We start from the raw sequence: 121,896 nt of genomic DNA on the forward strand, positions 1-121,896 counted from the left end.
ATGGAAAGGAGGTAATCAGAAGGAGAATTCGAAGGAATGTTTCTGATAATAGCTCACTTTTTTCTAGCACTTTTAGGTTTGTAAAGTGCTTTCCTCATAGCCAAGCTCCTCGAGGGCAGGAATTTTTGAACTTTATAGAAGATAGATTATGATTCCCATTTTACTGTAGAGCAACTGAGGTACAGACAAGTTAAGTGATTCCTCCATGGTCACAGAGATAGGATCTGCCAGAACCAAGTCTCAAACTCAAGCCTCATGCCCTCAAACCCAGTGCTGTCTCTGCGGCTATTCCCTACCTTCTAAAAGAAATAAAGTTTTGTGGAGTTTGTTCACTCAGAAAAAAAAATAGGCCTTATTAAGATAAATGTATCATAGTATCCTGGAAGTGGCTGAAACTGAGAGATGGATTAGCCAGGACTTAGTGAAAGAGACATAAAAAACCATCCCAGTCACTGGAGTCTGAATCTGTCTTATGTTTATGGATGAATGGATTACTTGACTACAGGTAGTCTGTCCCTACAAAGGCAATATCTAAAGCACAACACTGTTTCCTCCAGAAGATTGGCTGGGGAAGGGGGTCCGGAACCCCTTTGGCAGTATGGAAAAGCCCATGAAGCCTTTCTCAGTGGAATGTTTGTAAAGGCATAAAATAAAATTGACAGGATTACAAAAGAAACTAATCATATTGAAATTAAAATGTCATTTTTTTTCATCCAAGTTAATAGAATCTGTCCATGAATCAAATTAGGAACCCATAGGTTAGAGTGATGAGCTGGCTGGAGATAACCAGGTTAGGAGGAGTTCGCAGAAAGCCCCCTAGTACAGCCCTAGGGAATGACAGCGGAGGCAGCATATGCAGGTGAGAGAGAACTGGCCTGTGAGGAAGAAGACCAAAGTTTTAAGTCTGACTTCTGTCATGGACTAGTCGTATGACCTCAGGCCAAGCTTTGAACTTCCTTCATCCTCAGTTTCCTCATCTGTAAGATGGAAACGACAGCATTTGCCTTGACCTCCTTCACAGGATTGTCATCAGGACCAATTCAACTCAATAAACATCTATAAAGCACCTAGTAAATGAAAACCACTATATTAGGTTCTGGGTCTACAAAGATAAAAACAAAATGATCCCTGCCCTCAGGGAGCTTGCGTTCTACTGGTAAGATGTAGTATGTAAACGGATAAATCATTATAAAGTACATATAAAGTTTTTTAAGTATTTTTAATTTTTTCAATTAAGAAACTTTCCATTTAAGTTTTTTAAGTATTTTCAAGAGAGAACAATAGGTAGGAATCAGGAATGGCCTAGTTTCAGTGGTAGCATCTGAGTCATACTTCAAAGGCACCTAAGGATTCAAACTGGTAAAGTGAGAAAAGAGAGCTCCAGATGTGGGAGAACAGCTGTGCAAAGAGACGGATCCTCATAGGTAAGAGAATGGGAGACAGTGTGTGAGAGGAGATTGAAGGGTCGTTAAAGCTTGAGGGAGGAATGATTGTTGGATCCTCCCCAACTCAACAAGTTTTGAATGTTATTAAATGTCTTCTGTGAGCAAAGGTACTGAGCTAGAGGTACAAACACACAAGTATATACGTGACAATTGGAGGAGGAGGAGGCAGAGGGAAGAGGGAGACAGAGAAAGGAGGGAGAGGACAATAGTAGGGCAGGGGAGGAGAGAGAAAAAGAGGGAAGAGGAAAGAAGACAAGAGAGAGGAGACAAGAGAAAAGAGAGGAGATAAGGGAGAAGAGAAAGAGAAAAGAGAGAGGAGAGACAGAAGAGAAAGAAAAGAGAGAGAGAGGAAAGAGAAGATAGAAAAGGGGAAAGAGAGAGAGAGAAAGAGAATGATTGAGCCCTAATGATAGGAACCTGGAAAGGGCTTCCCAAAAAGAAATGGCACATGATCTGAACCTTAAAAGAAGCTAGGGGACTCCAAGAGACAAAAGTGGGAAGGGAAGGCAGCCCAGGCATGGAAGATGGTCTGTGTAGAGATAAAGAAGCAGTAGACAGAATAAGTACATGAGGCTATAACATAAAGTGCATGAAGGGGAGTCATGTGCAATAAGCCTAGAAAAGCAGTTGGGAGCCAAATCAGGAAGGACTTTCAATGTGTAGCTCAAGAGTTTACATTTTGCTCATGAGACAAGGGGCACTGCAATTTCTTGGACAGGGGAGGGACATGGTGAAACTTCTGCTTTAGTAAAATTATTCTGGCAACTGAATGAAGGATTGGTTGAAGAGAGCAGATCCTGGAACCTGGGAGTCCAGGCAAGAGGTGTTGAGGGTCTGAACTAAGGTGGTGATGGTGGAGCAAGGAAAGGAGGACTGAGATGAAAGATTTGTTGTAGAGGTATAATTGACAAGACTTGGCAAGTGATTGGGTATAGGATGTGAGAAGAAAGAGTTGTTTCAAAAAGTCTGGAAGCAACATGACTAGAAGGACTTGAGTTATATCTCTTGCACATACATACATACATATATATGTATATATGCATACATACATGTATGTGTATTCTTGTTGTTCAGTCGTTTGATTGTATCCAACTCTTCATGACCCTGTTTGGAGTTTTCTTGGCAAAGATATGGGAGTGCTTTGCCATTTCCTTCTCCAGCTCATTTTACAGATAAGGAAACTGAGGCAAACAGTACTAAGTGGCTTCCCTAGAGTCACACAGTTAGTACGTGTCTGGGGTCAGATTTGAACTCAAGGGGTATAAATCTTCCTGACTTCAGGCCCTGCACTCTATCCACTACGTCACCCACCTACTCTTCGCGTGTATGTATATGTGTGTATATATATATATATATATATATATATATATGTATATATATATACACATATATATTACTTAAAAACTTTCTACTGACCTACTTGTCCACATGTCAGAACTGGATAGGACCTTAGGATATAGAATGTTAAAGCTGAAAGGGACCTTAGTACACAGAATGTCAGAACTGCAAAGGACCTTAGAACATGGAATGGCAGAGATGGAAGGAACTTTAGAACATAGAAGGTCAGACCTGGAAGAGATCCTATTACATGAAGTAACAGAGCTGGAAGGGTCCACAGAGATGATCTAGTCCAATTCCCTCATTTTTACAGAATGTATTAGCAGCAGAACTCAGGTCCCTGACTCCCAGGCTCTTCCCCCCACACCTAATCATCTACCATGACAAGAAAGCAGTGACTTTAGGCAGCCCAGGCTTTAGAAATGCTGGAAACACACACACATATACAGAGGTTCCTCCCCATGTTGCTTCTTCAAGGACAAGCCTGTCCTTTTCCTCTGAGAGATGGACCTGAGATGGTGTGACTGAGAAGATGGAGCAGCAAACATCCCAGAGGGACTCTGCCCAGTTGAAGCTCTGAGACTCAACCTTTTCCAGTCCAAACCCAGTTTGTCTATCCCCAGCCCTGGATCTCTGACGCCAGTCAGCAAGAGATAGAATCATTGGCTTATCCGCCTGACTTCTCTGCCTTGCCATGGTTTACTACTAAACCTCAAAAGCCTCAGAAGTCCTCAAAACCACAACCTGCCAGGAGGCAGCTTCCTAAGTCCCAGACACCCTGAGCCAGCTCAACACAGGCAGACCTATACCTTCCCTTTTAGCATCTGCTATGGGAGAAGGACAACACATGGAACCTGGAGACCTGGATTCTAGTCTGAACTTTGATACTGATCATCTGTGTGACCTCAAGCAAATTACCTCCCCCACTCAGCTGAAATTTTCCCATTTATAAAACAAAGGACATTGCATTGCCTGAAAGTCCTTTCCAGACTTGAAACTGTTTTCCATCTGTAACACTGATTTTTGGTGCTCTGTATGTACACACTGCTTCCCCTGTTGGAATGTAAGGGCAGGAAATGTTTTGCTTTTGTGTTTGAATCTCAGCACCTAAAACACTACCAGACACATAATAGACTCTTTTTTCGGTTAATTAATTTATTTTAGTTTATGACATTCGGTTCCACAAGCTTTTGATGTCCCCCTTCCCCCGAAGACAGCATGCAATCCAATATAGGTTCTACATATACCTTCGCATTAAACATATTTTCACATTAGTCATGTTGTAAAGAAGAACTATAACCAATGGAATAAGCCATGAGAAAGAAGAAACAAAACAAAAAAAGAGATAGATTCTTAGTAAGAGCTTGATGGATTGGTTGAAAATCCTTCCAAGCTCTGATATTCAATGAGTCTTTCCACATTTAAAAAATAGTCTGGCATTTATTCAGTGCTTGCTATGTGCCAGGCACTGTGCCAAGTGCTGGGGATATAAAGAAAGGCCAAAAGAAGGATCCCTGATCTCAAGGAGCTCACATCCTAATGAGGGGAATGAAATGCAAAGTGTTGTAGTTATAAGATGCATGCAGTATATGTGGAAAGTAATCTCAGAGGGAAACGACTAGCAGAGGAAGGCAGGAGGGTTGAGGAAAAGAAACAGGAAAGGTCTCTGCAGAAGGTGAGATTTGAAAGAAGCCAGCAGTAAGAAATGAGGAGGGAGAGCATTCCAGACAAGGAGGACAGCCAGTAAAAAGGATGGAGTTGGGGAAAACATCATGAAGCAACATATTCAAGGAAGAGTAAGGAGGCCTGTGTCACTTCATTCTACAGAATATGGAGGAAAGTAAAGCATAAGAAGATTAGGAAGGTAGAAAGGGCTCAAATTGTAAAGGGCTTTAGAAGCCAAACAAAGGATTTTATATATTTGTTCTTGGAGTTAATAGGGAGCCACTGGAGTTTATTGACTAGGAGAGTAACATGATCACTTTAGGAAAATTCATTCTGGCAGCTGAGTGGAGGATGCATTAGAGTGGGGAGAGACTCAAAGGAGGGAGACTAACCAAAAGGCTACTGCAATAATCCAGAAAAGAGATGATGAGAGCCTATACCATAGTAGTGGCCGTGTGAATGGAGAGAAGGGAATGTATGTGAAGATGGTGTCAAGGTGAAACAAGACTTGGCCACGGACTGGGTACGTAGAATGAGCATGAAAGAATAGTAGAGGGTAACAGTGAGGTTAATGAGCCTTAGAATAGTGATGTCCTTAACAGTATTGAGAAGAGGGAGTTTGGGTTGGGGTGGGGAAGATAATGAATGCTGTTTTAGATGTGTTGAGTTTGAGGTGTCCAAAAGGCAGTTGGTGATGCAAGACGGGTAGTCTAGGAAAGAGACCAAGGCTACATAGATCTGGGAATTATCTGTGTAGAGATAATTGGACCCAAGGGAGCCAATGAGCTTGTCAACCACAGCTCCTATTTGGAGGCAACACCTTCAAGCAGTGAGGTGTATACTAAAGAAACCAGTTTTGATTTTATAGGAAAGTGTCCAAAAAGCATTTCATAAGGGCATATATGGCATACCCCTGCCCCTTGGTATACTTCTAAGATACTAGAGAGTCCAAGGAAGGACATCAGGCCATTTCAAATGGGTTTCAGAACACAACTTACCAATGAGGGAATTTAATTCCTTATTCATGCACTCAGCTTGACCAGAATTCTGGGGATAATACAGAGTATGGAATTTGAAGGAGATTTTAAAGTTAGAATACACTTGGGAAAAGTCAGAATCAATAAAGTGAGATCCTCTATCGGAGTTGATGAGGAAGGTGGACCACATCTGAGCACAATTTCTCTAATTGTCATCTTAGCTACAAAGGCAGCAGTGGTTTTTGAAGTAGGGAAGGCTTCAACCCAGCAGGTCAATTGATCCAACTACAACCAGACGATATTTAAGAAGTCCTGCCTTGGGCATATTTATAAAATCTATCTGCAAGTGTACAAAAGGAGTGAAAGTAAGGGAGCAGCCACCAAAAGTTGCAGCCTTAAAGGCATGTTGATTAAGGGCTAAACAGGTGTGACAATTTGAAGTTACATGGGTAGCAATCAGAGTGCTACCAGGAACAACCCACTCATTTCTAATTGAATTATTCTCTGTGTGCTATAATGACTACCAAAATGAATTGAAAGACATGCCTGATGATAAAAACTCAGGGGGAGGAGAAGATACCTTCAGGAGTGACCCAGACCTCAGAGATCTGCTTTGCATTGTACTACTGCTTCCATTTTTCAACCTCAACATCATTGTAGTGAAGAGGATGCCAGTGAGAATCATCAGGGTTATCAGAAAGCTTGTCTAAAGATAACAAAGAACACAAAGGTGAACAAGGTCCTTCCAAAGCTGCAGACTTGGCAGATCATCGATGTGGGCATTTCCTAGGGAAACAGGATCACTCCCATTAGTATGAGCCAAGCAATGCTCAATAACCAATGCCCTGGGCAATTTTATGGCAGAAAGATCTTTAATTAAGTCAGAATTGGCAATAACTTTACCAGAGGAGATCAAGGATCCTTGCTGTAACTACAACATCCCGATTGCGTGGCATGCTCCGAAAGCAGAACAAGAGTCAGTATATCTGGTGACATCTTTACCAATGGCAAGGTAACTAGACCTGAGCAAGAGCAATCAGGTCAGCAGCATGGTTACTGAGGTAAGAAGGGAGTAAGCCTGTCCAAACTACACTGTAATCAAACTTAAGAGGCTTCTGTAAAACGTTCTCCATCCCTCATAAAACAGGAGCCATCAGTATAGAAGATTAAATCTGGCTTGTCTAGAGGGACATCAATAAGGTCATTACAAGGCTTCTCAGCTAGGTCAATAACAGAGGCACAGTCTTGTCAAGGCTCAGCTGAGATAGATAATGGAGCAGTGTTGCAGGATTAAGGACAGAGCACCTCCTAATGGTGACGCTTTCCTTTCTAAGTAAGGTCACTTCATATCCAGCAAGCCTTTGATCAGAAAAGGCTTGAGCCCAGTGACATAACAGTAAAGCCTCAACTTTGTGAAGGCATTGAATGGTTAATGGATTTCCCAGTACCAGGTCATAAGGCTTTTCCACTAAGAGAGCAGTGGCTGCAATAATCCACAGTAAGGATGGTGCACCAGCAGTGATATTACCCATTTGAGCTGAATAATAAGCTATGGGGTGCATTGTGGGTGCCAGTGGTTGTGTGAGGACACCTGAAGCCACCCTGCTTTGTTCATGCACAAAAGAGTAAAGAGCTTACTGTAGTCTTGGAGCCCTAGAGGCAGAGCAGACATCAGTGCTTTCTTGAGAAATGAGAACAGCAAGATACTCAGGTCCAAGATGTAGAAATTCAGGAACTTGTTCTTTAGTCAAAGCAATTAGTAATTTCACCAAATGATAGAATCCACTGATAGCAATATCCTGCACCCCTAAAATGGCATGTGCCTGCTTCTTAGACTTAGGAACTGACAGGTGTTGAATTGCCTGTATGCATTTCTGAGAAATAGAAAACATTCCAGCAGTTAGTACAAAGCCAACATACTCTACCTGAGGATTGCACTGCTGTACCTTTGATCTGGAGACCTTGTGTCCACAGTGGTAGAGCTGGCGGATAAGATGATGACTATCCTTCTAGCAGATGTCAGAAGTAGGTGAGGCTAGGAGAAGATCATCAATATACTGGACTAAAACTGAGTCTATAGAGACAACAGAGGCCAAATCTTGCTGTAAAGTTTGAGAGAACAGAGTAGGAGACTCAACAAAGCCTTGAGGCAAATGAGTCCATGTCCACTGCTGATTATTCCAATAGGTATTTGAATCCAGGACTTATAGTAATATTAAAAATGTAGCACACAGATCTATACCTGTAAAATAGGTGGCACCATGAGGAACAGAAGAAATAACTGTGGCAGGGTTGGGTACCGTAAGATGCCTTGGTATAAGATATGCATTAATAGCACATAAATCTTGAACAAACCAGTAGACAGGTTTATTATCAGGGCCTGTTGAGAGGTTTCTTAACAGGTAGTACAGGAGTATTGCAGGGAGACCTGCACAGAACCATAATCCCTTGCTTTATTGAAGAATCAATGATGAGTGTAATTCCTTCAATGGCTTCCCTAGTCAGGGGATACTGAGGCACTGATGGTGGTGGTCCCCCTTTCATAGTGACTGGGACTGCTGACTTTAAAAGACCTGCATCAGTGGAAGAAGTGGCCCATGAAGAACTTGGGATATCATAGGGAATACTAGGGCCATTGTTATAATCATCTTAAGTTGGTGCCACAGGAAAGAGTGAAAGAAGCTCATCATTAGAAAAATCATTGAAAAAAAATCAGTCAATAATAGAAATAAGGAGGTCAGATTGTCTGGCAACTGTAGGGTTAAAGTATTATCAGGAAGACATAAAATAGTGGTTTTACACAGGAGATCTCTTCCCAATAAATTAGTAGGTGCATTAGGTACCCATAAGAAGGAGTGTTCCCTCCCATGGGGTTCCCTCTATTCCCAATATTTTTATATATTGAATAATTGTACAATCAGAGCCTGATTTTTTAATTAAAACTGAATGAGTAGCTCCAGTATCAATAAGGCAAACATATGAGACACCTGCAGTTTTTTAGAGCAATGCTCTAATCTCCAGTGAGGGGAGAGGCAGAGGCAGAGCTAACATGGACAAGAATATTGAGAATGGCATTGCATAGATATTAATTGCTTTTAACATGTTCTTCCCATTCAACTTTGATTTCAGGATGCCAATAAGTCACTTAACATATTCAGCCACAGATTTCTCCTTGATAGTTTTTTGCTCAATCAGTCTTTTCTGAAAGAAATCAAGATATTTATAAGTATTGCCTTCATCCATGTATTGTATATGTCCTCCAGATTTAAGGTCAAAACCTTTTGTCTCTTTCTTGCCTTTGTGCACAACAAGAATTTTACATGTATTGAGTCCAAACACTTTATTACTGTTACCATAATAATTTTTATTATTAATGAATAGATTAATGAGTTTTTTAATGCATGAATAAGTGACATCAAATAAAATAAATTCAACAGCCCATATCCTGGTATCCAGGGAGCTTCCCTTGCTTACTGCTACCCCTCCCTCTATCAATCTTCACCCATAATATCACAAAATCTCAGAGATGGAAGGAACCCCAGAGATTAACCTATATTTGAGCAGAAATCTCCTCTTTAACTTCCTTGGTGAGCAGTCATCCGACCTCTACTTGAAGATTTCCCAAGGCTGCCCATCCAAAAGGATAGACCTAATCATGAGGAAGTTTCTCTTTACATTGAGTCAAAAATCTCCCTTTCTGCCAGTTCTATCCATTGCTCCTAGGTCTGCCTCCTGGGGACAAGCAGAACAAGACTTTCATATGACAGCTCTTCAAATCCTTGACAAATCTTATAAACCCCCTGAACCTTCCCTTTTACAGGCTAAATGATCCCAGTTCCTTCAACTTGTCATTCAAGGTCATTTCTCACCCTGGATACCCTCCTCTGGAAGCTCTCTAGTTTATCAATGTCCTTCCTAAAATGTGGCATCCAGAATGGATCCTAAGACTTGAGGTCACACCTTGTCTGACCAGTACAGAAGGCAGCCAAATTCACACCTCTGGCATTGTAGACATTCTCAATGCAGCCCCTCAGAGAGCATTAGCTTTTTTGACTTCCATCTCTCACTGTTGAGAGCCCTTCTAGCACCTGAAGACATTAATTATGCCCCTCACTCTTCCCTTGGACTCCCCCCTTCTCCAGATTAAGTTTTTTTTGTTTAAGTCCTTAACACAATTTCCTCCCAGACAGAAGAATCTTGATGACAATGATCACCTATTTCCTCATTTTTGCCAGAGGGCTAGCCCTGCTGGACAGCTCTTAAGGAATGGGCCTTTGGTTTTCTATTTCTTTCATATTATCGATGTGTCTAGGATGATTCTGCATATACCAAGTTTGCTTAAAAGACATTGTTTTTACTTTATGATTCAATCAAAGATGCATTGGGCAGTGTGATCCAAGAAAGAGAAATGTCCACAGCAATTGACCCCAAGACATAAAGACCTCAGCAGACCTAGCCTGCAAATTGGTACACTAGAGGAATTATTTAATATGGGATGGGGAAGAAATAGGAGTATCTTTACAATCCATCTAGCTGTAGGTTCCTCCCCCAGAGGAGATCAGAAAAAAAAAGAGGGAAGGAAGGAAAAATTCCAGGCAGGTACAGCAGTATTAACCCTACAATCACATAGTCAACAGAAATAGTATTCAGAACATTAAAGAAAATTTGGGTTTGATATTCATCCAAAGTATAGAATGACCAAACAAGAGAGGTCCAGTTAAGCACAGTTGCCCAGCCCAGCAGCCTCTCATAGCTCCATGTTCTCCTTGCTCAGTTCTGGATATGAAGTCCACAGGACACCACAATAGAACCCTGGCAGGCAGAGAAAACAAGTTTACATTATGGGAAACCAGGTGAAAGTTTGGGGTTACCGCAGAAGTGTGCTCTAAAGGCTCACAGAAATAAACTTAACATCTAGTTCTAGACCTCCCATTAACTTTCTACATGAACTTAGACAAATCTCTTTACTTCTCTGGGCCTAGAACAATAGAACCACAGATTAGGGGATGAACATAGCCTTAAGAGTTCGTCTCATACAACCCCCTCATTCTTCAGAGAAAAAGTTTTTGGGTTTATTTTGAGACTGGGTCTCCCTATCTCAACCCATCCTTCTAGTAACCAACACAGAAGTTTTGGCCTGCTCTGTTTCCAACACAGGCTTGATTAGCCCTCATTAGGCAGCCTAATGGCCCTCCTACTTCTCAACCCTGCAGGCTCATCATATTGGTTCCATATATAGTGTGGACACCTGATTGCCTTTAGCCCTGCTGCAGTTCAGAACTCCCAAATTTAAGAGATTAACCAGCCTCAATTTCCCTAAGAGCAGAGACTACAGGTATGCACTGCCCTGCCATGCCCCACCCAAAGGGGAATGGTTTTTGCCCCAAAACACTAAATTATAATGTGGGAAACAGGACTGGATTTGGCATCAGAAGACCTTGAATGAAATCTCAACTCTATTATTTATTACCTGGGTGACCTAGGGCAAGTCAGCTAACTCCTCCTGGCCTCTGTTTTGTCAACTGAAAAATGAGGGAGGGGAGGATTCTAGGAAGATAGCATAGTAGGTCAGAAAATTCCAAGTTCTCAAGACTTTCCCCCACAGAAGAGAGAAAATAGCACCTCAGGGCAAGCAAAGTGTGGGTAAAAATAAATAAGAATAGGGGCACAACAAGGGTCTCCCTCAGATAAAAATAATCTGAGAAGATCTGAAAAAAATCTCAGGACAATGTTTGGTCCCTGTGAAGAATAAACACCTTCAGGTAAGGCTCTGTTTAAACAACAAGCAACAAGCCCTGGGGTTAGCTGGATTGGGATGCTGCCTCAGCCCCACAGAAACTTTTACCCCTGGAACAGTGAGGGGAGTTGGGTGTCTGAACTGGGGAAGATCTAGGGAAACTCTGCTGACAAGGAATGCCAGATCCAACTGTGCTGCGGACAAGTGGCTTGGGGGCAAGAATGAACCAGCAAGTGCCCGGCGAGTGCAGAAGCAGTGGGCCTAGAGGCAGGGGGATGCCCCGTCTGTGGGCACTGACAGAAAACTAGGGGTTTGGCTTTGGTTCCAGGCTAGAGGGGAGAACTGAAGAGCTGAGGCCAGAGGCACCATCCCCCATACCCTAGGACTAGAGATGATTACAAAAATTAAGCTATTACTGCCAAAAAATACACAGGCAAAGGAGAAAGAATCCAACCGTAGAAAGTGATCATGGGAATAGAGAAGACCAGGGTTCATCTTCAGAGAAGGATATTGAGGCAAAGAGACTCTCTTCTACCCCAATAATGTCAAGTGGTCACCTGTCCGAAAAGAATTTATGGAAAAACTTTAAAAAGACTTTTAAAATCAAATGAGAGAAATTGAGGAAAAACTTTTAAAAAATCCAAGAGAAACAAGAAGATTATAAAATAAAGTCAACCAATTAGAAAAGGAGATCCAGAATCTTAAGGAAGAAAATGACACCTTGAAAATTAGAATTGGGCAAGGGGAAGCCAGAGAAGTTATAAGAGATCAAGAAATAATAAAAACAAAATATAAAGAAAAAAAGAATAGAAAAGAAAGTGAAACATCTTATGAGAAAAACAACTGATCTGATGAACAGATCAAGAATAGAAAACATAAGAATAATCAGACTATCTGAAAGCTATAAACAAAAAAAATCTTGATACAATAATACGAGAAATAATTTTTTTAAAATTGTCCTGAAGCATTAGAGCAAGGGGGGAAAGTAGGAATAGAAAAAATCCATCAATCACCACTTGAAAGAGATCCTATAAGGAAAAATCATAGGAATTTTATAGTCAAATTCCAAAACCCCCAGCTCAAGAATAAAATATCAAGAGCAACAAGAAAAAAAAACAATTTAAATATGATGGTGAGACAATTAGGATCACACAAGACCTAGCAACAAAGACACTAAAGGACCACAGGTCTTAGAACACTATATATATTGAAGAACAAAAGAACTGGGGTTCTGGATGAAAATATCATTCCCAGGAAAGTTAAACATAATCCTGAATGGGAGAAAAATGGACATTTGATCAACTGTCAGACTTTCAGGACTTTGTTTTAAAAATAAAAACCTGAATTTAATAGAAGATTTGACATTTTAAGAGCCAAGAGAAACATAAGGTACATCCCAAAGACTGATTACAAGGGGGGATTCAATATGGACAGACCATGTACTTTTTATATGTTATATATATATATATGTGTGTGTGTGTGTGTGTGTGTGTGTGTGTGTGTGTGTCTAAGATTGTCATTAGTAATTGAGTAGTTCGTAAGAAAGCTTGGGGTAGACCTGAGTATGATATGACTTTAAAAAGTAAAACTGTTTAGAAACATCTAAAAAGAGTAATTGTTTTATACAAATGAGGTGCAAAAGGAAGAATTGACACAGAGGAATTAGATGGGGGAGGAGGGTTTGTAGTTCTGGTAACCTATTTTCATCAAGAATGTGTTTAAGAGGGAACAATACACATATATCTAGGAGAACATAAAAGTCTTCTAAATTCAGAAGAAATAAAATAATAAGGGGATAGAGAGCGGGGAGAGGATTAGGGAGGAATCTCTAGAGGGGAGAATAAGAGAACAGGTTAAAGTGAGGGCATAGGCATATGGCATAAATACCCTTGTATTTAGACCAATGGGAGTGGGAGGATAAGGGAGGGATCTCTAGAGGGGAGGGGGAGGGAGTAGGTTATAGGAGGCTATAGAAAGGTGTTTAGATACATGGGAATGGGAGTTTGGGGAGGGATCCTGCAAGGGGGTGGGGAGTGGGTAGGCTAAGTAACAGTCAGGCAAGGTAGCAGGTGGAAGTAAAGTAGAGGAGTCAGGAGGGATAGGAAGTAAGAGATATGCACAAATATAAAAACAAAGATCAGGAGTAGAATTTATTAGGGAAAGTATATATCTATATATGTACATATGTATGTATGTGTGTATGTATCTGTATATATGTGTATGTGTGTATGTATATATATATATATATACACATATACATATGCACTTAATTGTAGCCTTCTGGGGAAGAAGGGGGGAAAAGAATAAAGTAAAAAGGAGAACAAAAGAAAACCTACAAGGAAGCAAAGAAAAGATGGACAGCTCTCAACACAATGTGTAGTATTTGTCATACAGGCTTTCTTGAAATGAAAATTTATTGAGATATATACATATATATATATATTGAATCCTCTCTTATGTTCTGCCATGCACATGATATGCTTTTTTTTCTTTTCTTACTTTGTATTTAAGTTTCAATATATGTTCCTTTTTCTTTCCGCTATTCTGTATTTGAGTTCTGGTGTTTGAGTCTAAAATAAAAAAATGAGGGGATTGGACCAGAAAATCTCCAAGGCCCCACTCAGGATAAATCCTATGTCCCTAGTCAAAGACAGGAGAAGGACTGTAACTCAGGTCTTCTGATTCCAAATCCAGTGCTTATTGTACATCAACATGTGGCCTCAATTTTTAAATCTGTCACACGGACATAACTGTTTTTCCTACCTCACAGAAGTAATGGATACATGAAAGTCTTGAAAAGCTCTATACATAACCTGGCATGTTACACATAGAACAAAAGGTCACATGATATCATGGAAAGAGCACAGAACCGGGGTCGAGAGATAAGCTTGAGTTCAAGCTCTGGCCTTTACAAGCCGTCACTTCCCCTCTCTGGTTTTCAGTCCCTCCCACCCCCCACCTTTAAAATGAGGAAATCGGTATAGGAGAAGCCATTCTCAAGCTTTACCCTCTTAAAAATTATGGAAGACCCTCTCAAAGAGCTTTTGTTTATGTAGATTTTAGCCACTGATACTTACCATACTGGAAATTAAATGTCATAGTATTATTATGAAAATAGTTTTGACCTTTCTGACCCTCAAAAAGGGTCTCAGGGACCCCCACTCTGATCCCCACCTCACCTTGAAAATTGCTCCACTGGATGATCTCAAAGGTCCCTTCTAGACCTGAATCCTACGTTAAATCCTACGTTAAATATATAAAAACTTATATTACCTCCACTTATCAGGTAAGAAAACACAGCTAATTGGTAGTATAGCAAGGACTAAATTTCACATATCCTAACTTCAATCCCATGTCTTCTCCTAGTAAGCCAGGCTAGAATTGTTTTTTTGTTTTGTTTGTTTGTTTTTTGGAGGGGGGAAGGCAGGGCAATTGGGGTTAAGTGACTTGCCCAAGGTCGCACAGCTAGTAAGTGTGTCAAGTGTGTGCGGCTGGATTTGAACTCAGGTCCTCCTGACTCCAGGGCCGGTGCTCTACTCACTGTGCCTCCTAGCTGCCCCTAGAATTGTTTTTAATCTCAAGGGGGAAGAGCATTGGCTATAGAGTTGGAGTACTTTGATTTAAATCTCAGCTCAGTTGACTTCTTACCTGGACAAGTCATTCATCAGCCTCAGTTTCCTCATCTGTAAAGTGTGGGAATAGGTCCGGATGACCATCTTCCAAGATCTAATCTATGGTTCTGTGAACCTCTGGACCTACTCATGTTTCCCTGGTCATTAATTTACTACCTTTCTCCCCAGACTCTGGGTCTGCGTTTCCTATTCAGCCTGGCTCCCCTAAGCCGGGACCACTCTTCCCAAGCTGTCTGCACAGGTAAGCAGCAGAGACTGGACTCTATAGGCGTCAATGTGGCAAGACAGAAAGAGCTCTAAATCTGGGTTCGACTCTAACACTCAGCTGTGTAACCTCTTCATTTTCTCCAGCCCTAGCTTCCTCACCTGCACAATGAAAGGGCTGGGCTAGATGAGCTCTGGTTCTTTCTAGTTCTAAATTTTGTCATCCCATGATATTTCCTGTCTCTTTGTGTCTCCATCCTACCCATGCCACCCCAACCCCCCAGCCCCCAACCAAGAGTCATGAGGACACAGAAGATGCCAAAACCCGATTTAGTTGTTCTTACCTCATACATAAAGACCTCAGGGGCGATGTAGCTCACTGTAGTAATGGTAGGAAGAGTGGCTCCCAAGCCAAAGAGTGCTATGAAAGGGGGGGGAACCACAATCAGTTGTGTCCCTCCTCTGTCCTCTCAAACAAAATGACCTCCTCCCGCACCAAAAACAATCATTTGAATCTCCTTATGCAATGCATGGACCCCATATGCTGCTCCAAGCATGGCCATTTCCTTCCTTCCCAAAATTGAAATTCAAATATCACCAGACAAGGAGCTAAGATTCCAGGAGTCATCCTATAATTTCCATTTTAATTCAGAGTCCAACATTGCCAACTCAGCAACAGAGTCCGATGGAGAGAGGCTAGGGCCTATTTCATATGCTGGCCCTGGTACTAGTCACCTGAGTGACCTTAGGCAAGTCACATATGCTCCCTCTGTCTGCACCTCAGTTTCATTATCTGCCATATAAGAGGACTGAACTGGTAGGCTTCTAAGGTCCCTTTGTAGCTCTACATCTATCATCCACAAATGTAGAAACTGGAACACGTCTAGAGGAGAGCAACTAGAGAGGGGACTTGAAATTCTGCCACAAAAGGATTAGTTGCATGAACTGGGGGTATTTCCTCTGGAAGAAGAAAATACTTCAATTGGGAATGTGACCCTCAAACACCTGAAAAGGTGTCACAGAGAAAAGGAACCAGACTTGTTTTGCTTTTCCCTCAAGAGGAAGAACTAGAACCAGTAGGGAAGGTTACAGGGAGACAGAATTTAGCCCCATATAAGGAAGAACTTAACACATTTACTGTCCATCTGGAAGAATCAGTGGATAGGGTACTCTTGAATCGGAAAGACCTGAGTTCATAATCCAGCCTCAGACACCTATGATCTGTGGGACTCTGTGCAACTCACAATCTCTAGACTGCCTCAGTTTCTTCAACTGTAAAATGGAGATAATAGCACCTATCTCATAGGGTTGTTGTGAGGATCAAGTGAGATATTTGTAAAGTACTTGGCATGGTACCCAGCACATAGTGGGTGTTTAATAAATGTTTGTTCCTTTCCCCTTCGCAGAACAGAATGAGCTTCCTTCAGAGGTAGCAAGTTCCCCATCATTGTAGATACACAAACATGAACTTGGTAACTTTTGAAGGATCATAGATTTACCCCACCTCCAGTCAGAGACCATAAAGGGGTTCCCTGAATAGACTTAGATAATCTCTAAAATTGCCAACTTTGAGATTCTGGAATTTGGGTGGAGAGAGGAGGAATAAACCCATGGTTACCCTAATCACATACATTGTGATTTTAAAGCTGTCAGTCACCTCCCCTTCAGTCTCCGTATATGGAATAAGTAAGTGAAATCCTTTTAGTCCACCCCCAGCCAAACCTATATATAGGATCAGAAGGTAATAGACTTTACAGCTAGAAGAACTCTTAGTTGGGCATCTGGTCCAGCCCCCTCACTTTACAGATGCAGAAACTGAGGCTCAGAGGTTAAGTTGGCAGAGCCTAGATTTTGGGGTACTCTGACCCCAAATCCAGTCTCTTTTCTCTATGCCACATTTCTCTCTATGGTGTTTTGCAAGCACCTCCATTTTGCTTCCTAAACTAACAGAGATGTGCTCTGAGATGTGCCACCCAAAAGCACCTTGTCTCCCAGAGCTACACATGCTTTTTTCCACGGCTGAGGTCCTTACCATTCAGGTGATCATTCAGGGGCTTCCTCACCACGGATATTATTAAATCCTTCACCTTCGACAACTGACACCAGATACCAGAAAGGTGTGTTTCCGGCGTCAAACAAATCAGGGTGCCACGAACCGATGCCAGGGAGATGAGGGCGGGCAAAGGAGAGAAACAAAGGGACAGAGTGAGAAGACTCTGCTCCTGAAACAAAGCCAAGGATGTCTCTCCCCTCCTCATATACTTTCCGTGGCTCTCCTTGACCCATACGATGCAGCCTAACCTCGCTAGCCTGACATCCAAGGTCCACATCCTGACTCCACCATTTGTTTACTATCTATGTGACCTTGCGTAAGTCCCTTTGCCTTTCTGGGAGGTCACCTTCTTCATCTATCCCCTCCTAGAATCATAGATTTGGAGCTGGGAGAGCCCTCAGGGGTAGTCTAATACAGCCTTCTCATTTTACAGGTGGAGAAACTGAGGCTCAACAAGATTAAATGACTTGCCCAAGGTCACATGGGTCATAAATGGCCAAGCCAAGATCCCAACCAAAGTTCTTTAACTATAGAGCCTATGGATTAAACTGTGTCATTTCTAAGTCCTATGATTCTGTGATCCACGTTCAGACCTCCCATTGACCTCTCCAACCTCATCTCCCTCTAATCCAAAATAAAGCTGGGTGGTGCAGTGGTTAGAGCACTGGCCTTGGATTCAGGAAGACCTGAGTTCAAATTCAGTCTCAGACACTTACTAGATGTGTGACCCTGAGCAAGTCACTTAACCTCTGCCTGCCTCAGTTTCCACAACTATAAAATGGGGATAATAACAATGCCTACCTCCCAGGGTTGTTGTGATGATAAAATGAGTTGTTGTAAAGAGTTCTTCAAACCTTGAAGTGCTATATTAGTGCTAGTTATCATACACGTAGCAGCAACACTGGATAGCAATAATTAGCATTTATGTAGTGCTTTATAAAGCTGTTTACAAATATTATCTCATTTTGTCCTTTCAATAGCCCTAGGAAGTAGCCTGTATTATTAGTTTCATTTAAGAGATGGGGAAACTGAGGCAGATGATATGTGACTTGCCCAGAGTCTCACAGCTAGTAGGTGTCTGAGGCTGAATTTGAACTCAGGTCTTCCTGACTCCAGGCCTGATGCTCTATCGACCCCATTGCCTAGGTGCCGTTCTTTGAGTTTGTCGTTTCTCTTTCCTTCATGCCTTTGCTTACTCTGTTCTTTATTTTCTGCATGAAATCAACTTCTGTTAAAATTCTGTCCTTCAGATTTCAGCACACCTTTACAGCAATGCTGAAGTATTGGGGTTTTTTAAGACTTACATCAAAAGGACCCACGTTGGAGGAAGTCACTTCAAGCTCGATGTCCCTAGAAAACAATCACACACGAAAAAGATGAGACAGGTAGCCCTCCTTATTAAGTCAACATCAGTCATTCAACAAGCTTGTATTAACCACCCACTGTATGCCAAACACCATTCTAAACACTGGTGTTAGCATCAGAGCTTCATTCCTTTCTTTATACTCTTCCCCCACTTCACTCTCCACAGGCATAACTCCTTCCAGTCCACAGATGACCTGATTTGGTAAAGAAGCTTTCAAAATAAAAAAAAAAAACAGCCGTGCTATGAGGGAAAGTACTCCTGGTCCAGGAATCTGGAGACCTCGATTCTGGTCCTAACTTTGCCACTAAATCCCTGCGTGACCTTTAGCAAACCTCTTCTCCTGGTCGGGCCTGAGTTTCCCCCTTTGGAAAATGAGGAAGTTGAACTAGATCTCTAAGGTCCTAAGTTGAGAGATTCCTAAATAGAGACTCGAAATGTGTTTGTCTTCCCTCTGAAGGCTCACTAAGAGCTGTGGAATGTGTTCGAGCAGGGATTCTTGACTTGAGGTCCACATGCCTTTTTAAAAAAAAATTGTGTAACTGAATTTCAATATAATTGTTTTCCTTTGTAGTCCTATTATTTTAGGAATTTTAAAGCATCATTCTGATAGGGGCTCCCATAAGCTTCACCAGGCTGCAAAAGGTGTCCATCACACACACACACACACACACACACACACACACACGCAAGAACCTCTGACTTAATTAAATTAAAGCAAATGGAAGACTTGGCCACTGTTTACCCATTTGGCTCTTCCTAAGCCTTTAGAAGTTCTATATTCCCAAATCTTCTGCTTTGGGGGAAGGTGGACAGAGCTAAAAGTATGGCTTACCTGTCAGTACCATCTGATTCCTTTTTACCCACTGTTAGCAATAAAATCACTGGGAAAAAGGAGGGTAGACATATAGATAGAGATCCAGATAGCATTTGTATTGGAAATAAACCAAGAAGACACCTCTACCTCTTTCTTTCGATTTCTATTAAATTGTCTTCTCTAATAATGATGATACTCGCTCACATTCCCTATGGTGCTTTCACAGGTTACAAAAGGCTTTCACTCTCTTGTGTTCATTCAGTCCTCACTATAGCCTCGGAGGGGAGCAGGGCAGAAATCATCAAGACTATTTTATAGATGGAGAAGTGAAGTTCATAGGAGCATAAGAAAATAGGGCTAAGAAAACATTCATCTAAGAGGCAGTCAAAAAGGTGTGAATAGTACCTAACTCTTCTACTTGCTTTGAGCCAACACAATATCATCAAATATGGACCACATCTTTTGACTGTTCATTATACTATATTCTATAATTTCAGAGCTGGGAGGAACCTTGAAGATGATATAATGTAACCCTCTCATTTTGCAAACAAAGAAAATGAAACCCAAAATTTGACTTTCCCAAGAATACACAAGCCAACATATGACTGAAATTCGAACCCAGAACTCTGGATTCCTAGTCTAGTGCTCCTTTCAATGATATTGATCATGAAATTTAGAATTGGAGAGAACTTCATAGATCATAGAATCCAGTCCCCCTCTTTTTTACAAGTGAGGAAACTGAGGGCCCAAGTGTTTAAATGATTTGCCCAGTTACCCAGGTAGTGGGTAGAGGAGGCAAGATTTGAAGCCAACTTCTTTTATTCCAAATCCTGTGTTCTTTCTATGAACACATTAGACTTGCGAAATCTTGGATACCCTTTGCCTTCCACCCATCAGGCTATAGGAGCTGTTCCTTACTTCAGGAATAATACATTAGCCTTCAGCTTCTCTCCAGAAATACTAATGTTAAGCTTCAGTTCCACAACCTGTAATGAAAAGGGAAAGGAGAGTCAAGGAAGGAGGAATAACTTACTCTAGACTACATAAGCATATTAGTCTTCAAAGACATATTCTGAGTATTGTGAGTGGCAGGATGAGGATGTGGGGAAAGTGATGGGAGAAAAGAGAAAAAACCATAATTAGCCATCATCTCTGTACATATAGCTCTGGATTGATTGGACTTTGTACACTCATTCAACCAATCAACAAATATTTATTAAGTGGTTACTGTGTGCCAGGATCTCTGCTAGACACTATGAACACAAAGAAAAAATTGAAATAGTTTTTGCCCTCAAGAAGCTTGCATTCCATCAGAGTATAATGGCAACCACACTGGCACTCTCAGGATGGCTGCTAACACAGATTCTTAGATCTGCTTTACTAGGAGAGATAGCTGTTTCAGGGGTCAACAATCTTCTTTAATTACATAAAATGCAAACAGAGAAAATATAGAGAAGAGAAATAAAGACCAACAGACAGGGCTGAATCAAAACAATACTGCTGTATATATTCACCACTGGATCGAGAGAGCCTTTACCTCTGAGCAGTTGGGGTGCTCTAAATATACGGCTACTCAGAATCTTGACCAGGGAATCACAAGATCCTTCCTGTAAGCGAACCCCCCAAGGCAAAAGCTCACCTCTCAGAATATAACTCTTTCAGCTAATAGGCTCAACAGCCAGAAGGCATCCCAACCCTCCTGACTCAGTGCCTAATTAACAAAAGGTGTGGAAGCCTTCCTACAAGCAGGCAAGCTTCCCTTAATGGGCTCCACATGAGGCCTGTTGATGAAAGGAGATCTTATTCCCCATTGACCTTATACAGGGGTACAACATCTTTACATATAAGTATATTTAAAGCACTTGCCCTTTCTCTGACATGAGCCACTAGATGAAAGCAATGTGTTTGGGGGATCACAAGCAATGCATTGTGGGGAATGATTAAGTATTTTAAGGAGAAAACAAAGATGAAAAGGAATATGATGAGGTAGAGGGGAATCTTAACCATTGTCATAAAGTTGGAGGTAGAAGAATGTGATATAAAAAAGGAAGAAAATATGTAAGTATAAGTATATTAAGTATATATAAGTATATTAAGTACAGTTTACTCATCTTCAAATGAGGGAATTGGACTCACTGGTCTCTAAAGTCCTTAGGGGAGACAGCATGGTACAGTGGAAATATAATTGGTCTTGAATTCAATCCTGCCTCTGCTATTTACTCTCTGTGTGACCTCCAACACATCACTTCACCTTCCTGTCACTCAGTTTACTCATCTATAAAATGGGGAGGGAGGTGGACTAGATGTTCTCCCAACTTAGATCTCTGATCCTATAATTGTTCAAAGGATGATAAATTATCAGAGCTGGAGGGCACCTTAGACATCATCTAGTTCTATGTGTGAGGGATTATCACATTTTACCAAAGAGGAAACTGAGGTCCAGAGAGGATAATGATATGCCTGGGATCCCCAACTGGTACCTTGACCCCAACACAGTGATGTTATTTTGGTCCTCTTCAAGCACAAGGGACAACAACCAACCAAGATAGTAGCAACCAAAGCATTGAAAAATTTCTTGCAGAAGAAAAAAAATGCTTAAAAGGAAATTGAAATTTACAAACACTAACTGCTCTCAATGAGCTCTAGTCAATATATATGAAAAGCCTCTATCCCAATGTACTGAAGCAACCCAGGAATATGATTGCTATGCTACCATCAGTGATTTTTGAAAGATAATGGACAGCAGGAGAGCTACTGAAGAACTGGAGATGAATCAATGTTAGACTCAGAGGAGAACTAGGAGTAGAAGTTGCAAGGGAACAAGTTTGGGTTTGATGCTGGGGAAAACTAGAAAAATAATAACGAAATTCATCTGGGAGAACAAAAGGTCCATAATATCAAGGGAATTAATAAAAAGAAATGCTAGGGAAGGTGGCTAGCCATACCAGATCTTAAACTGTATTATAAAGCAGCAATCATCAAAACTACTTGGTAGTGGCTAAGAAATAGAGTGTTGGAACAGTGGAATAGGTTAGGTACACAAGACACAGTGGTCAGTGAGTATAATAATCTACTGTTTGATAAACCCAAAGACTCCAGATTCTGGAATAAGAACTCACTATTTGACAAAAGCTGATGGGAAAACTGGAAAATAGTATGGCAGAAACTGGTCATAGACCAATATCTTACACCGCATACCAAAATAAAGTCAAAATGGGTACATAAATCTGTAAGATTTATGGAGAATGGAGGAATTTATGACCAAACAAGAGATCAAGAACATTATGAAATGCAAAATGGATAATTTTGATTCCATTGAACTGAAAAGTTTTTGCACAAACAAAGCCAATGCAACCAAGATTAGGAGGAAAGCAGAAAACTGGGAAAGAATTTTTACAACCAGTGTCTCTGATAAAGGCCTCATTTCTAAAATATATAGAGAACTGATGTTTTCTAAAATATACAGAGAACTTCCTAACAATTAGAAGTATCCTCAAATGGAATGACTTGCCTAGGGAAGCAACAGTTTCCTCCTCATTGGTGATCTTCAAACAGAGACTAGAGGACTACTTGACAGATGTTACAGAAGAAATTCTTTGCTACATGTGGATTAGATTATATTAGACAGCCTCTGAGTTCCCTGAAATTCTGAGGTTGCACCAAAATCTGGAAGCAAGTTGAGTCTGCAAACTAGAAACTGAGTTTAACTTTAAATTCCTGGCAGAATTTTAGAACAGATTATTAAAGGGATGATTTGTGATGAAAATGATGGTCAATAAGAGCCAGCATTGTTTTATCAAGAATAAGTCATTCACTGTCTAAATTGGTATAGAGTAAAATAAGTGGAACCAAAAGGAAAATATATACAATGATGGAAAGGTAAGGTTTTTTTTCTCTAAATGACTAAAAGGGAGCTGAGTTTGGAGTAAACAAAAAATCAACAATAATCCAGAGAAACAATAATGAAGCAAAGCTCAGTCCTTTTAGCAGAAGACTACTTTTAGACTACTAGGGCAGAATGTTGGATACATTGCTAAAATGAGGGAAGAATTTAATTTGGAAAGTAGAGTGAAAAGATGGAACTATTTCCAGAAATGACTGTGATATAAGAACAAAAGGCAACAATATTTTTTTTTCCAAAACAGCATAACCATATAGAAAAGTATTGGTCCCACCATTCTGGAAAAAAAGAACAATGTGAAAAGAGTCATTCAACTTCATACTCTTTGATCCAGAAATATCACTATTGGCAATTTAATTTTTTTCTGTATTTTGCTACATTTCTTTTTCTTCTAAGGGGTGTATTGAGGAGTGTGCTGATAATGCTTAACAACCAGCTCTCAGGGGGGAAGGGAGGTGTACACACAACAAACTTTTCAGTTTAATCTGCATCGTTAACATTTCCCTATCTCTTTATTAAATCTAAATGATCAGCAAAGCAATAAATCAAATCCCGATTTTTAGTATTTGCCAATTTCTGAGATGTGAATTCTCACACTGAAAATTTAACAATTGGCTCTCTTGATCTCATTCAAGCTTGCTCCAGCACATCCCTGTATTACCCAAGGAAGTCAGAGTCACAAAGAAAAGTCACAAATATACCAAAATGTTTGCAGCAGCACTTTTTGTGGCAGCAAAGAACCAGAAAGAAAGTGGTCGCTCAATGACTAGGAGCCACTCAACAAATTGTAGTGTTCGAAGGCGATAGCGTATAACTGAGCAGTAAGAAACAATCAGTACAAAAAATGTAGAGTATGGGAAGACACATATGAACTGATACAGTGTGAAGTAAGCAGAACCAGAGGAGTAACCATCGTAACAATGTAAATGCAAACAACACCCCAAAAAGCCAGATTACAATTTTAATGATCACTCTCAGTCCAGAGAATGTAAAATGAAACATACTTCCTCCTCGTAGTAGGAAACTGGGGAACTGCAGGGGCTGCACATTCTATACACTGTCAGACTCATTCTCTCAGTTGTTTTTGCTTAAGTCTTCTTTTAACCTTTGTTCTAAGGAAAAGTTCGATACTAGATGTTGGGGGAAGGAGATGGAGATGAGGAATACCCAGAAATGACTGAGGTATAATAAACAAAAATATTAATAATTTTTTACTTAAAAGAATTCATTAGAATTGTTTCATTTTATGTTATTAGAATCACATTCTTGACAGATTCTTACCCTTTCTGGGGAAGACTTTCCCTGTAAAGTTTAGGCTTTTTGATCTTCCTCTGAAATCAGCTCTCTCTGGTTGAGTTCTCTCTAAATCTATAGTAAACCATGGCCTGGGACCTTCCCTGAAATGCTAGGTTCAGAAGCCCCCATCCCAGTCCTGGGGACAGGTTCCAAGAGGATCTTTTCTTTAGCCAAATATAGTTCACTCCTTTTTTGATGGTTACTAGACCAATAGATCAGGGGACTGACACCGATATAATTTACCTAGATTTGAGCAAAACATTTGAAAAAGTTTCTCATATCATTCTTGTGGATGAAACAGATAGTTCAGGTAAGTATATCTTGAACTAGTTAAAAGACACTACCTTTCACTAATGGGCTGATGTCACCATGAAAAGCAGGGACTGACTTTTCATTTTGTCTTTTTCTCCTCAGTCTCTGACACAATTCCTGGATCAGGCTTTCTTCTGCTACTAATAGTGAATGTACTGTAAATAGACATCTAATAGGCTGAACTGGGTTGGATTGAATGATGGAAGGGTTCCAGTGGCAAGTCCTATGGCACCAACCTTGTTCTTATGCAATTTAACTTCCTGTATTAGTAACTTCGAAGACTCCATAGAGAGCAAGCATATCAAAATTTCAATGACATAAATTTGAGATAGATAACATATCGAATGACAAAATCCAGATACAAAAGAAGGTCACAGAGAGCTACAAGGATGAATTGAAGTTATTAGGATAACATTTGATAGGGATAAATGTAAAGTTCAACATAGATTTTAAAAAGTCAGCTTCATAAGCAAAGGAGGGTTCATGAGGGGCAGCTAGATAGAAAATTTGGGGGGGGGGGTGGAGATCTGGGCCTATTAGTGAACTATGATCCCATTAGGAATCAACAGTGTGATGTGGTAGGTCAAACAAGGCTCCTAGCATGCATGAGGCGAGGCATGGTGCCTAGAATGAAGGAAGTGACAATCCTACTCTACCTTGGCCCTAGTGGCCTAGCAGGGCAGCTGGGTGGTGCAGTAGATACAGAATGAGGAGAAAATTGGTTCAAATCCCATCTGAGACACTTAGTAGCTGTGCAGTCCCAAGCAAGTTACTTGACCTCTCTAACTACCTCAGTGTCGTCTCTTGGGAAATGGGGATAAGTAATAGCAACTACCTCCCAGTGTCGTTGTGGGGATTAAATGAGATAATAAATGTAAAGTGTTTAGCACAGTGCCAGGCACACAGTAAGCACTATAAAAATGTCATTTAATAGTTGTAGTAGTAGTAGTAGTAGTAGTAGTAGTAGTAGTCAGAACAATCTGGAGTATTTCGTTCCATTCTGCACATCACATTTTAGATAGGACATTGAAAAAGCAGAATACATCCAGAGGAAGGCAGCCAGGGTGCTGAGAGGATACTGGAGTACTTGGAACTGCATTTATCCAGCCAGGAGAAGAGAAGACTCAGTGGGGAACATGCTAGTTGCCTTCAAGTACTTATAGAATTGTCATTTGAAAGAAGGTCTGCTTAAGATCCGGTTCTCCTGCTTGGTCTCCAGAAGCTAGAATGAGGAACAATGGGGGAAAATTTCCTAAGCGGCGCATTTTGGTACTATGTGAGGAAAACACCCTAGTAATGAGACACATCTGAGAGCAGACCTCAGAAGCTGCCTCGGGAGTTAATGGATCCTCCCTCCCTGAGGAGTTTTTAAAGTTGAGACTGGATGATGTTGCCGAGGTGATTGTCAAGGGTGATAGAAAAGGGACTCGTAGTCAATTCTAAGTTGGACTACTTGGCTACTGAGAGCTTTTCCAATTTTAAGAGTCTGTAAATCTTTGGTCTGGAAGGTATCTTAGAACATGAAATAGAGCTAGAAGGGCCTTTGAACACAGGATGTCAGAAATGGAAGCTACTTGAGAAACATAGAATGTCACAAGAGGAAATGACTTAAGTACATAGCAATTCAGAGATAGGCAGGATGAAATTTAGGGATGAAAAGGGCCTTGAAGTATAAACTTTCAGAAGTAATTGACCTTAGAACAGAGAATGTCCAAGTTGGAAAGGACCTTATAACTTGGGATGTTAGAATTGGAAGCAATCTTAGAAGATAGAATGTCAAAGTTGTGTGTTTTTTCCCTTTTGTTCTGAGTCTTCTTTCATAACATGACTAACGTAGAAATATGTTTAATATGATTGTGCATGTATAATCTATATCAGATTGTAGGCCATCTTGGCAAGAGAGGAGATGAGGGAGGTGGGAGAAAATTTAGAACTCGGGATTGGAAGGCTGCCTCAGCCTGGCCACCGGAACCCAGGATAGTGAAGGTAATTGGTGTCCGACCTGGGGAAGATCTACGGAACCTCTGCTGACAAGGAATGCCAGAACCAGCTGTGCTGAGGAAACTGGCAGGGGCAAGAGGGAATCAGCACACACCCAGCAAGTGCAAAAGCAGTGGGACAGAGCAGCACTGGCTGTGGGGTGAAGAAGCTGGAGGTCTTGGTTTGAGTTCAAGGTCTGAACTAAAGAGGATCAGAGGCCAGAGGCACCATCCCCCATACCACTAGACTAGGGGTGATTATAAAAACTAAGTTACTAGACAAAAAATGCATAGGCAAAGGAAAAAGAATCCAACCATAGAGAGCTACCATGGGAATAGAGAAAACCAGGGTTCATCTTCAGAGGAGGATATTGAAGCAAAGAAACCCTCTTCTACCCTAAAGAACAGTGCCAAATGGTCACCTGCCCAAAAAAATTGATTGAAGAACTTAAGAACAATTTTAAAAATCAATTGAGATAGATTGAGGAAAAATTAAAAAGAAAAATAAGAATAACAAAAGAAAAACAAGAAGATTATGACAAAAAGTCAACCAATTAGAAAAGGACATCCAGAATCTTAAGGAAGAAAATGACTCCTTGAAAATCAGAATTAGGCAAGAGAAAGTCAGTGAAATTATAAGAGATGAAGAAATTAAAAAACAAAATATAAAGAATGAAAAAATAAAAGAGAATATGAAACACCTCACAAGAAAAACAACAGATCTAGAGAACAGATCAAGAAGAGAAAATATAAGAATAATTGGATTACCTGAAAGTTCTGATCAAAAAAAGAATCTTGATACAATAATACAAGAAAGAATTAAAGAAAATTGTCCTGAAGCATTAGAACAAGAGGGGAAAGTAGAAATGGGAAAAAATCCACCAATCACCACCTGAAAGATATCCTACAAGGAAAACTCACAGGAATATTATAGTTAAATTCCAAAACCCCCAGATCAAGGGCAAAATATTCTGAGCAACAAGAAAAAAACATTTTACGTATGATGGCACCAAAATTAGAATCACACAAGACCTAGCGCTGGCGACACTAAAAGATTGCAGGTCTTGGAACGCTATATATTGAAGAGCAAAAGAACGGGGCCTCCCGCTGAAAATATCATACCCAGCAAAGCTAAGCATAATTTTGAATGGGAAAAAATGGACATTTGATCAACTATCAGGCTTTCAGGACTCTGTTAAAAAAAAACCCCTGAACTCAATAAAAGATTTGACATACAAGAGCCAATAGAAATATAAGGTACATACAGATGACCAATTACAAAGGACTGAATAAGGATAGAATGTTTACCTTTTATGTATGGAAAATGTAAAACCTATGCCTAAGAGTGTTACTAGTAATTAGGTTGTTTATAAGAAAGACTGGGGTAGACCTGAGTATGATATGACTTTAAAAAGTAAAACCATTCAAGACTAATTATCCTATAAAAATGAGGTGCAAGAGGAAGAATCAATACAGAGAAATTAGATGGGGGAGGGAGGCTGTTGGTTCTGGAAACCTACTTTCATCAGAATGGGTTTAAGAGGGGGAAATACATATACATCTAGAAGAGTATAAAAGTCTTCTAAATTTAAAAAAAAGAAATAGAACTCTAAGGGGATAGGGAAGGGAAAGGATAAAGGAGAGGGTGAGGGAATAGGTTAAAAGAGGGTATAGAGGGGTATTTGGATTTAGGCAAATGGGAGGATAAGGGAAGGATTTGCTGGAGTGAGGGGTAGGTTAATTAATAGAAGGGCAAGGTAGTGGGTAGAAGTAAAGTAGAGGGGTTGGGAAAAATAGGAAAAAAGAGACATGCACAAACATAAAAACAAAAATAGATAACTTAGAATTCAAAATCTTATAAAAGTGAATGTTGAAAACTAAAAATAAATAAGTAAATAAATTTAATTTTAGGAAAAAGAATGTCAGAGCTGGAAAGAACCCCAGGATATGTTGTTATTTACAACTAGGATTTCCTCCCAACCCGAAGTCCTCAACTTCAACCTCTCTACCCATCCCTTTGCCTGTTAAAATCCAGTGTGTACTTTCATGTGTCCTATATGTGCACTTAACCAATTCATTTACCATCATTGAATCTCAACACCCTAATCTGTAGAATAGAAATGATGATGGCATCTGTCCCTATCTCACATGCCCCTGGCAAAAATCAGTGAATCATTGAGCTCAGCACTCAGCCTGTGTAGTGTGCTTTAGAGGGACCTAGAGTCAGCTACTCCAACCTGATCCTCACCATATCCAGAGAGAAGAGGAGATTGAAGGCTGAGTTAGAGGAGATAGCCAAGGCCTCCACCCGGTAACGGAGCAATAAAAATGTTTTGTTGCTGTGGATCATAGGGACGGGTGAAGTATTGATCCGAGCCTTCAACGTTATGGGCATGGAATTGGGGAATTGACGTTGGACCTGTGGAGGGCAAAGAGAAAGAGAACCCTTCAGGCTTCCTCCTGGATCCTAGGAGCAGAGCCACACCTCCTATGATACAGGATACCCCAAGGACCATCATGTTCCTGTCTTTGAGAAAGAAAAAAGTGGAGGCCATAAGGTGCTCATCCAGAGCCCTAGTCATGGACTTTAATTACTAAGCCTGTGGTCAGCCCTGTCCCACTAAGAACTAGCAAGTCTGGACTTAAGCTCAGGATGGTACAGTGAATAGAGCACTGGGCTAGGAATCAGGAAGACTCATCCTCGTGAGTTCAAATCTGGCCTCAGCTGTATGACCCTGGGCAAGTCACTTAACCCTGTTTGCCTCAGTTTCCTCATCTGTAAAATGAGGTGGAAAAGGAAATCACAAACCACTCCAGTATCTTTGCCAAGGAAACCCCAGATAGGGTCACAAAGAGTCTGAAACGACTCAACAACAACAAAGATATGACCCATCAGCCCAGGACCACACACATTCCCCCTTGCCCAGCAAATAAGGATCTCACTATCCCTAGCTTCTTGTCACCGTCAACCAAATGCAAACGTAGACATCCCAGAAACAGACCTCAGGAATCAGGTTCCCCAGCGCCGATGTGGTCAGCTGATTGTTTTTAGAGTTCTGAAAGTAACAAAAATAATAAATTCATTAGTGAAAAGCTACATAGCGTACTGGCGAGAGCGCTGAACAAGGAATCAGGAAACCGAGGTTCTGTTTCCAACTTTGCTACTGACTCAGCGGGTTGCCTTGGACAAAGTCACCGCCCCCCCCCCAGACTCAGTTTATAAATATTGCAATTCAAGGCGACAAGCGTTGCTTAAGCGGAGTATATACAAGGTCAATAATCCTTGCATCGTCCTCCGTATAGGTATAATGTGAGGATCAAATAAGAGGGTAGAAGTGAATCGCGTTTGTAAAAGGAGTCCTCGATAGATGACTATGGAAAAGGCTGTGAAGAGGCAGTTTTCAAAGGAAGGAATGCACTCTGTCAGCAGTCGCATGCACCAAATCATTAAAAACACAATAAATGCAAATGAAGCAACCCTGAACTTTTGCCCTATGCCCGTGTGATTCAAAAGGTGACAAAAGACCAAAAAATGGCAAATACTGAGGGGGAAGAGGGGAGGGGGGTGTTGAGCGCACCAAAACACAAATACACTGTTGATGGATAAGTGAATCAGTCCAACCATTTTGGAAACCGATTTGGAGTTCTTTTTCTTTTATTTGAGTCTTCTTGTACAAAATGATGAATATGGAAACATTTTACGTGATTGCATATGTATAGCTCATACCTTATTGCTTACTGTCTCACAGAGGAGGGAGAGGAAGAAAGGAGAGAGAAAATTTTGAACTCAAAAAAATTTTTTAATGTTAAAAATTGTTTTAACATGTAGTTGGGGGAAATATATGTCTGTCTATCTGTCTGTGTGCATATAAAATAAAAATAAGGGGAAAAAAGTAATTTTACTGCACATATCCTTTAACCAGTGATAACACTTACTAGGCTTATGCTACAAGGAGGCCAGAGATTGAATGCATACATACATACATACACACACATACATATATATATATGTATGTATGTATGTATATATATACATATATGTGTATGTATATATACATATATATGTATATGTATATACATATATATATATATATATATATATATATATATATATATATATATATATATATATATATATACAGAGAGAGAGACAGTAGCATTTTTGGAGTAGCAAAAAACTGGAAGGAAAGTGAGTGCCTATGACGTGAACAAATTTAGACATATGAATGTAGGGGGAAATTACAGCACCACAGGAAATAACAAATATAAAGAATTCAGATAAAGTTGGCAAGACTTATATGAACTGATACAGAACGAAATAAGCAAAATCAGGAGAAAAATGTACCCAGTGACCACAATCATGTAAAAGAAAATAGCACTGAAAGACTTGGAAGTTCTCGTTAAGGCGGCGACCTTTAACTTCAGGTGACTAACTTTGAAATCTGCCTTCCTCTTCTCAGGAGATCAGGAATGAGGCACACATTTTCAAAAATAGACAATGTATTGATTTGTTTAGCTTGCCTATGCTTGTTACAAGAGAACTGGTAACGGTGGCAGTGCTGTTCTCGTTTATGGATGGCGTGAGAGAGGTACTCAGGAAGTGGTGATAATATTCTAAAAGCTTCCGAAACATTTAAAAAGAGGAAAGAATAAATTATCTGGTCATTTAGAAATGGCAGCTAACATTATCATTATTATTGTTGTTAATATCTTTTATTATCCACCAAAGCCTGCATCCTACAACTAATCAAGGCATGATGTGGAGGTGGTCTTGGGTTCTTGAAGGCCGCTCCAAAGAAGAAAGAGAAGGAACACAAACTTGGGAAGGTCTTACTAAATTGAAGTGGATTTACATCCCTGGCCCTTTGCTAGCCACCATCCAAAAACTAACCTACCTAAATTTAGGGAGGTTCTCCACTAAGAATTAACCACAAAGGAATGAATTTTCTGGTCAAAGCAATTCACAAAACCAACTACTAAAGGCATAGAGTGGGGATTACCTGAGTGGACAGCGGAAGTATCCATATGGATGAAATCAAGGATCCACACAATAAACCTTTCTGTGGGCTTACTTCCAGGGAGGTGAAAATGTGTCTGGCAAAACCATATTGCAGGAAACACTGAGTAAAAGTACCTTCGCTGATGCTATAATTGGTTCCATTCAAGTACTTGAAAGCATCTACTCCTTCTACCTCCTTCCAAAGGAATCTGTTCTATTTTACCCTTAAATGTCTCATTCCGTGTTTTACTCCACAAGTTTTCTAAAGTCCCTTAAGAGTTTCCTGTACAATCATCTTTTTTATTGTACTATGTTATGGAAATGCTTGTTTTATTCCATAAATTAAAAATATAATTTTAAGAAAATTTTAAAAAGAGCTGGGTAGAGAAAAATGTTAACTACATTTTAACATAATAACAGTCCCACACGTGTACAAGCCTTAACGCTTTTTTGAAATGTTTTTACATGCAAGATAGGGTATTAGTTTATTTTGCAGATAGGGAACCCCATAAAGAATTCCAAAGAGGACTGATGAGAAGAATGTGAAAAGAAACTTGTGAGGAAAGAATATTAAGGAGGGAGGTAGAACAGCCATCTTTCTGTAAGTGATCACAGTAACCCACAGGAAATCTGCCTCCACTTACCAACTGGCTCGTGATGTCTAGATTAATGGACCCAGACTTCTGCATGAGGAAGTAGACTGAGTCAAACATCTCCTCTGTGAACACAAAGTTAATCATGGCACTCCTAGAGCCCGCTTGTTGAGGCAGAGAGAAAGAGGACACATTTGGAGGGAGAACAATCGGCTTGCCCAGCAGGTAGAATGTGATCTAGTCAGAGAGTTTGAGGGAGAAAAACAGGATCTTAATGTAGACCTCTGTAACATCAGTATTATTCTTCAAGGCCAGAGGACTTAACTGGGTATGACAAGGAATCAGAGCAAGATCAGATTACCAGAATTAGGGCATTCCTGCAGTTGGGTATGATCAGCAAAACTGACTCATTTCATGGAGGGGAGCACCAGCTCATGAAGACCCACCCCAGGTGCACATGTGCAACAGTGAACTCTCTTACATTGAGCCCTTTGCATCCGAGTTCCCTAGCCCCAAAGTCTTGGGCAACTGCCATCTTAGACCCACTTCTAACCACATCCAGTGCCAGGAGTCTTATTATTTTTAATACCTACTCCCTATCTAATCATTCTTGCCACCTGCTTTTGCCTCCTCGTACTTCATATGGTTTTCACTATATTTGAAGAAGTTTGCTTTAGACCTGATAGAGCCTTTCATGATGGATGTCCATGTCTTTTATGACCTTTCATATGAACCATAGAAGCAGGCACCACCTCTGCTGGCCAAAAACCAAATAAGTGATCCAATTCCTGACTGTTTCATGTTGTTTTAGGGCTTTTTAAAGAACCTCTGTACTCCAGCCCCATAGATTCAATTTATTTCAATTCACTCAATTTCTATGTCTATAAAATGATGGGAATATGTGATCTCTAAGTTCCCTCCCGACTAGTGCTATGAATTCAACAAGTATTTATTAAGTACCTACAGTATGCAGAAGCTATGTATTAGGTGTTAGGGAGAAGATGGAGTTTAGATAAGACATGATCACTGACCACATGGCCCTCAGGAGGAATATGAAATATATACAGGTATAATATTCTTTATTCTTATCTCTCTTCCCAACATATTCCTCTACTCCAACTAAGTCCATTTCCTCCCTGCTTGGCAGCACATAATATTCACAACCAGTTTCTATGACTTTGTTTTAATTGCTCTCTCCTCACCTGAAGTGTACATTATCATCTCTTCTCTAAATCCTGCACCTTTCGAGGTCTAATTCACATCCTGCTCTCTCCAGGAAACTTATCCTTATTATCCTCACCTATGGTAGTCTCACTTTCTCCAGGTTCCTGCAGTATCTAGATTCTGAAGTGAATTTATCCCTTGATCAAATGCATTCTTTGTCCAATGTGACATGTTCTATTCTCCCCCATCCCACCTTAAATAGGCTTTTAGCCCCCAGAGGGCAGGGCCTGGGCCTCTTTCTCCTATCTATGTTACAACTTAGCCCAGGCAGGTACTCAAGGAATCCTAGTTGTTTGGGCTTTTAAGGAAGCAAGTCCTTTGTCATAAACTGAAGATTCCCAAACAAAAAGGTAGAAGATGGGGCAGATGGTTGGAGACTAGTCAGTAATAGGTAGGCTCAGCACTTACATTGATATCCAAGGACATATGTTCTTTGGTGATGGTAGGTAGGCAGGCCAAAGAGTAGCTGATCTGGGATTCAGGACCAAGAGGGTGGAGACCTAGAATTATAAAAGAACAGAATCTCCAGTCTAGACCCACCATTAGAGATTACCTAGTGTGATAAAGACCACTAGAGCACTGGACCTGGAATCAGGAAGATCTGGGTTCAGTTCTAGCCTCGGACGCTTCCTAGCTGTGTGAACCCTGGACAAATTAACTAACTTCTGCCTGCCTCAGTTTCCCCATCTCTAAAAGGGAATAATAAGAGCACCAACCTCACAGGATTGTTGTGAGCACAAAATGAGGTAATATTTGTAAAGTACCTGGCACATAGTAGGTGCTGTAAAAAAAATCAATTTTCCCTTCCTTCTAATACTCTCATTTTATAAAGGAAGAAAATAAAGCCCAGAAAGAGGAAGGGCTGTCTGCCTGAAGTCATAAAAAGAGTTAGCATCAGAACTAGTCTAATAGTCTATGTTCTAACAACCCTTCCAAATCTGCCATTCTATGTTCTATGGTCCAAGGGTCTTTCTAGTTCTAATGTTCTATGGTTCCCTCATAGGCATCAAGTATGGTGGAAAGATTGTTGGATTTGGAGTCAGACAACCAGGGTTTGACCATCTCCAATATTGACCGGGTAGATGAATCATTTAGCCACTCTGAGCCTCAGTTTCCTCATTTATAAGATGGGAATGACAGAGTGGTAACATGGTATCTTGGAGAGAACACTCAATTTGCAATGGGAGGACCATAATGCAGATCCTTGACCTACTACTCAATGGACTTAAAATCAGGAGAGTTAAAGCAGAGGATCACAAAGGTCACTCAAAAGTTCCATATCCTAGGGCAGCTAGGTGGCATAGTGAGTAGAACACTGGCCCTGGAGTCAGGAGGACCTGAGTTCAAATCTGGCCTCAGACACTTGACATACTTATTAGCTGTGCGACTTTGGGCAAGTCACTTAACCCCAATTTCCCTGCCTACCCCTTCCAAAAAAAAAATTCTGTATCCTATAGTTCTATGAACCATACTTTTGACTATCTAGATTACAGGGCTGCTAAATGGAGAGTGCTTTGTAAGCTAGAAGGTTCCATAGCCCAAGACACAAGCCTGAACACAGAGCAGGTGCCCATCTTAGAGATTCATTGATGACTAATTGTTTCTAGTGATCTATACTCCCAGATACTGGCTAAGTACTCACTGTCCTCCTGACTTATGGTTGATGGTCCCTGAACCTGAGGGGCATCTGTGATGCCCCATGAATCTGGGCCCAGCCAGAGGGTGAGCAGCCAAATCCAGTCAGTTCACGACACTTACCAATCATTGTACCCAGATAAACATTCAGTCCTTCAATCAGAAAAAAGAGCTTCGAACATAGCTGTACCAAGCAGAAAGAGGATAAACAACTTGTTAATTAAATAGATGGTCGAGGCTAAAGAAGACAGAGCCAGTGGCCATCTACACTAATCAATCCATTAGCAAACATTCATTGAGTGCTTACATGTGCACACAGAGGAAAAGGAAATGCAACCATTGCCCACAAACAGCTTACATTCTAATGGAGGAGACAGCATGTACACATGTAGATAAACACAAGAGAGTAGATGGAAGGAAACCTCTGAGGGAAAGACATTAGCAAAAGGGGGGACCGAGATCTTCTTCAAGGTCCATCCTTCAATATTCCTCCTCTCTTAATGAGCCTGAAATGGCTTCAGTGGGGATAAAGACCTCCACCCTCAAATAGAAGACAAGACTGAAAAGGTCAATGAAGCTGAGAGAAGTAACCCAGGAACAGATAGACATTCATGGGGAGGGAGGGGGAAAGGCAATGTGCATCAGGTCCTAGAGTCTCTGTCAAGGTCAAGAGACTTTGAAGAAGTGGGTAGGGGGGATTAGGGAGAGCAGAAACAATGCAAAACCAAAGGTGGGGATACCAAAGACAAACCTGACCTACTTCAAAGTTTTGCTACCCCTAGGCCAGCCCTGGGGACAATTGTTCCCTCTCTTCAGAACTATTCTGTAGATATAAAAGTGATTTGAAACCACAAGGAGCTACAGAAGCATTAATTAATGCTGAACAGTTGATATCAAGTCATATCCTTTCTATATGAACCCATAATGAATTCCTACTTGAGTAGGAATTTCATTCCAGGAAATAATGTTTATCTGCTGATAAATTCCTCTTTTTCTGTCCTCAAAAAAAAAATGTAAACTATGTAATCCAGAACATTTCCCTTTTTGCTGTAGGACCCAGGAAATTTAGAGCCACATCTCTTGACCCAGAGCTTTAAGTAACTTATCCAGGTTCCTAGACAGCCACGGTGCCCACTGCTTCCTGCCAAAGGTATTTCCTCTATTTCAATCTATTCTGAAGTAAGCAGGGGAATGATGATCAGCACCTTTTAAAACAGCAATAAAAGTCCTTCACAATTTACATATAGCACTTTGGAGTTTTTCAAACTGTCTTTACATCCGCCATCTCCTCTGAACCTTGGGATTTCCCTGCAAAGTCAATAGGGAATAGACTTTCCTCACGTACAGATGGCAAAGCTGTCCAAGGAAATCCTAAGAAGGATGTGAGGAGAATGTTGAGTAGGATGTGAATAGATGATGGTAGGAAGATGCAGGGTGGATATAAGGAAACTCCTACAGAGTCATAGGCCTGTCCAGCCACCTCCATAAGGTCCTGGGGTGCCACAAGAAAAGGGTCATTCTTTCAGCCTGCCAAGGACTACTTCTCCTCCATCCCCACAGGCTCAAACAAACCTCCAGCTGGGAAGCGGCCTGGCCCCTCAGTTCATTTGGCAAAATAGATAATACATGGTATGTTTCACAAATGAGAGAAAAAGGCCTTGCTCCAAAATGCCCTCCCACTGATGCTTAAAATTCTATTATTATCAGAATTGCTAATTTCATTAACATATGGGTTAAACATTCCAAAAAGTTGAAGCCAAAAGGTTCTTTACCTTATCAGGTAAGAGAATCCTAATGTATCCATCGATAGGATTAAATACTTCGTTTAACCTAGAGAGGCCAAGTAAAACATGCCTATCAGATAGAGTGAATGCACATTCCTCCAGCCTCAAAAACTTAGCCCAGATGTCCAGGATGTAAGCTGCTCCCTCCCTTCACCTGGGTCCCCTCCCCTGCAGCTTCCTTCAGTGCTACCCATCAGGATATCTCTATGGTCCATACCCTATGGGGAAACATGAAGGAGAGTTTATATGAAGCTCACAGTCTTTCCAAGAAGGAAGGGACCCCAGAAACCATCTGGTCTAACCTATACCTGGATCCTAGAGGAAGCTAGGTGGTGCAGTAGATAGAGAGCCAGGCCTGGAGTCAGGAAGCCCTGAGTTCAAATTCAGCCTCAGACACTCACTAGCTGTGTGACCCTGGGCAAGTCACTTAACCCCGTTTGCCTCAGTTTCCTTATCTGTAAAATGAGCTGGAGAAGGAAATGGCAAATCATTCCAGTATCTTTGCCAAATGGGGTCACAAAGAGTCAGACACAACAAAAATGACTCAACAACAAAATACCTGGATCCTAATCCCCAAGTCTCTGCCAGAGGGCCTTCAGTAAACACACTTAGTTACTCGCAAGGGTGCCATTCCATCCCTGGGCAACTATTATTGTCAGGACATTTTTCTCGATGTTGAAACAGAATCCACCTCCCTTCCCTTCTTCTCACTGCTCCAAGTTCAGCACTCTGGGGCCACAGAAAAAGTCTAAACTTTCTTCTACATGACAGCCATTAAGTGCATGTGACAACTGGGTATTATCAGCCACTGAGTAATTAAAGGCTCTATCCAAACAACTGGGTAGAAAGGCAGCTGCAATATAGGAGAAAGATTCCTGCATTTCAAGCCAGAAGTTCTGAATCCCAGCTCTGCTACATGTGACTGTGAACAAATGAATCATCTAACCTTCCTGAACATCCGTGTTCTCTATAAAAATGAGGAGAGTAAATTAGACCTCTAAGTGCCCTTTCAGCTTTAAATGCCACGATTTCCCGTGACTTTGGGGCCAGGAGTCAGGAGGTCTGGATTCTTGTCCCAGTCCACCAGCGATCTGATGTATGCATAAATGACCTTTGGTAGGTCATCAGTATCATAGACCATAGATTATCAGAGCAGGAAGGGATTTTTGGTCTGAATCCTTTTGTTTTTCAGAGGAGAAATTTGGGGCTCAGATTAGGGGAAATGACATGCCCAAGGTCAGACAGCAAATGAGAATCAGAGCCAGCACTAAACACCTAAGATCCTTTGTCCAGAGCTTTTTTTGATATATCATGCTGAAAGAAGTTTCACTTTGTTCATTGGTTAATAAACAGGAAGTAGAGAATTAATGCAGAGGATCATTGGCTCAGGAATACCTTACATAATTTTTTCTAGGACTATATATGAGGTATTTGGAATGTCTGAGATCTCAGGTATCACCAAAACCCAACCGTCTCCTATGTTGTTATTTTTGCTTATGCGTTTCTCTCTACCTAGAATTACTCTCCTCTCCTGTTTACCCATGGAATTTCTACCCATTCTCAAATGTCAAATCATTCCAAAAGGTTTCTTTGATATCCCCCAGGTTGATAAAAAAAAATTCCCTTCAGACTTCAAGTAGCACTTTGAACTTCTCTAATGTAATATTATGCAGTATAGTTATTTATGTATTGTCCTACTCCTTTACTAGACTTTACTAACTTATGCTCAATGCAGGTAGGGAACCTGACTTGTAAATTTGAATTTTCTATATTCCGGAGGCTCTGCGTGTAGCAGTTACTCGATGTATGTTTATTAAATTAATGAACTAATGAATGAATGAATGAATGATTACAATCCCTGGTGTCACTGAAGGTTCCCAGGAGCCCTATCACTTAGCCCTCTTCCATCACTTGGCCTATAAAAAGTCCCACATCCAGGCCCCTGCTGATGTGACATATGTGAGATGAAGAGACACTCAGGACACATACCCATCTTCTCTGTAGATAACGGTGATATCTTCAATTATGCATTTGCAGAGAGAAAGGCCCACCAGTGCCGATCCTGTGGTGCTTTGAGTAACGATTATATCTGCTGTGATATTAATACCTACTCCTAGTTTCTGGAGATTCTTCGTTCTGTACAAAAAGAACCCAGAATTTACTTTTTCACTCTTTTGACTTAATTTTATTATATCTTGTCATCTCATTGATCCAATCTAATTGTCAGGGAGTTTGTTGCTTGGGCAAGGTTTTATAACTCTTGTACCAAGCCGTTAATTTCCCTCCCAATTCTGTCTTCCACAGTTCCCATTTCTTTTCCAGTTTTTTCTCTACCATTTTCATTTTATTAACAAAAAAATATTTTAACTCTTTTTTTAAAAAAATTCTTGCTTCATCTCATCCAAAAATTCTAGTTGAATTTATGCCTATACTGTATTATTCTTTGAGATTTTGCCTTTTAGAGTCATTGTCTTTTTCTGGATTGTATCTTAGTCATCCCTGTCATCATAATAGGTTTTTATGGTGAGATTTTTTTGTTTGCTTGTTTGCTCATTCTTCCAGCCTACTTCCTGACTTTGGACTCAATGTTAGAGCCAGGCTTTGTGCACTTCTGAAGGGAAGGTCTGGGCTAGTCCTACTGATGCTTTCTTGGGGTATCATTTTGTTCCAGGATCCCAGGGACAGCTCAGGCTTGGGGACTTGCCAGGTTTCAGAGCTCCCAGAGTAGTCTGATCCAGGTTAAAGCCTGATTGCTATCTCCCTGGTCTGAATGCTGCAAATTTCTGACCTAGGTTTGGGTCTGGGCAACAGCAAAATATGGCTGGATTCAGGCCCAATCAGCCACCTGGGAAGCTTTGTTGGTTCATAGCAATAGAAATGTAGGCTCCCCTTTGGTCTGGAATTCCTACCTCCTGTCCTGGTCATGCTTCTGCAGGCTCCAGACTGGACTACAGCTATAATTGAGGCCCTGCTGTGTTCCTGGGTTCGGTTATCACAGTCACAACACCATTGCTTGCTTCTGAACCACTCTTCTCTTGATACACAGCCCGGAGCCTGGGGGTGCTGGAGGTGCTGGGGGTAATGAGGAGGCATCACTGTAGAGGTGCCCTCCTTAGTCCACCCCAGATGTGTGACCAGGACCTGGATAAGTGGGTGGCAAAACTGCCAGTTGGTGCATGTCACCATCAAGGTGCCCCAGTATGAACCTGGGATTATTACTTGTCCTCAGGCACAGTCTCTTCCTGTGCTGGAGTGCTGCACACTCCTGGTCAGACCCCAACCCCAGTGTCCACAGACTTCTCTGCCTATCTCCTTATGCTGATATGGACCAGAAAAAAAGACACTGAATTTTTCTTGGATTTCCCCATCGGGATTTGGTCTAGTACATTTTCCAGATCTGCCTGAAGGAATTTGAGGGTGAGGGGAGCAGAGCTCACTATAGTGCCCCTTGTTCCTCCTCCATCCTGACTCTAATGGCCTTTCCTCAGTCCTTATCCTGGATCTCTCTTCAGCCTCCAGCACTACCAACCACTCTCTTCTTCTTGATACTTTCTTCTCCCTAGGTTTCTCTGACACTGCTCTCTCCTGGTTCTCTCCTTACCTGTCCATTTCTTCTCAGTCTCCTTTGCTAGATCATTCATGCCCACTAAAAGCAGGTGTCCCTCAAAGTTCTGTCCTGGGCCCTCTTCTCTTTTCCATCTTGGTGATCTCATCAGTTCCTATGGATCCAATAATCCCATCTAGATCGATGATTCCTAGATCTATTAATCTAGCCTTCTCCTCTTTCCTAACCTCCAGGCTTGTATCTCCAACTGCCAATCAGACATCTCAGAGCGAATGTTTATTAAATATCTTTAACTCATGTCTAAGATTTGACTCATTTTCCCTTTCCAAAGCTTCCTCTCTTCCTAATTTCCATATTACTGTTGAAGGAACCACTATTCTTCCACTCACCCAGCCTCACAATCTAGATGTCATCCTCAACTGAGTCTTGGTTTTCTTCAGCTACCGAACAGGGATAATAAGCCCATCCCTGACTACTGATCTAAAGGAGATAAAAGTAGGGGAGTAGTGCTTTAAGGAGGAGAAAGTATTATGATGTGAGGTATAGAAAGGACTCCTGGGCAGCAGTCCCTGGCCAATGTGGGGCCCAGAAAAGGAGGAGATGTTTGGAAATCTTGAGTCATTTTTGTTGCTTGGAGGTTAGTAGGAGCCAGAATTTAAACACATTCCCCCAATTCCCAGCTCAACCTTTCCCACAGGAATCCCCTACACCCATTCCATCCCCCTGCCCTAGCCCAAGGGTGCATACTCACATAAAAAATGTCATATTGACGTGGCCAGAAGCCAACAGGCGAATCCCATAATTAGGAATAAATTTCAGATCAAAGTGGGAAATGTCGTTGTCAAGCATAAAGACCCTGAGGGAGGGGAAGTGAGCATTAGTGGATGGTTTCCAGGATGAGAGTCTGTGTTCTAGCTTGCACCCTGAGGCCAGAGGCAGCAAGGAAGCTAATAGTTAGAGCTGTGGCTCAGAGCAGGAGAACCAAAACACAGGTGATTGGATGTCTCATAGCCAACCCAAACCCGACATTTCAAAACAGAACTCATGATCTTTGTGCCCAAGTACCACCATCCTCTATGTCGCCCAGGTACTCAACCTCAGGGTTATGCATGACCCCTAATTCTCCCTTGCCCCACACATCCAATCAATTGCCAAATCTTATCATTTCTCCCTCCACAACACCTCTCAAATCCACCCCTGTGGACTCACACAGCCACCACCTTGGTCCAGGCCCTCATCACCTTTGGCCTGGACCATTGCAATGGACTCCTCATTAACCTCCTTGTCTCAGTCTCTTTCCACTCCATTTCACCCTTCATTTCACACAGCAGCCAGACTTAAACATGTCTCTACTCTTCCCTCTCACCCACCCCCACTCAATAAATTCCAGTAGTTGTTTATAACCTTTAGGATCAAATATGAATTCTACTGTTTGGCATTTAAAAATCTCCACAACCTGACTCTTTTCTAGTTTCCCAGTCGTATTACACATTATTCTCCTTGCATTCAGTGATCCAGCCAAATTCATGTAACATACCATTCCCCGTCTTTGGGATGACTTTTTCAAAGATGCCTTTGCACTGGCAGGCCCCCACACCTACAATGTACTCCTCCCCTCACCATTCCCTCTTTAAGAATCCTTTAAAACTCAGTTGAAACCCTACCTACTTGAAACTTTTCCTCACCAACTGCTCCCCGCCCCGTTACTCCCCCACCAAGCTCCTAGCACACTCCCTGCCAAAGAGACTTTATTATAGTACTTAATATATGTATATGTGTACATATACATACATATATATTATGTATATTTATCTATGTTCATTGTGTCCTGACCAATTAAATATAAGGACCTTGAGAGCCAGGACTGTTTCGTTGTTTTCCTCATAACCCTAACACTTAGCAAAGTGCTAGACACATAGTAGGTGCTTAATAAATTCTTGCTGATTGATTGATTGGCAGCCAGCAGGGAGGGGCACGCAGAGAAGGTGTGGCTGTGGACAGGTCATTCCCTTTTCTGGTCCTCAGTTTACTCATTGTTTAAAAATGAGTAGGTTTGACCTTCTGATTCAAAACTATATGACCTTAGGACTCTTCCCTTCTCTTTTAGAGTGGCAAAGTGTCAAGGACCATGCCAAAGAGATCTGGGCTCAATAGCACCAAAAATGAAAGGTTCCCCATTGGAACCATCCCATGTAAGTAAGACAACTGCCCGGGCCTATTACATAGATATAGCTGGCATAAGCCACATGACATGAGTTCCCATTTTCCCTTTCAGGGAGTTTTCCATGAATGAATGAATGAAAAAGCCTTTATTAAGCACTTACTATGTGCCCAGAACTATGTTAAACTCTGGAGAATACAGACATAAAAGCAAAGACAGTCCCTCTTCTTAAGAAGCTCACATTCTAATGGGAGACACAATACACGTGGAAGGTTTCAGCTCGAAGTGAGAGGGAAAAACTCCATGGTGATGACTACCTAGCCAGGTCTGCAAGGAGTCTTGCAGGGAAGTCTGTCTGCACAGCCTGCTGGTGGAAGTAGCCCAGAGGCTTCCCCCACGAACAATGCCCTCTCAGAACGCAAACTCTATGGCAACATGGAGTCCTACAGAGAGGCCCCTTATAGGAAGGGAGCCCCTAACTCAGGCACTGAAAGAAAACATCACAGATCTAAAGCTGAAAAGCAGCTAGGTGGGGCAGTGGATAGAGCTCCGGACCTGGAGTCAGGAAGACCTGAGTTCAAATCTGGCCTCAGACACTTGCTAGCCATATGACCTTGGGCAAGTTACTTATCGTATATTTGCCTCAGTATTCTCAACTGTAAAATGGGGGTGATAGTAGTACCTATCTGCCAGGGTTATTGTAAGGATCAAATGAGATAATATTTGTGAAACAATTAGCATAGGACCTGGCACAGAGTAGGCACTCTGTAAATGTTTGCTATTATTATTATAGAATAGTAATAGATGTAATCAAGTCCAGCCTCCCTTTCTACAGAGAAGCAAATAGAAGTCTAGGAAGGCCTTGCCTTAGAATCTTAGAATCAACACCCTCCAGAGCTTAAATGAACAACAAAGGGCACTTAGTCTATCCAACCCCTAGCAGAGCAGGAATGCCCTCTACAACATGCCCTCAAGTGGTCCTGCAATCTTTGTACACCTCCAGTGATGGGGAGCTCAATACCTCCCAAGCTCTTTCCAATATACTATACTAGAGAAAAGGAAGAGGGATGCAGCTTGAATGCTTTGGCTTGCCCAAGGTCACACGGCTAGCAACACTCCAGAGCCACCATATAATACCACACTGCCTCCCATGACAAGGCCTGAGTGAATAAATGCTTGTGCTCAGATGTGGAGGATAGGAGATCAGGGACACAACTGTGTTTGACTTGGATAGAATAAGCGCTGTCTGAAAAGGAACAGCAATAGCTTCTGAGAAAACTGGCGGGGAGGGGGAGACTGGCCCAGTGGGGAACTTACGGGGCAGATTGGAAGTAAACTTCTTTTGGGTCAAGCAGATCAGGGAGTTGGATCTTCAGGGCAGTCTGGAAAGCGGTGCGGCCCATCTGTGCCACTGAGTAAAAGGAGCAGAATTTCAGGGTGTTGTAAAACAGCAGAGTCATGGTGGACCTTAAAGCCCACCTAGTCCATCCCTCTCACTGTATAAGACAGAAAGCAATGTAGTACAAGGTACTACAGCAAAGCAGAATCAGAACCCACATCTCCTGGTATCCAATTTTTCCCCCTGTAAGACACCATACTCCAGATTTCCCCAGACTTGGGGCCAGAGAGGAAGATCCACGGCAGACTTTAAGGGAGGAGAAGGAGGAAATGATTGCTTACATTTATAAGCATTTTATCATTTCAAAGCACTTTATATCCATTATCTCAGTTGACCCTCACAACTGACCTGTGGGGTAGGTAGAGAAAAATATTATCATCTGGCATTTGGCACACAGCTTGCACTTAATAAATGTTTATTGATTAACAACCTGTTTGACAAGGGAGTAAATGGCCTTGTGGAAAGTAAGTATATTACTCAAGGTCATACAATTAAGTGGTTAAGCCAGAACAGGCACCCAAATTTTCAGGTTCAAAGTTCAGGGATAATTAGAATCAAAGCACCCCAGAGTTTAAATGAACTACAAAGGGCACCTAGTCCATCCCATCATAGCAGAGCAGGAAGGCCCTCTACAACATGCCCACAAGTGGTCGTGCACTCTTTGTACACCTCCAGTGATGGAGAGCTCACTACCTCCTGAGTTCTTTCCACTGTACTATACTAGAGAAAAGGAAAAGGAATGCACTTTGAAGGAGACTCCATCTTTTGGCTCTTTGTGGGGAAGAGGGAGGGAGAGTAGCAGGATCCTAGGCCTCCAAGGCCCAGCATTCTAGAGAGTTGACCAACCCTGAGGGAAGGTGTGCCCTCTGAATTCCTGGGCCGGCCACACAATTTCCTCTTGAAATCGACAAAGGCAGATGCAGCCCTAGTAGGACAAAAGAAAGTCAAACAGAGTCTGGTGACAGAACCAGGAAAAGAGCCTGAGCCTCTCAGACCCAGCTATTCAAAGGCAATCAGCCCTTTCATTGTGTATCCATTACACCAATCCACCATGGATCACTGACATCCTTTATCCTCTGCCAGCAGAAGGGATCCAATGGCCCTCCTGGCCTAGATGTGACCCAGGACAAGGAGATTCCAGCAAAGGCCACTGCAAATTTCGAGGTGACTCTGCTGGGCATATTTTAGAAAGGGTATCGACAAACCAAAGCACATATCCAGAGGAGAGTGACTAGGAGGGTGAGAGAACTAAAGACTAACCAGAATCGGCTGAAGGAACTGGGGATGTTTAAATCTAGAGATTTTGATAACTCTGCAATTGTTGGAAAGGTTGTTATGGGGGGAAAGGATTAATCTCCAAGGCAGGACCAGAACAATGGGTAGAAATTTTCAGCTCGATAGTGGGTGGAATCTCTGAACAGTTAGACTCGAAAAAAAATAGAGTGGGTGCCTCAGGAGTGGGAGAGTGTCCCCAGAAGGACACATTCTTCAAATGGAGAATCATAAAAGACTCCACTTGCATCCCATCTCCACAGGAAGCCTTTGGAGGGGAGGTGTATGTAGGAGGGAAACAGCTACCAAACCCTTCCCTTAGGGATGACCTTCCATTTACACCGCATACATCTTATATGTACATGGTTGTTTTCATATTGTCAATCCTTTGAGACTATGAGCCCACTTTAAAAAGACCTATATGTACACAAATATTTACAGCAGCTCTTTCTGTGGTGGCCAAGAACTGGAAGTTGAGGGGATGCCCATCAATTGGGAGATGGCTGAACAAGTCGTATATGATTTTGATGGAATACTATTGTGCTATAAGAAATGACAAGCAGGATGGTTTCAGAAAAACCTAGGAAAACTTATATGAACTGATGCAAAGAGAAGGGAGTAGAACCAGGAGAACATTGTACACAGTAACAGCAACATTGTAACAGTGATCAAATGTGAAAGACTTAGCTACTCTGATCAATACAATGATCCAAGACAACTTCAAAGGACACAAAATGAAAAATGCTATCCACCTCCAGAAAGATCTGATGAACTCTACGTGCAGACAAAAGCATACTTTTTCACTATTTTTTATGTTGCTTGCTTTTTATTTTTTTTTGTAAAATGGCTAATATAGAAATATATTTTATGTGACTTCACATGTATAATGGATATCGTATTGCTTGCCTTCTTAATGGGTGGAGGAAGGGCAGGAGGGAGGGAGAGAATTTGGAAATCAACATTTTTAAACAAATATTAAAAATAAATGAATAGAATTTTTAAAATATAATATAAGCCTCTATGGGGACAGGGAGTGTGTTGTTTTTTGTTTTTGTTTTATCCCTAGAACTTAGCACAGTGCATGGCACATAGTAAATATTTGATTAGTGTTTCTTGACTGACAGGCTGAGAAACTGTAAGAACACAGAAGAGCTCTCTCTGAGGAGACTTAGGCAACCAGACTCATGACAGGAAACCCTATGCCTGGGACCAAACATCAGCTAGAACCAACACAGTACTCTGTCTGACCCAAGAGGCGTGTTCCTACAGCTCGTATCACTCTAATGGTTCACAGATAAAACTTTTTACCAATCCTAGGAAGAAAGGGACCTAGTACACAGAACTTTAGAGTTAGGAGAGCCCTTAGAACAGAGGATGTCAGAGCTGGGGAGGTAGAATGTCAGCAACAGAAGGAAACTTAGAACACAAATTTCAGACCTTAGAGGGAACATAAAATGGCAGAGCTACAAGGGGCCTTAGAGATCACCTTGTACAATTTCTTTGTTTTATAGGGAAGAAAATAGAGGATCAAATGAGGTAATACTTGTGAAGTACTCAGCACAATGCCTGGCGCATAGTGAGAGCTATATGTTAGCTGCTCTTATAGTATGTCAAATATTTTGTACCGCAGAAAGTTCATTGAAAATGGCATTGCAGAAAAGGGAAGCATCTAGCCCAAGGTAACATAGTGAATCAGTGACAGAGTTGGTTAGACCAGAAGACAGGCCTTATGACTCCAAGGCGAAAGCTCCCTTCACCACAGAGTACAATTTCAGAGCACATGCAAAACCAATGCTCATGACCTTCCAGTACCGAATGACCAGCCAACACCAAACTTCCCAGACCTAGGCTAGCGTGCCTCAGCCTCTGCAGGCTCATCATCAGCACCTCCCACTTGCATCTGATATGAAAGCCCTGACTCCTCCCTCACTGGCCTTTTACTCAGGCTCCTGGCCCCTGCCATGAAAGCACTCTGCTCTGATTAAACGCAAAGATTAATCTAATGCACCACAAATTCTACCACCAACATTCGTTCTGAAGCCATGAAGTTTGAATCCTGCTTCAGACACTTACTAGCTGTGTGACCCCAAGCAAGTCTCTTAAATTCTTGGCCTCAGCTTTCCCATCTGCAAAATGGGGATATCGCCTACTTCACATGGTTGCTGTGAGAACCAGATGAGATAACATGTGTAAGGTGCTTTGCAAACCTTAAAGTTCTATATAAATGCTAACTATTATTAGTAGTAGTGGTATTGCCTAATTGCATGACAGGTAGCCCCCACAGCTGATTACAGAGCTATAAATAGGGCAAGGCCATCAGGGCAAAATTTAGAGGGTATAAAAATTCAGCACATGCACTGCCACAGCAAGAGAAACAGTGAGTCTGTTAACCAGTTGTTAACGTGTCTAATTCATTTTTTAAAAGAAGCTAGCAGAAAATGCTGCTAATAAGCCACTAGAGTAACCAACTCCCCCTCTCCCATAACTGAATCTCTCTTAATTACTACTCCCTGTATCCTTTTCATATCATGAATTACAGTTCATTTGAGGGCACCTCTTCTACTGCTTGACCCAGATGTGCTGCTTGTTCTGCACTGAAACGGCTCACGGCTATTCTGATTGACAAGTTCAGTCAGGCGTTCACTTACCATAGTCCAGGGTGGCCTGGTTAATCCTGGCCACAACCCTTGGTGAGTAGGCTTCACAGAATGGAACCAACATCCCAAGGAGGAATCCCAAGGTACAGAATAGAAACATGGCTGATCCTGGCAACGAGTTATGGATCGAGGAACCTGGTGAGAACAGGATAACTGGTACCTCATCGAAAGGGTTTGGGGGTTAAAATGGAGCTGGTTCTATCAAAACTCATCCATGAAACAAGCTAAAGAATCTCTTCCCTTAATCAACTCCCTCTTCTTCTTTCAGGAAATATGGTAAAAGGGAACATATAATCAAATTGAGAGTTGAGGACCTGTGTTCTAATCTCATATCTACCACTGACATGATGTGTAACCTTGGACATTTCCCTTTCCAGCCTCCATTTCATCCTTTATTAAATAGATGTGCCAACTCCTGCCTCACCCACCTCAAAATATGGTTACAAATAGCCAATGGATGGAAAACTGCTTACTATTCAAGTCCCTGCTAGAGCTACCCCACTTTGGGGGAAGACTTTACCTGAATTTTCAGATTTAAGAGAGCTACAGAGGAAAAGAGAAGAAATGCTTTGGGGATGTTCCCAGGGAAACACACACCAATCATCCCAGCGTGGTCCCCAACCTGAACCCAATCATTTGGTCCAATAGACAAGCTTGGAGGCTGGGAGGCCCAGTCCTATGTCCATGCTGCCTTAGCCCTACCAGTATTCAGGGAACATGCAGAGACCTTTTCTCAGGGACCTTGGAGAATCAGCAATTAATGTCACACAAGGACTAGTCTTATTGGGTGGGTTTATTTCCCAGACTCAAGTCCAGCTCTAGACTTCCTATGTCAGGACTCAAATCCAACAAAGAACCTGCCAAAGGACTAGTTAGTTAATCTTCTGTGTACAAGGACTGATTAAAAGAACTGGGGATATTTTGTCTGGAGTAGACAAGACTTCCATGAAGGGCTGTTATGTAGACAAAGGATTAAACTCAATTTTCCTTAGAAAGTTCCTTAGAGGAACAACAGGTAAAAATTAGAGAGTCAGATTTCTGCTCACACTTGACTCAATTCATTTTTCCAGAATGTTTACATCATCAGCCACCTTTCCACCTGTTGAAACTTCCCACTGTGGTCCACTTTCCTTACTGGTGACTCCCTAGTGCTAACCTCCATTTCTTGACAGACCATAGTGACACTTCACCTGATACAACTCACTCTCCTGACTTTCCCATCCCCCTGATAGCTACCTTGCTCCACTTAGGTAGCCATCCCTCCCACTTTCTAGTTCTCCTTTATGTAGTATCTTTCCCTACCGGGCAAATATTATCTTATTTAATTGCATTTGTATCACAGGGGCTTAGCACAGTGTCTCACATAGTTAGTGCTTAATAAATTCTTTATGTTTACCTACCTCTAAATGTGGGCAGTTAGGTTGCATAGTGGATAGAGCACTGCACTTAGAAAGACTCAGCTTCATAAGTTCAAATACAGCCTCAGACACTTGCTAGCTGTGTGATCCTTGGCAAATCACTTAATCCAGTTTCTTCCTCTGAAAAATTAACTGCAGGAGGAAATGGCAAACCACTCTAGCATCTTTGCCAAAAAACCCCAAATGGGGTCATGAAAAGTCAGACACAACTGAAACTACCAATAACAACACCTCTCAATATAAAGAAAACCTGCCTAACCCTTGGTTGTCCCAAAGTGGAACAGACTGCCTCAACAGTTGGTAGGTTCCCCATCATTGGAGTTCTTCAGTCAGAAGTTGTTTGACTCCCGTCAATGATGTTGTAAGAGGAGATTCCTATACAACTCTAGAGGTAACTTCCAACTCTAAAATTCAGTGGGGTCAGCACTTCTAGCTTTTTCTAGGTCCTTCCCTTTCCCCAAGTTCAGTATCTCACCAGTTCTTCAGATCAGCCCCTTAGCTGGAGTAGGGCAGGGATTATCAGTCCTCCTAAGTGGAGAAAGAAACTGAGGCCCAGAAAATACCTAAGGTCACCTAGAGAATTAGTGAAAGTGCTAACATCTACATCTTGTAACCATCAAGCTGTTGTTATTTTCCACTGTCCTGAGGTCCAAATCACCAGAGTACTTGGACAAATTTAATTACTTGTTAAAAGATAGACAGGATCCTGCAGGAGTCTCTAAGAATAAGCCTCCAAGAGCATCATTAATCCTATGAAAAAAATCAAATGTCAGCACCATAGGTATTAAAGTTTAACACTTAGAATGTTAGAGCCAAAAAAAGGCCTGGAAAATATAGAACGTAGAACACCAGGGCTTAAAGGGACTTTCCAAAATGGGAGCTTAGAACATGGAATGGTAGAACATTGGATGTTGAATGTTAGAGTTTAAAAAGACCATAGAAAATCAAATGTAAGCAGAAACTAGAACAAGGAATGGAAGAGTTGGATCGGACCTTAGGACTTAGAGGGGCAGAGTTGAAAAGGACCTTAAAGATGATCTAACCCAGGGGTTCTTACATTTTTTGTGCCATTGACCCACTCTCAACTCTGGCAGTCTGTTGAAGTCTGTGCACCCCCCTTCTCAGAGTAATAGGGTTTTTTTTTAAATAAAATACATGAGAATACAAAGGAAATCAATTATACTGAAATGCAGTTATCTAAAGAAAATTTTTTAAATCAGTTCACAGATTCCAGGTTAAGAACCCCTTATCTAGTCCAACACCCTTATTTTGTAAAAGAGGGGAGGTCCAAATACTGGAAGTGATTTGTCCAATGTTACACAGCTAGTAAATGGTAGTGTTGGCACAAGAACCCAGGTCTTCTGATGATATCTTTGCATTGAACCCCATTACCTCCTTATGATCCCTTCATTCCCCCACAAAAAAAACCAGCTTTCCCATTCATACCTCAATCTGTTCCCTGTGGAATATGGATCATCAATGGTTAGGCCTTGGGTCCTCCCTCTCTCTGGGCCAGGAACTGCTTTATAAGCCTCCCAAAGAGGATGACACTTTGGAAAAAGGGAGCAGCAACCATGAGCACCTTGTGTCCAGGGAGGGGCCCATTTGCTTTTGATAGGCACTGTTTTCTCTGCAAATAAAGACTTTTGCCAACTGGATTCATCCCCAATGAGGTGATAGGAATATGCCACGTCTCTGGGCATAGCTGCCAAAGGGCCCATCAATAAGTTGACATATTCATCTCCTCCCAATGGTAACCAGAGGATTCCCAGAAAGAGAGGACTCCTTGAAGTCACAGCAATCTAGGATGAAGAAATGATGGGACAGAAATTGCCAGGAAAGAGAAGGGACTGAACCATCCTCATATCCAAGTCAGAAATTCCCAGAAGCAGGGATGTGACTGAGACAATCTTCATCCCAGCGCGGTTGTAAAGAAAGCAATTTGTAAGCCTTGAAGAGGTTTAAACTAGACCTGTAATTAATATGACCTCTCAAGGCTACCCAATAACATTCCAAAAGGCGTCAACTATCATTGAAGGCAAAAATCAAGACTGGGGTAATGGAAATCTGTTGACAAGCACTTATTAAACACTTACTGAATACAAGGAAAAGAGAATTGAATTTGGAGTCAGTTCAAATTCTGGCTCTGCTACTAATTATCTAAGTGATCTTGGATAACTGACTTCACCTTCCTAGCCTTCAGTTTTGCTCGGTATAAAAATATGTAGGTTGGACTAGATTTTTCTCTAAAGGCCCTTCTGGCTTGAAATGCTATAATCCCATGATCAACTTTCAGCAAGACACAATGGCAGCTTTGAGACCAGTTGATCCCATCCTAAGAATGTTTGGTTCTGCAGCCACAGACTGAGCCCTTGCTCCAGCTCCACCCAGACACCTGACATCAGGCCTAGGCTGAGCCCTAATGCTGGTCCGAGACTAACCCCTTCCCTGGCCCCAGGTGGAGCTATAACCTCAGCCTCACACTAAGCCATAACTCTATCTGGATGGCTCTCTTTCTGGGAATTCTCTGGCTACTGCTGGCAGAAGATGAAGATGCTAACTTTAGATAGCTGAGACGTGCACTATAGCTCCTAAGGGGTCCAAAGAAGAGAGTGGGGTTGGGTCAGTATGTAATATCCCCAATGAAAATTAAGACACTAATGTAGTGTTGGTATACTGATTCAAACACTCTGCAGAGAGCAACTTGGAACTATGCCCAAAGGGCTATAAAACCATGCATACCCTTTGATCAAGTAATACCACTACTGTGTCTGTATCTCAAAGAGGCAGATAAAAAAGGAAAAGGACCTATAGGTACAAAAATATTTATAGCAGCTCTTTTAGTAGTGGCAAAGAATAGGTAATTGAGGGGATGTCCATCAATCGAGGAATAGCTGAACAAGCTGTTATATATGATTATGATGGAATACTATTGTCCTATAAGAAATGATGAGCAGGAGTCTCCCACAAAAACTGGAAAGACTTGCATGAACTGATGAAAGTGAAATGAGCAGAACCAGGAGAACAATGTATACAGTAACAGCAATATTGTATGATGATCAACTGTGAATGACTTGCTATTCTCAGCAATACAATGATCTAAAACAATTCTGAAGGACTTGTGATGAAAAATGCTATCTATCCCCAGAGAAAGAACTGATGGCATCTGAATGCTGAATGAAGCATACTATTTCTTTATTTTTCTTAGGGTTTTTTGTTTGTGCTTTTTTTTTCCACAACATGGCTTACATGGAAATATGCTTTGCATGACTGCACATGTAGAATCTATATGAGGTTGCTTGTCTTCTCAATGAGGGAGGAAGGGAGAGAGGAAGGGAAAGAATTTGAAACTCAAAAATTTTTTAAAACAAATGCTAAAAATTGTTTTTACATGTAATTTGCAAAAATTAAATATTAAAATGTTTTGGGAAGAAGTAAAGGAGTTAGGAAAGAGGAAAAAAAGAGATATGCACAAACATAATAAACAAAAATTAGGAGTAGAATCTCTTAGGGAAAGTACATGTTTATATATGTATGTGTGTGTATATATGTATACACATATATATATGCATATATATGTATATACTATATATATATATATATATATATCCACACTTAATTGTAGCCCGGGGTGGGGATGGGAGAGGAAGGGGGAAAAAAGAACAAAGTAAAAAGTATACAGCAAAGAACAAAAGAAAATCTACAAGGAAGCAAAGATGGATAGCTTTTAACATAATGTGCAATATTTAATATATAGGCTTTCTTGGAATGGAAAGATATTGCTATATATTCTGAATCCTCTCCTATGTTCTGCTGTGCACGACGTGTTATTTACTTTTCTTATTTTGCATTTAAGTTTATAATATGTTTCTTTTGCTTTTCTTATTATGTATTTAAGTTTCAGTATTTGTCTAAAATAAAGATAATAAAAAATAGAAAACCAAAAAAATTTTTAAAGGAAAAAAAACACAAAATAGCCCCACTGCTGTGGAGAGGGGGTATGGGAGACAGGACTACACAAAATGAAAGTCATCATGATAAATACTGAAAACTCTATCTTCCTGTATGAATAGCTTCATTGCCTCTGATGGCGGAAAAAAGCCTGGAACAGGAGTGAGAAAATCTGAGCTCAGATATTCAGCACTCAGTCACTAACTGAGGCCAAGTTACTTCCTCCCTCTGTTTCCTCCTCTATAAAATGGAGATAACTCTTTCGCTACCTAACTAGCGTGAGAATCCTAAGACAGAATGGATGAGAAAGCAAATCCATTTGTAACACAATATGTGTATACGAATTGTTGTACAGTGATTTCAGTCATGTCCGAATCTCCATGACCCCATTTGGGTTTGTTTGGGTTTTTTTTTTTTGGCAAAAACACTAGAGTGGTTTGCTACCTCATTTACAGATGAGGAAACTGAGGGAAATACAGCTTAAGTGATTCGCCCAGGATCACACAGCTAGTAAGTGTCTGCGTCTAGATTTGAACTCAGGAAGATGATCCTACTTGACTTGAGGCTGGGTGCTCTATCCACTGCACTACCTTAGTTGTGTATAGTTAATAATAGCATTATTGGTTCTATATGTACATTGGATCATAAGAGTGAGACGAGAAAGCAACTTAGAGCCCCTCTGTTCCTACTCTTCTTTTTTTGCAAAAGAGGAAACTAAGGGACAGAGAAGGGACAGGACATGCCCAAGGTCACAAATGGCAAAGCTGACATCCAAACCCAGGTCCCCAGACTCCAGATCCAGGCATCCCTCCATTTAGATGATGAAATTCTTAGAGCAGGGATATCATCTTTCTTCTCCACAGTAAAATTGGATATAGGGTCAGGCAAAACTAGGGGACAAAAAATATATATTTATTTCTAGTATTATGTCTTTATATTTATTTATATATAATATATCCATATAATATATTTTATTTATATTACTACATATTCATATATTATGTTAATATTTGTTTTATTATATCTATTTAGTTTCTTTATATATGATATATTCATATATAATATATTTATTTATATATTATTTATTCATATGTTAACTTTTAGTTTTATTATATCTTTATATTATATATTCATATACAATATATTGTGTTAATATTATATCTTTTATTTATATATTATGTATTCATATATAATATATATTATGTTTGTATTTATTTATATTATTATATCTTAAGTCAGAACTGAAAGGGACCTTAGCAACATCCAGTTGGAAAACCATAGCTTAAGGGCCAAATCCAGCCTACCACCTGTTCTTTTACACAGCCTGTGAGCTAAGCTGGTACCGTTCTTAACTGGGATACCGTCTCATTCCTGCCAATTCCTTCATGGTCTTTTAGGGGATTCAAACCATTTCAGAGTTTCATATGGCATCTTGGTTAGAGTGTTTTCTCTTTAACTGCAGAAAATAATCCCCTTGGAGGCAGTGGTGGTGGTGGTGGTGGTGGGAAGAGCTCAGTGCTAAAAGTCCAACACACCTGGGTCTGTCCTTGGCTTGCTGTGAAACCTTCCTGTCTCTGGCCTCAGTTCCCTCTTCTAGAAAATTGGGGGTTAGATCTGATAGTCCCAAAGGCCCCTTCCAGCACCTATGAGTCTGTGAAAATGAGAGGAAGAGCCAATGAGATGTAAATGGCTTCTGAGTTCTCTGCCCAGCCCTGTTCTGGGCACAGTGGTGACACAGAAAAAGGGGACAGGAAGTACTCACTAGCTTGGAGGCACTGTATAAGTGCCCTAACCTCCTGCCTTACACCTCCTGTCCATCAGGAACTCTCGTGTATGGCTGGAAAGACAAGACTCCAGCACAAAAAAAAAACAATTAGAAACAATACAAGACAGTCTGCAATAGATTGATGGATGAAGGGAACAATACCTCGATGGGGAAGTTTTCTCACACCTATTACCTCACAGGGAAGAAGCATCACAGCAATGTTTAACCCACTTAGCCAACATTTCACAGTGAGTTTATCGGGCTACAGTCAGAATGATGAAACAGAAAAAAGCAATAGAAGAGAAGCCCAGCCTCCTAGGACAACTCATTGTATGACCTTGCACAATTCACTTCCCTTCACTGGGCCTCAGTTTCCTCCTCTGTATAATGGCTTCTGAGTTGGCTTCTGGATCCAAAGTTCTACAAGTTTCCCCAAGAAGAGAACCTAGAGTGGCATAATGGAGAGAGCACTGGACTAGGTTCAGCCCTATCTCTGCCACGAACTAGGCGTATCACCTTCAACTTCTTCATCCCTGAAATGAAGAGAATGGACTAGATAGTCTCTACAATCTGTTTCCACTTAAATCTATGATTCCATGACTTACATCCCTGGTTCTTTCCAGCAGACCACGTAGCCAAAGAAGAGGATGATCAGCATGAGCAAAGGCGCTAAAAACAGGTAAGAGACTGACTGATGTGAGGGAGCTCTTCAGAGTCTGGAAATAGTCCCTTTGAGCACATAGATCCTCCTTTGGAGCAAACACATAGAGGATTTTTGTCTCGCAACATGCTATCGCTTTAACACTCTTTGTCTCAGTTTACCAGTCCATGAAATTGGTGGGACATGTAAGTGCAGAGCTACTTTCTCATCAATGAGATACAAATCAAGCTCATTGCAAGGAGATGCAAATATTTACTGAAATGAAGTCATGTTCACTGTTGACTCTGGGACAGGAAGATCTTCTCTTTCTTAGTGTTTCCACCACGGAAGATACCTCATGGCTCACTGGAAATCCTGGGCATTTTGATGGCAACTGACAAACAACTGGGTGTTTGAATGGCATCAGCAGCAGTGTGGTACAGTAGAAAGAGCATTGCCTCGGAGTAAGAGGACCTGGGTTCAAATTCCACTTCTGATGCTAACTATTTGTGTGACCTTGGGCAAGTCACCAACTCCTTGGACCTCAGTTGCTTCGCCTATAAAGTGAAGGGGGCTGGACAAATTGGCCTCTGAGGTCCCTTCCAGTTCCAGCATCTAGATGACGGGGCAGTATTCTGACTTCCCTGCTCAAACACTCAGAGGTCAATACAATCCAAGGCCGACAATAGCCGACACCTTTCCATTTATTCAGTCAATCAATAAACATTTACAAAGCATCTGCTACTGTACATGAGAAATTTAAGGAGAGAGAAGTACCTTAACTCAGAGGGATCACTCAAGGCTTAGAGAATCAAAGAATCAACAGGTTTAGAGCCTTAGGGAATTTTACAGGTTATCTAATTCAACCCCTTCATTTCACAGAGGGAGAAACTGAGGTCCAGAAAAGAAAAGTGACCTCAAAGGGCTAAATAAATGTGAAGTAGTAGTAGCAACACTAGTAGTAGCAACAGGGAAGAGGGAAGGGACTAAACATTTATATATCACCTACTATGTGCACTGATAAGCACCTTATAAATACTATCTCATTTAACCCTCACAACAGCCCTGTAAGGTAGGTGCTACCATTATCCCCATTTTACAGTTGAGGAAATTCATCAAGACAAAGCTCATGGAACTAGAATGAACCCCAAGAAAGATCCAGCTCCACACCTTCAGGGAGTACATTACACCCATTTTATAGATGAGTGCAATGAAGCCCGGTGATGTTATTGTTTTCCCAAGTTAATAGAGTAGAGGTGAGACTAGAACCCATAGCTCTTGTTTCTCAAACTACCAACCTGTAATGTAGGGGATTGTCTGGGTCAATAAAGAACACTAGCTAGCAGTCAGCAGACCTTGATTCAGTTACATATCTGCTATTCATCCCACTTTGGATTCTTCACTGAGCCTCAGTTCCCATAAAATAGGAACAATAGTCACTGCCCAAGCCTACTTCAGAGGGCTTTTGTGAAGATCAGGAGACGATAGATTTGCAAGAATCTTGTGACTATAATAGTGAGAGATATGGTGGTGTAGTGGGTAGAAAGCTCCTGAGTCAAGAAGACATCCACTGAAATCCTGCCTCTAGATGAAATCATACCAGCTGTGTGATACTAGGCATGGTGGCCCTAAGCAACTTTCTAAGGCTGTAGGTTGAATAGCATTTATAGATCTACAATAGTAGAGGGGAGTTCCCTGCACCGATGAAATCATAGGTCTGATATTTTTTAACCCAAACTGCATGTTATCATCCTGGTCACCATCAAGATAAATTGTCCAATATACAGCCTGGATCCCATGGGACCACCAAAAGATGAACAGGAAACCAAAACCTCAGTGAGATAAATCAACAGTCCAGGGTCAGAACAGAAACAAAAACGGTGGTGTGGAGCTGGTAAAAGTGGTTTGGGTTCGATCTGCTTAAAGTTCAACAGATCTCAGGGAATGAATCCATCTCAGTGAGAAGGAACCTTAGGCTGTATAGTACATAAGAATTCCTTCTAAGGTTTCCCTAAGGCGCGCCGTGCCCCGAGCTCTCATTGTAAGCTCCCGCCATGGCGTACCGCAGCCAGGGCCAGAAGGTGCAGAAGGTGATGGTGCAGCCCATCAACCTCATCTTCAGGTATCTCCAAAATCGGTCCCGAATTCACGTGTGGCTGTATGAGCAAGTAAATATGCGAATAGAGGGCTGCATAATTGGTTTCGATGAGTGTATGAATCTTGTATTGGATGATGCAGAGGAGATTCACTCTAAAACAAAGTCAAGGAAACAGCTTAGCCGGATCATGCTAAAAGGAGACAACATTACTCTACTACAAAGTGTTTCTAACTAGAAGAATATTGTCAGTGAAGTTAGAAGACACTCAGAAGGCAATACTTTTTTTCCTTAGTTACATTCTCTGGGCTTCAAAAGCCAGCTACACATTTTTCCATGTTGTTTTGATCTTTCTTTTATGGTATTATAACAATAAATGGGTTGCTCTGGGGTTTGTTTCTATTAAAAAAAAAAAGAATTCCTTCTAAAACCCCCTACAAATGGTCATCCAACCTTTGATTGAAGAGCTTTCCCAAAGAGGACCCTGCTAAGGTAGCCCATTCCAAATATGAACAACATCAATACTTAGGATTTTTTTTCTACACACAAAGTCAAAATCTGCCTTTCTTTCACTTCTACCCATTTCTCTTAGTTCTTCTCTCTGGAGCCAAGAAGAACAAGTCTGATCTTACACAACAGCCTTCCAAATACTTGACAACAGATCTCCCCAAAGTCTTCTCTACTCCAGACTAAATACCACCAGTCCCTTTAACCAGTCCTCGCATAACATTGTCTCAATGCATGTCATCATCGTGGTAGCCTTCCTTTGGATGCTTCCCAAATGTCCTTCCTAAAATCAGATGCCCCCCAAAATCAGCCCCATTGATCAGAGTCAGGGTTGATGGTATAGAGCCAAGGAAATCTGGAAGTCAGGTGGTCTAAGTCAGTCAGGGTCACCATGAATCCAGATGAATAGATGGGGTAATTGAAGACCCTACAAGAAATATCGAAATCAAAAAGGTTTGCAAGCCTTATCATCTCAGCAGCCTATGATCCCAAAGTGTCACCTGAAAATTCAGTTTTACAGAGGGAAAATGAGGCTCAGAGAGGGAAATGACTCCTCCAAGGTCACAAAGCTAGTAAGCGGTAGATTGAGGACTTGTACTCAGTTCATCTGACTTTTCTCACTGAATCATCCTGCTAATATGTGCCACTCATTGGGTTTTATGCACAAAAATGCCTTAGACTCTTATTCTGGTCTCTCTCTTTTTAACATTCTATGTGTCGTTGGGCAAATCAATTATCTATGGGTTTCAGTGTCTCCCCCTATAAAAAAAAGAGGAAGGGGGGCAGAGCCAAGATGGCAGCTGGAAAGCAGGGACTTGAGTGAGCTCCCCACCAAGTCCCTCCAAAAACCTACAAAAAATGGCTCTGAACAAATTCTAGAACTGCAGAACCCACAAAATGGCAGAGGGAAGCAGGGCTCCAGCCCAGGACAGCCTGGATGGTCACTGGGTGAGGTCTATTGCGCACGGAGCTGGGAGCAGAGGGGAGCAGAGCCCAGTATGGGCAGCGGTAGGACCAACCAGACTGGGAGCTGGGCGGAACAGGCCCTAGCACCCTGAATCAGTGAGCCGTGGCAGTTACAAGACTTCTCAACCCACAAACACCAAAGACAACAGAGAAGGTTAGTGGGAAAAACTGTGGGGAGTGAAAGGAGTTCATGGTTCAGCCACCATCCCAGGGGCAGCGGAGGTGGTGCAGCTACAGAACTACAGCTGCAGTTGCTTCTAGCCCCAGGCCCATCTGGTGGGAGGAATTAAGCGGCAGATCAGAGCAGGAGTGCAGAGCCTGCTTAAGATCTGGGTCAGGTCCGGGTTGGCACTTCTTGGGGGAGGAGTAGCACTGGTGTGGCAGAGCTGGCTATACAGAAATAGCTCTGAAAACAACAGTGCGTTCCCTCAAGCTTGGAACAAAGCTCTACAAGCAGTCCTACCCCAATGAAAAACTCAAGGGTCAAGTAAGTTGGCTGGGAACATGGCCAGGCAGCAAAAACCCACCCAGATTCAGTCTCAGACTTTGGAATCTTTCTTTGGTGACAAAGAAGGCCAAAACATACAGCCAGAAGAAGTCAACAAAGTCAAAGAGCCTACATCAAAAACCTCTAAGAAAAACATGAACTGGTCTCAGGCCATGGAAGAGCTCAAAAAGGATTTGGAAAAGCAAGCTAGAGAAGTAGAGGAAAAATTGGGAAGAGAAATGAGAATGATGCGAGAAAACCATGAAAAACAAGTCAATGACTTGCTAAAGGAGACCCAAAAAAAAATACAGAAAAAATACTGAAGAAAACAACACCTTAAAAATAGACTAACTCAAATGGCAAAAGAGTTCCAAAAAGCCAATGAGGAGAAAAAAGAGGAAGGGAGACCAGATGGGATCTAAAGTCACCATCTGACATTCTATAATTCTATATTGAGTGTTACACTGTACACTTCAACAGAGTAAAGTGAATTGGATGTCAGGTCTAGGGTTCTAGGGCTGTGAATGGGACTGCAGTGTGTCTGTGCTGCATTCTGAGCCTGCCTCCGTCTGTGAAGTCACTCCCCTATATGTGAGGTCACACTAGGTGAAAGCAGCTTCCGTGAACCTCCCTGCATACCCTTGATAGGACATCTTTATGGTGTCGCAAAGCAGGAGTTTGCCCTATATCTAGTTCATTTCTTCCCAACCTAGTGTAGGGATAGCCCATTCCCTGAACAAAGCCTTCCCGTGGAATCTGAGGGGAAAATATGCGTCGGAGTCAAAGGGGACATTCAATAGACTGTTCCAACAGTCCAGAGAATGAAAGTGACAGGGAGCCAACCCCAACTTCATTGACCAGATCCAGCAGGTAGAGATAATCTTGGGGTTATAGCAACATGCCTGGAGTAGGGGGAGGAAGAGATTCCCAGGGAACATTGAGGCCTGTTTCTGGGACTGGTTGGGAGGGACCCAATCCCATGTGCTCTTTTTGAGTAGGAAGAAGTAAAGGTCTGTGTCCCTCAAACTCTCCAGACCAGACCCATAGGAAAGTGGACAGCCAGGTTTAGATCCTCACATTCTGTCCCTGGGGAGGGGCTTATTGGCTCAAAGAAAGGTGCCTGGCCCAGGCTTTACTTTTAGAAGAAGGCCCTTTCCAAGCTTTGTAGTAACTTATGTTTATTTATTCATTCATTCATGCATACAACAACTATTTATGAAGTTCTAGGCATCATGGTAGATGCAGGGGATACAAAGTCAAAGACAAAATATGCCCTTGAAAGTGTTATATTCTACCAGGGACAAACAACATGAACATAGATAAATATAGAAAATACATACAGAGAAAGAACTGATAAATAGATGTTATGTAGAGTATGGTTTTACATATATGTATATAAGTGTGTGTGTGTGTTTATGTATATATGTGTGTGTACATATATACATATATTTGTGTCTAATGGTAGATTTCTTTAGTGCAGGTAGGGAAGGAGAAAAAAATTTTGAAATAAACAGCAGCAAACAAAAGAAAACTTAGCAGAAAGCACAGAAAAGTGGGATGGGTTTTTTTCCCACTTAATAGTATTTTGCTTTTTCCAATTATATGTAAAAATAGTTTTGAACATTCATTTTTGTAAGATTTTGAGTTCCAAATTTTTCTCCCTCCATCCTTCCCTCCTATCCCCCTCCCCAAGATGGCAAGCAGTCTGATATAGGTTATACATATCCAACCATACTAAACATATTTCCACATTAGTCATATTGTAAAGGAAGAATCGGAACAAAAGGGAAAAACCACAAAAAAGAAAAAACAAAAAGGTGAAAATAGTAAAAGCAGGGTATTTTTGAAAATTATGTGTAGTATTTACTACAAAAAGTTTTTCAAAAAGAAGTAAACAATGTGAAATGGAAATTCATGGTTTTATACTGAATCATCTTTTTATGTTGTGCTGTATACATGGATTTTTTTTCGTCTTTTTGCATTTAAGTTCAAAATGAATAAAAATTTTTAAAAAGAAAAAAAAAGAAAATAGATTCAAAGTAACTTCATGAGAGTGGGGAGGATGACAACTAAGGAGGTGGCATTTGAGCTAAGCCTTGAAGGAAAGTAGGGAATCTACAAGGTGGAGAAGGAAGCCTAACTCATTCTATGTGCTTAGGCAAATTAATTCTGCTCTCCAAGCCTGCATGTTCCCCTGCATTTCAGGTATGGGAGACAGTCTTTGCAAGGAGACAGGAATGGAATATGGAATCAAATGTGTGGGAAATATCAACTAAGATAGTCTGTCGGGAACATAGGAATTGCGAAAGAGAATAATTTGAAATGAACTTGAAAAGGTAGAACAGAGCCAGACTTTGAAGAGCTTCAAGCGACAAACACAAAAGTTTGCATTTTATTCTGGAGGCAACAGAGAGCCACTGATGATTTTTGAGAAAAAGAGAGATCTGATCAGATGTGTGAGTTAGGAAGTGACTTTAGCAGCTGGGGTGGCGGGGGGAAGATCTGGGGCCATGGGATGGAAGGGAGCCATAGAGTTCAATTAGGAGGTGATTACAACAGCAAAAAGGGCCTGAACTAGGAAAGTGGATTGTGAGGGGTGGGAAGAAATCAGATGGGAGAGACTTTGTGGAAGTAGAATTGACAGGCCTTGAATGACCAAGGGAGGGGTAGGTAGGGATTAAAAGTAAAGAGTCAAGTAGGATTCTGAGGTTTAAACGTGGGCGACTGAAGGATAGTGGTACCTTTGAAAGAAATAGGGAAACTAGGAAGGGAGAAGAAGGGTCTAGAAGAAGAAAAAAAAAAGATGACTTAAGGTTTTAGTCATTGTATGTCCCAAAATTTCTGAGACAGTACTAATTTCAAATTATCTGTCCCCATAAATTCAATATTTCAGCATGGAGTCATTTAATGAGTCAAAGTAAGAAACATTACAATGAAAATATAGGTACATGATTACACATTTATAACCTATATCGAATTGTTCACCATCTTAGGGAATGGGGAGGAAAGGGGGGAACAAAGAAAATTTGAAGCTCAAAAACATTTTAAATGAATGCTAAAAATTGTCTCTACGTGTAATTGGGAAAAATACAATTCTATTAATTTTTTAATTAAAAAAAAGAAAATATGTAAGTTTGAGAAATATGGCAGCTACCTAGGAAATCATGCATGCCTGTATATACATACATATGTACATAAACATACTCACACATGTGTCATTTCTTGTGTGTCAAGTGTAAGTGCCTACCTAGGAGGGCCACTGACTGGCCATGACAATTTCTAGTCATAAAGTCTGTGAACACTACATTGCAGGCACTAATAAGAAAACTTCATGACCAAGTCTAGCAGCACAGCTGATTTGGAGGGCAGGGACCTGCAGAGAGGAATCAGAAGGCTGGAACTCAAATTTGGCCTCTTCCAAAATGCTCAAATACAATGGTGGTACATTTGTGGGTAACAGCAAGATCAAAGGTATAAGCAGATCCAAGCTCCTGCCATGGCCTTCTCATCAGGTCTTGCATTAACCCCCTTCTCTCCTCTGACACTGCCACCACTCTAGTGCAGCCTCTCATCATCTCACACCTGGATTATTGCAGTGGCCTACTGGTGTGCTAGCCTGCCTCAAGTCTTTCCCCCCTCCAATCCGTCCTCCATTCAGCCACTAAAATGCTTTTCCTTAAACACAGGTCTGATGGTGTCATCCTCCCCATGCCCCCTCAATAAAACTCCTGTGGCTCCCTGTTACCTCCTGGAGCAAATACAAAATGCTCTGTTTGCCATTCAAAGCCCTTTATAGCCTCACCCCGGCTACCTTTCCAGGCTTCTTAAACCCTGACAAGTACTCTTGGATCCAGTGACACTGGCCTCCTGGCTGCTCCACAAACAAAACACTTTATCTCTCAGCTCTGGGTATCCTTTCTGACTCTTCCCCCATACTTAGAAGGATCTCCCTCCTCTACTCTGACTACTGACCTCCCCGCTGCAAGGCCACATGTGTCCTTGAGGCCACAGGTTCGCCACTGCTGGGCTAGAAAAAAGGCTTAAACCATTTCTGAAAAGTAGGGTTCATGAAACAATGTTTGTACATTTTCCACAGTGCTTAACATACCACCAGTCTTTATCAAATGTCAAATAATGGCAATGCTATATAAGACATAATTAAGACCATTTAGAAGCAAATGCCAAAACGTGGGTGTCTTCATGACATTTTCCTGCTTGTCTGCCGAAAGATGTGCCCCTAGCAATGAACATCACATCATTATTTTGAATAGCCAAATGTAGTTTCTAAAACACTTAATCCAGATGTCTTTCCACCTATGCATGGATATGTACTCATTTTGAATGACTTCCTTTGTTTTCACAGACACATTTCACACCTTTGAGTTTCGTTGTTCTAGGAAACTGAAAAATTAATTCGTGACCATATACTACCAACTATAATACCAATTACCAAGATGATAGTCTTACTTCCCAACTAAAAGCACACCTCTTACAGGAAGCCTTCCCTAACCCCTCTTAATTCTAGCGCTTTCCCTCTTTTAATTATTTCTTATTTATCCTGTGCTAAAAAAAATGAGAGCAAGCACACAGCCTTGTTTCAATCCATTGGTGACTGAGAAGGCACAAGAGCATTGTCCATTATCTAGAACCCGGGCAAGCATGCTGTCATGAAATTGACATACAGTGCTGATGAACTTCTCCAGGCAACCAAATTTTGCCGTAATTTTCCATGAGCCCTACGACTAACAGTATCAGCCATGCTGTCAAATGCTTTCAATGAGGGTGAACATGGCATCAAGGTCTGCTACTGCCCTGATGGTAAATTCTTCAACTTGAAAAGGCTACAAGCCAAGACCAAAGTGGAGGGAGTGCTGGTGCATGATTTTCTGTTTGCAAATGATTGTGCACTCAATGCAGCCTCTAAAGCTGAGATGCAGCAAAGTATGGATCACTTCTCTGCTGCTTGTGCCTAATCTTGGCTTAACAATTAACACCAAGAAAACACAGGTGCTCCATCAACCACCACCACACCATCCATACACGGAATCATTGGTTACAGCAAATGGAGTAGTTTTGAATGCTGTGGATAAGTTCACTTACCTTGGTAGTGTACTTTCCAGGGATGTACACATTGATAATAAGATTGATGCATGCATTGCCAGAGCTAGCTCAGTATTTGGGAGTCTCTGAAGGAAAGTATGAGAGAGAAGAGATATTAAACTGACTACCAAACCTGTGATGCTGACCTCATTGTTGTATGCCAGTGAAACCTGGACAGTCTACCAGTGCCATGCCAAGAAACTGAATCACTTCTATTTGAATTGTCTTAGGAAGAGTCTGAAAATCATCTGGCAGGAGACACTGCCAGGTACCAGACACTGAGGTCCTTACTCAAACTAAACTGCCGAGCTTTCAAACTCTGCTTCAGGGAGCACAACTCTGATGGGCTGGCCATGTTGTTCAAATGTAAAACGTACACTTGTCAAAAAGATTGTTTTATGGAGAACTCACACAGGGCAAGAGTTCACATGATGGTCAGAAGAAGTGATATAAGGACACTCTCAAGACCTCTCTCAAGAACTTTGGAATTGATTGTGTGACATGGGAGACACTGGCACAGGACCGCACAGCATGGTGTGCCCACGTCAGAGAAGGTGCTGTGCTCTATGAGCAATGCAGAATTGAAACAGCTCAAAGGAAGTGCAGGATGCACGAATTTGGAGTATTCACCCCAAATGTCCACACGGACTATTTGTGCCCGACCTGTGGTAGAGCATTCTGAGCTCGTATTGGTCTGATCAGCCACAGTCAGACATACTGAATCTTGACTCTAGCATAGTGATGTCATTTAGGTCCTCTTCAAGAACGAAGGACAACAACCAACTATTTATCCTGCACATAGCTTGCTTTGTATATATTTGTTTGCATGTTGCCTCCCCCATTAGATTGTAAGTTCTTTGTGGATAAGAAATGTCTTTTGCCTCTTTTTGCATCCCCAGTGCTTACCACAGTGCCTGGTATATAGTAGGCACTTAATAAATGTTTATTGAATTATGATTGGGGAACAGTCCGTGCAAAGACTGGAGTGGAATGTAGGAGTGGGAAGTGAGTAGGTTGAGGAACTGAATGGTCAGGGTATTTGAGGGAGAGTGATTTTCCTAAACCTCGGGTCCAACCAGGTCACTCCTCCACTCAACAAATTCCAGTGACTCCCTATCAACCTCTAAGATCAAATACAAAATTCTATGTTTGGGGTTCAAAACCTTTCATAACCTAGCCCGGCTCCTTCCTTTCCAATCTTCTTCCACTCTACCACTCTCCCTAGTAATAGTCCAGCCAGTGAAACTGTCCTCTTTGCTGTTGCACAAAAAAGCCACTATCTCCTACCTTGGGCAATATCACTGGCTGTCCTCCATACCTAGAATGCTCTCTTTCCTCATCTCCACCTCCTGGTTTCCCTGGCTTCCTTCAAGCCTCAGTTAAAATCCCACTATCTACAGGAAACCTTTCTCAATCCCTCTTAGTTCTAGTACCTTTGCTCTCTTAATTATTTCTATTTATCCTGTATTTATAGCTTGTTTGTCCATATTTGTTTTCTTGTTGTCTCCCCTCCATTAGTTTGCAAACTCCTTGAGGGAAGGGACTGTCTGTCACTTCTTTTTGTAGCCCCAGAACTTGGCACAGTGCCTGACATATAGTAGGCATTTAATAAATGCTTATTGACTGCCTGACTATGTGATTCTCCCTCCCTAGGCCATCTCGACACCACCGAACTCCCACAGTGTCTGATGATGGAAGCATGAATGAGAGCCCTGAAGACTACTACTTGGTCACCCAGACCAGTGAGCAGAGCACCAGTAAGTAGGGGGACAAAGGAGCATAGAAGACTTGAGGGAGGGGAAAAGGGGAAGGGGGAGGAAAGAATTGGATTCTGTAGGACCGTGTTGTTGTTTAGTGGTGGTGGTCTGGGAGGAAGGAAAAGGGCACCAAAGACAACCACGTTTCTCACAATGTGTGTGAATATATGTGTACATTTATGGATCTCTCTGTACCTATGTGTGTCTTTTGAAATCTGTGGTTGGGTGTGGGCTTGTGTATCTTCGTATCTCTCTATCTTAACTTCCCTCTTGGACAAACTCAGCCAGGACAGCCTAGAACTATCTTGGAACATTTGGAGTTTGGGGGAAACCCCATGCCTCCAGCACAAAGAGTGAGAATCTAGTAGCCTCCTGAAGGGCTCTCCCTTCTACAACCATCCAGCCCTCTGCCTGCTTAAGGAATCGTGGGGATGGTGGCAATTTGTCTTTGTGACTCCAGGGGATGCTGCTCCTCCTTAGCTGTCCTCAAATCATCCCCATCCAACCCTTTGCTGCCAGAGTTGACCACACTGAAATTTGCATACACACATTTAACTCCCAGGATTCTCTTCCCAGTCCCCTCCTTGAGATCAGATAGACAAAACCTTAGGTAACAATTTACAGGTTGTTCAAAGACAAAAGATAAGGATACTTGACCAAACGGGTGATGAAGTAGAAGGAACAATGGATGGGAGCGGGGCAGGGTTATGGGATTTGTGTGTGTTTTGGTTTGATAGATAAATGGATGGATAGATGGATAGATAGATAGATAGATAGATAGATAGATAGATAGATAGATAGATAGATAGACAGATAATTTATTTGTGCCAGGGGCTCTGCTAAACCTTGAAGAGGCAAACTGAAGCAAGCAGGATAATCTCTGCCCTCAGGGAGCTCACATTCTTCCTGAAGCCTTTCTATGGTGCCATAATAAGTAATAAATGTTTATGATTGTTGATTGACTTGCATATCACATACAAAAAGGAATTGGAAGTTGGAGAGAACTACATAGCATCATGGTTGGCCAGGAAGTGAGGTAGAGTCCTGGCTCTGGGCAAGACCAGGCAAAAACTCAGCTAGCTCCTAGAACCCACATGGTTCCAGGACTAAAGTTCAAGGTTCCAGTGGGAAAAAGGTGGGAGTGATGGAAGGAATAGAGGTGGCATGGTTCCAATTTGGTGAATAATAATGTAGCTCTGAGAGTCTTCTCAACTCCCACTCTCACTGGTGAGTGAGTTGGGTCCTCCATAGGGCAAGACTGGCTAGCCCCATCTTCTCCTCTGGATTCCCAGGGGTTCTCCTTAGAGACAGTGGAGGTCTTCTCTATAATACTAATAATGGATTTGAAGTCAGAAGACCTGAGTTCAAAACCTAGGTCTTCTAATTACTATCTACATGACTTTGGACAAGTCACTTTTTCTTGCCAAACTTCAATTTTTTCCTCTGTAAATTAATGGTTAAATTAGATGATTTCTGGGTATCCTTCTAGCCCTAAATCCTATTATCTCTCTGTCCCTCAGTTTCTTCCTTTATTAGAAGAGAAAGGAAGGGTATGCTAGATGAATGATCTCTGAAGTACCTCACAATTCTCTAAGTCTATGAGTTTAGTCATAGAACTGGGATAAGACTCCTTTGAGTGTTTCTGTGACTTAATTAAGGTCATTATTTGTGTCCTCAAACAGGTGAAGAAAACATACCCCAAATAGTCCCCACTGGCATCCCTCCCTCTTGCAGAAGTTTGCTAAGCTGTCTGAGTACGTACGTATGTATGAAAGATGAACTCTGCCATCTACTTGGCATGACCCCCTAAAGCATCATGGGAACTTGTACCCACTATCAGCCTGTCCCAATAGCAAGGTCCCTTGGGAGAACTTTGTTAGTACTCTTGTCATCCCCATCAGAGGACTCAAGGGTGCTAATGAGGGCATCTTTACTCTGAGAGTGTCCATAACATTGCCCTGACCTTGACCAGTTTCCTTCCCCCAAAAGGGGAATACAAAATGTAGCCCATTCCCCACCCCCTACTAGAAACACATCTCAAAGCATTTGATTTGAATGGGCTTGGATATCATCTCCGTATATAGCAAGGCACTCTATCATAGTTATTAATAGAAGTTATCACTAATGGTGAGCCATTACTGGTCATTGTTTATGATTAATGACTAATAATTGTCCAGTAACCATTACATAACGTTGTTAACTAGTAATTCTCAACAATAGCAAATGCTTATAGCTGGACACCAAGTCTAGCACTCTTTTTGACAAATGGGTGGAAAATTATGAAGAGAAACAAGATAGTGCCATAGAAAGACCACTGGACTTGGAGTCAGGAGAGATTTGGATTTGAATCCTGCTTCTGATGCCTTTTTGAGCTATGTGACCCTGGGCAAGTCCTATATCTCTCCTGCTTTTTGTGGCTAAACTCCTTGAGAAAGGTGTTTACAACAGGTACCTCCACTTCATCTCCTCTTATTCTCTTCTTAGCTCCATAACCTGTCTTCTGACCTCATCATTCAGTTGAAACTGTTCTTTCCAAAGTTACCAACGATTTCTTAATTGACAAATCCAATGGCAAGTTCTCAATCCTCATCCTTCTTGATCTCTCTGCAGCCTCTGACACTATCAATCACCCTCTTCTCCTTGACATTCTCTCCTCTCTAGGATTTCAGGATGCTAATCTCTTCTGATTTTCCTCCCATTTGACTGCTCTTTCTCAGTGTCCTTGGTTGGAATTTCACTCAGGTCATGCTTGTTAACTTGTCCCACAGGGCTCTGTCCTAGGCCCTCTTCCCCTTTTCCTCAATACTGCTTCACTTGTGATCTCATCAGCTCCCATATATCAATTATCAACTCTATGACGATTATTCTCTTTTTTTATTATATACTATTTTAGTTTTCCCCAAATACATGTCAAAACATTTTTAAACTTTTTTTGTAGTTTTGAGTTCCAAATTCTATCTCTCCCTCCCCAACCCCCTTCCTGAGATAGTAAGCAATTCAATATAGTTTATACATGTGCAATCATGTAAAACATTTTCATATTAGTCATTTTGTACAAGAAGACTTGAGCAAAAAAAAAGAATGAGAGAAAGAAAATGAAAAACAGCATGCTTCAGTCTGTATTATGAGAGTATCTTTCTCTGGAGGCAGATAGCATTCTTCATCATTAGTCCTTTGGGATTGTCTTGGATAATTGTGCTGCTGAGAATAGCTAAGTCATTCACAATTCTTCATCGTGCATTATTGTTGTTAATGTATACAGTGTTCCCCTGGTTCTGCTCACTTCACTTTGCATCAGTTCATGTAAGTCTGCCCAGTTTTTCTGATATCACCCTACTTGTCATTTCTTATAGCAGAATCATATTCCATCACAATCATATACCACAGCTTATTTAGTCATTCCCCAATTGATGGACATCCTCTTGATTTCCGATGCTTAGCCACCACAAAAACAAGAGCTGCTATAAATATTTTTGTACAAATAGATCCTATCCCCCTTTTTGGATGACTTTGGGATATAGGCCTAGCAGTGGTATTTGCTAGATCAAAGGGTACACATGGTTTTATAGCACTTTGAGCATAGTTCCAAATTACTCCCCAGAATAGTTGGATCAATTTGCAACTCCACCAGCAGTGCATTAGTGCCCCAGTTTTCACATATCCTCTCCAACATTTATCATTTTCCTTTTCTTTCATATTAGCAATCTGATAGGCATGATGTGGTACCTCAGAGTTGTTTTAATTTGCATTTCTCTAATCGATAGAGATTTAAAGCATTTTTCCATATGACTATAGATAGCTTTGATTTCTTTGAAAGCTGCCTGTCATCATATCCTTTGACCATTTATCAATTAGGGAATGACTTGTGTTTTTCTAAATTTGAGTTAGTTCTCTATATACTTGAGAAATGAGGCCTTTATCAGAGATACTTGTTGCAAAAAATTTCCTAGTTTTCTGCTTTCCTTTTAATCTTGGTGGCATTGGTTTTGCTTGTGCAAAAACTTTCTAATTTTATATGATCAAAATTATCTACTTTACATCTTGTAACACTCTGTATTTTCTTTGGTCCTAAATTCTTCCCTTATCCATAGATTTGACAAATAGACTATCCAGTGCTCTCCTAATTTGCTTATGCATCACACTTTATGTGTAAATCAGGTATCCATTTTGACCTTATTTTGGTATACAGTGTAAGATGTTGGTCTATGCCTAGTTTCTGCCATATTGCTCTCCAGTTTTCACAGCTATGATGATGATTCCCAAATCTATTTACCCAGTTCTAACTTTTTGGCTGACCTCCAGACTCTCATCTCCCATCACCTTTCAGACATCTACGTTTATATGTCCAGTAGATGTCTTAACGCAATGTGTCCAAAACTGAATTCATTATCTTTCCCCCAAACCCTCTCCCCTTCCAAATTTCCCTTTCACCATTGACAGCACCACCATCATCCTCCTAGTCCCCTAGGCTCAAAACCTAAGCATCGTCCTTGGTTGCTCACTATCTATCATCCTCCCATTTACAATCCGTTGGCAAGTCTTCATGATTTCACCTTTGAAACATTCCCTTAAATACATCTTTTTCTTCCTCAACCTTAGTGCATGTCATTATCTCTTTCCATCTGGACTATTTTAATAGCCTGCTGGTTGATCTGCCTGCCACAAGTCTCTCCCTACTCCAGTTCATCCTTCATTAAGCCACCAAAGTGATTTTCCTAAATTGCAGGTCTGACCACATCACCCCCGTATTTAATAAACTCTAATGGCTCCCTATCACCTCTAGGATCAAATGTAAAAAATCCTCTATTTGGCCTCCCACAACCTAGCTCCCACCCCATCCCACCCCACCTTTCTTATCTTCTTTACATCCCTCAACATACTCTTCAATACACTGGATTCCTTACTGTTCCTCAAACAAGACCTTCCAATATTTCAACTCTGGGTATTTTCTCTGGCTGTCCCCCATGCATGGAATGCTCTTTCTCCTCATCTTTACCTCCTGGCTTCCCTGGCTTTCTTCAAGTCCCAGCTAAAACTCCACCTTCTGCAGGAATCCTTTCCCAATCCTTCTAAATTTTAGTGCCTTCTCTCTGTTGACTATTTCTATTTATCTTGCATGTAACTTGTCTGTACCTAGTTTGCATGCTTTCTCCCCCATTTCACTGTGAGCTCCTTCAGAGAAGGGACTGTCTTTTGTCTCTTCTTGTATCTTCAATGCTTAGTGTAGTTCCTGGTACATAGTAGTTACATAATACCTATTAACAACCACTCCTCAGTTTCCTCATCTTTGAAATGGGGATAAACATACTTTCACTATCTGTCTCACAAGCTTCTTGTTAGGAAGGCCCTTTGTAGATCTTGAAATATTTTAGTAATGTAAGCTATTGCTATTATTTCTATAGCACTTTCTAGCCCCAAGGAGTTTTCAGATGTAGCATCTCCTTTGATCCTTACAACATTTCAATGAGGAAGGAATGGCAACAATTATTAACCCCCTTTACAGATGAAGAAAGAGAAATTAATTTCCCCAGGGTTACATAGGCTAGTAGTAAGTGGCAGAGTCTTAATTCTCAACCTTAATCTTCTAACTCCATAAAAATTACACTTTCCAATAAATGACTGATAAAGTAAAGAGAACCCAAGGCTTGAAATCAGAAGACCCTTATTCAATTCTGTTCTATTCAGTCTCTATCTCTGAGAAACCATGTGAATAGGCAAATCATTTGTGTTGGGTCTTCAGTTTCCCTCACTGCAAAATTATGGGGTTGGACAAGATGGTGACTGTGGTCCCTTCCCATTCTAATACTCTATTTTAATATCCCTCTCAGTTCTGACATTCCATGTTTTAAGGCCCTCTGAGCTCTGATATTCTATGCTTTCATGTCCTAAGAACCCATCTAACTTTGTTATTCCGTTCTCTGTGATTTTTTTTCTAAATCCTCAAGATTCCATTGACTAGCATTTGCTTAATATTTAGAATGTCTCCCCTTTTTTTCTTGACCCTAGAAATTTCCTTTGAACCAGGGATGTCATTCTCCCCTTTTCCCCCTCCAGTCTTCCCAGAGGCCTTTTCTCCCCCACAAAAGCCTCTGTTCCCTACCCCCTACAGGGTGGTGTAGCTCACAACCCTCTTGTCTCCACAGTTCAGATCATCTGCTTTATCTCCACCCTGAGAAACACTGTCTGTAAAGCTCAGCTCTGCCCCCAGTACATTGGGTGGACCCAGACAGGGGCAGCAACACTGTGAGTACAAAACCCAGCCCCAGGGAAGCAAGAGAGAGGGAAGCAATGGACCAGAGTGGAAACCAAGCGACTGACAACCCAAGCCCAATCCAACACCCCTGGGAAAGACAATAGAGTCAGCTGGATAGCCTAAATAATAACCCCTAAGTAATGAGGGCACAGAAAGTGAGGATGTGGTCATAGCCTCGGTCTCCCAGGCACAAGGTGGGGCTGGCTTACATAGGAGAGAGAGAGAGAGAGACACCAGGCACAGACACAGACACAGAGACACAGACACAGACACAGACACAGACACAGACACAGACACAGACAGAAAGAGAATTCAGTGTGCCCTAGAATAGTGAAGAAAAGCTTCTTAGTAGAGGCAAGCTTTGAGCTAAGTCTTGAAGGTCAAGTAGGGTTTGGGGGAGAAAGAGGCAAGGAGGGATTAAAAGGAAGGAAGGATGTTAAGGGGAGGTGGGGAGAGAATCTTAAGCAAGGGAAATCAGTTGAGCCAAATAAGGACAAGGACAGAGGAATCCAGGTTGTCCATATCAAAACAGAATTTTAGCTTTCTCAGCTCTTCCTTCAAAATATCTCTTGTCTCCATCTCCAAAATCACCCAACTTCAAACCGAACCACCTCTCACCTAAATTGGGTTTTAGAACTAAAAGGAATATTAGAGAGATCATTTTACAGAGAAGGAAATTAAGTGACTTGCTCACAGTCACACAGTTAATAAGCAGGAGAGACAGAATTTGAACCCAGTTCCTCTAACTCTAGATCCATTCCTCTTTCCATTACACCACACTGGATATTGTAAAAGTCTCCTAACTAGATTACCAAGCTCATGTCTCCATGCCAATGTGTCTTCCACACATAGCCTGCCACATTCCTTTTCCTCAACCCCAGTGATAAGGCAGTCAGGAAAACAATTCTGCAATAGCTCTTGTTCTACTTTAGAAGAGTAGCATAGCCTCCAGAGCTATAGAGGTGATAGTCCCACTGTACAGTTACTGCTTCCACATCGCGGGGGTTAGGGGCATGGATCTCCTGCAATCTGGAAAATCCATGTAAAATCTTTCAGCCCTCTCTTCGTACCAGAGAAGAAATGTGAATTGTTTTCTTTTATGTGCTGTTTATATAGTATCTTATTATAAAATTTGGGTTAAGTATTTGGTCATAGGCTATATTATATAATACTATACATATATTTTATGCATTTCTGCATTCCTAAACTTTTTCTGTCATCTATTGACCTTTGATTGTCATTTGTAGCTTCTGCAAAACTCCCAAAAATTCCCATTTAATTTCTTATGCAAACCCATGATATATCAAAACCACAATGGGGAAAATCATGATGTGGAAGGGATAACTATACTCTACCCTGGTCAGATCCCCCCTATGGGGAGTAGTATGCTGCTGTTCAGTCACTTTTCAGTCGTGTCTGATTCTTCATGACCCCATTTAGGATTTTCTTGGCAAAAATACCGGAGTGGTTTGCCGTTTCCTTCTCCAGTTCATTTTATGGATGAGGAAACTAAGGCAAAAGTGACTTGCCCTGGGTCACACGGCTCGTAAGTGTCTAAGGATGGATTTGAACTCAAGAAGAGGAGTCTTCCCAACTCCAGGACCAACACTCTATCCACTATAAGGATCAACTGAAAGAACTAGAAATATTTAGCCTCAAGAAAAGATTTAAGAGGAAGGTAAGATAAGGGCGGAGCCAAGATGGCCGCATGAAAACAGCATCTTACCGGAGCTCTCTGACAAGGTCTGTCAGATTCCTATAAAAAAGTGAATTTGAGCAGATTTGAGAAAGTTAGAAACCACATGCAGTCTGAGTGGGGCAAATTTCCAAGCCCAGAGAGTCTGAAAGGCCGAAGGCATGAATCTGTAGGCTCGGAGAGTGCTTGGCGTGGGGATCTGCTCCAGACCAAAGCAGAAGCGGCCGGCTAGGAAATCCACATGGGAGACAGGCTGGGAGAAAGCTGGGCGCCCGAAACCGGCGGAGATCCCCAGGCCTCCCAACACAGGACGGCAGTCCGTGAAAGCGACGAGAGGCAGCGCAATGCCACCAGCCGTGAAACACCGACTCCTGAGACTTGCAGCCCGAAGGAATGAAACGAGGCTTCTTGAACTTCCGGGAGACATAATGGCCAAGTAAACGGCTCTAATCCCTCCCCCCCTCACCCAGAGAATTCCTCAGGAAAAAAAAAGAATGCTGGAACAGAGGAGAAAGAAGTGGGGCTTCAGTGGTCAAACAGTAGAAGTTCATTAGTCCCAGAGGGGCAGAGCTGGCAGGGGTCAACACCAGGAGCCCAGACGTAATCTTGCTCCCCCAGCGGAAGTGCCAGACATCAGCTCAAACAACAAAACGCTGAGACCATTGCTGAAGAGCAACAGTGCTGGAGAGCACCCCTAGAGAGTGAGACGTCAGGGAGCCAGACCCCTCCCCCACACCTCAGGAAACTGAAGGCTATAATTCTAGACTCACAATCCCCGGAATAAGAAAGCTGGGACAGAGAGCGCTGAGCCCCAAAGGCAGAAATTTGTTGTAAAGCCAGGAAAAAGCAAACCAACATGAAGAAGAACACAAAAAAAAAAAACGAGGACCATAGATTCTTTTCATGGAGACAGGCATATTAAAATACCAATTTGGAAGAGGACAGCAATGACACTATAGATACATCTGATACCTCAAAAGATAATGTGAACTGGTCTCCAGCCCAAAAAGCATTGCTGGAAGAGCTAAAGGAGGATTTTAAAAACCAAATTAGGGAGCTAAAAGAAAATATGGAAAAAATGGAAAAGTCCCTAAAGAATAAGATTGGCAAAATGGCCACGGAGATTCAGAATCTAAATAGAGAAAATGACACCCTGAGAGGTAAAATCAACCAACTGGAAAAGGAGACTAAAAAGCAAAATGAAAACACTAACTCATTAAAAATTAGAGTTGAACAAGTGGAAGCTAATGAATCTATGAGGCACCAAGAAGTAGTAAAATAAAATGTAAAGAATGAAAAAATAGAAAAAAATGTGAAATATCTGATTGGGAAAACAACTGACCTGGAAAATAGACCCAGGAGAGACAATTTAAGAGGTATTGGTATACCGGAAATCCACAATGAAAAAAAGAGCCTTGACAGTATCTTCGAAGAAATTATCAAAGACAACTACCCAGAGGTCCTAGAACCAGAGGGCAAAATAGTCATTGAAAGAATTCACCGATCACAGCCTGAAAGAGATCCCAAACTAAAAACACCAAGAAATATTATAGCCAAATTTCAGGACTACAAACTCAAGGAGAAAATACTGCAAGCAGCCAAAAAGAAGCAATTCAAATATCATGGAACTACAGTCAGGATCACGCAGGATCTCTCAGCTTCCACATTAAAAGACAGGAGAAATTGGAATATGATATTCCGAAGGGCAAAGGAGCTGGAACTACAACCAAGGATCAACTACCCAGCAAAACTAAGCATAATTTTTCAGGCAAGGAGATGGACATTCAATGAAATAAGGGAATTTCAGACCTTCCTGATGAAAAGGCCAGAACTCAATGGAAAATTTGATCTCCAAATACAAAACTCAAGAGAGTCATAAAAAGGTAACCAGGGGAAAAAAAACCCACAAACCTTATTAACCAATAAGGGCAGGTTGTTTGCATCTTTATGTGGGATTATGTCATCTTATGTATGTTTTATATATAAACATATATATGTCAGTCTTGAGAATGGTACAGCTATTATGACAATTGAAAGGGATACACACAGATTGTGAATGCCGGCATAAATTAACTGATGTAAGGATAAAAAACATAAGTAAGAGATGTAAAGGGAGGGCCATGAGAGAAGAGGCAAGGAGGTAGTAGAAAAGGGTAAATTACACCAAATGAAGAGGCACAAAAACATATTATAGTAGAGGGAAAGAAGGGAGAGAGAAGAGCAGTATTTGAGTTTTACTGTCATCTGATCTGGTTCAAGAAGGGAATAACACCCTGATAAGTTTAGAAATGTAACTTGTCCTATGGGAAGTAGTAGGGGAAGGGGGGAAAAAAGGGAGAGGGTGGTCAGAAGGGAGGGGAGAAGTAGCAAGTGGGAAATGGTAAGGTAAGGGAGAGGAATAAAGAGGCAGGGTAAACTGAGGAAGGCAGTGGTCAAAAGCAAAACTTTGTTGAGGAGGAGAAGGGGAAAGGGAGAAATAAAAGCATAAACAGAGGGAAATAGGATGGAGAAAAAGACACAGATAGAAATCATAACTGTGAACGTGAATGGGATGAATTCTCCCATAAAACAGAAGCGGAGAGCAGAATGGATTAAAAACCATAATCCTACAATATGCTGTTTACAAGAAACACATTTGAAACAGGGGGATACACACGGGGTAAAGGTAAAAGGCTGGAGTAAAATATATTGTGCCTCAGCTAAAGTAAAAAAAGCAGGTGTAGCAATCCTAATCTCAGACAAAGCAAAAGTAAAGATAGATTTAATTAAAAGAGATAAGGAAGGACATTATATCCTGCTAAAAGGCACCATAAACAATGAAGCAATATCATTGTTTAACATATATGCACCAAGTGGTATGGCATACAAATTCTTAGAGAAGCGGTTAAGGGAGTTACAGGAAGAAATAGACAGCAAAACTACAATATTGGGAGACCTCAACCTCCCCCTCTCTGAACTTGATAAATCTAACCTCAAAATAAATAAGAAAGAAGTTAAGGAAGTAAACAGAATTTTAGAAAAGGCAGATATGATAGACCTCTGGAGAAAACTGAATGGGGATAAAAAGGAATATACTTTCTTCTCAGCAGTACACATACTCAAAAATTGACCACATACTAGGGCATAAAAACCTCACAATCCAGTGCAGAAAGGCAGAAGTAGTCAAAGCATACTTTTCAGATCATGATGCAATAAGAATTATTTGTAACAAAGAACCATGGAAAAATAAGATAAAAATTAATTAGAAACTAAATAATCTAATTCTAAAGAATGAGTGGGCCAAAGAACAAATCAGGAAAACAATTAATAATTTCATTCAAGAGAATGACAATAATGAAACAACATACCAAAACTTATGGGATGCAGCAAAAGCAGTTCTTAGGGAAAATTTTATATCCCTAAATGCATACACGAATAAAATAGGGAAAAAGGAGATCAATGATCTGGGCATACAGCTGCAAAAGCTAGAAAAAAGAGCAAATTGAAAATCCCCAATTAAATACCAAATTAGAAATACTGAAAATCAAAGGAGAGATTAATAAAATTGAAACAAGAAAACTATTGAATTAATAAATAAAACAAAGAGTTGGTTTTATGAAAAAACCAATAAAATTGATAAACCTTTGGTCAATTTGATTAAAAAAAAAGAAGAAAATCAAATTACCAGTATCAAAAATGAAAAGGGTGAGTTCACCTCTAATGAAGAGGAAATCAAAACAATAATTAGGAATTATTTTGCCCAATTGTATGCCCATAAATTTAACAACCTTAGAGATATGGATGAATATCTACAAAAACATAAATTGCCCAGGTTAACAGAAAAGGAAGTAAAATTTCTAAATAACCCCATCTCAGAAAAAGAAACTGAGCATGCCATCAATGAACTCCCTAGGAAAAAATCTCCAGGGCCAGATGGTTTTACATGTGAATTCTATCAAACATTTAAAGAACAACTAATTCCAATGCTTTGTAGACTATTTAGGAAAATAGGCGAAGGAGTCCTACCAAATTCTTTTTATGACACAAATATGGTACTAATACCCAAACCAGGTAGAGTCAAAACAGAGAAAGAAAATTATAGACCAATTTCTCTAATGAATATTGATGCAAAAATTTTAAATAAAATATTAGCAAAAAGATTGCAGCGACTTATCACCAGAATAATACACTATGACCAGGCAGGATTTATTCCAGGAATGCAAGGCTGGTTCAATATTAGGAAAACTATTAGCATAATTGACCATATCAACAACAGAACTAGCAGAAACCATATGATCATCTCAATAGATGCAGAAAAAGCCTTTGACAAAATACAATACCCATTCCTATTAAAAACACTAGAAAGCATAGGAATAAATGGAATCTTCCTTAAAATTATAAATAGCATCTACCTAAAACCATCAACAAGCATTATTTGTAATGGGGATAAGCTAGATGCATTCCCAATAAGATCAGGGGTGAAACAAGGATGTCCATTATCACCCCTACTATTCAATTTGGTACTAGAAACGTTAGCTGTAGCAATAAGAGAAGAAAAAGAAATTGAAGGAATTAGAATAGGAAAAGAAGAAACTAAATTATCACTTTTTGCAGATGATATGATGATTTATTTAGAGAATCCTAGAGAATCAAGTAAAAAACTATTTGAAATAATAAACAACTTTAGCAAAGTTGCAGGATATAAAATAAACCCACATAAATCCTCAGCATTCCTATATATTACTAACAAAGCCCAACAGCAAGAGATAGAAAGAGAAATTCCATTCAAAGTTACTGTAGACACTATAAAATATTTGGGAGTCTATCTGCCAAGACAAACCCAGGGCCTATACGAACATAACTATGAAACACTTTTCACGCGAATAAAGTCAGATCTAAATAAATGGAAAAATATCGGTTGCTCATGGTTAGGCCAAGCTAATATAATAAAAATGACAATTTTACCTAAATTAATCTATCTATTCAGTGCCATACCAATTGAACTACCAAAAAATTATTTTATTGAGCTGGACAAAATAATAACAAAATTCATCTGGAAAAGCAAGAGGTCTAGAATATCTAGGGTATTAATGAAAAGAAATGCTAGAGATGGTGGCCTAGCCATACCAGATATTAAACTGTACTATAGAGCAGCAGTCACCAAAACTACCTGGTACTGGCTAAGAAACAGAGTTGTGGATCAGTGGAATAGGATAGGAAGACAAGATGGAGAAGTCAACAACTATAGCAATCTACTCTTTGATAAACCCAAAGAGGCCAGCTTCTGGGCTAATAATTCACTATTTCACAAAACCTGTTGGGAAAATTGGAAAATGGTAGGGCAGAAACTGGGCATAGACCAATATCTTACACCATATACCAAAATAAAGTCAAAATGGGTTCATGATTTAGGAGTAAAGGCTGATACTATAAGTAATTTGGGAGAGCAAGGAATAGTTTATTTATCAGATTTATGGAAAAGAAAAGAATTCATGACCCAACAAGAGATAGAGAGCATTACAAAATGCAAAATGGATAATTTTGATTATGTTAAATTGAAATGTTTTTGTACAAAAAAAAGCCGATGCAACAAAAATTAGGAGGGAAGCAGAAAATTGGGAGAAAATCTTTACAACTAGTATCTCTGATAAAGGCCTCATTTCTAAAATATACAGGGAACTGAGCCAAATGTATAGGAATACAAGCCATTCCCCAATTGAGAAATGGTCAAAGGATATGAACAGGCAGTTTTCAGAGGAAGAAATTAAAGATATCTATAGGCATATGAAAAAATGCTCTAAATCACTACTGATTAGAGAAATGCAAACCAAAACAACTCTTAGATACCACATGTCTCCTGTCAGATTGGCTAAAATAACAAAACAGGAAAACGATAAATGCTGGAGAGGATGTGGGAAAATTGGAACATTGTTACATTGCTGGTGGAGTTGTGAGATGATCCAGCCACTTTGGAGAGTAATTTGGAACTACACCCAAAGGGCTATAAAAATGTTCATACCCTTTGACCCAGCAATACCACTTCTAAGGTTGTATCCCAAAGAAATCACACAAGTGGGAAAAGGACCCATATGTACAAAAATATTTATAGCGGCTCTTTTTGTGGTAGCTAAGAATTGGAAATCAAAGGGATGCCCATCAATTGGGGAATGGCTGAACAAGCTGTGGTATATGAAGGTAATGGAATACTATTGTGCCATAAGAAATGGGGATGATACGGACTTCGTAACAACCTGGAAAAACCTACGCCACATGATGCTGAGCGAGCAGATTAGAGCCAGGAGAACACGGTACACAACCACAGATACATGGATTCTGTGAGGACCAACCCTGACAGACTTCACTCTTCTCAGCAACACAAGGTACAAAGACAACTCCAAAGGACTCACGATGGAGAATGCTATCTACATCCAGAGAAAGAACTATGAAGTTTGAATGCAGATTGAGGCATACTTCATGCTCGCCTTTTTTTCTTCTCTTTTGTTTTTGTTTTTGGGTTGTTTTTTTTTTTGGTCCTGTTTCTTCTTTCTCATGATTCATTCCATTGGTCATAATTCTTTGCCACAACTTGACTCGTGTATAAATTAATTCAATGCGAAGTTATACATGGTAGTTATATGAGATTCCATGCCATCTTGGGGAGGGAGGGGGGAGGGAGGGGAGAAAATCTGGAACTCAAAATTATGTAGAACCATGTGTTGTAAACTAAAAATAAAAAAAATTAAAAAAAATAAAAGATATTTTTAACATGAAAAAAAGAGGAAGGTAAGAACTCTCTTCAAGTTAGAGCTAACATTAATAGGGAGAAGATATGAAGAGGGAAATTAAGACAACATGAGGGAAAGCTTCAACTTCTGAACAATTATAGCCATGCAAAAATGTCATGGCCTCCCATGTTGTAGAGCACCTTCTCCTTGAGGTATGGGTTGGCCTAGATGGCATCTGAGGTCTCTTCTAAATCTGATGTTCTGTAATTCTAATTACTACACTCCTCTGCCCAGTAACTTTCAATGGCCACCAATCATCTACAGTAGTCTTTGTCCCAAGCCACTGAGTCTTCACTCTGCCTTCTGCAACGGGATACACCAGAATCATTCCAGGTCCCCAGGCCCCACCCTAGTAGTCTGTCTTCATGCTCATCTGTCTGCTGCTTCTCTCTAAAATGAATTTTCCCAAGATATTATTAAATCTAGTTACCCCTCTCATCATTCCTCAAATCCAGCTAAGCCAGTCATAGGCCCAAGGTTACCAAAACTCTGGCTTGTGGCTGCCTGGGGCCTGCAAAACTCTCTAGTGCTTAGAAAACAAGAGGTTTTTTTTGGAGGGGCAAAGGCAAGGCAGTTGGGGTTAAGTGACTTGCCCAAGATCACACAGCTAGGAAATGTGTCAAGTGTGTGAGGCTGGATTTGAACCCAGGTCCTCCTGACTCCAAGGCCAGTGCTCTACTCACTGCATCACCTAGCTGCCCCAGGGAACAAGACTAAAATGTAATTGGGAATTGTTTAACAAAACAAATACAATGTAGCTAATGTTAGTTTTATGGTTTTCTGGGTCAATATGTGGCCTACAGGATTTGTTTATATTTGAATTTGACTCTTATTTTGGCATTCAAGGTACTCCATAATCTGCCTGTCTCTCAATACTTTATATCCCCTTTCTCTATGGGATTATAACTGGCATGGGGCAAATGAGTCTTTGTCCCAAGCCACTGAGTCTTCACTCTGCCTTCTGCAACGGGATACACCAGAACCATTCCAGGTCCCCCGCCACCACCCTGGTGGTTTGTCTTTATGCTCATCTGTCTGCTGCTTCTCTCTAAAATGAAATTTCCCAAGACATTATTAAATCTAGTTACCCCCTCATCATTCCTCAAATCCAGCTAAGCCAGTCATAGGCCCCAAGAGTACCATAAACATGGCCATTTCTAGATACTTTCACTGTCTTCCCTATCAATAGTGCCTTTCCTTCTCTTCTCCAATCCTACCTTCCCTTCAAGGCCTAGAAAAGCTTTCCCAAGACATTTCCAGCCCACAGGGAACCCTTCCTCCTCCAAGACCCTGCAGTAAGCATTTGTTCCTTGGACGCAAATGTTTCTATAATATTATCTAACTTCTATATATGCATTAGTTTTCACTCCCCATGGAGAAGGTTTCCCCCTTCCCATGGTCAGATACTAGATGATCCAATTCTGTGTCCCCCATGGCAACCAGGCAAAGGCTCAAGAGCAAGCAGATTCTATAAACACCAGTTGACTTGGGGGCAGCTAGGTGGCGCAGTGAGTAGAGCACCGGCCCTGGAGTCAGGAGGACCTGAGTTCAAATCCGGCCTCAGACACTTGATGCATGTACTAGCTGTGTGACCTTGGGCAAGTCACTTAACCCCAATTGCCCTGCCAAAAAACAAAAAAACAAAACCAGTTGACTTGACACACTTAAACAGCCACAGACACTCTCTAAGCAGCACTAGCTGGCTTCCAGTACTGAACTGATTTCCAGTTATAGATTCTGAGAGAAGCAGCCCAAACCACGTATCATCCAAAACCATGGTTAATCCAGAAATTATTCTGTTTTATTTTTGAAGTATGCTCATACCTAGTCTTCCTAACTGTGACTTGCTTAAATAAATTTTTCACTCAATACTTATCCTCCATGAAATGGCCCAGGAGGTGAGAGTACAGAAATGTAGGTTAATAAATCAAGAAGGGAGGAAGAGACCTCTTACCATTTATTGGTGGTCAACAGAAAGGTGAAGTCATCAAAGTGTGGTCCCCGTGGGGGGGGGGGTGATCCTCATCTCCCCAACAACTTCAGGGTGCTTGTCCTAAAGCTTGGCTTCCTTCCTCTTATCTCCTTCTTTGATTGTTCCTACCCATGCTATATCCAAGTCAGCTCAAAGGAAGGACTGCTCAGTTTCCTCACTGAGAGGTGCCAATGCCTAACGACAGCTTAGACTATGGCCCCCTCCCAGACACTGTTTTTGTAAGAGAGTGAAGTGATTTCATGACAGATTAATGAAAGAGAATGAAGCACAGGCTTCTTTTTTTATTACTTAATTTAATTATTTTTTCTATAAATCTGACTAGCATGCATTCATTTTGTCTCCCTCCCATTCCAACCTCCTCCCATTGAACACAAAGAACAAAGAACAAAAAAAAAAGCCTCACAATAAACAGGCAACAACCAGAAGAGTGAATTCTCCCATTGGCCACATCCCAGAATGTATGTCTCATTCTGAATTTTAAATCCATTGTGTCTCTGGGAGGAAGGGAGAGGCAGGATTTATCTTTGGTCAGTTGGAATTGTGGTTTGTCACTGCATCGATCAGAGTGATAAAGTTTTTCAAAGTTATATTTTCTTTATAATGTTGTTGTCATTGTTTAAATTATTCTCCTGGTTCTGTTTGCTTTCTTCTGCATCTGTTCATGGAGGTCTTATCCCTTTCCTCTGAAACTCTCCATTTCTTTTCTTATGGCACAATAATATTAATTATAGTCATAGATCATAATTTGTCCAGCTATTCCTCAATCAGTGAGCACCCCCTTAGTTTCCAGGGTTTTAAAACAATACATTCTAGTAGTCAGGCATGAATATCATGGCCAAGGGGAAGACTTAGAGTGAGGGGTCCTTCCACCATCTCTGAAATCATATCCTCTGGGTATTTACATCACTTATTTGGAAAACCAGCCCTGCAGCAATACCTGAACCAGGCAAAGATAGGACCCTGCTGGGTCTCCACTTGAGTCAGCATGGGCTTAAGGTCAAAGAAGTAAGCTTGAATTCTAGGTATTCCACAAGACCAGGTCTGGAACTGATTAGCGGTTGGGCCATGGGATGACAGTTGTCAGGAGACACACCCCAGCCAAAATGGAAGGAAGCAACCTTGATCTTCAGTATATGTCTTCCCTTCCACCATTCTTCTCCCTTGCCCCAGCTCTAATTATATTTGTGCTGCCCCTACCATAGGTTTCTACCCCGATCCACACACCACAGATATGAATCAAAAATTGTGCCTCTCAAAACCAATGTTCCTTCTGAGAATGCTGAGACATGAAACCATATTAGTTTAGTGACAAAAAAAAAATAGCACCGACCATAAGGGAGTGGCTTTGTATTGTGACCAAATAAAACTTAAAGTTAACCTGACACTCATTTCATTCATTCATTTCTTCATTCCAGGAACATTTTTAGTACCTACTATGTACAATAAATGCATCGTACTCAACACGGCTAGAACATTGCTTCATAAAGATGGTGTAGCAGCTAGAGCCCTGGGTCTAGAATGGGGAAGACTTGATGAGTTCAAACCTGGCCTCGGATACTTTTTAGCTGTGTGACCCAGGACAAGACTCTTAAATACCATCTACCTCAGTGTTTCCATCTGTAAAATGGGGGAAATCACTGCACCTACCACCTTCCAGAGTTGTTGTGAGGCTCAAACGAGATGATATTTCTAGAGCACTCAGCACCATGCCTGGCACATAGTAAGCACTTAAATGCCTGTCTACATCCTGCCTTCTCTCAGAGAACTAGCAATTTAGGAAAGTTAATACAACTTGGACAAAGATAAACATAAAACAAATTCAAAGGGGAAAAGCAGTGTTCACATTTAGTGTTTAGTAAAATTGTTAAAGGGATGAATTTTAAAAGTGCATAAAAGGAGGATGATAGAGTGCAATGAGGTCAAATTGCATTTCTGTCTAGATCAGAGGTGATATTTGATAAAATCTAGCTATAGCATAAGAAAGGGATACCTTGGGGGCAGCTAGGTGGTGCAGTGAGTAGAGCACTGGCCCTGGAGTTGGGAGGACCTGAGTTCAAATCTGACCTCAAACACTTGACACACTTACTAGCTGTGTGACCTTGTTCAAGTCACTTAATCCCAATTGTCCTACCTTCTTCCTCCAAAAAAAACAGATAAAATTTTAAAAAAGAAAGGTATACCTTTCAAAACTGAACATAAGAAAGCAGATCGACATGCCAAAAAAAAATTTTAAGGCACTATTTTGAAGCAGAAGACAAAGGTTTAAATCAGGCCTCTACCACTTTCTCACAGTGTGACTTTGGCCAAATTACTTAAGGGAGTGGAGGCAAGCATCTATTAAGCAGCTATAATGTGCCAGATACCATGATAAACATTTTAGGAATATCTCATTTGATCCTCACAACAACTCCATGAGGTAGGTGCTGTCATCCCTATTTTACAGTCAAGGAAACTGAGTCAGACCGAGGTTAAGTGACTTGCCCGGTAAGTGTTTGAGGCTGGATTTGAACTCAGGTCTTCCTGACTCCAGGCCCAGAACTCTATCTGCTGTGTCATCTAACCTCTCAACCTCTCTGGGCCTCATTCTACTTAATTGTGAAATGAAAATGTTGGGCTAGATGGTCTCTGAGGTCCCTGACAGCTCTAAATCCTATGATCCAATGACTGCTGTCTTTCAATATGTGAAGAGCTGGTAGGTAGAAGAAATATTTAAACTCATTCTGCTTGGCCCCAAAGGGCAGAATTGGATGCATGTTCCAGCTCAGTCTTGGGGGAAACTTCCTAAAACGTAAAGCAAAGAAATGGACTGTTTGGGAGGTAGTATGTCACTGGAGATGGGCAAGCCAAAGCTGGGTAACCCCTCTGCTGGGAGATGCTATATAGAGGATCAAGCAGGGGATTGGACTAGAGGACCTCTGAGGTCTATGAAAATTCCTAGATTACCCCATGACTGAACAAAGGAGCTTGACATAGTACTCTATCTCTTTTTGTAGCAAGATATTGCTCCATAAGTTGGTGGAGAAGCTGGCCATTCTCTTCTTCTGTGTGTTTGGTACGTACCTAAATATAACCGAAATCTTGGGCTGATGATCTGTGGATGTAGCACCAACCATCAACAAAATTGTGAAAGACACTGGGCTGGTTTGGGGTGGCCCCTCCCACCACTGCACACCACCTCTTTTACTGAAGCCCTCACCTTCTCTTAGTGCCATTTTCTGCCCTTGATAGCACCTCCTGTCCTAGAGTCTTTGCCCCACCCCTCACCTCTCAGTTCTAAATCCCATGATCCTAAAATATACTTGTCTATAAGACGTCTTTCCAATTCACAGCTTGGATGGCTATGATTAGAATCCCAATATCCAAAAAAAGCAGAAAAGGAAGGGATTTGAGGGTAGGTGGCACCTTTTGTAGTCTCCCGAAGGGTACCACCTAGTAAGGACAAACCCCGCCGCCTAGTTCTTAGAGTCTCAAGGCTGCTCTGGGGCTGGAAGAGTGGGATGGGCCTCATTCTCCCTCTTGTTCCCTCCACAGCCTTCTGGTGCATCGCTATTTACTTGCCAACCAAACTGGATACAGGACGAGTGAACATGAGGACTCCAGGTGAGGTGGGTGGCATTCAGATTGTTTGCCTGGTCTTCTTCCCCACAGCTCCCCTCTCTATAACCTAATAGCCTCCAAACCCCAAAACACATAAGCGCTTTCCTGCCTGGGACACCCTCACCCTCCACTCTGCTATCCAAACTCTGCCTAGCATTCAGGGCCCATCTCAGGCCCACCTCTTCCAGGAAGCTTTCCTGACCAGTGTACAACCTCAAACGAGACAGAATTGTAGATAAAATAGACATTCAAAAAAATGTTCCTTAAAATGAAGTGAACTTTGTCTCCTGCGTAGTAAACGCACTCTATTGTGTATAACCAGTATCTCTGACTGTGCCTTTCCAATGCCACTAGTCTGTGAGCTCCTTGACCATGTTCCATAATGAAAAGTGAATGTCAAAGCTGAAAGGAATCTTAGAATAGCATCCCAACCCTGAATTCTGGCCCAAGTCACTGAACCACCAAATCTCTGAACTAGAAGTAACCTGCTTCAAAAAGTAGAGGAATCAGTGAGGGGAACTGTGATTATCATAAGGGAAGATGAGGAAACAAGTATTTACTAAGTATCTACTACGTGCCACGCACTGTGCTAGTGATCCTCAACACACCTAGGATGTAGGTGCTATCCCCATTTTGCTGCTAAGGGAACTGAGGCAGGCAGAAATTAAATGATTTGCCCAGGGTCACAGCTAAGAAGTATCTAAGGCTAGATTTGAATTCGGGTCTTTCTGATCCTAGGCCCAATGCTCTATCCACTGTGCCATCTAACTGGTAGCTGAAGTAGAAATGATGGAAGCCTTAAGAGGAAGTGACTATCAATCTTAGAGTCTAATATATAAGGAGAAGAAAGCTGACATGCCCCCTCAATTTCAGGAAGAGTGGATTTCAAAAGAGTTCAGAAAAAAAAGATAATTTGAATCCCACAGCCTACGTCTCTAAAGGGATAGGATGCCCTTAAGACTGAATAGCAACATAGTCCATAGGGCACTGCAATCAAGAGGATGTGCCTCAGACACTTGACTTGTGACCCTGGGCAGGTCACTTAACCTCTCTGGGCCTCTATGTTCTCCTTAGCTGTAAAGCTTGTGGTAGGGCTAAGGGAAGGGGTGAGTGGGACAAGGGGCAGGAAGGAGCCCCTAAGGTCTTCAAGCTGGATAGCCACTTCTCAGTAATATTTTAGAAGAAAGTCTTTTTCATATCCAGGTTGGACTAGATGCCTTCTAAGGTCCCCTTTAGCTCTGAGAGCTTATGATTCTGTGACTTTGTAAGTCCAACCACGTCATTTTAGATATGAGGGACATTTGTCCAAGGGTGTATGGCAATTCAGGGAAAGAAACAGACCTAGAATGCAGACTTCACTGTGAGTCTCTTTCTACTACATTACAATGACCTTGCCCATCTTTGTCTCTTCCTCCCTTCCATTCCCTGCCCCTGCATCCGCAGCATGACTATACTTAGAATTAGACACGTCGTAGGTGGTTTATAAATGATTAATGAATGAAGAGTGGATTTTTCAATGAAATCCAGCATCTCAATCAGTCCTAAAATATGTGTCCAGCCTTTCCTTGAGGTGGGGAGGAGACAAAATGGGGAACGGACATGGACCAGCTCACCAAGGGGTGTATAGTCTAGCTGGGGAGATAGTACTCACAGACATAAGACAACTAAGTCCTACAGGCACAGAATCAATTACTAGGCTATGTGGGACCAAAAAAACTGGAGGCCCTCAGAAGAAAGAGCAAAGGATCTCATTGTGGGCTGATGGGGTGGGGAAACACAATCTGGAGAATGCAGGACTTGAACCGGGAGGACTTCCTGGAGCTTCTGAAGGCCTTTGGAGAAATATAGCTCTGCCTGCCATCCCCAAGCACCACCACAAAGGCCTATAAGAAAGACTACTAGATCTGGAGCTGGAGGACTTGGGTTCCCCACATTGCCAGTTACAGACTATATAACCATGAGCAAGTCACTCAGCCTCTATAAAATAAGGAAGTTAGACCAGATGACTTTGGACATGCCCTCCAGCTCTAAATCTATAATCCTATGACTTCTAGGAGCAGCTAGGTGGCTCAGTGGGTAGAGTACCAGGTTTGCAGTCAGGAGGACCTGAGTTCAAATTCAGCCTCAGACACTTACTCTGTGTCTGGGCAAGTCACTTAACCCTGTTTGCCTCAGTTTCCTCATCTGTAAAATGAGCTAGAGAAGTAAATGGCAAACCACTCCAGTGTCTGTGCCAAGAAAACCCCAAATGGGGTCACAAAGAGTTGAATACGACTAAAACGACTGAACAATAACAAAAAAGACTTTTGATCCCAAGTCTCCAAGTTCCAAGGGTAGATCTGCATCTCTGAGTCAAAGGATGGGATTCTGCTAACCTCGGACCCCTCTCTTGGCCTCATTTTCCTCTTCCCAGGTCTGCTACTTGCTACCTGTATGACCTTGGGCCAGGTGCTATTATCATCCCCATTTTACAGTTGGGGGAACTGAGGCAAGCAGAAGTTAAGTGACTTGCCCAGGGTCACCCAGGGCTTACAGGAAATCCCTTCCTTCTGTATGGGCCTCAGTTTCCTGATCTGCAAAATGAAGTTGTTGGGGTAGATGGTCTTTCAGGTCTCTTTGAGCTCTATAATATTTCGGTCTTGAGATAGGGCCTAAGGTTGTTGATGATTAAATCCCTATGTGAGGGGAGAGACAGTCAGATCTAATCATCCTTTTGGCTTTATGGGCTAGGAGAGAAAGGAATTTTCTGGTGGGCCTTTTTCCAGGGAGGGAATTGGGGAGGGAACAATAGAACCCTAAGGTGCTCACTCAGCTTTCTAGAGACTGACTGCCCACCCTGCTCCATCCATGCATAAAGAAGATGTGAAGCTGGGGAACAAAATAGCCAACTGTGTCTCCTTTGCCTTCCTAGGTCAAAGGCTCTGTTTCTTCACTCAGTGAACTAAGGTAAGAGGGATTTCTTAAGAAAAACACAATTTCCTGCTCAAGCCAAGTTAGTGTCACTCAGGACATAGACACAGACAGGGATGCTGGCCATTTAGCTCAGATATTAAAGAATATTGTAAATGAGGTCATAATCTAAGGCACAAATACCTGGACAGACCATATCTTTGTCCTTGGCCTCTACTCTAGAGAATACAATCTAGACTAGACTGAACTCCGACCTTAAGCTCAAGAATGAATGCTAATTTTGATCAAAGATTGAGCCCAATCCCCATCATAGACTGAAACCTGACTGCCATCCACAGACTAAGTCCTAATCCTAGACATAGATTGGACCCCAACCTTAGCCATAGATAAAATCCCTCAAATCCATCTTATACATGTGGTCTTGGGAGCATGTGAGAGAGTGTGGCTGTATCCATGTATACATATCCCCACCGATGGAAAAAATCAATCAAAGTCAACATCTTCCTACTGGTAGGAAAGGGTCAATCATGTTACACAAAGATGGGCACCAAGGCCCAAGTACAAGGGAGTGTGAATTACCTGTACGGATGGGAGATCATGGATAAGAGAAATCTATAAATGAATCCCATGGTTCTTTTTAGTTGTTTGACATGGACTGTGTCTGTTGTCTAAAGGATACTGTAGATAAGCATAGGGAGGGTCACTACCATGAGAAAGCCAATGGAAGATGAATTTATCAGCCAAATAACTCATAAAGACCGTCTATGTGGGATGAAACATACTGTGATCTGTATCAATGAAGGTAGGGCTTTCATGGAAGAAATCATGGAACTTTTGAAGCATTGATGTTTTCCAAAAAGCACAATTGAGTTTTTAGGGGGTTGAGGTAATTGGGGTTAAGTGACTTGCCCAGGGTCACACAACTAGTAAGTGTCAGAGGCCAGAGTTGAACTCAAGTCCCATAATTGAGTTTTAACAGCCTGCCAATCTTGTCCTCAGTTGGACTCTCTAGATTGTTGTTGTTGTTGTTGTGTTTGTCCTTAGTTCTCGAAGAGGACCATGACATCAGGGAATGATGACATGACTTGCAGCAAACTTTGATTTGAGTGAGGGGGGGAGGGCTGTGCAAGGTCACCAGCCTCACTTTCTCCTCCAGGGCCATCTGGGTTCAGTGGCCTGATATTCACCAGGAGGACTGGAGACAACGCAGCACTCTCTAGATATGCAAGCCATGAGGCCATAACTAAATCATCACCTAACATTCAAGAGCAATGACTACTAATCACAGGCCAATTACTAATGAGAGGCTGCTTGTGGACAATTGGTTATCACATATTTTCAAATTCTTATGGCTGTCTAAGTTGATTTAAATCATTGGATCATAGCTTTAGAATTGAAAGGAACCTTAGAGATTTTTGAGCCAGAAAGACCTGGGTTCAAATCCCATCTCAAACACTTATAAACTATGCAATCCTGGGCAAGTCACTAAACATCTCCGGGCCTCAGTTTCTTCATATGCAAAATAGTAAGGGTGAACTAGATGGCTTCTGACATCCCTTCCAGCTTTAGATCAGTGGTATTAAAATCCAACAGGAAACTGACCCCGGGTCACTAACCTTGTAAAGGTCCCCCAAATGGCAATGCTTAACTTCACACAGAAGCATCACAGAAACCTAAAGCTTAAGGGCTACAAGAGACCTCAGAGGTCATAAGACCACAGGGCTCAGAGCTACATCGGAGCTCAGACCATTTAAATGAAATGCCTCATTTTAGAGAGGAGGAAACGGAGGTCCAGGAAAAAAGTGACTTGCCCAGGGTCATAGGCATAATAAGGAACAAAGCTAGGATGGATATCCAGGTGCTTGGGCTCTTAAACCAGGGCCTGTTCCCCTATGTTGTTTCTGTCACCTAATCCAACCCAAACCTAGGCAGCTATTCTCTCTACCTCCACCACACACACACACACACACACACAAAAGTACTCAGGTTTCACTTAAATAATAATCACAGTAACTGACCCTTGCATCGTTCTTTGAGGTTTATAAGGGGCTTGACATACATTATCTCATTCGATGCATACCATGGCCCTGTGAGACAGTAGTATTGCTACTATTACTCCAATCTTACAGACAAGGAAAGGTAAGGCTCTTCCTTTGGGAAAGCTCATTGCCTCCACTTTGGGACAAGCCTAATTATTCAGAAGTCTTCTCTTACATTAGGAACTTTATCCCTCCATTCAATACCTTTGTTGTCCCTAGTTCTGACCTCTGGAACCAAGCAAAACAAGTCCAAAGAACTGGTTTAAATATCAGCTCTGCTCCTCTGCTCCTCTGACCTGCGTGACCTTGGTCAAGACACTTAAGCTCATCTATAAAATGAGGGTTTGGACTCAATAATCCTTGAGGTCCCTTTCAGTTTTAAATCTGTGATCCAGGGAGTTAACCCTACTTATTTTCCACAGGGCAGCTAGGTAGCCTAGTAGATAGAGCACCGGGCCCAGACACTTACTAGCTGTGTGACCCTGGGCAAGTCCCTTAATGCTGTTTGTCTGAATATTCTTTTTTTTGTACTGGTGGTAAAAAGGGGAATCATATTCCCCTATTTCTTCTCCAGTCTATTCTGCCTCTTCAATTCATGTGCAGCATGGTCTCCAGTCCTTTAAGCCACCTCCTTTGAAAAAAGAACAGTAACTATGCTGAGGCATATATATATATATATATATATATACATATATATATATATACACATACATATATGAAATTTAAAGAGGAATGACAGCATTTGTAATCTTTCAGCAAGTAGAAACAATTGACCTTAGCAACTAGTTAGCAAAATAATTATTTAAAATAAGTAGCTACCAAAAGGCATGCTTACTTTCTCTATCCTTGCAATGAACATAGGTTCCTCCCCTAGGGGGACTTGTGTCCAAAGGTCTGAGATTTCTCCATAGGATCTCCTTCCGTCTTCCCCCTTCATCCTGGTACCAGAATTTCTAATTACAGTTCCATCTGGATGTGTCCCAGATTGTTGATATGCTTCCTAAAAGTATGGTTCCTAGAACAGGACTCAATTCTCCAGATTTGTTTTGACCGGATGTGACTCAGCAATCACTTCCTCCATTCTAGACATAAGTATGCAGCCTAACATCAATGGCTTTTTTGACTGCTGCTTCACCCTGTTGACTAATGTGGAGCTTATGGCCCACTCATACCTCTAGATCTTTTGCATGTAAACTATTGACTGGACACGCTTAGGTTCACCTCTTAGCCCTTGTGTTCATTCCTCCAAAAGGAATTACCAGGAGAAGGTGAGAAAACATGCAGAAGAAATCCAAGCCCTGTACAGGCTCATGAAACAACTTTCAGCCAAAGTCCAAGAAGTAAAAGTCATGTCTAATGAGGTGAGTCAATTAAGGCATGGCATGATCATCTTGTGTCCTCTTGCCTCCTCCCATGACCTCTATCAACCACAGTTGGGTTGGGAGTCCCAGGAAGGCCATGTGGTTCAAAATTAACTTTGCCTACACTTACAATTTTTTTTAAATTAAATGTTATTTTTCAATCAACAAAAATCTACCTTTTCTTCCTCCCATAGTCTCTCATCTCTCAACTGACAAGGAAAGAAAAATAAACCCCTCATAAACATATATAACCAAGCAAAACAAATTTCCACTTTGGCCATGTAAATATATATGTGAGACATACACACACACACACACACACACACACACACACACACACACACACAGTGTATTCCTCTTCCTAACCTTTGCAGTTTTTGGTGTTTTTATGAGGAATGCTTCAAGTCTTCTACTTTTTTAAAAATCCATTTTTCCCCTGCAGCATTATATTCATTCTTGCTGGGTAAGTTACTTTTGGCTGTCAATCTTTACCCTTTGCTTCTGGAATGTAGTATTCCAAGTTCTCCATTTCTTTAAAGTAGTGGCTGCTAAATCACATGTGATCCTTACTGTGGCTCCTAGGTACTTGGATTCTTTCTTTACGGTTGCTTGCAATATTTTCTTTCTTAGACCTGAAGTCTAGATTTTGGCTACAATGTTCCTGGGAGTTTTCATTTTGGGGTTTGTTTCAGAAGGTGACTGGTGGATTCTTTCTGTTTCTGCTTTGCCCTTGGTGTAGTTTCTCTTTTGATTTCTTGAACTATGATGGCTAGGAGTTTTTCATCATTATTTTCTAATAGTCTAATGATCCATAAATTTTTTCTTTCTGATCTGTTTTCCAGGTCAGTTATTTTTTGCTAGGAGATACTTAGATTTTCTTCTATTTTTTCAGTCTTTTGACTTTATTTTAATATTTCCTATTGTCTCATGAAGTTACTTTTGACCATTCTAAGTTTTAGGCAGTTTGTTGCTTGGGCAAGGTTTTGCAATTCTTGTGAAAGCTGTTAATTTCCCTCCCAATTCCTTCTTCCATAACTCATTTGTTTTCCAATTGTTTTCCTTTAGTGTTCATTTCATTTATAAAAATATTTTTAAACTCCTTTTCTTAACTCTTGCTTAACCACTTATAAGAATTCTAGTTGAATTTGTGCCCACACTGTGTTTTTCTTCAGGGTTTTGCTTGCAAATGTTTTAGAACTATTCTCTTCTTCTGGATCTGTGTCTCAAGTGTACCTGTCATCATAATAGCTTTTTGTAGTGGAACTGTTTTTTTGTTTGCTTATTATTTCAGACTTCAACCTTTATATTAGGGGCAAGATTTGTGTACTTCTAGAGGGAACCATTGGACTGGTCTTACTTCTGTTTTATTGGGATATTTAGTATTCTGTTTTCCTAGAATCTGAAGGACAGCTCAGATTAGGAATCTTCAAGATTTCTATGCTCCCAAAGTTGTCTGATCCAGTATAAGTCTAATCACTGCTCCCTTTGTCTGAGCTTGGCAAGTTCCTGACATAGGTTTGGGTCTAAGCAATAGGCCTATGGATTTGGCTTCTCTGGAGTTTTAGTAGACTGCTGTTTGACTCAGCCACTGTGATTCAACTGGAAAGCTTTGCTGGTTGTAAGCAACAAAACTTAAGATTTCCACTTGGTCTGAGATTCCTACTGTGGTTACTCCTCTGCACTCCACAGACTGCACTGGAAGCTGGAACCAAGACTCCACTCCTCTCATCGAGTCCAAGCTACACAGCTGCTGCTTGTTTCTGAGTGCAGTCCAGGGCCCACAACTCCTCCCTACTCTGGAATGCCACCCCTAGAAGAAGATACCCTCTTCAGTCCACCCTGGAACTTGGAACTGGGTAGCAAGCCACAAATCAGCCAATCAGCCCCTGTTCCCACATTCTGCATGAGGTTCTACTGCCACAATATAGATTTGACACCTCATCTTGACAGATGCACAACCTCAATCCTCTTTCATTTCTTGGGTACAGAAATACTATACAGAGTGTACATTCCTGGCCACACCATCATCCCCAGTGTCCAAAGACGTCTCTGTCTATATCCCTATGCCAACCTGGGCTGGAAAAAGTAACTCAACGTGACTTTTTCTTTGATTTCCCCATCAAAGTTTGGTCTAGTGCATTTTTTATGTCTATCTGGAAGAATTTTTAGGGAAATCTCATTGTACTTCTTCCTATTACTCCACCGTCTTGGCTCTGCCTTTCTTACTTTATAGTTAGTAAATAATAATTCTAAGCTTCAAACCCAGGTCTTCTCCCAACCCAGTTTCCTTCCAATATTCAATACTACTACTCAAGGTACTTTAGAACATAAAATATCAAAGAAATGACCTTAGAGCTAACTTAACCCAATTACTCATTTTCCAGAAGAGGAAATTAGGTCCTAGAGAGGGGTAATGAATTAGTCTAGGTTAAACATCTCCTTAGTGGCAGAATCCATCCCCACACCCAAGTTTCATGATTCCCAATCCAGGACTCTTTCCACTACACCATGCAGTGCCAAACACTAGTCTTTTCCTGAGTCCTGTTCCCACTCTCCTGGGTCACAAAGGGGAGACCAGGCATGAGAATTTAGATGCTCAGCATAAACTTTCCCCACTGCTCTGCAGGGAAAACATGCCCTCAGCGTTGTCATCTTTCCAGATCGACAGTGTGTGACAAAGGTTTGGATGTAGAGACATATCAAAGGAACATAAACGTTATCCCCTGGGAATGAGCACAAAGATGTAGATGTATCAGATTGTCCAAATATACACCTTGGATTTTCTTTATCTTTAGGAGCTAGTGGCACAGAACATAATGAAGAAGATACAAGGAGACTACATTGAAAAACCTGATTTTGCCTTGAAATCTGTTGGTATGTAATCAAAGCCTCTTAGGGCTAGCTAGCAAGTACTCCCAAAGATCATCTTTCCCTTCCTCTAAGCCTAGCTTATATGCTACTTCCTCCTTGATGTTTTCCTTGATCCCCCTAGCTAAAGGTAGGCACACCTTTCCGGAATCTCTCAGACTAATTGGCATTCCCTATGCATTTAATGCTTTTACAGAATTCTAGTCAAAAATATGAAAGGGACTTCCAAGGTAATGTAGACCACTACTCATAAATCTCTTCCACAGCACCCCTGACAAGTCATCACCTAACCTCTTATTGAGGAGCAGTAGAAAAGGGGAAACTCTCCCCTAGCCCTCTCTTCCTCCAGACACAGCACATTCTACTTCTGGAGAGTTCCAGTTGTAAGGAAGTTTTATCAGATAAAGGTGCTCCTTTTATCAGATATCAGATGTTGAATAAAAATCTATTAACTTAACTCCTTAACTTCCACCTATTGATCCTAGTCCAGTCTACTGAGGTCAAACAGCACAAATCTAATAACCAGGAAAAATTGTTGGAAGTTGCGAAAAGCAAGGTTGGGCTTGATGTCAGGGTACCCCACCTGCCTAACAAAGCAATCCATAAAGGGAATTAACTAACTTGGAAAATAGTGGGTTCCCCTTTATTGGAGAAAGGCAGGAAGGAAGGAAGGGAGAGAGAGAGAGAGAGAGAGAGAGAGAGAGAGAGAGAGAGAGAGAGGGAGGGAGAGTGAGGGAGAGAAAGAGACAGGGAGGGAGGTAGGGAGAGAAGAAGGGAGGGAAGAAGGAAGGAAGGAAGGAAGAGAGGGAGGGAGGGAAGGAGGGAAGGAAGGAAAGGAAGGAAAGAAAGGAAAGAAAGGAAGGAAGGAAGGAAAATAAGGAAGGAAGGAAAAGATAGATAATGACTTGTTTTATACATACATATGCACACACACATTGTAGTAGGGGATTTTTTCTCTGGTATGGATTGGACCAGGTGGTCACCCAAATCTCTTCTCTACTCAATTCTTTGGTTCTGTGTGAATCACTTTTCCATATGACATCCCTTCACATATTTGAAAATATGTCCCCCCACCCTTCTCTGTGATAAACATTCCCAGTTCTTCATATTATTTCTTATGGCATGTTTTCCAAGTCCTGGTTTATTCATTCAATAAGCATTTATTAAGTGCTTACTAAATGACAAGTGCAATGCTAGGTGCCAGTGATACGAAGACAAAAAATAAAATGTTTAATTCTTTGTCCTGATTAGATTCTGTTGGGGAAAACCACTGCACACATATAAGTAAATTAAATGCGTAAATGAGATAAATAGATAGACAGACAGGCAGGCAGACAGACAGACAGACAGATAAATAGACAGACAGACACATATATATAGTGCGTATATCTATATAGCTATAGATATATAGATATACACACACATATGAAATTTGGGGAAAGGGTCTACTAGCACCTAGGTAGATGAGAAAAACTTTCTGTAGGAGGTAAGCTTTGAAGGCAGATAGTTTCTCTGAGGTGTAAAGGTAAGGAGGGAGAACATTCTAACTAAGGGAGAAATCCTATGTGAAGGCACGAAGGTAGAAGAATGATGGGATATCATGTATGAGGAGCAGCAAATAGGTAAGTTTAGCTGGAACATGGAATGTGTGAAGAGGAGTGATATATAAAAAGCCTGGAAAGGTAGGATCATGTAACCATGGATTTAGAACTGGAAGGAAACTTACAAGTCAGCTAATCCGATCTTCCCTCACTTTACAGATGAGAAAACTGCTGCTTAGAAAAGCTAATGACATGCCCCTGTCACACAGGTAGTACATGCAAGAGATAAGATTTGAAACCACATCCTTGCATTCTAAATCTAGTCCTTTTCCCACTATTCTACACTATTGGAATCATATTTATGGGAAGATTTAACGCCAAAAAGAGGAATTTGTATTTTAGCCTGTGGTCAAGGTAATAGGGAACCTCTGAAAGTTTTTGAATAGGGAAATAGCATGATCTGATATGTGCTTTGGGAATGTCAATTTGACAGCTAAATGGGGGATGGATTGGAAATGGGAAAGACCGGTGGCAGGATGACCGGTCACAGGAGGCTATTACAATAGTCCGGGCAAGAAGCAATAAAGGCCTGAACTGTGGTTTGAGTAGAGAGGATGAGACAGATGTGTGAGGGTTGTAAAGGTAGAAGACTTGGCAATTGATTTAATATGATAGGAAGGAACAGAAATCAATGATCAATCAATTAATCAACAAGCATTTAAAGAGCCTACTATGTGCCAGGCAGTGCGCTAGATATTGTGAATCAAAAGCATAATTGAAACAGTTCCTGACTTGCAGAGGCTTACATTCTAAAAGGGAAAACAGTACAAACACACACACACACACACACACACACACACACACACACGTATGTCTGTAGAAAATAAATAAAAGGTAATTTGGGAAAGGAACTAGGAGATGGGAGGATCAGTAGAGGTTATGTATAGGGAGCATATGAGCTGTGCTTTGAAGAAGGGAACTTGGAATTCTAAGAGATGAAAATGATAAAAGATCACATCTAGGCACTGGGGAACAACCTGTGAGAAGACACTGACCCAGGAGATGATGTGTCACATGGGAGATATAGCAAGAAGTCTGGTTGGCTAAAGAGCATGTCAGAAACTAATATATAATGAGACTGGAGAGGTAGGCTAGATCCAGGTTTTGAAGGGTTGTAAATGCCAAACAGAGAAGATCATATTTGACCCTAGAGGTCATGGGATGGCAGAGGAATGACTCCCACAACTTCCTGTGGTAACAAAATTCTACATCCGCAACCCCCATCGTTCTTCCATTCCTGGTGATACTGAATCCCTGATGGCCTAAGAATAAAGCACTCTTCTTTGTGACATCTGTTCCCTACACTCTTAAGCCCATCTATTTTAACCATGTTCTTTCCAATGTCTCACTCCAGTTCTGCCCACCCCTTCTACTGTATCCTCTGGAATTCCAATTCCATAATTAATAAATTTCCCTTCATTTTAGCTTTCTTCCTCTCATGTTCCTTCCATTTTCCATTACTCAAAAGGACCTGACTGCCCCTGGCTGACATTGCATCCCTAGCCATCTATTCCTGGACATTCTGGGACTTCTTAGACCCTCTCAAATTAGCCCTGGAACACTGGTCTTGGAATAGGAATCAGAATACTCCTTGCTCCCCATTGTCATTTCCATACTCTCCCATTGCAACTATGACTCATCCACCTCTCTTCTTTTGAAGGTCTCTCAATCCAAATTAATCACCAAATCCAGTCCCTCATGGTTGTCTACTAGCCACCATACATTCTCCCTTCTTTTTCAAGGTGTTCAGTACCTGGTTCATAGTCTTCCTCTCCACCATATTAGGGAACTTAGATGTACATATTAATGTTTTGTCAAAATGCCCTAATACCAGGAGCCAAAATGGCGGAGTAAAAGCAGGGACTCACTTGAACTTTCCCTCAAACCCCTCCCCAAATACCTATAAAAAATGACTCTAAACAAATTCTGGAGCAGCAGAACTCACAAAAAGACAGAGTGAAACAAATTTCCAGCCCAACCTGGATGGTTGACAGGAAAGATCTGCCAAGCCAGGCTGGGAGAGGACCACAGTCCAGCACGGGCCACACCAACACAGACTGGGCACCAGTGAACGCAGAGCCTGCCTAAGGGGACTGAATCACTGGCAGCTAAGGTGGTTTCTAGACTTCTCAACCCACAAACACCAAAGACAACTTAGAAGGTCAATGGGAAAGGTCTGTCAGGCCTGGATGAAAGAGGAACACAGACCAGGCCCAGCCCCAGCACAGCCCAGGGCAGCACTGGAAGTGGCAGCAGCTGCTGTGGTGGCAGTGGCTACTTCCAAAGCTCTCAGCCCACAGACAGTAAGAGAAGTGAACAAAGGAAGATTACAGGGATCTCTTTGCAGCAGGATTCTGTTGGTTTGCCCATACTTGGATCTGGGTCACAGTCCTGGGTGGCAGTGTTGGGACAAGGAGGAGCACTGGCATACCAGAGCTTGTGGTGGTGGTGGAGAGGGAACCCTCCTCACAGTTCCAAGGCAGAAAAGGGTGCCTGTGGTCACTCACAGACCAGAGCCAGAAGAGAAGTAAACAGCTCTCCTTTCATCATATCACCTTGGAAGAAATTTTACAGGTCCCTAAAAGTATCTCTGAAAACAACTGTGAAAAACCCCCGAAGCCTGTAACAGTATGCTCTCCATACTGGAAATAGAACCTTACCTTAACAAAGAGTTAAAAAGTCAAGTAATTGACTGGGGAAAAGAGCAAACAGTGGGAAAAAAACTCACCCTATAGAATCTTTGGTGACAAGGAAGATCAAAATATACAATCAGAAGACAACAAAGTCAAAGCTCCTATATCGAAAGCCTCCAAGAAAAATATGAATTGGTCTCAGGCCATGGAAGAGCTCAAAAAGCATTTTGAAAATCAATTAAGAGAAATAGATGAAAAATTGGGAAGAGAAATGAGAGTAATGAAAGAAAATCATGAAAAACAAGTCAACATCTTGCTAAAGAAGACCCAAATACTGAAGAAAATAACACATTAAAAAATAGACTAGACCAAATGGCAAAAGATGTCCAAAAAGCCAATGAAGAGAAAAATGCCTTAAAAAGCAGAATCAGCCAAACAGAAAAGGAGGTCCAAAGCTCACTGAAGAAAATAATTCCTTAAAAATTAGAATGGCACAAATGGAAGCTAGTGACTCTATGATAAATCAAGAAATTATAAAAACAGAACCAAAAAAATGAAAAAATAGAAGACAGTGTTAAATATCTCATTGGAAAAACAACTGACCTGGAAAACAGATGCAGGGGAAAGAATTTAAAAATTATTCAACTACCTTAAAGCCATGATCAAAAAAGCCTGGACATCATCTTTCAAGAAATTTTCAAGGAAAACTGTCCTGATATTCTAGAACCAGAGGGTAAAATAGAAATTGAAAGAATCCACCTATCACCTCCTGAAAGAGACCCCAAAAGGAAAACTCCCAAGAATATTATAGCCAAATTCCAAAATTCCCAGGTCAAGAAGAAAATATTGCAAGCAGCCAGAAAGAAACAATTCAAGTATTCTGGAAACACAATCAGGATAGTACAAGATTTAGCAGCTTCTACATTAAGGGATCAGAGGGCTTGGAATATGATGTTCTGGAAGTCAAAGGAGCTGGGATTAAAACTAAGAATCACCTACCCAGCAAAACTGAGTGATCAATGAGGGGGAAATTTGACATTCAATGATGTAGAGCAATTTAATGCATTTTTGAGAAGCCAGAGCAAAATAGAAAAATTGACTTTCAAATACAAGATTCAAGAGAAGCATGAAATTAAATTATTATTAAAGTTGAACTGTTTACACTCCTACATGGAAAGATATTTGAAACTCATGAGACCTTTCTCATTACTAGAGTAGTTGGAGGGAATATATGTAGACAGAGGGCACAGGGTGAGTTGAATATGAAGGGATGATATCTAAAAAATAAAACTAAGGGATGAGAAAGGGAGAGGTAGAATGGGGTAAATTATCCCACATAAAAGAGGCAAGAAAAAGCTTTTACAGTGGAAGGGAAGAGGCGGGGAAGTGAGATGGAATTAGTGAATCTTACTCTCATCGGATTTGGCTTAAGGAGGGAATAACATACACACTCAGTTGGGTATGGAAATCTATCTTACCCTAGAGGAAAATAGCGAGGAAGGGGGTGGGGCAGGGTGGGAGATAGAAGAGAGGGCAGATTGGAGGAGGGAGTAATCAGAAGCAAACACTTTTGAGGAGGGACAAGGTCAAAGGAGAGAACAGAATAAAGAAGGCGCTGGGATAGAATGGAGGGAAATAAAGTTAGTATTTCACAACATGACTATTATGGAAGTGTTTTACATGACTACACATGTATAATCTATATCTGATTGCTTGCTCTCTCAATAAGGGTGGGTGGACAGGGAGGAATGGAGAGATTTTGGAATTCAAAGTTTTAAAAGACGAATGTTAAAAATTGTTTTTACATGCAACTGGGAAATAAGATACACAGGCAATGGGGTATAGAAATCTATCTTACCTGACAGGAAAATAGAAGGGAAAGGAGATGGCGTGGGTGGTGTGATAGAAGGGAGGGCAGATTGGAGGAAGGGGTAATCAGAATTCGAGGTCATGTGGTGGGGGGAGGGGAAAGATTGGGTGAAAATTTGGAACTCAAAATCTTGTGGAAGTCAATGTTGAAAACTAAAATAAATAAATTGAAATGTGAAAAAAATGCCCTAATACCCAAGTTTTTCAACCTAATCAACTCCCATGACCTCCTCCTCCACTCTACCTCATATACACACATACAACCTTTATCTTGCCATCACCCACAACTATTTCACTTAAATGATTGAGAGGTCTGAAATTCCTTTGTCATTTTCCCTATATCTAACTCCTCCTATAGCTATTCTTTGTCCTCACAATGACCTCCAGTCTCTCCACTCTTTAGTGGTCTCCAGGTCATCATTACTACCCTCTCCTTTAGTTAACCAGCTCAACTCTATACTGTCCTCTGCTCTGGAATCCCTCATCCCCTGTTCTACTGCTCTTTCTGCTTTGCTCAAACCCAGTACCAAATTACTCACACCATCTGTATCTCCTGTTCCTATTAATAGGTAGCTGAACAGAACTGGGAGAAGTTATGCAAACATGATGACTAAGTTTGGAGTCCACTACAAATTTATATTATCTCATCTCACATTGGCCCTCAATGCAGTGCTTTCCCCCTCCCCCGAACAGATTGTCTCTCCTAATCCCTACAGCAGTTGTTCCAAACCTCTTGTCTCCTCACCTCTTGTCTCTGATACCCCATGTAATCCCCCAAATCTCATTGTTGAGGAGCTCAACCTTCTATTGAGAAACTAGAACCCATTTGCACATTTGCAATGTTCCCTCTTATTCCTCCCCCCACTCATTCTTCTTTTACTCTCGTCTCTGATGAAGAGATGGCCTTCTCACTCATCTAGATGCACTCTTTGAAACCATTTACTCTCTTTTTCTCCACCATATTGGCCTCCATAATCAGCCCCCTCTTCTTCTCCTTTATCTTCCGTCTCTCCATAATGACTATGCCGTATTTCCAAAACCAAACTTATAAATGTCCCACAATTGGGTTATCGTTCTCAAACATTATGGATATTAACAATACCCACCTCCCAAGGTTGTTGTACGGATCAAATGAGATATTTGTAAAGTGCTTTACATGGTGCCTGGCACATACGAATGTCCCAGGCCATATAAATGTTAGCTATCATTATCTTTGTTGTTGTGGTTGTTGTGTATTATCTCTGTAACCTAGGAAAGAAATCATCCAGGGATTCAGCTTGCACCCTTGTATGGACCAAATTCTCCTTCAGATCTAAGCAAAGTTAGGGGGTTTTAGTACACAGTAGATTTTTTTTCCAAGGAAATCTCATGGGCCTCAGATAGTCTGTCTACAATTTATGGGCTTCTGCTCCTTCTTCTCCTCAGAAGCCACTTAGTTGACTGTCCATAATATTTTTTATTACTTACCAGAAAATCCCATTAACTTCCCTATGGGCAACAGGTGATTGCAATGAAGTGTTTGTATAGGGTTCCTACCACACTCTGGGCCTGTTTTATAGCTAAGCAAGTTGTTCAATCTCTCAATTGCTTGATACAGTGTGGCTTTCCCCAGCTCAACTATCTTGTGTGTTCCCTGAACACCAGTTTTCAACAAGACTGTCACCTTGCTGAAGATCTTAGCAATGAACTCAAGAATCATACCATTGTTTGTTTCTGCCAGAATTCTTCCAAGTGGAAGTCATGGCTGGTTGGTAGGCTTCTTTCAACTCATCTCTCAGCCAACAAATGTGCTCTGGTCACAAGTCTTTACAACCTCTCCATCTTCTGAGGTTCAAAGGCACAGGTAGGTGAGGCTCTTGCCCCAAACCACCAAGAATAACAAAAAACCTGTGGCATCATTCCTGATAGACTTGTTTATATGCATTATAAAGGACATAGGTTGATTACACTGAGATTTCTACTCATACCTCAGTGTTCTTAAAATATTCATCAATGTGTGATTAGGATACAAGCTGGCAGTCTCCTTGGCAAGACATTATACTTCTAGACTTTTTGATTCCTGCCAAAATCAATATTTCCTTGAGTAATTATTTGCTGATACCTCGAATAGGCCAGGATTGGTTCTTATCAATGCTGATGTTCCAAATGTTTTCCGGATCTGGACCCACCAGAGTCATGATGACCAGATGCCCACCTTCGTATTGACACCAACAACATTCCTTAGAAATATGAGATTTACTCCGATGTATGTAAAATATAGACAATTTTGTTATCTATCAACCCTTTCATAGGCTGTTTTCCTCAGTAGTGTCTCATAAGATAACTGGAATACAAAAATGATCACATGGGACCCACTGTCCAACATGGCATCCTCACTACACATTTTCAATTTTTATCATCCCTTCTGTTTAAAGTTCTATGGTTTCAAGTGGGATTGACCCCCTAAACAATCAAGACCCAGGCCTCTGACCCAGCCACCCTACCATCTTCCTTTGAATGCATCCATCACTCATGTGGCCTTCCAGACCAGAGCTGTAGCAGAAAATAGTTCTGCCTCTTGAGCTCTGCTCTGCAGCAAGTGTTCTTGCATCCAGTCACTAGAGTCTCTATTTCTCTAATTCTTTGTCTTTGTTCAAGGAAATTGTTGTCCTTGGGTTCGTTTCTTTTTTTAATTTAATTTATTTAATATATTTAGTTTTCAGCATTGATTTTCACAAGAGTTTGAATTACAAATTTTCTCCCCATTTCTACCCTCCCCCCCACTCCAAGATGGAGTATATTTTGGTTGCCCTGTTCCCCAGTCAGACCTCCCTTCTGTCACCCCACTCCCCTCCCATCCCCTTTTCCCTTCCTTTCTTGTAGGGCAAGATAAATTTCTACGCCCCATTGCCTGTGTATCTTATTTTCTAGTTGCATGCAAAAACTTTTTTTTTTGTTTTTGAACATCTGTTTTTAAAACTTTGAGTTCCAAATTCTCTCCCCCCTTCCCTTCCCACCCACCCTCCCTAAGAAACCAAGCAATTCAACATAGGCCACATGCATATCATTATGTATAACCCTTCCATAATACTCATGTTGTGAAAGACTAACTATATTTTGCCCCTTCCTAACCTATCCCCCTTTATCCAGTTTTCTCCCTTGACCCTGTCCCTTTTCAAAAGTGTTTGTTTTTGTTTACCACCTCCCCCATCTGCCCTCCCTTCTATCATCCTCCCTTTTTTATCTTCTTCCTCATTCTTTCCTGTGGGGTAAGATACCCAATTGAGTGTGTATGGTATTCCCTCCTCAGGTCAAATCTGATGGGAGCAAGATTCACTCATTCCCCCTCATCTGCCTTCTCTTCCCTTCCTACAGAACTGTTTTTTCTTGCCACTTTTGTGCGAGATAATTTACCCCATTCTATCTCTCCCTTTTTCCCTCTCTCAATATATTCCTCTCTTATCCCTTAATTTGATTTTATTTCTTTTAGATATCATCCCTTCATATTCAACTCACCCTGTGCCCTCTCTCTCTCTATATAGATATATATATGTGTATGTATATATATACACACATACATATATACATACATACACATACATATACATATACACACACATATATACATATATATATGCATATTCCCTTCAGTTACCCTAACACTGAGGTCTCATGAATCATACACATCATCTTTCCATGTAGGAATATAAACAAAACAGTTTAACTTTAGTAAGTCCCTTGCAATTTCTTTTTCTTGTTCTTTTTCTTGATTAACTTTTCATGCTTCTCTTGATTGTTGTGTTTGAAAGTCAAATTTTCTATTCAGCTCTGGTCTTTTCACTGAGAAAGCTTGAAAGTCCTCTATTTTACTGAAAATCCATATTTTGCCTTGGAGCATGATACTAAGTTTTTCTGGGTGGGTGATTCTTGGTTTTAATCCTAGCTCCATTGACCTCCGGAATATCATATTCCAAGCCCTTCGATCTCTTAATGTAGAAGCTGCCAGATCTTGGGTTATTCTGATTGGGTTTCCACAATACTCAAATTGTTTCTTTCTGGCTGCTTGCAGTATTTTCTCCTTGATCTGGGAGCTCTGGAATTGGGCAACAATATTCCTAGGAGATTACTTTTTGGGATCTATCTGAGGAGGTGATCGGTGAATTCTTTCAATTTCTATTTTGCCGTGTAGCTCTAGAATATCAGGGCAGTTCTTCTTGATAATTTCTTCAAAGATGATATCTAGGCTGTTCTTTTGATCATGGCTTTCAGGTAGTCCAATAATTTTTAAATTATCTCTCCCGGATCTATTTTCCAGGTCAGTGGTTTTTCCAATGAGATATTTCACAGTGTCTTCCACTTTTTCATTCCTTTGGTTCTGTTTTATAATATCTTGATTTCTCATCAAGTCACTAGCTTCCACTTTCTTCAATCTAATTTTTAAGGTAGTATTTTCTTCAGTGGTCTTTTGGACCTCCTTTTCCATTTGACTAATTCTGCCTTTCAAGGCATTCTTCTCCTCATTGGCTTTTTGGAGCTCTTTTGCCATTTGAGTTAGTCTATTTTTTAAAGTGTTGTTTTCTTCAGTATATTTTTCAGTATTTTGGGGGGATCTCCTTGTTGTTCATGGTTTTCTCGCATCCTTCTCATTTCTCTTCCCAATTTTTCCTCTACTTCTCTAACTTGCTTTTCCAAATCCTTTTTGAGTTCTTCCATGGCCTGGGACCAGTTCATGTTTTTCTTGGAGGCTTTTGTTGTAAGCTCTTTGACTTTGTTGACTTCTTCTGGCTGTATGTTTTGGTCTTCTTTGTCACCAAAGAAAGATTCCAAAGTCTGAGACTGAGTCTTGGGTGGGTTTTCGCTGCCTGGCCACGTTCCCAGCCAACTTACTTGACCCTTGAGTTTTTCAGCGGGGTATGACTGCTTGTAGAGTAAAGAGTTCTATGTTCCAAGCTTGGGGAGATATGCTGCCACACCAGCACTTCTCCTTCCCCAAGAACCCCCAACTCAGACTGGACTTAGATATTCAGCAGGCTCTGCACTCCTGCTCTGATTTGCCGCTTAATTCCTCCCACCAGGTGGGTCTGGGGCCGGAAGCAACTGCAGCTGTGGTTCTGTAGCTGCCCCACCTCCACAGCCCCTGGGGCGGTGGCTGAACTGCGAACTCTATCCCCTAACCTTCTCTGTTGTCTTTGGTGTTTGTGGGTTGAGAAGTCTGGTAACTGCTGCAGCTCACTGATTCAGGGTGCTAGGGCATGCTCCGCCTGGCTCCTGGTCTGGTTGGTCCGTGCTGCCCGTGCTGGGCTCTGCTCCACTCCGCTCTGCTTCCAGCTCCATGAAGGACCTTACCCAGAGACCACCCAGGCTGTCCTGGGCTGGAGCCCTGCTTCCCTCCACTATTTTGTGGGTTCTGCAGTTCTCTGTTGTCTTTGGTGTTTGTGGGTTGAGAAGTCTGGCAACTGCCGCAGCTCACTGATTCAGGGCGCTAGGGCCTGCTCTGCCCAGCTCCTGGTCTGGTTGGTCCGCGCGGCCCAAGCTGGGCTCTGCTCCACTCCCAGTTCTGTGCACAAAAGACCTCACTCAGCAGCCATCCAAGCTGTCCTGGGCTGGAGTCCTGCTTCCCTCTGCTATTTTGTGGGTTCTGCAGTTCTAGAATTGCTTCAGAGCCATTTTTTATAGGTTTTTGGAGGGACTTGGCAGGGAGCTCATGCTAGTCTCTGCTTTCCAGCCACCATCTTGGCTCCACCCCCCCTTGGGTTCATTTCTTAGCAGGATCATTTCTCTGTTGGCTCTTGTCTTTGAGTCTGTAAAACCAATGAGGGCCATTTGCTTTGGTTCTATAACCCATAAAGGAGTGAATTTTCTTGGGTTTAACTACATACTCAGTCATTCCTTAAACATTTTTACTCTTTTTAGCAATTGCCCACAATGACCATTAGCTGTGCCAACAGATCCCTGTATTTTTTTTTCATTTTAATTTATTTTATTTTTAATTCACAGAACAAAACAAGCATTTCCATAACACAGTAAAATAAAAAAGATGATTACCCACGAAACTGTAAATCTACCATGTGCAACTTAGTATTCCCTCCAAATATACAACAAAGTTATTATGTATTTTTTCTTTTTTTCTTCTCCCCCCTACTCTAGAGACAGCTATCATTTGATGCAAATAGGTATATGTGTGTGTATGTATGTATGTGTATGTATATATATAAAATTACTCAATACTTCTATTTATCGGTTCTTTCTCTGAATGCAGGTAGCATCTTCCTTCATATGTCCTTTATTTTTCATTTATGTATTTATAACAGTCAAAACGACTTAGTCACTTAAAGCCATTAATAAAACAATTGTTATTGTATGTGATGTTCTGTTGGTTTTGTTCACTTTGCTCTACATGATTTTGTGCAACTCTTTCCACGCCCTTCTAAGATCATGGAGCTCATCGTTTCTTGTAGCACAGCAGTATTCCATCCCAACCATTCAGCCATCCCGTGTGTTGTCACAGAGCTTTGCCAGCCTGTACCAGATGTGACCCTATCTACTTCCTTGGGGTGCATCACTCTTCTTTCTACCAACCTCAGAAGCAGGCCATTCCGATCCACCTCATGCTATTTCCTTGGTCCCAGTTCAGTAGTAGTGCTCACTGCCCACATGACAACGACTGATGGCAGTACCCACTGGTACCAAATGGGAAACCCAGTCCTCCACATGATGATCAGGTTCAAGTCTTAAAAGCAGCAGAAGAATGAGAAGAAGTGAATCCTATATTTCAGTGTACAGATCTCGCATTCCCCATTGACCTTTCAGTGGCTTCCTGCCCTAAGCCCGATCAAGACAGTGAAGTTTCTCTGCCCTAGAGAGAATAGGGGAAATCTCCCTTCTGTGTCTTGGAAACTCTATTTCCTTTTGCAAAAATTTCTAGCATCCTCAAGTGCCCACAAAAATGAAATGACAAGACGGAAGCACCCCCTATCACACATATAGAATACTGAATGTTCATGCTGGAAGAAACCTTGTAGGTCATCTAGCCTTGTCCTTATTTTATGGCAGTAGAAGCTTTAGCCCTGAGGGGAAAGGAGCCTGAACCAAGATCACACAGTGACAGAGAAAGATTAATCAAGTGAATGAGAAATGGAAAACCTGCCTGCACTAAAGTTATAGTCTTTCTCTATCTTGCTGAAATCCTGGAGTTTCCTTACGTTCCCTTAACATGAATTAACCTTATTAATTAATTAACATTAATAATTAATTTATTAATTAATAGTTTTAGTGGCCTCAGGTCTGCAAATAGAGCTGAAGGCAGTTCCTGTCTGAAATGAGGAGCCAAGAGCAGAAAGTGGTCCAGCCCTTGGCATGAGCAGAGCCTATCTGAAGATGCCACTTACTATTGAGAAGCGTTGCAATTCAGGGGTCTTGGAGTCAGAGGATCTGGGATCAAGTCCCAGATTTTACACCCAATGACAACTAGTGATTCTGGGTAAATCACAACCTCCTAACCTGTTTTCTTAACAACAAAACAGGAATAATAATAATAATAATCTTATTAGACTGTTATTTCCTCAAGGGTAGCTCTTTTGCCTTAATTTACATCCCAAGTGCTCAGCCCAGTGCCTGGCACATTGTAGTATCTTAATAAATGCTTATTGACTAACTCTCACTACCTACTTCATATGGTTGCCGGAAAAAAAAAGCGTTTTGCAAAGTGAAAAGGTTTATATTAAAATTATTATTTGTATTTGGTTTTCAGGAGGGACCATTGATTTTGAACGCACATCTGCCACTTACAGTTATGACAAAGCCAGATCTTACTGGAGCTGGTTCCGACTATGGAACTATGCACATCCACCTGATGTCATCCTGGAGGTAGGGCTGGAACTCCCTGGATTTCCATTGTGACTTTGTCCAATAGCTGATGATACTGTCCTACTGCCCTATTCCTAGCCCTACTGAGATCAACCAGAAGAAAAACAGTAGCCTCAGATGGTACTTATCAGGGACGCAGCCCCCATTGAGACAGAACTTACATCATCTTAGATCAAAGGTCCTTTGAACTTGGGGTTTTTATATATATTTTGGTAACTGTTTTTCAATATAATTGGTTTCCTTCATAACCCCATATGTTTTGTTTCATGCATTTAAAAAACATTCTGAGAAGGGGTCCATAGGCTTGACCAGACTGCCAAAAGAATCTAACACACACACACACACAGACAAAGACAGACACAGAGAGAGATGGAGACGGAGATGGAGACAGAAAGCGAGAGAGAGAGATATGCACAGAGACAGAGACAGAGCAGAGAGACAGAGAAAGAGCGTTGTTAAGAACTCCTATCCTAGATCAACTCCTTAATGATGCTAACTACGCCCAGACTCTAGGACAATCCGACAATACACCTATAGATACACAAGAAACTCAGAGAAAAATACACCTTCCTCATGTTCTCCCTGTACCAGATTTCACATCCCAGCAGAACATACCAACACAAGCAAGAGGGAGAATACCAGAACTCCAAACTGTGCTGTCTTGCTGCACCATGAGTTCTACCTGCCTCCTTCCCTCTCTCCTTTCACCTGAATGCCTCTGTCTGTAGGATTGTCCAGGTGCCTGACTCAATACACCAGCAATGATTACACTGCCTCTCTGTTTAAGTGTGCTAGCTTATTGGGATAGAAACTGAGCTTATTGGAGTAGAAACACTGGGGCACTCTCCAAAACTAAAGTGGCCCCAGGTCCTTTGTTGCTCAATGGATCCAATGCATTCATTCCTTTATCTGTTGTTCTAAAACCAAGAAAATATCAGAGTTAATGAAGTAATCCCGGTTCTCCCCAATATCTGATACATGGCATTCTATAAAAAGGAGAATAATAGAAAGAAAATAGGTTTTTTATACTTTACTTTCTTCACCAGAAGATTATCCCAAATGCAACTTCCCATTTCCCAGAGAGAAGGTAAAGTTCAAAAGTTACCTCCAGGAAGCTGCCTCTTATTGAGCCCAGCCCCAACCACCCACCATTATATAAATGTATTAATTGTCCTTTGGTCTTCAGGGCATATCTTGAACTCTATTAATTTGTACCTCTTGTTTTCATTAAATCTATCTAAATGTCATTTTCATGCTTGATCCTCTTGTATCACCATCGGCCGTCCCTGTATTTCCCCAAAAACCATAAAAATCTAGAACAGCAGGAGCCCTTGCAAATCAAGAACAACCCTTTCATTTGATAGAGGACAGAATTGAAGTGCAGAGAGAAGTGACTTGCACAAGGTCACATTGAGAGTCATTTACAAAGCCAGACTAAAATCCGGATCTCCTAACCCACCATCCTTTCTCTTACATTATGACTGCCTCTGGCTTTCTCTATATTCCACTGTATCCAGCTACATGCCTCCAGCAAGTGCCTAGTACAGGGTTCAGCAAAGTGGTCTCTCTATGCTTGATACTGATTGATATATGTGGTGTGTTTGGGGGTTTTTTCAGTTAACCAAAAAAAAAAAGATTTGCTTGGGCCATAATAGGAGAAGAATATAGGTAATGAGGACACCTTGAGTTGATTCTTAATGAAACTTCCTTAACTGAGTTATCGATTATGATCCACCAGCCAATAAGAATGTTCCCAGTGTTCCTTATACTCTGGTAGTGAGAAAGTGTTTTCAGACCCACTAAGCCAACCAATCTCTAAGAAGGTCTCAATATATAGTGTATGTTTGCAAGGTAAGATTGTAGATGTCCTAACTATCCTCACTTAAGTCAATCAACAAACATAAGCTGACCACCTACTGTGTGCTCTGAGCTAGCCACTGGAGAGAGATAGAGAAGTCTAATATCCCACTTCTTCATTGGGCTGCACTTCACCTGGAGAAAGAAGCCAAATGGATGTGAAGTAATTGCAGAGCATAAAGGGTGGTCAGAAATGCTGTTTCAATGTAGAGGCAATTTATTATCATGAAAAGAGGGCTGGTATGAGTAAGATGACCTATGCCCAAGACTCTTCCACAGATTCATTGTATGCTGCTGTTGAGTCATTTCTGTCCTGTTCAACTCTCCATTTGGAGTTTTCTTGGCAAAGACGCTGAAGTGATTTGCTATTTCCTTCTCCAGCTCATTTTACAGATGAGGAAACTGAGGCAAACAGGGTTAAGTGACTTGCCCAGGGTCACACGGCTTGTGTCTGAGGCCAGATTTGAACTCAGGAAAGTGGAGCATTCCAGGCTCCAGACCTGGTGCCCTATCCACTGCACCACCCAGTTGCCTCATGAACTGTGCAGCCTTGGGCAATTCGCTTCCATTCTCTGGCTTTAAGCTTTACTCCTCCACAAAAGAGGATGGCATGACAGACAGAATGCTAGAGCTGGAATCAGATTGGGGTCCGAATCCTGCCTTTCACTCAACATCTCTGAGCCTCATCCGTAAAACAGAGGTAACATATTAGTACAGGTGGCCACCTCAACAGGTTGTTCTGAGGTCCAGATGATAATATACTTAAAGCACTTTACAAACTGAAAAGCCCTATTTAAAGATCGAATGTTATTATTTATTATATATTATTAATATATTATGATATAATATAATATATTATAACATAATATATTATATTATTATATATTATTATTATTATATTGTTGCTATTTCTTCTTATTATTGTTACTATCTGCCTCAGAGAATTGTCATGAGACAAGTGTTTGATGAATGACAAAGCACTATGGGAATGTGAAGTATCAGGGCTATTGTTATTCCAGAGTCCCACCCCTCCTGGGATCCCCCAAAGTGCTGGTCCCTCTGCCCTCCTCTGCAGGCTCGGCCCTGCTTCTTCTTGGCTCAAGTGGTAAAGACAGAGTCAGAGTTGAAGTGGAAGAGGTGCTCCCTAGCCAACGTAAAAGGAAGAGAGATTTCATTAGGAAAAAATGTCCTTTTCTCTTGGTCCCAGGGGACCGATGATGAATGATGCTTTCCTCTTATCTTAGATGACTAGAGGGCCATGAGTGTAGAATTTTGCATGAGCTGGCAGATGTAGGTGTTGTGACAGATAATTTTGCTAAAACTTGTTTTCTTTCTTAAAAAACAGATATTTTCAGGGAGGGAACGAGACAGCAGTAGAAAAAAATTTTAAATCAATATAACTTTCTTCAATTAAATTATTTTGATTTGAAAAGAAAAACCAGCCTTTAACCAACACTTACTCAATTAGGGACTCAGTCACTAATTTTGATTTCCAATAATTGACCATAAAACTGACAGCAGGTATGGAATGAGGCATACTCTTTCGGGCATGACTAAGCTGATTTGTTTCACTAAAGTGCATTGCTTTGTTTCAAGATGGGATTCATTTGGGGAACGAATGGGTGAGAAGAGTCATTGGGAAGTGAGGGCAATACAAAAAATACAACTTTTTTTAAAAGAAACATTGGCATTTCTGAGCATCTCTGGTTCTTGACTCTGCCTGGTTTCTAGGTTGGGATCAACTGGGATTTTTTTCCCTCTTTGCCCAGGTGAGAGTTTGCCCTCAAACCCAGTGATTTGGGGAAGGTGGAGCACAAGATAATGTGGAAAGAGCATTAATTCTAGAGTCAGGAGACTTGGGTTCCAACCCCATTAATGACACTTAATACTTGTGTGAGTGTGAATAAGTTATTTAATCTTATTAATGGTTAACATTCACCAATCTTCTCACCTGCAAAATGAAGGGGCTACAGTAGATGGCCTCTAATGTCCCTGCCAACTCTGGAGTTGTGACCTGGCATCTTATAATCAATCACTAACACACGTATACATCTTGCAAGGATCTGAGTAATTGTCTGGGTAATTTTGAACAGCTTCCCCCATGTGTGGTTCAGACAATGGCAAAGCCATTTTCAGCACAGTAACCACCAACCACCTAGCCCTGAGGAGAAAAGTTTACACGTCTCCAGGCTGTAATGGCAATTGGCTTAGGCTGCTGCACTCCTACACCATCCTATATATAAAAAAGATCTCTAGCTGGAATCAGGAAACCTGAGCCTGGATCCCACCTGAGATGCTTATTAGCTGTCTGAGTCTCAGTTTCATCACCTATCAAATGGAGCAGTCAGCTGCCCTATCTACCAACAGCACTGCAAATCCCTTAGGATCATTCACTAGCTGAAAAGGAAGAAAACTAATATTTATTAAGCATCTACTATGTATCAGGCAACTTTACAAAAACAACTGCATTTGATACTCACAACAACCTACGAGGTTGATACTATTATCCTGATTTTACATTTAAAGAAACTGAGGCAAAAAGAGATTTTTTTTAATGACTTTCCCAGGGTCACACAGCAAGTGTCTGAGGCTGAATTTGAACACAGGTCTTCCTGACACCAAGTCCAGCTTTCTATCTACTACACCTTGCCTCCCAGGGTTCCTGTCCAATCCCTTTTTTTATTTTTTTATGGTTTTTTGTTTGTTTTTTTGGAGGGGGGAAGGCAGGGCAATTGGGGTCAAGTGACTTGCCCAAGGTCACACAGCTAGAAAGTGTGTCAAGTGTCTGAGGCCAGATTTTAACTCAGGTCCTCCTGACTCGAGGGCTGGTGCTCCACTCACTGAGCCACCCAGCTGCCCCTGTCCAGTCCCTTTTTAGGGGTCCCAACACATGCTGATAATTAGGGAAGTCACTGGGACCTGAGGCTTCACTAGACTGCCAAAGGAGTCTATCACACACACACACACACACACACAAGATTAAGAACTCATGGCCTGCTCCTGCTCCAAGAGAGTTTTTAATGTCCTTTTGAGCTCAGAAATTGTACAAAGTAGGTGCTGTAAGGGTTTCAAGCTGGAGGAGCCCACCCCAGATCAGAGTCCACTTCCAGATTGCTCTGGAGGAATGGTTTACCTGAAACTGTCTTCCTTGAAGCTTTACCCTTTTAGCACAGCACGGAGTATACTCTGCTCTCACCTTGCTCTAGTATTCAGGTCTGTAACTCTACTGGGTTCAGTGTTGGTAATATCGTAGAGATCCAGGAGTAGAGAACCTGCAGCCTCAAGGCCACTTGTGAACAAATTTGTCCTGTGAAGTTTGGACTCAGTCAAAGGACTGCACTAGAGCACCACATGTGGCCTCAAGGCTGCAGGTTCCTCACCCCTGATAGACAATCAGCCATTTCTCAGCTTCTGTTTCATGCTCCTCCCCATCCAACATATTCAAGGGTGTCCAGAACCCCTGCATGAGGGTCTAACAGGCAGGCAATCCCACAAGTGAGAAGCCAGGATGAGAGAACCTAACCAAGTTTTCATGTACCTGTTCTCCCCCCAGCCCAATGTGACACCTGGCAACTGCTGGGCATTCAGTGGAGATCGTGGGCAAGTCGTCATCCGCCTGGCGAGAAGGATCTTCCTCACCAATATTACGATTCAGCACATCCCAAAAACTATTTCCCTATCAGGCAACTTGGATACAGCTCCCAAGGACTTTGTTGTATATGTGAGTGATCAGTCTAGAGCCAGACAAGGGGAAGGGATGACTGGACCTGAGAAAAAGGCATGAAAAGTACCAGCTCTGGAGGTCCTGTTGGATCTCTTGCCTGCCTGGTGCCCAGAAGCTCTTTGCTCTTGCTAAACCAAATATGAGTGAGAGCTTAGTAGGATGGAACACCTCAGGAGGGTAGACTGGACCTCAGAAGAATAGTAAAGACAGGTCTTTCTCTTTGGTATTCCTCACCCCCTGTTTCTGGGCCCTTTTCCCTTTTTCAAGTACCTACTTTCCCTGGTGTTCTTGGGTTACTCAGTCCTTCTTGTCACAAAGGAAAGTATCTGAAAATTGTTCATACTAAGGTATTGGGTACTTAATGTATGACTTCCAGGAATATTTAGATTTTTAAAAGGACTTCAGGGAGAGTGCACTATTTAGCCCAAAGGAATGGAATTTTTGCCATTGGAACAAGCGGTGAATGCGATTTTTCTTAGGTGAGGGACCTTCCTAGAGGCTGTCAAACCATACCACCTAGACAGCTGCCTATTTATTCTCTACTGACCCACCTGTAGGAGACTAGACCAATGGGCAGTGTGCCCAGAGCCTCAGGACACTATTGTTCTCTTCCCACTGAGAAAGAGGAAAGAAAAATATAAGTGGGAAGTCACAAGCCCAAGGGATGAAACAGACCAGAAACACACAGTGAACGCTGTCTGATCCGATACTGCTCCAACCTAGAAGCTCAGAAATCAGCATTTTTGATAACCTCTCTTCCTGCTCTTGACCTGTGATGCTGTTAAAGGTTATCAACTGATTCACTCTCTAAGAGAGAAAAAAAGTTCAGTTTCCATTTCCCATGGTTTTTGCAGATGATGCTGATTTTTATGTGTAAAACAACACACTTTTAACCGTCTGGAACACGGAACATCAGAGTCAGAGAGGACCTTAGAGTCATTTAACAGAAAGAGAAATAAGCCCGGGAGAGATAAAGTGAATTGTCCCAGAGGATACAGCAAGGCCTGTGGCAGGGCTGGGAGTAGAGATAACTCCAGCCTAGTCCTCTCTCCACACACTGGGTCTCCAAAGGATTTTTGTGTACTTGAACAGTCATCAGATTATACCTTGGCTTCCTCTCCTGGATAAACAATCTCATTTCTCCCATGCCCATAGCAATGCATCCCTCAGTAGAACAGGCAAAGCCCCATGGTATTAGTCACAGCAGCGTGGGAGGGTTCAAAAAGCAATGGACTGTGAGCCACAGAGCTGACTTCAAGCCCCGAGGACATTTCCTACCTGCCTGACTTTGGAGGAGACATTTTCCTCTTGGATTCTGTTTCTTTATCTGCAAAAAACAGATAACCACACCTCTCTTACCGGGATACTATGACGGATGATCAAATGAAATGCTGGATGAGGAAACACGTGGCAGAAACATTTGGCACAATGCAGATATGAGGAAATACTTTTTCTAAAAAAGTTCGCATGCAAATTTTGATGCAAAGGTGTTAAAAGAGGTTTTTAGCAGATTATAAACTTGATATGAAGGAGGACTATGCCAAGCAAAGTTGCCAATTTGCATTAGCATTAATACAATGTTAGACTGAATTAATAGAAGAATGGAGTCCAGAGTGAGAGCTGGAACAATCCTACTGCCCTCCTCTTTAATGAGATATAATTAAAAATAATTTTCAATAAGATAGCATTACCACGCTGTAGGGGGATCACTAAGATGACTGGGATGCTCAGAGGACTGGAGACTTATACATTCAAAGCTCTCCTGAAAGAACTATGAATTTTTAGCCTGAAGAAGATTGGGGGTGGGGTGGGTAGGAGAGGGACGTGATAGTTGTCTTTAGGTACGTGAAGGAAAAGGATTAGACTTGTTCTACATTGTCTCAGAGGCAATGGGTAGAAGTTACAGAGGCCCATTTTGATTAAAGTGATGAAAAACTTCCTAACAACTTGTACTATCTAATGGTAGAATGTGTTTGTTTGAGAGGTAGTGAGTTCCCCATCCCAGGAGCACTTCAAGTGGAGGCTATGTTATCACTTGTCTGGGAATTCTATGGAGAGGACGCCTCCATCAGTCGGGGGGTTGGAATAGCTAGTTTCTGAGGTCCCTTCCAGCTCTGAGATTCTATGAAACAGAGCAGCTATCTGGGTATGTCCAAGGTATCTGCTCCTGGCAGCCCCAGCGCAGGGGAGCTGGTTCTCTCCAGCTCCCCTGAGATTGCAAACACCCAAGCGCACATCCCCATCTCTCTGCTACCTGGCTCCTCACCCTGTCCTCTTTGCCTCCAAAGGGGATCAACGATGATAGCAAAGAAGAGACATTCCTGGGGGCTTTTTTGTTTCAGCCTGAAAACTCCATTCAGATGTTTCCACTCAAGGTACAAGGAGGGTCACTGGGTGGGGAGGGTCTGAGGGGGTTGGGTGCAGGAAGTGGGACTCGAGCAAAATTTAAATAGTTCATTTAGGTACCAAATCAGGAGGATTTCTTGAAATAATGAATTAACTAGAAACCAGGGAGACCAACCCTTGAGGACCTTTACTAAGCTCTTCTGAAGTTATATGCATAGGCTGAAACACTAAGATGCAAAACTCACTCCCCATTAACTGGGAGAAAGGATAAGTTAACCAGGTTTTCTATTATCCAGGCCCAGGAGTCCAGGACCCATCCACACCTCCAAGCGCAAACTTTTCTAAGGTCACTCCCATCCTCCAGTCCCAGAGATAGAGCTACAAGAGGCCTAAGGTTCCATCCCATGGTCTTATCCCTACATCCTCTTGCCTTTTTCTGCCTACTTTTGGCCTTGCTAACTGTTACCCCAGGGAGCAGAAGCAACGTCTAAAGGGTCACAGTGACCTGCTTCCCAACCTGGTCCCAGAGTACCAGCTGTCTGCCCTAACATCTGGTCCAGCAAGATCTTAAAATCACCACATTTAAAAACCTCTGTGGAGGGGGGGGGACAAGTACAAGTCATCTATAGAGGAAATAAGAAACTGAGTCTTAGAGAAGGGAAGCCATTTGTCCAAGGCCACACACCATAAGTGGCAGAACCAGGATTTGGGTCCAAGTCTCCTGATTCACATCTAAGGACTCTTTTCCCCTTGTTCCCCAGCCCAGACAGAGATAAAACACTGGCAATCATGGCTGTCACTAGCCTCAAACGATGGGATGGGATTGAGGCAGGCCTAGGTTGAGATAGGGCTAGTTTGGGGTCAGTCTCCTCTCAGAATTCCATCACCTTCTCAGGCACTCCTTAGCCATTCTCAGGGCTCCAAGGGCTGAGCTCATTATATACCCAGCTGGGCCAGAAGACAGTGTGCTCATCCAGTCTAAACTTTGATTTTACAGATCGGGAAACTGAGGCTCAGAAAAGCAAAGCAACTTGCCCACGGTCACACAAATAGTAAGTGACAGGGCAAATTTCAGTTTCATCTGCCCCCAAGGCAGCACAGAAATTCATATCAGGCCCCTTGCTCAGGACCCAGAGTGACCCTGACACACTAGCCTGTGCTCTACATACTGGGAAATCACACACTCATACCCAGGCATATTACCGGTATATAGAAGGTCCTGTGTCTGTGTGACTTGCATAAATGAGGAGGTATCAGATATGAATGGAAATGTTTCTTCAATTTCCCCAAAAGGCTATCAGGAGCAGTCATGCCCCTTACCCTCTTTGTCCAGAGGACAGCCCACAATCTGCCCAGCACAGAGAGAACAGATGCCGCCAGGGCTGGAGCAATAGCCAAGGGGAGGATTCAGAAAGGGAAAGATTGTGAATGAAGAACAACACAGATTCCTAGGCATCTGTAAGCATTGCAGAGCTATCTCCTGGCAGCACCCCTGTGAGGCAGGGAGCCAAGAATTATTGTCTCCATATTCCAACAAAGAAACTGAGGCTGGAAGCACCAAATGAGTTGGGAACAGGAGTCAGAGTGGGATTAGAACCCAGGCCACCCAATTACAAGAGTTTCCACTACACTGTCCAGCCAGCGCTGGCCTCAGAACAGACATAGCAGGAGGTAGGAAAAGAGAATCACAGAATGTTAGATCTGCACTGAGAATCCAGGCATCCTGCTTGCCGGGCCAGTGTTCTATGCTTGTGCTGCACGGGGTGTATACCATAGGAAAATAAGAATATATCAGGCTCAGGAGAACTTGATGAAAGAATGGAGAAAGTAAGGAAACTAGGCAAGGGCTGGCTTTGTAACTATTCTGCACCCTGGCTTCTCTGACTTACAGGCAGCTTGGGTTCAAGGAGTGCCCAGGGTCTGCCAAAAAGATAAGCAACTCACTGGAAGGAGAACATGGAGGCCAGACAGTGGATAAGGAAATGCACTGGCTTTTTGTAATCGAGCAGGTGGGTGGTCAGTGGAGAGAGCACAGTCAGGAAGTTTGGATCCTACTCCAGATGTCTATGACCCTAGGCATGTTACTTTTCCTCAGCCATAAAATGAAGATGATAATAACACCTAATGCACAGGTTTATTATAAGGATCAAATAAGATTATATAAAGCACTGTGCAAGCCTTGAAGGACTACATAAATGCTAGGCATTTATGAAACTAGCTACGTAAACATAGAGCTACTGTGTAATAAACTGAGTCAATAGACTCTGTCTTACAGCTTTGTGACGTGCTATCTGTGTGACTTTGGACAAGTCACTTACCTCCATGAGCCTCGGTTTTCTCAACAACAAAATGAGAGGGTTGGACCAGGAGACCAATAAGATCCTTTCAGGTCCAGATCTTAATTCTATAACTGCTTATATATCTCTGAGCCACCTCAGAGAACCTCAAGCACTCTAGGGATAGCACCAGAAACAGAACCAGGATGTGCAGCCACACAGCCAAAGCTTAACCTGCTTCTTGGCCTCCTTATCAGCCCTCCTGCTAAACCATTTGGGGGCAGAAACAATCATAATTATGTGAGATGAGATTGGAGGATTATCAGTAGATTATAATTATCCATAACCTCCTTACCTTACCCCAGACCCACAGATGGCTAGGAGTGAAAGTGGGCTGTATTTTCATTAAAGCTCTGTCATCCTGAAAGCCTGGGTCCTACCTTCCAACTCAGGAAGACCTGAGTTTGAATCCCATCTCAGACATTTATTTTAGCAGAATAACCTTGAAAAAGTTCTTCTCTCACCCTCAACTCTAACATGAAGGTGGGCAATGGAAAGAATGTTTTAGAGTCATTAGGAGAAGACCTAGATTTGAATCTCATTTCAGCCACGCCTTAGCTGTGTGACTTTATGCAACTTCCTTAACCTCTCTGAGCCTCAGTTTCCTTACTTTTTTTAAATGAAGAGGCTGGATTAGATGATCTGCCCTTCTGTTATCCAGGCCCAGGAATCCAGGATTCATGCACACTTCCAAGCACAAACTTTTCTAAGGTCACTCCCATCCTCTAGTCCCAGAAATACAGCTACAAGAGGCCTTCCAATTCTGACTCCTCAGGTGCTACAATTAAGTGATTTTTGAGAGTCCTTTCAGCTCTAACAGTCTTTGAGTCTGAATCCCTTCTAATTCTGGGATTCATTGAACGTGGGTCAGCTCAGAGGAAGCAAGGAAGGGGGAGATAGAAAGTGAGCCCACAAGAGGAGGATAGAGGGGCAAGACCAGTCCTTGTTCACTCTCCATGTGTATCTGCTTCCAGAACACGCTCACCAAACCCTTCAACTGCGTCAAACTGAAGATATTGACCAACTGGGGAAACCCCCACTTCACCTGCCTATACCGAGTTCGAGCTCATGGCACAGTGAGTGAGCCTGAGTAGTCTTTACCTTCACAGAGAAATTAAAGCGTCTTTCCCCGCTGTATCCATCTCTAATCTTCTTCCTGTGTCGAGGCTGGAAGAGAGGAGAAGAACCTATTCCATGGGCCCTAACCCCACGGAAAAGAGGAATAGATTTTTGGTTCTTAAGCCTTCTTTCCCTACGTCCCAGTCAGAAGTAGGGAAGGAGGATATCCTGATCAATCCTACAGATCATGTCACCACAAAAGACTCACATCAGCATAAGGGGAGAAACAGCCTAAGGTAGGAAGACCTACCTCTGACATACTGGATGACTGACTTTGAGGGAGTCACTTAACCTATCGACCCTTCAGGCAACTCTCTAAGACTAGAAAATTAAAGAACCACTGTGGATCTTCATTGGTAGATAAAGTTTCCTTACCAGAAGTTCCCTATAT

At 41.5% G+C, this 121,896-nt stretch overlaps 3 protein-coding genes across 3 annotated transcripts; 2 read left to right on the top strand and 1 right to left on the bottom strand.

Moving 5' to 3' along the window:
* Positions 1 to 10,195: 10,195 nt before the first annotated feature.
* Positions 10,196 to 48,108, bottom strand: BPIFB2 (BPI fold containing family B member 2). Its single transcript, XM_036748794.1, has 15 exons — positions 48,000 to 48,108; positions 43,998 to 44,091; positions 41,271 to 41,375; positions 38,944 to 39,090; positions 36,943 to 37,000; positions 35,294 to 35,354; positions 33,944 to 34,035; positions 32,363 to 32,548; positions 29,722 to 29,775; positions 28,968 to 29,138; positions 20,150 to 20,217; positions 18,356 to 18,401; positions 17,031 to 17,094; positions 15,343 to 15,419; positions 10,196 to 10,237 (listed from the first exon to the last, which is right to left on the bottom strand). Exons 1-15 carry the CDS (start codon positions 48,106 to 48,108, stop codon positions 10,196 to 10,198), a joined length of 1,374 nt encoding a protein of 457 aa, XP_036604689.1.
* A 9,689-nt stretch (positions 48,109 to 57,797) lies between these two features.
* Positions 57,798 to 58,292, top strand: LOC118844440 (small nuclear ribonucleoprotein E-like). The gene has a single exon (XM_036752330.1). It carries the CDS (start codon positions 57,837 to 57,839, stop codon positions 58,113 to 58,115), a length of 279 nt encoding a protein of 92 aa, XP_036608225.1. The 5' UTR covers positions 57,798 to 57,836; the 3' UTR covers positions 58,116 to 58,292.
* A 2,314-nt stretch (positions 58,293 to 60,606) lies between these two features.
* Positions 60,607 to 121,480, top strand: SUN5 (Sad1 and UNC84 domain containing 5). The gene is made up of 13 exons (XM_036753011.1): positions 60,607 to 60,707; positions 66,591 to 66,694; positions 68,377 to 68,448; positions 72,838 to 72,937; positions 86,394 to 86,452; positions 86,932 to 87,005; positions 89,909 to 89,943; positions 93,199 to 93,307; positions 96,103 to 96,181; positions 110,008 to 110,123; positions 115,534 to 115,701; positions 117,993 to 118,079; positions 121,361 to 121,480. The coding sequence occupies exons 1-13, from the start codon at positions 60,607 to 60,609 to the stop codon at positions 121,478 to 121,480; spliced, it is 1,224 nt and encodes a 407-aa protein (XP_036608906.1).
* Positions 121,481 to 121,896: the final 416 nt, after the last annotated feature.

This window comes from Trichosurus vulpecula, chromosome 3, assembly GCF_011100635.1.
Source record: "Trichosurus vulpecula isolate mTriVul1 chromosome 3, mTriVul1.pri, whole genome shotgun sequence".
Taxonomy (NCBI): Eukaryota; Metazoa; Chordata; class Mammalia; order Diprotodontia; family Phalangeridae; genus Trichosurus; species Trichosurus vulpecula.

Coding starts and splice junctions, on each gene's coding strand:
- SUN5 (XM_036753011.1), top strand. CDS start 60,607: ATGCGTCGGAGTCAAAGGGGACATTCAATAGACTGTTCCAACAGTCCA. Junction 66,695..68,376: donor GACCAGTGAGCAGAGCACCA/GTAAGTAGGGGG, acceptor GTCCTCAAACAG/GTGAAGAAAACATACCCCAA. Junction 86,453..86,931: donor TCTCTTCTTCTGTGTGTTTG/GTACGTACCTAA, acceptor TTCCCTCCACAG/CCTTCTGGTGCATCGCTATT.
- BPIFB2 (XM_036748794.1), bottom strand. CDS start 48,108: ATGTTTCTATTCTGTACCTTGGGATTCCTCCTTGGGATGTTGGTTCCA. Junction 41,376..43,997: donor GTTTACTTCCAATCTGCCCC/GTAAGTTCCCCA, acceptor CCCCTCCCTCAG/GGTCTTTATGCTTGACAACG. Junction 32,549..33,943: donor ATATGTCCTTGGATATCAAT/GTAAGTGCTGAG, acceptor CTCTCTGACTAG/ATCACATTCTACCTGCTGGG.
- LOC118844440 (XM_036752330.1), top strand. CDS start 57,837: ATGGCGTACCGCAGCCAGGGCCAGAAGGTGCAGAAGGTGATGGTGCAG.